At 36.7% G+C, this 144,179-nt stretch overlaps 1 protein-coding gene across 3 annotated transcripts; it reads left to right on the forward strand.

Annotated features, from left to right (window-relative positions):
- The first annotated feature begins 46,451 nt into the window (after positions 1-46,451).
- On the forward strand, positions 46,452-85,776 carry LOC149184622 (3-oxoacyl-[acyl-carrier-protein] synthase I, chloroplastic-like). Of its 3 annotated transcripts, none has more exons than XM_089418954.1 (7): positions 46,452-46,886; positions 55,763-56,194; positions 57,074-57,247; positions 84,404-84,517; positions 84,812-84,913; positions 85,081-85,147; positions 85,547-85,776. In XM_089418954.1, the coding sequence occupies exons 1-7, from the start codon at positions 46,566-46,568 to the stop codon at positions 85,624-85,626; spliced, it is 1,290 nt and encodes a 429-aa protein (XP_089275080.1). In that variant the 5' UTR covers positions 46,452-46,565; the 3' UTR covers positions 85,627-85,776. The 3 variants fall into 3 exon arrangements, with proteins under 3 accessions (XP_089275080.1, XP_089275081.1, XP_089275082.1); XM_089418955.1 differs by having other exon boundaries at positions 85,559-85,776; XM_089418956.1 differs by lacking the exon at positions 85,081-85,147 and having other exon boundaries at positions 46,454-46,886; positions 85,559-85,767.
- The last annotated feature ends 58,403 nt before the right edge of the window (positions 85,777-144,179 follow it).

A 144,179-nucleotide genomic window follows, 5' to 3' on the forward strand; every position in this document is an offset into this window, starting at 1 on the left:
GCCCCAACTGAACTTGTTGCATGTCCTCATGCAACCATGCATGGGTCTCTTTAAGAACATTTGGCATCTTGAACTTTGGCTTTACATGATGATGTCTTTTAATAATGAATGTTTCCAGGATATGTGAAAGACATGAGTAACAACTTACATTTTCTTATGGTTGGTTCTTGTGTGGCAACCATGAATACAAAGAATGTTGGTTCTTGTGTTAACAACATTAATTTCGTTTTCTGTTCTCTTTTCTTCAATAATAATGTAAACACTCATTGGAAATCATAATGTGCATAAGAAAGAACTTTTGTAATATTAATGAAGCATGCCAATATTGCGTATGAAGCAAAGTGCAATAAAGTATCGTTGGAAAATAAATGTTGGTGAATGGTAAATGAGAAAAAAAAAATGGAGTGATAGTGGTGAAGAAATGGAATCATGGTAGTGAATATGTAGTGAATATAGTTCTCCCCCCCCCCCCCCCCCCCCCCCCCAAACTGAATTGGTTGCATGTCCTCATGCAACTTGACATGGCTCATGAAAGGAAATGTAGCATGGTGAGGGAATTTTCCAAAATATTCAAGTTAGCATATAAGGAATTGCATGATTAAAGATTAGAAAACAACATACCTCTACTTACCCAAGAATGATGAACTATGCAATAGGAATGTAGCTGTTGCTGCTGCTGGATCAGGAAAATGTGACTGATGTTGTTGTAACTGGATCCTGGGAAATGAAGGAATCTAAACTGCTGATGCTGAATCATGGAAAAGATAAACGCTGAAAGTGGAACTGTGGTACTCTCATAGATCAGAATTCATGCTACTGTAACTGCTGAGGGAGTCGTGAAAAAGTGTATAGTCTTCATCTGCTACAAAACTGATGGTACAAGTCTAATCATGCGAAAGAATGTGTTGATGTCGAGCATGAAAAGAGATCATTGGATTACCGGTCATTGATGCATTCCGTTAACCAATGCGAGGCAAACTCACCATTGATGTCAATGAGTGCCAAGGTACCCGGGTACATCTTGCGAATGTGAATAGAGGTGTTGACGTCGAGCCATTTGCAAGATCTGACGATCAAGGGACATTGATGTATTCCCATGATTGTCAGCGAGAAAACTTGCCATTGAGGCATGCAAGTCTCAAGGTACCCAAAAGAACTCTAGTCTATTTCCCAGATAAGGTGCTGATGTCGATGGGGCAAGAATTGTTGAAAGGTGAGCCTTAAGGAATCCCACATCAGTGAACGCGAGTTTGTACAAAAAGATTTGGTAGGACTATAAATGGAAAGAACTCACGGACAAGCAGTGTGGATCAGCATGGAAAAAAAAGCAAGGCAATGTAATCATGGAAAGGGAATGAGTTTTATTCAGAAGGCAAACTAGAAGGCAATAAACTGAAAAGGATAAAGGAATGTATGTGATTCAGAAAAATAGGCGTGCATGAAGTCATGAAAGATAAGGTAATGGAAAATGGGCTTCTACACAAGGATGGTCTAGGAGTTTGGAAGGAAAAAGGTGAGTAATCACGACGCAAAAGGATTTTTGTGTAGTGGAAAATGTCATGATATGTGTTGTGAAGAATTAATTCCTTCAAGCGTCCAATGACGCATGTTTCATTGTGATTTCGAAAAATCACTTTTGCATTAGATTGTCTTCAACTCTGAAAAACTTAGCACCATTCCTGCATAAAAATTGTCACCTTTGTGTGCCATCTCCATCAATCATTCCTGTATGAAGTGACTCAAAAACAAATTAGCTCATTTTCAAGAATTTATGAAATGTCCATTTTTTAATTATTTTTCGAAGTTACTCTAATTGTGGATGAAAAGGGTGTCGCATCGTAATGTTGAGCTTTCTGCATAAGCTTCTCGTTGACCTACACATAACACCAATCTCATTTCACTTGTTAGTATATGCATCCTAACTCTTGCCCACAAAAATAAATGATAAATTCCAACATACTTTTATTTCCCCCCAACTAGAAATATTGCATGTCCCCATGCAATGTACTCATTGATTGTGCAATACTTTTTCAAAATGTTTTTATTGGTTTGCAGGAATGGTGATTTACAACATTTGAAAAGGTTTTGTATTTGTTAGGGAACAAGTACTTAGTTTATAAATGAATGAGGGCAATTTTATTTTGTTATTATTATTATTATTATTTTTTAATCATTTGTTTTAATAAATAAAAAATTAAAAAAAACAAAAGTTTTTAATTTATTATTTATGTCGATTTGTTTATTTATTTATTAAAAACAAAACTAATAATGAAAATAATAAAAAAAACTAACCCTAATTAAAAAAAAACGACCAAGGGCTGTGAGACGAAAACGACCAGTTGTGGAACTATCCTGCGCAGATTGTCTGGGTGGCTTGGCAAAGAGTAGGCAGAATGAAAGGAGAGTAAGAAGAAACACTGAAAATATTGAAATCCACAACGCAAGCATATGCCCTCAGCCAGTTGTCGTGGGTTTTCACAGATCAAGTATTGTTTGCACACTGCAGCCCGTTGCAGTCGTTATTGCCACCAGAAGGCATACGCTCACCAGTACAACCTCGGCCATAGTCATTGCCATTTTCAATCACTTGGTTCTATCCACTCTTCCATAGTGGCAACACAGATGTGTCCCAACCTTGACAGAATTGTAGGAATTGGGCTTCAATTTGTCCCCTTTGCCACTTAACATCATGCGAATGATCTTCTGTTCGAGCTTTGCCGTCTCCTTATCTATCTTCGACTTTCACTCATCTTCGATGACTTTATCGCAAGCATTGGATATCAGAGTATCAGTGTCGGTATATGGAGGGCGGATCCCCAATCTCTCCATAATGCTGCTCAGCTTGGTTGCATCGAGAGGAGATTTGGGCTTCGACATACTTACTGCAGAAAATGCAAAACCCACCGTAAACCTTTACCAAACATCGACATCCAATATAAAAATTTATTTCAACGCTTGGAGGCCAGATGAATGTTTCTACACAAAATCTGAGCATTGACCTCGTCGGCCTTCTCCAGCACCATATAATGATGTGAAAGCCTTTCTACGTCGAAAGCATAGTGTTTCATTATTCAAATGCATCGCCTGAAGTTTGGGAAAGGGTGTACCAAACCTTTGAGGGAAAATAGGTTCATCATCAAGCTGAAGATCGACGCAACCTCAGTCTCAATATTGAATGCAAAAACATTGAATCCCTCCATACAGCACGTGACTAATTCCTTGCAATCTGCGTTAACAATAAAGCCTCTTCTCGATTTAGTGATAGAAAAATCCGATTTGACTTATCATGTAGTGATTTGTTCCTGCAAAATTGGAATTTGTATTATCGTTCCCTGATTTTCTGGACAAAGAGCCGGATTTTTAATTTATGTTTTGGAGGATTTTGTGGGCGTTGTTGAGGGAGTTGCGATGGCGAAGGGCATTTTTTAATGATACGCTGGCTAGGGAGAGAGGATGCTGCCAAAATCTTGAAAAATATTGCAAAATTGGATCCTTTTCTTAATAGGAAGAGGGGCGTAGGGTAACCACCAAGTTGTGCCAAAGTTGTATTAAGAGCAATCGGATTATGCTCACAAAAAAAAACCAATGCATCAAAGGTAACACCATTTTATTCAGAGCTTCATCGTTCCCATTGAACATAAGATTGTGCATCAAACCTGGAACCAAGTTACTTGTTACAGAGATGACCCCTCTAGCTTCATAGTTCCACCTTGTCAATTATATGCAGTTTGCCGAATAGTTGCTGAAATCTGACTAAACTGCCGCCTCCATTTTTCGATTAATAACGGCGTGCGAAGGTCGTTGTGGGAATGGCGTTGCTGAATCTGCAGTTTCGGGCCTGCAATGCAGTGCATTTTTTCTCATCTCGACCCTGCAGTGCGTTTTTCCTCTCAGCCCTTTATATGCTAAAACTAAAATTTAGAAAGAAACTAAACTTTCTCTAGACTTAATTTTTTTAACAAATGGACACAATGATTTGCATATTGAAAGATGTTTTTGATCAAGCATATTGAAAAACATTTATTTATTCTTGAAATTAGTCTAAATCATCCCTATTTTCTGATCCTCGTGATTGCACTAAGCGCGGAGGAGAGCATACTTATTCTAAGCAAAACTGAAAATGAAAGCAAAAACTAAAAATTAAAGCCTACCTACTCTATACTAATTAAAAAAAATTAGTTACGTGTAATTAAACTTCCAATGAAGCCATTCACGTAGCAGTAACAACAATATATTCAGTAGAAATTTTTAAATGATGGATGAAAATATTTGAGAGTGAATGAGTCTAGTTGTTGTGACTGCAAATCAACTAAAAAATAAAAAGATGAATCTAATCTAGTACTTACCTAGAACCATTGTTCGATAAAGCTTTGATAGGCATAGTTTCTCTCACTTAGATCATGTTGTAACTCCTCTTCTTCTTCTTCGATCTGTTGTTCTTCTTCCTCGAATTCCTGCTCGAATGATTGTTCACCATTAGATACGCAGGATTCTTCAGATGTTGAATCTTCGTTTATTTCTTGGGGAGTAGTTGAACTTTCAATTCTTGTCAAGATCTCCTTTTCCAGGGAAGAGGAGATTCCGACTTCTGCAAGGATCTAAGTGAGTAGTTCCAAGCTGACACTCATTATAAAACCATGTTGAAAGAGATTCTAAAAACAAAGTGCTAATAATTGTCTGAGTTTTTAATCCTTTTACAAGGTTTTAGTTCACAAAAACTCTTCCAAATCAACACACTAAAAATTGAATTAAAAACAAAAGGACCACAGAAATAATCTTGAATTCAATACTCAATTAAACCCTCTTACAAGGACTGCTCATTAATTGAGTAATCGAATTCTTCAACTACAACCATGAACCATGAATTCATCAAACACTCTTCACAGTTGCGAAAATCAAACACACTTGCAGAAATTGAAATTCACACTTGCATGAATGTAAACACACCCTACACACCCTGATCCATAAGAGGTCGAGCCCGTTACGGTATCTCGAATGCGATGCGTAGGCTGTTCCCCACGTCTTACCGCCTTAACACCTCGGAGTTAGGAACATGTCTAAACACACTTGCATGAAAAATCAAACTAAACTTCAATCCATCGTGCCTCCCCGGCAACGGTGCCAAAATGTTGGGTGAAAATATTGTCGTTTAATTTTGTTGTAGTATTTGCCCAACTATTTAATTTGTCAAACCGAGGTTCATAGGCTTACGAGGCACATGCACTATATATGCAGGACCGAAGTGGAACTAATCCAATCTAATCTAATCTAAATTACTGAAATCAAATTAATCTAGGAAGGCATTGAAACATTAACTATAAAAGCAAGAAATTGCATAAGGGAAAAGCAATACAACATGTGAAGAATTTGAATGACAAACAACATATGTGAGCTCACAACAATAAATATATCTTAAATTATATTACAAGAACCAAATAACAAATCATGAGAGTGTAACAATAAAAGAATATGAGTCAAAGCTAAAAATCCCCTTCTCCTAATTACAAAACTATCTCTTAAAGCTAATCTCTATTCTTCAAAATGAGGAGAGAGCACTCTCTTATATACATGAAGAAGATAACCATTTCATAATTACATATCCAATATTCTCTCAAGCACTCTCAACTACTTTCCCATTATTACAAAATATGATCCCTTTGAATCCTCCACACATCTCTCACATATCTTGGATAAGATATGCCAACCAAATCTTCCATGATCTTCTCCTTAGGAATAGACTTGAATAATTATCTCCTTAATATGGTGGAGGAGATATTTGAGAAGTCTCTTGGAATTAATTCTTCACATATTTCCTACACATCACAAAACTCACATATTCTTGAGATATATATAAAAATATGTATATTCTCTAATATTTAATCATAAATTCACTTGTAATACAAAAATGAATAAAATGGAAAATAAGAAGGTGAAACCCAAATGTATTTATGAAAATGATATGATAAAAGGTTAATGGGATGATGAAATGTAAGGAATAGTGAAGGAAAAGGTGGATGAAAATATGACATTTCTGAGTCCCAACAAGGTTCATGCCTACGCACGGGGGGCTGCGCTGCTACGTAGGTCAACTGGGAAGTAACCATTGATGTCGTTGCTCATGACGAGATGTCCTATTTAAGGCAAAAGGGAGTGGGTGGCGGGCAACTAAGACACGAATTAAGAGCTAGATTTGGGACAATCTGCCACCAAGAATGCATTAATGACTCAGAAATGGGGGGAACGATTAATTTCAAATTCAAAAGACGCTATAAAACTCTCAAGGCTACCCACAAGACAACACTTGTTTGTTTGAGATTTGAGCTATTGCGAAGAGCATAGAGTGTTGAGCGCCAAGCGGTATTTGAGCCCCCAAGTTCACCAACAACCATAGACAGTTGGAACAAGATGATAACTACCAGGAGAGGTGTGGGTTTTATAGAGAGTATCGTCGAGGAAGCCACACAGAGCCCTACAGTGCAGGTGGGGGATGCGCAGGAAATTCTAAAATCACCTCGGACATTGAGGCCCAAGAAGGATACACAGGCAGTGGGACCAGTCCGCATGTCCCCATGAAATCTGCTTTTTGGTAAACTTTCCATGGAAGAAAAGGGCAAGGCTGTCAACCTTGAGACAGATGATGAGGAGGAGGACCTCCAGGCACTTGTAGAGGAGATAGATGCAGATGAAGAAATGGAAGAATACATCCAGTCGATGACACTACAACAAAACTTCCCGAGTACGTCCCTCAGCGGAAAGGGAAAGCTAAGGTACCCAAGGATTTGGATGCCACTAAGAGCACACTCCAAACCCTGCTCCTCCCAGATGGAATTCTGTTTGAAGGTTTGGCTCTAGGCCGCGTGCCCACCATGAAATTTGAAGACTGGGACCTCATGGATAGCGAAACGTTCCCACATTTACAGATGAAGAACCTCATGAAACAGAGCAGGGAGGGGTCAGTTACAGCGTTAGAGCTGTAGAAATGGCTGCGCAGTGTGGAGAAGGTCAGGCTACTCCACCTACTATGGATTCCGCATTTTCACCACGCACCAATCACGATCTTTGTCATCAGGCAGTTGCTTTGCCTAGTGCACGATGGGTACTTATGGCTGGAGAAGCCTATTCCCATCATGATGGAGCTTATTCACAGGATTTCTCGGCTTCCATGTAAGGGAAAGGACCCCGTGGAGATTTGGCGCTCGTAGAGGCCATGAAGAAAAAGTACAAATTGGAAAAGAAGAAGAGAGGCTACGTAATCAGTAGCATTAAAGAAAAAGGGGTGTGTGTAGCCACCCAACTTCTGGCCAAGAAGGTGATGAGAAAATGTCACAGAGACGAGGTACCAGCAACGGTCATTGTGCTTGTAGAACAATGCGCGGAGGGGGTCCAATTCAACTGGGTCGAATTCCTCTATGAAGAATTCCTAACCAATTGCAAGGAAACTCAAGAGCAGGGCAAGACCTTCCACTACGCGTGGCTACTTTTGTCTATCTTACTGGTGACAAGGGAACTGCCTAAGGATAGTCAGTTCCCTCATATTGAACGGGACTTGCCAAAGGCTACAAAATATGCGTCACTCTGAGCTACGAAGGACACCACGCAGATCCGCAAGACTAAGATCTTCTAGGTGCTCATGGAGGCGAGCATCCAGATGTGGATTAACAGAAGGCCGCGCCTATCCCCCACAATGTACAATAGTCTGCGGAGCTTTGTAGACTTCAAGGCGGATATGCACAATGTGTATATCAAGGTGCGCAAGGATCTGGCGCAAAACTAGACCAAGCTTCCTTTCATTGCAATTGATGATGCCATCTTCTCCGTGCTCGACTCATGGCCTCCCGAGTGGCGCGCCTTGGATCTGGCAGAAAAGGATAGAACAGTAGCACAGAAGCAGAAGGATGTAACCAAGTTGTGTGTCACGAAGTTGGCCCAGCAAAGGCACAATGAACAAGCGACCGTGGAGGTAAGGGCCGCCCGCGAAGCAGCAAAGGCAGCCACAGAACAGGCAAAGGCCGCCAAAAGAGTAGCAGCAGCACAAGCAACAGGGGCCACAGCGACACAGGAGGAAGGAGGCCAGGACATGTCTACAAGATAGGGACCAGATACAGCAGAAGGCACGAACCCGAGCACAACGTCCACTCAACTGAAACCGTCGCACGTCACAAAGCGGTCAGGTCCACAAAAGAAGGCCAAAGCTTCCAAATTAGACATCGGGCCCATTACATTGACAGAGGGTGACTTCTATGACATCAGCGAAATTGTTCGCGAGGTCACCCGGGAAGTGCTCCAGGAAGCTATGACGGAGCAACAAAATGTGTTTGGGGCCCTAAGGGCGCAGTTGCAGGAACTTTAGGTGTGGGCCCCCCAAGAAGGAACAGTCATCGCCTACAGTGCCGCAGGTACATCAGCAGCAGAGCAGCTGTTGTGCGCAAGAATGGACAACACTATAGTGCTGCCAAAAGGAGCACTAACAGCGGAAAGTGAGGAGGATAGAGCCGTGGTGGGCAAGATCAAGGGACTTGGCCTAAACTTGGCTGCCCTTCCGTGGGATACATTATATCAGCTGCAGGACGGAGCAACAACATAACTCCGCACTAGGGAAGGATGCGCAGTGCAGATGCTCAGCGAACACAGAATCAACATTGAGCAGCTTAGTCTCTAGCGCGATGAAGTGCTTGTGCAGAAGCAGTAGCTGGAGAAAATGGTAGAGGAAGCATGTCAATGCATTCCAGAGCTAGAAATCACGACAAACCTACTAGTTGGAGTGCGAATCCACAAATTAGCCAGTGGATTCTGCGAGGCAAAGGAGGAAGAAACGAGGGTACAACTGGACATCAACCTTTAGATTGCCGAGTTGTGGTTAAAGGCATAGTCCTCTATGCCCCCAAAAGTTAGGGAACAGGGTGCTGGCGCCATTCAAAAAGGGCTGAAGGAAATAGGACAGGCAGTACAGAACTGCACCGCTATGTTGGAAGAATCCTTCGCAGTCCTCACTTCATTACAAGAGGACCCCAACATACAGTGCCTGGAAATAAAGGCGTGGGAGCTTTAAGTGCAGTATGACAGTGTGCGTGGAACAGCGCAGACAGTTGTCCTGACCCAACGTCTTTCAAAGCTACAACAGGCAAAGGCGTTGAAGGAATAGGTGGATGTCGCGCGGCAAAAATAGGTAGTCCCTAAAAAGCACGTCCAGCCTTGGATTGATGAGGTCTTCCTCATCACTACAGACATCGAAGGAAAACTCGCACAAATGAAGGCAATGCATACCTTAAGGCAGGGAGTTTCCCTTGACAGCGAGACTTCAACCGAGAGAGTGGAGAAAATCCAGCAAACTGCAGAACAGTGCGTCGCGGACCTCCGAGCAGCACAGGATCGCTTGGAGGGCCTTCGTGCCAAGATCGTTCCACCAGTAGAGTGACTCAGGACGAGTCACGATGATTGTGTTAGGGGCCTGTTGGGCGTGGAATCCCCCCACAACAGGTTTTGGGGCTCAAAGCCCAAGTTTTGGTCAAAGATGTTGTAAAATTCCACGAATTGCGGGCACGGAGCGCGAAGTGTACAATTGAGTCATAGGGTTGTGCGCCCTAAACATTGTATTGTAAACTAGTGTAAAGCCGGCCTACCCATGGTCTGCAGACCATGTGATTGTTTAATAGAGAGAGGCTCTAAGTTGTAAAGGGAGTGATAAATAGAGAGAGTAGCGAAGGAATGGTTCGAGCTTAGCGTAGAATTCTAAGTGTCTTGGGTTGTAGTAGTAGGAAGAGGCTCTGCAGCTGAGTGTGCAGAGGCCTAGTAGAGTCCATAGCTGAGTGCACGAACCCCTACAGCTAAGTGCGCAGGGCGGAGTCGAGTCTGTAATCGGGACAAAAAGCTAATAAAGAGAAGTTGATTCCTAATTCTGTGTAATTGTTGTGCATTATCTTCTTTATGTTTATTTTTGTTTATGTATCGCGCGCACTGATATGAATGTTGAATATGCTATAATAACCATAAATATTACACACACAAGTTAAGTAATCAGTTAATTAGCGAGGAACTTGGGTATTATACGGGTCATGCCCCGAGTAGGGCTGCGCGGAAGCCGCACCATAGGTCACGAAGGGATCGCAAGTGCGCACAACGACAGGTCAGACCGCAAACCTCCAGAAGCCCATCAGACATCCCAAGGGTGTGGAAAACTAGTTCTAGCACCCTCCCATACTACATCGGGTGAGACCTCATTCCCCACTCCGCGGACTGTTTCGGAAAGGGCCGGTAGTACTAGGATTTGCTTGGCTAAATCACCTTTGAATCGGGTCAGGCCCCACTAAGACAACATGGAGTAACTTGATGGTGTATGGTTGTGGGTTTGGTTTTGTTGGTAGGCTCGGCCACTTAATTAACTCTGCTGAGATGAAGTTATTTTGACTTCCACTATCGACAATGAACTACAATGAGGAACCCTTCACCCACATATGTGAGTGGAAGAGACGCTCCCCCTCCTCTAGATCTTTGGGCTCAATATTTTGTATTGGTGGTGGAAATAGTGGCACTGGGTTATGCATCAATAATATGTTTCTCCTTGTCAGGTTCTGGCTCAGATTCGGAACATGCATCTGACTTTGAAGCTTTTAGCTCAACCACCAGTGATTGCTTGGCGTGAAACTCATTTGTGTTGTGAGTGGGACTCTTGTGGAACTCCCACCACTTTCTTATGTCCTGATTCCTCTTTGTCATGTTATTCTTTTCTTGTGGCTTTAATGGGTTTTCCTGTATTCCTCCATCTTGGCTTTTACCCTTGGTCTAGGGTTTGGGGGTGCATTTTCCCTGCTTTGGATTCGCAGATCCAAAGTCTCGCTTCTTCTATTTAAATTTTTTGCTTGATCTTGTGTTGGGTCCCTATAATACTAGTGATTACCCCATTACTATTGTAGTTATACCCCTTATTTATATTGTTGTGCCCCTATTACCCCCATATTGTTATTTCTGTGCCCCATAGAATCCCTCTATTGTTATTTTTGTGGCTTTATATTATTATTGTTAGGTCGGCTGGATTATATTGTGACTCCTTAGACTCCTATATATAGAAAAGAGGTTTTGTCATTTGTATCATCCAAGAATTGTTCATTTATGTAATGTAAAGGAGGTTGCCCCCTCGAAGAGGCTGAATTCTAAGGCGTTGATCTATCTTTTCTATCTTTTCTTGAGCTGGTTTCATAACATTTGGTATCAGAGCTTTGGATTCTAGGGTTTCGCTGCTCCAAACAGGTCATCGTGGAATTTTCGCTATAACTTTTTTTCTGTGACGTTTCAGAAGTCGCAAAAAAAACCCATTTGAGAAGAAATCGTGCTGAACCTTGGGTCCGAATTTCAGAGCTTTTCGCGTGATATTTGCGGAGATATGATCTGAGGAAGTTGGTCTTTTTGCAGACTCCTGAATTACATTCAAAACAGGTGACCTGGGAAAAATCGTCATAACTTTCTCTCTGGGGATCGGATTGAAATTTCGTAAGAAGGTACAGAAAGAGGATAGACTGTAGTTTCTTGTATGCGTGTTTTAGATCCAAAGGTTGAAACAGTGACTCGTGGCACATCGTACAAGTTCGCTCTACTGAACTAGTCTAAAAGAAAGTCACTGTGGGAGATTTCACATAACTCTTCCTTGGAGAATCCAATTTGGGTCAGACTTGTGGCATTGGAAAGAGGACGTAGAAGGCTACTACAAGTCGCAATTTCAGAACTGGATGATCCAAAATTACAGAGATACATCAGATTCAATATCAGGCTTCTACAAAGTGAAAAAAGGTGTGTAGTTTTTTTTAAATTTTTGTGTAAGCTTGGTTTAACGGAATTCAAAGGGCATAGTAAAGCATTATTATCGGTAACTGATGCCCCGAGGAAAGAAAATGCAAACACCTAGTAAGGAACCTGAAAGCTCTAGCATGACTCATGAAGAAGAGGAAGAAATGCTACATGATATATCAAAATTACAAGAACAAGTGCAACAAATGTCACGCTCACAAAAGCTAACAGAAGCTAAGATAAATGGCGTGGAATCTAAGATAAAGGGCATGGAAGCTAAGATGGATGATTCGAAGACAGATTTGAAGAGAGACATGGCAGATTTGAAGACAGACATGGCAGATTTGAAGACAGATTTGACAAATTTTCTACAAGAAATACTTACTAATGGTGAAAAGGTTGTAAAGGAAACTCATGATGTGAACAAAAGAAATGTTAATCATGATTCCATAGACTCTAATGTTGGATCGAAGACCCACCATATTCCAAAAATCGATATGAGGAAGTTTGATGGCAAGGATCCCGCCACATGGATATTACAGATGGAGCAATTCTTCGATCTCAATAATGTGCAAAACACACAAAAGGTACGTATGGCAACTGTATATTTGGAACCAAATCAGTTTGTATGGTATCAATGGCTTTGCTCTCGTAAACAATTTATCACTTGGGCAATTTTTACGGAAGAATTGATAGCACATTATGAAGATACAAAAAGCAACACTTTTTTTAGCCAATTGATAAGTCTCAAACAAAAGGGTTCAATAATGGAGCACATTGAGGAGTTCCAAAAATTGAACATAAGGGTAAAAGATATTCCAGAGGAGCATAGGATTGATGTGTTCATAGGGTCTTTAAAGGATAATATCCAACATGATGTTCGCCTTTGGGAACCTGATTCATTAGAGAAGGCATTCAGGTTAGCAAGAAAAATGGAAAGCAAAATTATGGCAACCAGGAAGCATACCACTCACAACTATAAAGACGGAAGTGTTGTTGCCCCTAGTCTTCCACAACCTATAAGGTTGACACCACAACAATTGGAAGAAAAAAGAGCAAAAGGGCTTTGTTACAGTTGTGATAGCAAATACACTAAAGGTCATAAGTGTGCTGAGAAGAAATTATTCTACATAGATTGTGAAGAGGAAGAAGAAAAGGAGCAAGAAAGGTCAAAAGAAGAGATATACTCCAGGAACAAAGCCTAGATGAAGAACAAATAAATCCGACCATATCTTGTAATGCATTGGCGGGAATTACCACTCCTCAAACCATCAAGATAGAAGGACAAATCAAGAAGAAAAAGGTAATAGTGTTGATTGATTCAGGAAGCACCCACAATTTTATTCATTGTAGGGTAGCAAAAGAATTGAATTGCTTCCTATATCCAGCACCAGAGTGTCAAGTGATGATTGCAAATGGAGGAACAATAAATTGCTCTGGAAAGTGCCATAATATCAAGCTATCCATGGGAGAATATGTATTGACTAGCCCAATGCTTTCCATTCCAATGGGAGGTGTTGATGTTGTACTAGGAGTCCAATGGCTACAATCCTTGGGTACAATAGCTTTTAATTTTCAAGAACTTTTCATCAAATTTTCTACGGAAGGAAAGGAAGTTGAATTAAGGGGTATTGCAGGGAAACCAGGAAAGATAATCAGCTCTAATGGTATGACAAAGCTTCTAAAAAAGGAGCAAAGAGGTGTAATTGCACAATTATGTTCGCTAGATGTTTCCACATTGGAATCATCTATTTCTCCAGATCTCCAAAAAGTCCTGGACAATCATTCCAAGGTATTTGAGACTCCCAAAGGTCTCCCACCTATGCGTGATCATGATCATGCTATTCATCTGATTCCAGGAAGTGTTCCTCCAAACATCAGGCCGTACAGATATCCCTATGTCCAAAAAAGTGAAATTGAACGTATGGTTGCAGAAATGCTAGAGGCTGGTATAATTCAACCAAGTCAAAGTTCTTTCTCTGCTCCAGTAGTATTGGTGCACAAGAAGGATGGATCATGGCGCATGTGTCCGGATTATAGGGAGCTCAACAAGCTCACTATTAAAGATAAGTTCCCCATTCCTGTCATTGATGAATTACTGGATGAATTGCATGGATCAATTTACTTCACCAAGTTGGATCTTCGTTCGGGATATCATCAAATCAGAATGAAGATTGAAGACATTCCGAAAACGGCATTTAGAACTCATGAGGGTCATTATGAATTTTTGGTCATGCCTTTTGGCCTTACCAATGCACCTTCAACATTTCAAGGTTTGATGAATTCAATTTTCAAACCATTCCTTAGAAAATTTGTGTTAGTATTTTTTGATGATATACTAATCTACAACAAGTCTTGGAAGGATCATGTTGAACATGTTGACAGGGTGCTACAACTATTGGAGGAGAAACAATTATATGCAAAAAGATCCAAATGTTTCTTTGGAGTCCAGGAGGTGGAATATTTGGGTCATATTGTATCTCATGAAGGAGTTAAGGTAGACCCTAGCAAAATTAAAGCCATTAAGGAATGGAAAATCCCCACATCCATAAAGCATCTGCGAGGATTTCTGGGTTGACAGGGTATTATCGCAAGTTTGTTAAGAATTATGGGAGAATAGCAGCACCTCTAACAACATTATTGAAGAAAGATGCATTTTCATGGACTCCGGAAGCAACAAAGGCCTTTGAACATCTTAAAGAGGCAATGTGCCAAGCACCGGTCTTAGCTACACCGGACTTCACAAAAACCTTTATTGTGGAATGTGATGCTTCAGGAAATGGAATTGGTGCTGTTCTAATGCAAGATGAAAGACCCATTGCTTTTGAAAGTCGTCCAATCAAGGGAAAGTTTTTAAGCAAAGCTATTTATGAGAAGGAAATGTTGGCAATACTCCATGCACTTAAGAAATGGCGACCCTACCTAATGGGAAGACACTTCAAGGTAAAAACGGATCATGATAGCCTTAAATACTTTTTAGAACAAAGATTATCCTCTGAAGAGCAACAAAAGTGGGTCACAAAGATGTTGGGTTATGACTTTGAAATCATCTACAAAAAAGGGAAGCAAAATGTGGTGGCAGATGCACTCTCAAGAAAGGATGAGGATGTGGAAGCATTGTTGTGCGCCATTTCTATTATCCAACCAGATTGGATAAACGAAGCAAGGGAGGAATGGAAGAATGATGAAGAAGTGTGGGCACTTATTCGAAAGCTACAACAAGATTCCAGTATGTCTGATACATTTAGCTGGCAAAATGATTCATTATGGTACAAAGATCGCTTATACCTCTGTAAGAATTCCCAGCTAAAACAAAAGATTCTTATGGAATTGCACACTTCTCCCTTAGGAGGGCACTCAGGATTTTTAAAAACTTACCACAGGGTTAAGAAGGAATTTTTTTGGGATGGCCTTAAATCAGATATTCAAAAGTTTGTGGCAGAATGTTTGGTTTGCCAACAAAATAAAGTTGAAACAATTAAGACATAGGGTCTATTACAACCTTTATCCATTCCAAGCCAACGTTGGGAGGAGGTTTCAATGGATTTTATCACAGGTTTACCCAAGTCTGAGGGAAAGAGTGTCATCATGGTGGTAGTTGACAGACTTACCAAGTATGCACACTTTTGTGCATTATCACATCCATTTAAAGCCAGTACAGTTTCTACTGCATTTATGGAAACAATTCAAAAGCTACATGGAAACCCAAAGATTATTGTAAGTGACAGAGATCCCATTTTCACTGGAAATTTTTGGACAGAATTATTTTCTTGTCTTGGTACTCAGTTAGCTCATAGCTCATCTTATCATCCTCAATCTGATGGGCAAACTGAGATAGTAAACAAATGTTTGGAAGGATATCTTCGTTGCTTTGTATCTGATAAACAGACACAATGGGTCAAATGGTTGCCTCTGGCTGAATGGTGGTATAAAACTTCCTTCCATACAGCAACAAAAATGACCCCATTTATGGCACTTTATGGGTATCAACCACCATCCATCACATCATATTTAAGAGAAAAATCTAAGGTTCAAGCAGTGGAACATCACATCGAACATCAACAACAAGTCCTCCAACTCTTAAAGGATAACCTTGTGTTGGCACAAAATAGAATGAAACAACAGGCAGATCAACATCGCAGTGAAAGAAGTTTTGATGTAGGTGATTGGGTATTCCTACGGCTACAACCATATAAGCAAATGTCCCTAAAGCAAGCTAAGAAGGATAATAAATTATCACCAAAGTATTATGGTCCACACAAGGTGTTGCAAAAGATTGGTACTATGGCATACAAATTGGAGCTTCCTGCAGCTTCTCGATTGCACCCAGTTTTCCATGTTTCATGTTTAAAGAAGGTTATAGGTGACAAGCTCCCAGTTCAAACAATATTGCCAGAACTTGACGAGGAAGGAAAAATTATATTGGAACCGGAAGCAGTCACAGAAACAGGAACTCAACAGCTACGAAATCGATCAATTTCAGAGTATCTTATCAAGTGGAAGAACTTATCCACTGAAGATTCCACATGGGAGGATGAGAATTTTATGCAAAAGTATCCAGAACTACTCAAGCGTTGAGGACAACACTTTTTTGAAGGAGAGGGGCATGTTGGGTCCCTATAATACTAGTGATTACCCCATTACTATTGTAGTTATACCCCTTATTTATATTGTTGTGCCCCTATTACCCCCATGTTGTTATTTCTGTGCCCCATAGAATCCCTCTATTGTTATTTTTGTGGCTTTATATTATTATTGTTAGGTCGTCTAGATTATATTGTGACTCCTTAGACTCCTATATATAGAAAGGAGGTTTTGTCATTTGTATCATCCAAGAATTGTTCATTTATGTAATGTAAAGGAGGTTGCCCCCTCGAAGAGGCTGAATTCTAAGGCGTTGATCTATCTTTTCTATCTTTTCTTGAGCTGGTTTCATAACATCTTGACAGCATATCGGTACACGGTGCCGAGTGAGAAGATGTCTAGGAACTTAATTTCTGCCTGGATGTATTTGTGAAAACAACCATGGTATTAGAGCACTAGACACCACTCAGAGTCCTTGATACCCAACTTCATGCAGAGGGTATGAAAATTATTCATGAACTCCAGCACATCTTGGTCACTTTATTGTCATAGTGTGGTACATTTTATGTACTTGTATTCATATCTTCTGAGAGGGTAATATTGTTCCTTGATGAGAACCTACCCGCTTCTCAATCGCTGCTTTCCCGTTTAGATATTACTTACGCTAACAAGAAAGAAGCTCTTGGAAATAATTCCAAGAGGGTACGACTGAAACTAGTAAGGGTCCCTCCTCATCCCTCTGCTCAGAGTAAGTTTCCCACCATTCCTTGACATGGGGGGTGGCCTTGAGGAATGCAAAAATAATATTTTCCCTATTGGAAAAATTATGAATCGAAATTTATCCTTCCAACAGATTTAGCCATCTATCTAGCGTTTTTACATCTATTCAACCTTCAAATATAGGAATGTCAAAGTTAACTTGTTTCTTAAAGGGGGTGATGCCTTTGAAGTGACTATTGGATGAAGATGCTTCACCCACTTGCGTCCGTCGAAGGATCTGGGAAAAAATATCCATCATCTTGTTCCTTTGTTACACAAGCAACTCTTCAAGGAACAATTTTAAAGGATCTCTTTCTCCCTCGTCTTTCTTTTCTTCCACCATGGGAGGTTGTCAAGGTCAGCAAGGCCGGTCTTGCAATGGTTCAACCAATTCAAGTCCCAACTCCTTATACCCTAATCTTGTTGGGGACATGCACATAAAAATAGAGAAAGAGAAGATCATTATTATACCACTGATCCCAACTTATTCAAGAACGAAATGTAATACATATTTAAACAAAAACACATAGATACAATGAAACAAAACTTTGATTAATAAATAGAAAGTAATGAAATTGTTTATATGTAGAAAGGAAACAAACTAGTTTGGGTAATGGTAGTTTATCTCTGAGAAGAGATGTGGTGGCTACATGCCTTCTAAATTGTGTTACAATGAAGCTCAAAGGCCTTTCTATCATGAAGAAACATTGAGAAACCCTAAACATCCAAAAACCTAAGCCTAGGAGATGAAGTGTCAAAAGGTTGGGGTCCTGATGGGGTTAGTTGGAAAGTCAACTTCTCGAGGTCATAACTTTGGCATACGATCCTCTTTTGGCACAAACGATAGCCTGTTAGAAAGGTATATTGAAGGACAAAAAAATTCGATTGAAAAATTCATCCAAAGACACATACTTGCCCATTTCCCTAGAAAATGCCATTTGGAGCCTCAAAATGGCTCCAAAACTTCAAAACACGAAAACTGTCAAAAACAGAAAACTATTGAAATAGGTAGTTGTGTTGAAAAATAGGAAACTGATAGAAAATAATGTTGGGAGTCAAATGGAATAGGCAGATGGCCACCAATATCCACCAGGGTCAGTCCTCCCCCCTTAGAAAATAATGGTCCCCATTGCGTTGAGTGCCTCCATGAGGTGAGGAAACTTCTACTGAACTTGGTCCCTAGTGAGCCTCTTTCCTTAGTACAAGAGCTGGTCGGATTTGACAAGTTGATACAGTTGAATCCTCTATTGGTGAGTGTTTATAGTTTGTCTTTCCATGATCTAATAAGTTTTGGTTTGTTCAATGCAATCTGGGTTGAGCTCTATTGGTGTCAACTGCTCAAAAATGTCTAAGGTGTTGAACAATGGTGGAAATTATGGCCGAAGGAAGTCCACATTGAATATTGGGTGAAGGATAAAGAATGGAGGGATATTTAGCTCGAAAGCATTGTCACCCACAGCCTTGGTGATGGTTTAAGGTCCGTATCGAAGTGGTTGAAGTTTCCAATGGGCTCCGGCAATGAGTTATTTCTGCAAATGCAACCAAACCTTGTCACCCACTTGAAACTTATGTGGTACCCGATGATGATCATGACGTTGTTTTTACTTGGCATTGGCTTTATCTAGGATTCACGAACATGTTGGTGGATGTGGTAAATGCATTCAATAAACTTTGCGGTTTTATCGACTTTGAATTTTACATGTGCAGATTATGCATGTGTAGTTGCAAGAGCCATTACAAGATCAATGGGACACAATGGTTGAAATCACATGCCCACTTAAAACAATGTTACCAATCTAACAAGAACTGTAGTCTCAAAATGAGAACTCTGGCCAAAATACTTCAAAAAAAAACCCAAAAATGAATAGTTATATGCTAGAACGATATTTTTTTTTTTTTTGGGGGGGGGGGGGGGGTGGGGGGTGTGGGGGGGCTAAATTTTCAACATTTTTTATGACAGTAAAAACCAACCTTTTTTTGCGCAAAAAACATGAACAAACACCCTGAAAATGGAAAGTGTTGATTCTGAAACAACACTTTTTTTCAGGGTAAAATTTCAACATTTTTTTGGCAATAACGTTAAAGATAAAATATCATGATTATTAAAAACCTTAAAATTCCAACAATTTTCAGGCATGATGTTAAAGATCAAACATCATGTCTCTGAAAAGCCTTAAAATCCCAACAATTTTCAACCATGATGTTGAAGATAAATATCATGACTCCGAAAAACCTTAAAATTACGACATTTTTTTACCATGGTGTTAAAGGTAAAATATCACAATTCCAAAAACCCTTAAAATTTCGAAATTTTTTAGTCATTGAATTAAAACTAAATATCGTAACTAAAAAAATCCTGAAAAATGAATACATAAATCAAAGAGTCATTATACCAAGAGTATTTTTTTTAAATGCTAAATGTATAGCTCTTTCAAAATCATTACCTAAGATTACATGACACATTGCAAATAAAATTTAAAAATCAACTATCAAGTTGACAAACAGTTGGGGTGGACTTGACCCATTGCGATCAAAATTTTGAAATCAACAATGAATTGACACACATTGGGGACAAACTTGATCCTTTGTAACCATAAACTTAAAAATAAATGAACAAATTAGCACATAGTGGGGATGGTTTGTTAGTGTAAAAAAAGGTGTAAAAAAATAAAATTATATAAATAACGAAAAATGAAAAAACAAAGTGTAACAATTTTTTAGATTAATAACGAAAAATGAAAAAACAAAATGTAACAATTTTTTAGATTAATAATGAAAAATGAAAAAACAAAATGAAACAAAATAATAATAATAATAACAAAAAAAACCCAAAAAAAAATATCAAACAAAATATATTCAAAAAAATAACTTATATGGGAAAAAAAATTAGACACTAAAAAATTAAGAAAGAACAAATTCTAAAAAAAAAGAGATTAGAAAACAAAAAAAAAAACAAAAAACAAAAAAAATATCCCACTTAAAATACATAATTTAAAATAATAATAATAAATTAACAAATAAAAAAAGCATACAATATATTAAAATAATTAAAAAATAAAGACAAATATAATACATAAAAATAATTTATTTTTTTTTGGCTTGGAATGCCTCATCGGCCCTCGCCCGGGTAGTAAGAGTTGCGGGGAGGGATGGGGGAGGCAACGAGCCAGTTGGCCTTGAGCAACCACTACACAACTCACAACCGATTTCGGGAATTGGCCTTGAGCCCATACCCTTGCGACAAGGGCGGTGAGGACGTTTGGGGGAGCGGCATGCACACTCCCCCAGCCATTACTGCCCAAGTGGGGGCTTATGATTGATTCCCAAAATCCAGTGTGAGTTGTGCAGTGGATGCTCATGACTAATTCTGGGAATCGACCATGAGCTAGCCCGCACAAGTCACAGTCAATTCTGGGAATTGATCGTGAGCCCCAACATGGGCAGTAAGGGCCACACGGAGGGATGGGGGAGTGGGCACATCACCTACCCTAGCCCCCCTTGCATTCCTTATCGCCCGGGCAAGGTCTCATGAGGCATTCCAAGCTAAAAAGAATAAAAATAAATAAAATAAATAAAAATAAAAAAATAAAATAAAAATAAAATAAAACAAAATAATATTTTTTCTAAATTTTTTAATTTTTAATTTTTATTTAATTTTTCAATATTTTATTACTTGTTGTTTTTATTTTTATTATATATATATATATATATATATATAGAGAGAGAGAGAGAGAGAGAGAGAGAGAGAGAGAGAGAGACACACACACACACACACACACACACACACACCTAATAAGCCCCAAGGGTTAGCTCAACTGGTCAAATAAGTGCCTCGTCGTTCAGGAGGTCACAGGGTCAATTCTCCCTGAATCCCTTGGGGTTAGGCCTAGCTATTGGCTGTGGGGCTTGATACCCTTGATCAAGCTCAGATATTTTTGGTGGACGTAGCGGTCGCCCAATGACCACGGGTGTCCATGAACCAACCCGAAAAAAATAAAAATAAATAAATAAATAAATAAAAATGTTGACACCTAATCTTTGGGATTAGGTAAATCCATATAAATATTGTAAATAGCAAAATAAAGAGAATTGGAAGACGAAGATATATTGAGAGATGAAACTCGATAGTCTCCCCCTCCATCTATATATCCATGTTCCCTCTTAATGCAAAGCACAATTCAATTTGTGGAGTTACCTCTTAGCCTAACATGGTATTAGAGCTAGCTCCCAATTTTAAATTTATACTTCTTGTAACTCCTAAAATCCCTGCCATATTCTTTGTCTATTGAATGCTTTGTCGTCTTAATATTGAACGCTCTCCTTGTCAGTTTTTTGTGTACGATGGATGCTGCTCTGTGCATTGAATGTCATGCATTGAAATGTGTTAAACTCCATGTCCATTCTGCTATATTGTTCATGGCATCATTTTCTTCAAGTTCTACTTACCGAATCTTGAGAATAGAGGTCGTATTTTGGGAAAAGAGACAAGGTCGAGTTCTGGTTTCTAATGGCACCAGTTCTCCCTTAAAGGAAATCTAATCTCCCTCTTTTATTAGTGCATCTATTTGCTACAGTCTGGACGTCATTCTATGGGAACAAAGGACAAATACCCTTATCGTCAGAAGAATCAACTTACTTCTGAGAAGAGTTTCTGGCTGAAGGGACGAAATTTTATCACTGTTGAGAGCCATATAAAATTTTGAGGGTGAAGCTAAATCTACCTCACTAAGGGACTAATTTTATGAAGTGACTATTGGCTATAAAGAGCATACAACTGGCTAGAAATTATCTTCACTTTGGTTGTGTTGTGACTGTCATCCTGGTAACCGGGTTGTGGACTGATTCCTCATCTACGTTTGACTGATATGCTCTGTGTTGAATTTTTTAATACTTTTTCATGTGTCCATGTGATAAGTGTAAGAAGACTAACTTAAGAAGATTGATTTTATATATGAGTTGAGTTTTTTTAGAGGACTTATAGTCATATTAAAAATGGTGGATTCATATATGCGTTAGAATTGTATTATATTACCATAGGAGTATATATATGTATGTGTGTGTGTGGTATGAAGGAAAGAGAGTACGTTGATATTTTTGAAGACCATATGTTATATGGGATATTGCTTATATGAATATGGCATGTGGTATTTTTTTGATAGCCATGAAATTGTATGGTGTATGGAGGAATATTGAGAGCCTACACTCTTAGCTGAAGATTTTTTTTGAAGATAGCCAATTATTTTTATTACAAAGACTTGCAATTACTATAATTATTTTTGGCACAAATCAGTTTTTTTATGATGCATTCACTAATTTCCATTGTGGGAGTGGTTCTCTCTAGAAAAGAGAACTATCCTGAGTAGTCCTAGAAGATAAAACACACCCTCATTTTTGTTGGGTGTGTGTTATATTTTTTCCATGAATATCCCCATGCGCGGGGGGGGATAGCCCCCCCTGTTCGTTGTGTCGGGTGCAGCAGGGGAGGGCGGTAGCCCACCTCTACAGGGTCTGGGGCAACGCCCTGGGGAAGTTTCTTTTTGGACCCTATATTAGGTGGCCAAACCTACCTATGATTTTGTGTGTGGTTTTCACACATGATTTTGGGCATGATGGTATTTTGTAGATCCGGTCAAGGGAACTACGATTATGTTCTAATCTAGGATTAATGGATTTGGGTTTATGGATGCTTTGACATGTATATATATGTGTTGTAACATTGAAAGGAATATAATGAAAAATCAATCTGGTAGTCTCGGTTTTGGTATCCAGGGGAAAATCTTTGTGTATATCTGTTTTATGTTTTATGCTCTCGCCATTGTTTATTTTCTGTTTTGAGAATTTGTATGCAGGCAATTTCTGTACGGGGTTAAAACCTACATTTGGTACCAGAGTTGATTTGGCTTCAAGGGGATGCCTTTGCTGCTCAGGGGTTTTGCTCGGGCTTGTGGTAGACTCTATTCAATGGGAGATCTGCAGGATCGATTCTTGTGGTGAAAGAAGATGGCGAGCAGTGGAAAGATAGAGATCGCGAAATTTAATGGTCAAAGTTTTGAGTTGTGGAAACTCAAGATGGAGGATCTGTTGGTGGATAAAGATCAGTGGATCACGGTAGATTTGGGTACTAAACCAACGACAATGTCAAATGAATACTGGGCAAAGTTGGATTGAAAGGCAAAGAGCACAATACGGTTTTGTATCTCATATTCAGTATTGTTGAATGTATGATGGGAAGCTTAAGTGAAGGCTTTGTGGGACAAATTACGGTCTTTGTACCAATCTAAGTCTCTGGTGAATAAATTGTTCCTATGGAAAAATATCTATAACCTGAGGATGAAGGATGGAGACTCGGACAGAGCATATGAACACCTTTAATACTGTGGTAAGCTAGTTGTTATCTGTTGATATAAGAATTTCAGATGAAGATAAGTGCATCAGTTTGTTGTGTTCTCTACCAAATTTGTGGGATAGTCTGGTTGTTGCAATAGATAGCAATGTGATTGCCTTGTAGTATAGTCACATCCTTGCTCTCAAAGGAGATGAGACAGAAAAAGATGGAGGGCCAAAATGGTGATGCCTTGTCTGTACGAGGACAGTCCCATAACGAAAACAAAAATAAATCCCCGAGTGGGATATCTAAATCTCCAGGAAAACCTATAAAGGTGTGCTGGAAATGCGGAAAGGAAGGGCACTTCAAAAAGGACTGTAGATCTAAAGCTCCTGAGAAAGGAAAGGGATCTGATGATGCTCCTTCTGCAAAGGCGAAAACCACCTCAGATGAAGGTGGAGATGTGTACTTGTCTTCTTCTTTAAGTACACATGTAGATCATGATGCATGGTTGATTGACTAAAGTGCATCATTTTACTTCACTCCCCATAGGGAGTGGGTCTGAGAATATGATAAATATGATGGTGGTGATGTCTTCTTAGGGGATGACAGGAAGGCTAGAATCATCAGTCGCGGAAAAGTCAAGTTGAAGTTAGAAGGTGGAAGGATTAGAACACTTCCAGGTGTTTTTAATATTCTTGCATTGACCAGAAATTTGATTTCTATAAGCAAGATGGATGATGCAGGTGTAAAAACAATGCTCGAGAAATATACCTGCAATATGGTTCGAGGAGCACTGGTATTGATGTGGGGATTTTGGATTGGAACTTTGTACAAGCTTCAGGGTAACATTGTTATTGATGGGTGCAACAGTTCCGTGGTTCCTAAAAGTGGAGCAGAAAATCTAATGGTCTCTGGAGAAAATACCATGCTATGGCATCAAATGCTTGAACATATTGGAGAGAAGGGCCTTTAAATACTTCATGGTAATGGTATGGTAGAAGGTATGTCTAATTTCTCTCTGGATTTTGATTTCTATGAAAATTGTGTATATGAGAAGCAGAATCAGGTGAGTTTCCCCTTTGATGCTAAGAGGGAAAAACAGATATTAGAGCTTGTGCACAGTGATGTATTTGGACCTGTGTTGATTCCATCACTTGGTAAGTCTGTGTACTATGTATCATTTATAGATGACTTCTCAAGGAATAAATGGATATATTTCCTCAAGAAGAAATATGAAGTCTTTGACAGGTTTAAAGAATTTAAGGCTCTGGTGGAAAACCAGACAAAGAAGAAGATAAAGGCGTTGAGGACAGATAACGGTGGAGAGTTTTGCAAGAAGGAATTTGAAGAGTTTTGTAATAAGTGTGGTATAGCATGATTGAAGACTACTCCATACACACCTAAGCAAAATGGAGTTGCAGAAAGAATAAACATGACGTTGATGGAAAATGCAAGAAGCATACTCAGTGGTGTCGGGTAAGGACATGAATTCTGGGTAGAGGCGGTGGAGACTGCATATTACCTAGTTAATATATCACCTTCATCAACGTTAGAGGATAAGACTCCATAAGAGGTATGGACTGGTAAGAAACCCTCTCTTTCACATCTGAGAGTATTTGGATGTGATGCATATGTACATGTTCCAAAGGAGAAAAGAACCAAGTTGGATAGTAAATCTGAAAGGTGCATCTTTATTGGGTAAAAGGATGGTTTAAAAGGTTATAAGCTTTGGAACCCAAAAACAAGGAAGGTTTTGTACAGTCGCGATGTGGTGTTTAGAGAGGTGAAAGATGTTATTAAACATGAAGTCCTACAAAAGGAACCTGATAAGATAGAGTTTGAGCTAAAGGAGGAGGAATCAGACTCTACAACAGAAGAGGAATCATAAGATGAATAGCCACAAAATCCAATTCTAAGAAGATCAGTTTGAGAAAGAAGGCAACCCAAAAGGTATAGTCCAATTGCTTTCTATTCAAATTTTTCTTTATCTATCACTGATGATGATCCCATAACTGTCAGGGAAGCAGTAGATTTAGAGGATGACAAACTATGGAAAGAGGCCATGGTTGATGAAATGGCATCTTTGCACAAAAATGAGGCTTGGGATCTGGTGGAGTTTCCAGCTGGAAGGAAATCCATTGGAAGAAAATGGGTGTTTAAGAAGAAGATGAATGCAGAAGGCAAGGTGGAGAAATACAAAGCTCGGTTGGTAGCAAAAGGTTATTCCCAGGTGCCGGGAATTGATTTTGGTGATATTTTTTCTCTTGTTGCCAAGGTAGCTTCTATTAGATTACTTTTATCTGTTGCTGCTGCTTTTGATTTTGAGGTAGAACAGATGGATGTGAAGACATAATTTCTTCATGGGGATCTGGAAGAAGAGATCTACATGAAGCAACCTGAAGGCTTTGCGGTGAAGGGTAAGAAAGAACTAGTATGCAGGTTAAAAAGTCTATGTATGGGTTAAAACAGTCACCAAGGATGTGGTATTAGAAATTTGATACATATATACAGAGACTTGGCTTCACCAGAAGAACAGAAAATCATTGTGTGTATTTTAAATTAATTGGTGACCATGTTATTTATTTGGTCTTGTATGTGGACGATATGTTTCTAATTGGAAATAACAAAGAAATTATCCAGGAATTGAAGACCCAATTGTCTTCCAAATTCGACATGAAAGATCTTGTTGCTGCAAACTATATTTTGGGCATGGAAATTCAACAAGATCGAACAAAAAGGAAGCTCTAGTTAAACCAGAGGAAGTATGTCGAGACAATATTGCAGAGGTTTAATATGCAGGATAGTAAACCGATGAAGGTTCCTATTCCTAAAGTTGTAAAGTTATCTGCTAAACAGTGTCCCAAGACACAAGAAGAGGAAGAGGACATTTCCCGTGTTCCATATCCAAGTGCATTCGGTAGCCTAATGTATGGAATGGTCTGTACTAGACCATACATTGCACATGCAGTGGGAGTATTGAGCAATTTTATGTCAAAACTAGGGAAGGAGCATTAGATAATAGTGAAGCGGGTTTTCAGGTATTTGCATGGCACTACTGATTATGGTCTGTGCTACCAAGGAAGACCAGGATTGGATAGAGCTTTGGACATCCATGGTTTTTTTGATGCAGACTAGGCTAGAGATATGGATCAAATAAGATATACAAGTGGGTATGTGTTTAACTTATTTGGAGGTGCAGTCAGTTGGATGAGTAAGAGACAGTCTATAGTAGCACTTTCAACTACAGAGGCAAAATACATGGTATCCACTCATGCAAGCAAGGAAGAAGTTTGGTTGCAGATATTGTGTCAAGTATGGGGTTAGTACAACGAGCTATAAGGATATACTGTGAAAACCAAAGTGCAATTTTCTTGGCAAAGAGCCTTGCTTATCATTCAAAGACAAAGCACATTGATGTTCAATATCAATTTGTAAGGGATATGATTGAGGACAAAAAGGTGTTGCTGGTAAAGGTGGACACTTTGAAGAATACTATAGATGCATTGACAAAGTCTGTGAGCACTGAGAATTTCTCTAGGTGTAGAGAAATAATGGGCTTGCATGGCTAGACCAATGACTAATCTCTCCTATGGTCCCCCATGGAAAGAAAACAACAAGTAGGAGAATGTTAGGTGTGTGTTATATTATTTCCACAACTATCTCCACGTGTGGGGGGGGGGGGGGTCACAAGGGGGGCAATAGTCCCCTCCATTCATTGCAGCAAGCACATTACCCTAGGGAAATTTTTTTTGGACCTTATACTAGGTGGGCTGACCTACCTATGGTTTTGTGCATGGTTTTCGCACATGGTTTTGGGCATGATGGTTTTCTACCCATGGTATTTTGTAGATCTGGTTAAGGGAACTACGGTTATGTTCTAATCCAAGGTTAATGGATTGGGGTTTATGGATGCTTTGACATGTATGTCCACGTGTGGGGGGGGGGGGTCACAAGGGGGGCGATAGTCCCCTCCATTCATTGCAGCAGGCACATTACCCTAGGGAAATTTTTTTTGGACCTTATACTAGGTGGGCTGACCTACCTATGGTTTTGTGCATGGTTTTCGCACATGGTTTTGGGCATGATGGTTTTCTACCCATGGTGTTTTGTAGATCTGGTTAAGGGAACTACGGTTATGTTCTAATCCAAGGTTAATGGATTGGGGTTTATGGATGCTTTGACATGTATGTATATGTATTGTAACATTGAAAGGAATATAATGAAAAGCCAATCTAGTAGTCTCGGTTTTGGGATCCAGTGGAAATCTTTGTGTATATATGTTTTATGTTTTATGCTCTCGCCATTATTTATTTTCTGTTTTTAGAATTCATATGCAGAAAATTTTTGTACAGGATTAAAACCTACAATTTTCAATGAGTTGTGGAAAGGGATTTGTGAAGAAGGAGACAATGAATCTGAAAATCCCACTTTAGATAAGGAGATTTTCAGTTGGGAAAACAAGAACAACAAGGCCTATGCCTTGATTGCAACATCAGCGCATGAAGAGGTGAGTCGACATATTTCTCCATTTTCAAATTCCTTTGAAGCCCTAAAGAAGCTAAAGGAATTGTATGAATCACACTCTGAACTTGAAGTTGTTCAACTGATGATTAAGTTGTTCAATTTTGAGTTGAAAAATGATGACTCTCTTGCCTTAGCATCAGAAGTAAGATCCATTATGCATGACATAAAATCCATTGATGTTGAAAGAGATATTCCTCTCATAGCATATGTCAAGGCACTATATCCCACCTATTCACATTATCTTGAGTCATTGCAAGCAAGCGACAACCTTAAGGAGATTATCTTTGAATCCCTTGAGAAGAAGTTTGTTGAGAGAGAGAAGGATTTTGGGAATAATACAACTCCTCAGTTTACTGAAGAAGTTGTATGCCTTACACAAAATGAGAATAATCATGCACAAGATTCTTCTAGAGGAGGAGGTGGTCGAAGATGAAGAGGAAAGAGGAATTTTAGAGGGAAGGGGGGCGAACAGTTCCAAGGAGAAAAGTTTGATATTCATTGCATAAAATGCAATACATATGGACATGATGCATCCACATGTAAGTTGCCTTTGGACAGAATTGGGCAGGAAATAAATGAAGGAAAGTGTAAAACACCTGACAAAGGGAAAGGTAAAGCACCTGAATCTGCTCATTATGTTATGCCACATTGCAACATTGGTGTAACTAAAGACTTATTCGAGGCTTCACTTGGTTCATGGAAAGATGATTGGTTTCTTGATTTAGGAGAAACTTTCCACATGAATTTCAAAAGATTTTTCTTTAAAGAATTCACTGAAAATGTTGATGGAGCAACATACTTTGTAGACAATTCAAAACTTAAGCCATTAGGGCTTGGCACTATCAGGCTCAAACTTCCTGGTCTTTCAAACTTTCTTCTACATGATGTTCTATACCTCCCAGAGTTGAGGAGAAACTTGTTGTATTTGGTCCACATCCGCCAGAAGAGACGCTCCATTCATATATTTGATGGCAAGGTTGAGGTTAGAAAAGCATCAGATCACTCACTTGTCATGATGGGGATAGAAGAATAAATACTTCTGAAGTTGCAAGGAACCTCTGCTCGTGCATAGAAATTTTCATATAGTTCTCATTATGATGAAGGTACATTTCCATCAAGTCTTTTATGGCATGCTAGATTGGACACTTGAACTATGACAACCTTCATTTGTTGAAGAAAAATAGTGTTACTGGTTTCCCTATTCCTAGGAAACTTAAGTAATGTGATGATTGTATCATAGGAAAGCATAAAAAACTATATTTTCATGATTCTCATTTCGGAGCTCATAGAAAACTTGAACTCATTCATTCTGATTTATTTGGCCCAATGCTTGTTCCTTCTACAAATGGTAATAAATATATGATGACATTTATTGATGACTACACCAGAATGTGTTGGGTTTAGTTATTGAAGAATAAATATGAAGCTTTTGAAACATTCAAGAACTTTCATGCATGGATTGAAAATGATGCACATTCTCATATTGAATCTATTCACACTGATAATGGAAAAGAATACACTTCAAATGAATTTTAAAACTATCTTCGCTGACATGGAGTCAAACATCAAACAACCGTGCCTTGTAATCCCCAACAGAATGGAGTAGCTGAAAGAGTGAATAGGACAATCTTAAATATGGTATGTTCCATGATGTTCTTCAATAATGTTAAACTGATGCAGTTCTATGTGTTGTGTATATAAATAATAGGTGTCCATCTAATGTTATATAAAACAAAACTCCCTATGAAATGTGGTATGGCCACTTTCCCTTGGTGAGACATCTAAGGGTTTTTGGTTCCACCTGTTATGCCTTGATACCTAAGGAATAGAGAAACAATCTCAATGCAAGGAGTCGCAAATGTATCTTCTTGGGGTACTCAAATACCTCCAAAGCATACCATCTCTATGATGAAGTCAATAAGAAGTTTATAATATCTAGAGATGTGATTTTTATTGAATCTTCCAAGGCTGACAATGTTGTTGAACAACAACTTGATCATTTGGATAGATTTGGACATGCAAAAATATTTTCAAGAGTTTGATAATGAGATTCCACATCTTGAAGGGGGGATTCCTACACTGGATCAATCTATGGAATCTTCTTCTAAATCACTCTCTCCCCCACATGAAGCTCCAACCACTGATCTAGATGACACTTTTAGTGATGTGATTGACAAAATTGGGAGACTAAAGCTTGGTTCAACTTCAACTCAATCAACCGAGTAGCCTGGGCCATCTTAGAAAGGTCCTCCAAAATGGAAGACAAAGACACTTGAAATTATTCATCATGATGAGGTTGGAAAGATAGGAACAAGAAGCTCAACCAAATAGAATGGAGGTGATGTAGACAATCCTGATTCACCAGTTGATATGGATGTTTCTTATGATTGTGAACTGAATTTGTCGACATATTTCGAACCAACTTCCTTCAAAGAATCCGCTTCTCATGATGAATGGAAAGAAGCGACACAGAAAGAATATAATGCTTTGATAAGGAATAGCACTTGGAAGATGGTTGATCCTCCATTGGGAACCAAACCAATTGTCTCTAAGTGAGTCTTCAAAAACAAGTATAAAGCAGATGGCTCACTTGACAAGCATAAATCCAGGCTTGTGGCCAAAGGTTTTTCACAGAAGGAAGGGGTTGACTATGAGGATACATTTTCCCCCACAACAAAATGGGTTACCATCTAGACACTCTTTGCCTTGGCAACACAAAATGGTTGGAAAGTCCATCAAATGGATGTAAGAACTACTTTCTTGAATGGAGATCTAAAAGGGATTTTTTTAATGTCCCAACCAAAAGGATTTGTTGTGAAGGGTCAGGAACACAAAGTATGCAAGCTTGTAAAATCCTTATATGGCCTCAAGCAAGCACCAAGCCTGGTACGAGAAGTTAACTAAGCATCTTTTAAAACTCAGCTTCAAACACTATGATCTTGATGATGCAACTTTGTTTGTCAAGAAAGTTGGAAAAACAGTTCTATATCTTGTGGTGTATGTAGATGATCTTTTGATGACAAGGGAAAATCAGAGCTACATTGCATCCATAAAGAAGGAATTGAGGAAAGGCTTTGAAATGACAGATTTGGGCTATGTTCACTACTATCTTGGTATTGAAGTAACACAACATTCGAATTTTATATTCCTCTCTCAGAAGAAGTACATTGGAGACCTTTTGAACAAGTTTGGCATGGATGAGTGCAATCCTTTGACTACTCCAATGGAACAAAACTTAAAGCTCACATCCACTGAAGGAAAAGAATTTGAGGATGCAACGAAGTATAAACAACTCGTAGGAAGTCTCAACTACCTGACTACTACCAGACCAGACATTTCATTTGATATTGGAATCCTCTCTAGGTTTATGAAAAAGCCTTGTAAGGTTCATTGGTCTACTGCAAAAAGAGTTCTAAAGTACTTAAAGGGAACTCAAGACATTGGACTGAAGTATACACAGGTGGGTGACTTCCGCTTGATTGGATACTCTGATTCAAACTTCAATGGAGATAAAGAAACTGGGGTATCTACTTCAGGTTATGTTATGAGTCTTGGATCAGGAGTTGTCTCCTAGAGGTCATGAAAATAATTAGTTCCAACAGATTCCACAACTAAGGTAGAATATGTGGTCGTAGCTGAAGCAACAAAGGAAATTTTGTGGCTGAAAATTTTTTGGAAGATTTTCGGGACAAACAAGTGCATTCAACTCCTCTTTTGATTGACAACACTTTTGCAATAAAGTTGGCCAAGAACCCAAAGTTCCATGATCGAACGAAGAACATCAATAAAAGATACCATTTGATTCGACATCATGTTGAGGCCAAGACAATCCACCTATGCCATTGTTCCACAAATGAGTAGATTGCAGACATCTTCACCAAAGCACTTGGAAGAGAAAAGTTTGAAAGATTTAGAATGATGCTTGGGCTCACCAACATCCTTTCATATTAAGGGGGGGAATGTTGACACCTGATCTTTGGAATTAGGTAAATCCATGTAAATTTTGTAAATAGAAAAATAAAGAGAATTGGAAAATGAAGAGACATTGGAAGATGAAACCCAATAGTCCCTCTCTCCATGTATATATCCATGTTCCATCTTAACGCAAAGCACAATTCAATTCATGGAGTTACCTCCTGGCTTGACTATATATATATATATATTGTTTATTTCGAATGTTTTTTATTTATTTGTTTTTAAATTTTTACCAATGTTTTAAGTTTTGAGAAGTTTGTTATATATATATATATATATATATATATATATATAGATATATATATATATATATATATATATCATTCAATTTTGTTTTTTAAATATTTTTAAATAAATTTTATTTCAACATGCTTATAATGTTTTTATTTATTTACTTTTGTCTTTTTTGCTAAATATTTTTTTTTTCCAATTTTTGTTTTAAATTGTTTTATTTTTTATTTTTATTTATAATTATTTTTTTTGTTTTCCAATAAATTCCTTTTGCGAACAATTTTATGTGAATCACTATTTTCTAATAAAAAATAAAAAATAAAAACTTCGAATGTCATCACCTTTGGATATAAATTTCATAAAATTTGCTATTTTTTCAACATTTTTTATTCAATTTTTCTCATAAAAATCCTCTATTTAAGATGTTATTTTTAGTTAAAAGGTCCCAAAATATGTATTATTTTTTACTTATGTCTATATGCAAAATGTGTATTTTTTGTCAAATGTTATTTTTTTTTAATGACAATTTTTTTATGTGTATTGAAGTATTAATTAACGATATATAAATAAATAAAAATTATAACTTCAAAATATTATTTTTATTTAACTTTGAAAAAAAATCAAAATTTCATTATAAAAAAACATTGCCAAGAAAACTAAAAACTAAATCCTCAAAAACCTTTAAAAAAACAAACGTTTCTCGATGAACGACAAGAAGAGGAATATGAGAACTTGAAAAATGGTTAAATAACCATCATTTAAAAAAAATTGTGCATTTCCCAATGGGTGTGGCATTAACGTTCTTAGGCACGACAGTTAGCATCATTCACATGTGTGAAACAACAATGGTGAATGGGTAGGCAGGCATGGGGATGGGAGCCAAGCTCTCCACCTGGATTGATCACATCCCAGTGTGGTGTTCACACTACCCTCAGTCACAAACACACCTACCCTCGTCAAATCAATTTAAATTTGGGCATTTGGTGGGAGAGGGGCCTGAGTTTAGCATTCCCCTTATTTGGTTTTTTTGGCCATCACAATTTGTTATGACTTCATCCCAAGGAAGCTTGCTTATAGAGTGAAAAGATTCTGACATAAGCAAGGCATACCGCGCTTAGGAGCACATGATTTGGGTTTTTAATGTTGTTGTTAACATGTGTGCCATGACACACACTTTTTCTTCTCTGGTTTCCCCTCGCTCAGGTCTTCTCTCCTGCCTGTTCGATCCTCTCATGTTGTTTCCCCTTTATAACCATATGGCTCTTGTCTCAGGGTGGTGGTTTTTTAGAATTGTTCAAAGGAAAGTGGAATATTTCCAATTTTCGTTCAACTCATGTTTTCCATGGTGGGAGCTCAATGCTTTCAACGAAGGTATGTCTATGTATTGCCCACCTTCATGATTCCTTTCTTTTCGTCAATTTACTAGTTATTGTGTGTCATTTCTCTTTGGAAGTCTATTTGGTTCTTGCAAGTGCCCATGTTCTTTGTTTTGTTTCTTCACAACACAACGACAAGTCCCTCACTTGATATGGTCGTTGTGTTACACACTACATCCCCTCAAATTACTAACTCTGTAGGTATTTCATATAGTTGTACAATATTGGTATGTGGTGTCTAGTATCCTAGTACATTTTCAATCTGGTTTTGTCAGTATCACGGGTCAAGTCTTGGATAATCTGAGTTTCCTAGTTCCAATCAGTGATTTTCCTCTAGAAATTCAACTCCTCTAAGATGCTGAATATGTAAGTCATTTTGGGTCACTCTTCCTTTCTATTATCGATGACGCACTCATTTGTCTCAATATCCACACTTCCATAATACTACTTGTCGACCATTATAGTCTCTTGTCCATCCCTCCTTCACCTGTCTATACAAATATTCCCTACCATTACATAGTATTGAGACAATATCTACCCAGTCGTTGGGGTGGTGCCTAAGGCGCCTCTCCCTCTCATCATCAGTGTCTCTTTAGTTGGAACTTCGTGGCTTATCACTTCAACTTTATTCCCCTAAAGTGAGGAATGAGTTTCTTCACTTGGAAGCAAGGGAGTTTGGGGACTGGTTATACTTTTGTGACTCTGAAATCAGCATCAATACCTTCAGGTGGACTCTTGACCCAAGAAAATTTCAAAAAAGGAGGCTTCATTTCCTTCACTTAGTAGATGTGCAACATTAGCTAGAACTGTTTCTTCACATGGTCACTCGCGATAAGAAAGTCGACAATTATCAGTTTGCAAGACAAGAGGATATTAAGTGAATTCTACGAGATATTAGATATAATCTGGATGACATCATGGACAAATTAACATGGGTAGAGCATTTTTTGGTGTCTCACTCAAACTCTGGATCAGATACACAGCCTGAAGCACCAGAAGTCATCAATGCTCCAATAGAGATTTCGCCCCAAGGCAATTCCAACTCCCTCTCTCCAGTTGTCATATCAGATTAATAGTTTCTCATGGTTCTTTGCATCTCATTTTTCAAACAGGCTACACCTAGATTTTCTATGCTTCTATCATTTTCATGGTGCTTTAGTATGCCATATGTAAACATTGGTTTTTTTTTGGTTTGCTATGAATACACTTATGCATGTAACTATTTGTGGGCAATGCTTTGTCTACCTTTCTTGATATTTTGTAACTTTTGGCAATTTTTTGGAATAATGTGGGAAGTTAATCCTAGGATCTAAGGTTGTTACTGATATGATCTAAGGTTGTTACTCACAGAAATGGTGAACTTTGTTATCACTACTAGAACATGGGATACTAGAGAGTTTTTGGGAGATAAAAGTTATCAATGTAATATCAATTTTCAGTGATATAAATATATCTACAAAGCTTACAAAAAAAATTGTGTATACTTAGGACATAAAAAAATTTAAAGTGTAAAAAATATGTCCCCAAAGAAAAATAAAAAATAAAAAATAAAAATAAAAATAAAATTGATGATGCATCAACGCTTTTCAAAATCTGTATGAAAATCACCAACATTTTAAAAACAATATCCATACTTACTACATAACAAAATTTAAAGTGTAAAAAATAAGCCCAAAAAAAAGTGGTTAATGTTGTATCAACACTTTTCAAAATTGGCATGAAAATCACTACCATTTTAAAAATGCACATACTTAATACATAAGAAGATTTAAAGTGTCAAAAATATGCTAAAAAAGGCATATTTTGAATCAACACTTTTCAAATCGGATGATATTTGCAACCTCTAAAAGAGTGAGAACTTAGTACAGTTCTCATTTGTTTAGTAATTGTGTTTTGAGAGGGGTTGTGGTGAGTCAAGTTGTATTGGACATAGGGATGACTCTCATCCCATGTTCGTGGATGCTTGGAGTTGTACATGCATAGTATGTGCACTATCATCCTGTTGGTGACTTCTGTCTGGCCATCAGTATAGGGATGGAATGTAGTCGGCTTAGTGAACTTGGTGTCCAACAACGACCAGAAGCTCGACCATAATGCACTTAAGAACTTGCTATCTTGATCTGATATAATGGTTTGTGGGATACCAAAATGAACCCACACTCGTTCAAAGAAAAGTGTAGAAGGGTCTTCTATTGTGATATTCTTCTTGCGAGCAACTAATATGTACATCTTAGAAAATCTATCAATGACCACAAATACACAGCGATTACCATGCTTGGTAGAAGGAAGGCTAGACATATAGTCCATTGAGATGTATTCCCATGGTCGTCTAGGAGAAGGAAGAGGAGTGTATAGGCCTTTCTTCTTAATGGTTGGCTTGGCAATGACGCGGGTAGTGCAAGATCTGATATGTTTCCCAGCATCCTATCGGAGTTTTGGAAAAAAAAAAAAAATACTTTTGTAATACTTCCATCATTTTATCCAAACCAAAGTGTTTTCTGACCCGATTGTAATGTGCCTCCCAAATTGGTTTGGTGCGCTCACTTGAAAGAACAAAAAGGTCTCCCTGGTAGCATAATAGTGCGTCCTGGAGGGTAGTTTGGAAATTTCTTGCCATCCATCAACATCTGGTATGTGGTGGCAAACTCTAGATCATTTTTTCATAGTTGTGGCCATCCAGAAGTCTCTTGCCCACAAGAGTTGGGAATAGTGGCCAGTGCCACAATTAGGGGCCGAATGAGGAAATATGCAATGTTATTAGTGTTGTCCTTCTTGTATTTAATGTTCAAATGGAATTGTTGCAGATACATGGAACATTTGTTATGGAAATCGTTCTACAACTTTCCTCATGTCTGCATAAACTGAATAGGTTGGTGATCTATGTGGATGATCGTCTCCTTCTTGAGAATGTAATGTTTCCACCGACGACAAGCCTACACGATGGAATACATCTCTTTATTATAGGTGGGGTATTTCTGAATAGTATCAGAGAGTGTCTCATTGTGATAGGCTACCAAATTCCCCTGTTGGGTGAGAACTACACCAATAGCATATTTGGAGGCATCTGTCTCAATTTCAAATGGTTGTTGCAGGTCTAGAAATGTGAGGACTGGTGCAAAGAAAAGGTGGTGTTTTACTGCACGAAATTCCTTCCACTGTGGCTCGAAGAAAAAAAACTTTGCTTTCTCTCCACCTTTGGTAATTTGACTCAAAGACAAAGTGATATGAGAGAACCCCAACATAAAACTTAGATAGAAATTTGCAGGGCCCAAAAAACTACGAATCTTTGTTAGAGTTGTCGGTGCTAGCCAATCCCAAATGGCTTAGATGTTTGTTGGATCCATGTGCATGCCTTTCTTATCAATTATATAACCCAACTATTGGACTTGGTTCATTTCAAATGAGCATTTATCCATGTTGGCACATAGTCTGTGTTGCCATGATGTTCTTAGGACATGATGAATATGTTGTAAGTTCTCTTCCCAACTCCTACTGAAGATGAGGATGTCGTCCAGATATACAACTACGAACGAGTTGGTGAAATGTTGCAAGATGTCATCCATCAACCTCATAAAAATTGCAAGGAAAATTTTCAACCTGAAGGGCATGACCAACCACTCAAAGAGGCCCTCCTTGGATTTGAAGGCAATCTTCCATACATTTGTGGGTTATATTGGAACCTGATGATAACCAAACTTTAAATAAATCTCACTGAAGTACTTAGCCCCCTTGATCTGGTTAAGAAGGTAATCAATCTATGGGATCGAGTATCTGCCCTTGACAGTGATTTTATTTAATGCCCAATAATCAATGCAGAGTCTCTAGGTCCCATATTTCTTCTGTACAAGTATAATTGGTCTCCCACAAGGTGAGGAACCTAGTCGTATGTGCCCTTTTTGTAGAAACTCTTGGATCTGTCACTTGATTTCCTTATTTTCCATAATAAAGTGATAATATATTGGCCCATTAGGTAGAGGTGCTTTGGGAGTCAAATCGATGGAATGCTTGATTTGACAGTGCAAGGGTACCCCTGTGGGTAAGGAGAAATTTCCATGTACTCTTCCATGACCTTATCAACTTCCTTTTGTTGCGTCAAGGAACCCTTTCTGGGGGCCATGGATGTGGCCACGATCTTTCCCTAACCTTGAAAGCGAATAAGGAAGAAAACAAATTTCCCAATATGGGATACGATCTTACCAGAGATCAAAGAAATGGCAGTAGGTGGGGCTACCTCTAGTATCCTATATAGTTTTTTTCCCAAAGTAATAATAAAAGTACGAGGTCTGGACTCATACATAGCATATCACTTCCACAAGTATCGTTGGCTTAATAAAACATCACAAAGTTCAAGGGGAGAAACATCACACAATACCTCGTCTGTGAAGGGATTGATGTTGTATGGAAAGCAACAATGTTGGTTGACACAAAGATCTCGCCCTTGGTGGAGCCACTAGATGGTGTATGGCTGCAGGTGTAGTTGTTTTGGTAGGCCCAACCACTTAATGAACTCTGCTAAGAAATTAGACAAATTTTGAGGTCTAAAAGGGGACTCCTAAGGAATATTATAAAATAATTGTGGAAATAATAAAATAAGATTAGATTACATCATCAAATTTTAGAGGGAAAAAATTAAAAACTACTTTTTCAACTCATATTTTCAACTTATCTCGTTACAATTTTACTCAAATTTCAAGGAGTACTCCTTGGATGCATGATTTAATTCCTCATCCAAGGAGTATCCATGTTACATACTTTCGATGGACCCTGCTACATTAAAAATGAGAAATACATGAAAAAACTTGATTGCAATCATGTTTTTCATGTATTTCTCATTTTTTGTGTAGTAGGATCCATCGAAAGTGCTCAATATAGGTACTCCTTGGATGAGGGATTAAATTTTTCATCCAACAAGTGCTCCTACTAAAAATCTAAGTAAAATAATAGAAAGATAAGTTGAAGATACGAGTTGAAAAAAGTAGTTTTTTTATTTTTTTCATTTTTTAATATTTTTACTTTCTTACTTCAAAACTGGTGAATCATCCCCCATGGTTGACATCATCATCTTGAAACCTATTAGTTCTTATAAAGTTGATTTTGGTTGTAGATTTTTTATTTGAGGCCCATTTTATTTGAGGTTCTTTTGCCTTCCACTATTAACAATGAACTGTAGTGGGGAACCCTTGACCCACATCTGTGAGTGGAAGAGATTACCCCCCTACTTTGGATCTTTGGACTCAATATTTTGCACCTTGGTTTTGACAATGCTGGCACTACATACTGCATCAATGATCTGTTTCTCCTTGCCAACATTTGGCTCAGATCCAAAACATGCATATGATTTTGAATCTTTTAGCTCGACCACCAATGACTGCTTGGTGCAACACGCATCTGTGTTGTGAGTGGGATCTTGTGGAACTCACACCACTTTCCTGTGTCCTTCTTTGTCTTCACCTTGTTATTCTTTACTTGCGGCTTTGATGGGTTGTCTTAACTTCCTCCACATTGGCTTTGTCCTTTCTTCTATGGTTTGGAGGTGCCTTTTCCCCGCTTTGGATTCGTAGATCCAAAGTCTCACTTCTTTTGTTTAAATTTATGCTAGATCTTGATATCATATCGATACGTTGTGCCAAGCGAGGATATGTCCAAGAACTCCATTTTCGCTTGGATGTATTTGTGCATATAGCCACGGTATTTGAGCACCATATGCCACTTATATTCCTTAATACCCAACTTTTTGCAGAGGGTATGAAAAATATTCGTGAACTTTGGCATGTCTTCATGGTCCCTTTCCTGTCGTAATGTGGTCCATTTTATGTACTTGTCTTTATAGCTCTCAATATTGTAATATTGTTCCTTGACAGTGTCTCCAAAAGAACTCCAAGAGGGTGCAACCGAAAGTAGTGAGGGTTCCTCCTTTTCCTTCTTCTCATAGTAAGTTTCCCAGCAATCCTTGACATGGGGGGCAGCCTTGAGGAGTGTAAAAGTAACATTTTCCCTACCAGAAAAATTATGTACTGAAATATATCATTCTAGCAAATTTAGCCATTTATGTAGTGTTTCATCGTCTATCTCACCTTCAAATATAGGAATATCAAATTTAACTTGTACCTTAAAGGGGGAGGGGCTTCCAAGGTGACAACTAGATGAAGATTATTTTCCCACTTGCATCTGCCAAAGGATCTAGGAAAAATTATCCATGTCATCTCGTTCCTTTGTCACTCGAGAACCTCTCTGAGCAACAATTTGAAAGGATACATTGCTCCCTCATCTTTCTTTTCCTGCACCATGAGAGGTCATCGAGGTCAGTGAAGCCAGTCTTGCAAGGGTTCAACCAGTTCATGTCCCAACTCCTTGTATCTCGACCTTGTTTGGGACATGCACAGAAAAACAGATAAATAATAGATCACTCATACACCACTGATCCAGAATTTTGTAGGAATAAAATGAAATACAGATTTAATAAAAAACACAGAGATATATTGAAACAAAACTTCAATTAATAAATAGAAAATATTGGAAACTATTTACATGTAGAAAGGAAACAAGCTAGATCAAGTGATGGTAGCTTATCTATGAGAAGAGATATGGTGGTACATTCCATCAGAACTGTGTTACAGCAAGGTTATGAAGCATTTTTATCTTGAATAAACATTGAAAACATCCAAAAACCTGATCCTAAAAGATAAAGTGCCAAAAAGTATGGGCCCGACGGGGTTAGTTGGAAATTCTACTTCTGGAAGTCGTAACTTTGGCATATGATCTCTGTTTTGCGTGCATGATAGCGTTAGAAAGGTCTATCCGAGGAAAAAAAAATTGACTGTCATTTAAAGATTCATGTTTTCCTATTTCCCCAAAAAACATCATTTAGGGCCTTAAAATGGATTCAAAAGTTCGGGACCTAAAAACTCCCAAAAATAGAAAATTGTTGAAATAGAAAATTGTGCTAAAAAATAGGAAACTGATAGAAAACAATACTAGGAGTCCAAGTGGAATAGGAAGGTAGCCACCAATATACACCTGGATCAAGAACAAACATGACAAGGACTTGGTAGAAAAGGCTATAAGTTATCTTTTTCAACATTTGTATTGATGCATTGATATCAATTTATAGTGCAAGGATGTAACACCCTCCTCCCACATCTACCCCAGCAATTGGGCAGTCGGGGTCAACATGCGACGAGAGGCCACTATGAGATTCGACCTCGTAATTCACCTTAAGGAAGTGGAAGTGATGGAAACACACCATACAGATATCCAACATCATCAACAAAAACCTCAGAGGACAAGTCAGCCACTCAGACAACCTGTCCCTAGGTCCCACTGATGTTTTAGGTCTCTTGGACCATAGTCACTCCAATGCCATGGAAAAGCGAGTGACCAACAACCTAAAGTCGCTTTCACAAGGCTATCTGCCAATGACTATGGACGAAAATTGTCAGTGTTATGCCACCGACTCCAGGATTTGAGCCACCTTTTTATGCCCAAAGCCTAGGTCACTGCCCAGAACTGAACCATCTCTTCAAATCAATGAATTAACATGGAAATTAAAACATTAAATCAAATACTTGTTCAATACCTTGACTGGATCCCTACTAGCCATCACCGACATTTTGTTAGACATATCGTCAACATGTAATCTATAGGTGTAAATAACAAAGTTAAGTGTCAAGATCTCATACTTATCTATGAATCGCTATGAACCATTGTTTCCTCCTGCCACTTGCTGCATTATCATCTATTAGGTCATAGACACATTATCCATTCACATACAAGTAAAAACATGTTGAGATCCATACATAATTGTTGTCATAAAATGTGCATATAACCAATATAATAGGAACAAAAAAAAATAAACATGATAGCCATAAAATCCATAAATACATCAGTACCTTTACACATGGAAATCAAGGAAATTATTTCTCATTAATGAATGCAATGAACCAACCGGAAACGGGACTACCACATTCGACCCGACTGTAGAATGGTTGAGCCAAATATCTCTTTAACCATTCACCCTCATGCCATATTACAAACATGAATGTGGGATCTCATAGAACACATCAATCCAAACTCATCCAGGGCTTCTAGAGGCCATCCACCTCAACCTATCAAATAATGATTCCACCTCAAGGTCGGGTATCACAAAACCATCGTAAGATTGGTCTCCATCCAAGCCTTCCAGGGATTCCAGATCATTTGTTCCAACCAAGTCTTCCAGGACTATTAACTCAACCCACAGTTGTCGATGGGCTTCCAGAATGTTTGTCCAACCAAGGCTTCCAGGACTAGTAACTCAACCAACCAAGGTCTTCCAGAGCGTTTTTCCAACCAAGGCTTCCAAGTCTAATAACTCAACCTGAGCTGTTATAGGGCTTCTAAAGTGTTTGTCCAACTAGGGCCTCCAAGAACTAATAAATGAACCCCAAGCTAAGGAATCATGAGAACCAACCAAAAAAAAATCATGAAATTAAACCCACAATCACCTTGGCTATCCTGGAAATGGTAAGGTTAGGCAATCCATTTTCAATCACGGCCATCCTCCATGCCTAATGACAGATCACAACCAACAAACCACATACAATGTGATGCATGCCAAAACTAGTGGAGAAACCATACATGCAACTTGTTACCTACAAGAAAATCTGATGTAGGTGCCTATGCCAATGTCTTCTTGCGCTTTCCTACTCTTCATTTGCCTTCTTTCTCCAAAAATCCAATTATGCCACACCCTCCAAGAGTGCTCCAAGAAAACTCTAAGTATCCAAGAGTATGAGAGAGAGAAAAATGAGAGAGATATCCAACAATGAATTGACAAAAGGTTACCAACTGATCCTCAAAATCCTTTTTATTAATGAGGCCTTTATTTTCTTCATTTTCCATTACTTTACTTTATTTTCCTCCTCACATGCAACCTGTGACTTTTCACTTCCTCTTTCTCCTAATTTCCATTAGTTTCATAAATAAATGTGTCAAAATGCCATTTAATGCCTTATCCATTGCCTTTGCCAATTTCCTTAGCCATAAACAACCAAATGAACACCCCTTAGGATGTCTTGCCCAACATTCAGCTTGGAATAAATGTCTAAGTCATCCATGATTATTGTTTTTAACATTTATTACATGGAATTTTCACCAGGGCTGTTACAGAACCCTCCCCCTTGGGGAACACCATCCTCGGTGTTCAATGACACCTATAACCAACACGGCTACTGAAAACAAAACATACTACCCATGGAGCTCTATAACATAGCTTGTGGCAGTATTTACAATGACCATCTGCTAAAGCAAAACATCATGACAACATGCCGCATAGTGGAGATTTATAACACAACTCATTACGGTATTTACAGTAATCACATATACACATAAGAGGAAATGTTGATGGAGCTCGGGGAGAGTTATGTGATACCCAACAGGTAATGTAAAACACATGTGAAGCTCGGTGTATGAGTAAGCATAGTGGAAGGTAATACTATGACAACCTGATGGACTAGTTGGGTCCATTGGTGTAAATGGACGATGACAGGGTAATCATGAGAAATGTAACTAGAAAAGGTAAAGTAAATGGACCTGAGATGTCGGATGGCTTGACTAAGTTGGGAATGGTGGTTCTCAATGTTGTTCATGAATAAAGGAGGTTCTCTTAACCTTGACCTTAATATCTAGTATTTATGTTGTGATCATGATTGCTTTATGCTAATGATTATATGCATATATGTATGTATGTGCGTTGTTATCTGACAGGGTCATTAAGGATGATGATTGTTTTATGCTAATGATTATATATGTGTCTATGTATCTATGTCACTATCTGACTGGTTCATCAAGAATCGTTCTTGTGGAGGAATGATTTCTTACACAGAAAAATGACATGAAGAGGTTCCTGGTCATATGAGGAATCAATTGGGAAGAGTAGTCATGACAAATATATGAGGTCAGAATCACATGAATATGAATTTATGTTGTATGCTTGTATTATGCCTATGTTTATGTTATGATAGGTAATGTGGAAGAATACATCAGCGAAATGATAGTAGTGTGGTCTACGACATGTTGGGAGAAGCATGGATAAGACACTGGTAGCAAGGCTGCTTGGTAAAGAGTCGGTGTGGTTTTGGATGTGTGGTACGATTGTTGTGCATATGTCGTATATGTTGTACATGTTGCATATATGATGATGTGTACATGCGGTGTGGTGTATATTTAGTGTGTGCAAGTGTTGATTATGTAATGTTATTTACGTGGTATAATACATATAGTGTTATATGAATGTTGCATATTCAGTGCTGGGTATAGATGGTGCTATGTACATGTTGGATATGCAGTATTGTGTGCATGATGGATATGTAGTGTTGTGTGCATGTGGTGTTGTGTACATGTTGTACAAGTGGTGTTGTGTGTGGGTGGGTTGTATACATGTCTTGCATGTGGCTTTGTGTACATGTGGTGTCACGTACATGTCATGCGCGTGATACTGTGTACATGTGGTATTGTGTACATGTTGTACAGTGGTGCAATGTACATATGGCGTTGTGTACATGTTGTGTAGGTGGTGTTGTGTACATGTGATGTTGTGCACATGGTGTGTAGGTGGTGCGGTGTACAGGCGGTACTGTGTACATGCTGTACATATGATACTGGTGCACGTGTGATATACATAGCATAAGATCTTTGTTTGACATTTAAACTTCATTTATTGAAAAAAAAAAACATTTAACCTCTTTTCCTTATAGTGCATAATTTTTTTTATTTTTTATACTTGAACAAGAATCTATATTAAGTAAAAATTTGTGTTTGCAGTACATTTATTGATTCTTGCTCACTGGTCTAAACTAAAAGATTCTTATTGCGAAACCTTAACCTCAAAATGTGAGCTTGAGACTATTAATGAACTACACAATTGGAAAGTGTAGACTTTCCATAAAGACTCAAAAAAGGTACAAACTTTTACTTCCATACTATTTAAGTGACTAAGGGAAGGAAGAAGCACCATGGGCAAGACCCAATCATATATCTAGAACATATTCATTTAAATTTGGACATCAAGTCAAGGGGAATTGATTGAATAGCTTATAAAGTAAGGCTTGAAGTGAAGCTATCCGATAGAGAGTTGTAAATTTTTCAATTTTTGATGCAGTGCAAAGATCTCATCTCTAGACTTCTGAAACATCCTGCGATGTTCTATAGGGATTTCCATAGAAGAAATGATACTAGAAACCAATTAATTGTGATTCAACTGGAGAGTATAGTATTCTTACTGTATTTTGGGCAATTGGCCATCTAGGACCATGTTGACTCTTGAACTACCTTCCATCTTTGTGATTAAGGAACCAAAGGATTCCTACACAACTTCCTTACACATCTAATATACATGAGTGTCTTTACCTCTTTAACTTTAGAAACCTCGATTTTGAGATACAAAGAGACCTATGTGGAATAGTAAAATAGATCACTCTACATAGACCTGACCAAACAAGCGATATTACAATTGCCGCAAAAGGTAAAATTTAGGGCTTCATCTTATGGGCTAACTGAATCCCAAACCAAAGATACTAGAACTTGACTAAGCTCATAACAAACAAGATGAGTGCACACTGGAGAAAAAAGCAAACAAGGTGACAAACAATGCAAAAGATACTAGAACTTGACTAAGCTCATAACAAACAAGATGAGTGCATCCTGGAGAATCAAGCAAACAAGGTGAATAAACAATGCAAAGAGAAATAGGTTGAAGGGTTATCGCCAAATATTATAGTAGCTTGATCCTGCCACTTGGAGACTTATTGTTTAATGTAATTCAAAGCTCTCAAACACTTGAATCACCACAAATCCAAAATTGGAATGAATTCTTCATTCAATTTTGCAACAAGTTCCATAGTATTTTTTGCCATTGACTTTTTTCCTAGTTTATTAGTAAAAATATATGTTAATATAATAAAATTATATATTAGTTATTAGAGGTTCAATTTTCCAATGATTTCTTATTGTAAATGAATTTATAAATTTCATATTTTAATAAAAATTATATAAAAAAAATTATTTGTTTAATTTGTTTTTTTGTGGGTGTTTTGATTTAGTCAAAATGTGTTTTAAAATACACAAATAAATTCAGCAACTTGGAACTTTTATGATGTTAACAGAGATCTACCAACGAAAACCTTAAATTTTAAATTTTGTCAAGAGCATTAAATGAATAGCAGTGAAAAAAACACTCCACACCTTCACCGAGTAAAGATCTACTTGGAAGATGCCAACGCCGGGATCCATCAAACTTGAATGGAGTTGTTGAGATGGTTGGCTGATGATAAAGGAAATGATTAATGGAAAACGAAATCCCACCACAATGATTTCAGAAGAAAGAAAGTGGTCTCTTTTCTTCAAAGTGGTCTCTTTTCTTCGGACCCGATGAAAAGAGACCACTTTGAAGAAAAGAGACCCGAAGAAAAGAGACCACTTTGAAGAAAAGAGACCACTTTCTTTCTTCTGAAATCATTGTGGTGGGATTTCGTTTTCCATTAATCATTTCCTTTATCATCAGCCAACCATCTCAACAACTCCATTCAAGTTTGATGGATCCCGGCGTTGGCCACTGAAAGAAAGTGGTCTCTTTTCTATATAAACATCTATGCACTTCGTTCCCATTAGCTGCTCCCAACTTGGTCAATTCAAGCTATTCGCTCGAATTCCTCACATGGCATCCCTGGATTCTAACTCGTCCATCCCAAGGAGCTCTTTTGCGCAATACGAAGGCCTACGACGAATCGAACCCGCGACGAATGGCCCACGATTTCCTTATAAGCTGAGACCTGGAACGTTTGTTGTTTTGTTGTTTTTTTTTTTTCTCTTAGCGAAATAGGTTGAGCTTAGTTCGGGACCAGTTCCCATATTGGATGGAATCACTAAAACTGGAACTTTGCTTTTAAGCAATTTGATTTGAGAGTTATTGTGTATTAGAATTAAATTTTTGAGTTTTGTGCGCAGGTGGTAGAAATAGCAAAACCAGAGCTATAATGGCGTCGGCTCCCAAACGAGAAAAGGATCCGAAGAAGCGGATCGTTATAACGGGAATGGGGCTCGTCTCTGCTTTTGGAAGCGACGCCGATAAGTTTTATGACAAACTTCTGGAGGGAGAGAACGGTATTAGGTTCATCGATCGATTCGATGCCTCGAGTTACAGTGTTAGATTTGCAGGCCAAATACGTGAGTTTTCTACGAAGGGGTACATTGATGGGAAGATTGACCGCCGGCTTGACGACTGTTGGAAATACAGTTTGGTCAGTGGGAAGATGGCTCTTGAAAATGCCCATCTATGCAAGAAAGAACTCGAGAAAGTACTTGCTATTTTTCTTTGGAGCCCATGATTTTTTTCCGTTTCCATTTTTCATTGATTTCTGAACTTGTTTATATTTTCAAATTAATGGTTGTAGAGTTAGATTATAAGGAAAAAAGGGGCCGTAAAGAAGAAATCCATCAGACCTGTATGTAATTCCACACACTCCGCCAAATTCATCTCAACTAGGTTGATCCCAAGGTCAAGTAAGTAAATATGTGATTTGTGAGTTTTTATGTATTTTATATATATATATTTATTTTTATTTTTATAGGGTGGAAAATCTATTATGATTTAATTGTTAAATTAGCAGTGGGATAGTTATTACACGCTGCCATTAGTTAATGTAAGTTGACTCATCACTGTTATTTGTCACTGTTATGCAATGGGACAGTCATTACTTGCTGTGATTTGCTAATACAAGTTGACTCATCTGTTGTGTGTGGAGCATGATTGTTCAAAGGTCTCTGTTTTAGCTGGATGTATACCCCAGGAAGTTTGTACACCCCTCCACGCGAGGGGTGCGGGGGGACAAGTTCCCCCCGCGGGGGTCTGGGGGGTCAATCCCCTCTGGTTGGGGGGTCCGAGGGCTAGCAGGCCGTTCATTAGGCGGATGATCTGATGGTAGAACTTATGTTTAGTTTAGGGTTTTTGGCCCTAGAAGGCAACCCCTGTCTTTGTATGAGGGCGTTGTATTTGAGGCTGTGTAATAGCTGTGTATTCTGTGAGCGAGAAACAAAGAGGTGAGACTGTGAGAGAAAACAGAAGATATTACAACGGATCTGCTGTAGGTTGTGTCTCTTCATTTTGCTGGATAATAAAAAGGAAGGACTGGTTGTTTGGGGTGGATGTAGCCCAAACTAGGTGAACCACATATATCTGTGTCTCTCTTGTTTTATGCGTTTTCTGTGTTTATATTTCTGCAATATTTTATGTGTTCCATTGCTCTGTAATATATAATTTTCTAACAACTGATATTAGAGCCGAAGGTCTATTTGACTGACAAATTCGCAGGAAAGAAAGGTTCGTCGTTCGAGTGGGAGCAATGGCGGAAGATGGTAAGTTTAGGGTCGAGAAATTTAACGGCCAAAACTTCTCACTATGGAAGATGCAGATGGAAGATTATTTGTATCAAAAAGATCTATACCTACCATTGCGCAGAAAAGCAAAGATGCCAACGGGTATGAAAGATGAAGAATGGAACCTTCTCGATAGAAAGGCACTCGGAACAATACGGTTGTGCCTTGCAGCGTCGATCGCTTTCAACATTTCGAAGGAAACAACGATAGAGGGTTTGATTAAGGCGTTGGAGAAACTATATGAAAAACCCTCGGCCTTAAACAAGGTATTTCTTATGAAACGGTTATTTAATATGAAGATGCCGGAAGGTGGATCTGTTGCAAATCATTTAAATGATTTTAATACTGTTACAAGTCAGTTATGTTCTGTAGGGATAAACTTTGATGATGAAGTTAGAGCTATGTTATTTTTGTGCTCATTGCCAGAAAGTTGGAATGGTTTAGTAATGGCCATTAGTAACTCTGTGTCTGGGTCTAGTATTTTAAAGTTTGATAATGTTGTCGGTGCTATCCTTAGTGAGGAAATGCGACGGAAAAGCTCCGGTGAGACATCGGGAAATGCTTTGAGTGCAGAGTCTAGGGAAAGAAAAATGGAAAGAGGAAAGAGCTCAGGATATCGCAGTAAATCAAGGAAAGACAGATCCAAGTCCAGATTGGGGATAGTGTGCTAGAAATGCGGAAAGAAAGGACACCTAAAGAAACACTGTAGATCTCGGAAGGGAAAAGAAGGTGATTCACAACAAGAAAACAATCATGAAGCAAATGTGATAGGTGAGGTGTTACAAGATTCTTTGATTCTTTCTTTTAAAAATATTACTAATTCATGGGTGGTAGATTCAGGGGCCTCATTCCATGCCAAATCTGATAAGAAATACTTTCATGACTATGTTCAAGGAGATTTTGGACAAGTTCGTTTGGGTGATGATAAACCCTGTAAAATTGTTGGAATGGGTAAGGTTCTTGTAAAACAATGGAATGGAAACCAATGGCTACTAAAGGAGGTAAGGCATGTTCCAGATCTAAGGAAAAATCTGATTTCAATAGGGCAGTTAGGCGGTGAAGGTTGTGTGACAACCTTCACAGATAAAACTTGGAATGTCACCAAAGGAGCCCTGCTAATAGCAATGGTATTTTTAACTCTGTTAATGCTTTAACTTCCAAAGGAGCAGATGCAGCATTATGGCATCATAGGCTTGGACACATGAGTGAAAAGGGGATGAAGATTCTTCACTCAAAGAATTTGTTGCCGGGTTTGAAGAATGTTGATTTGGACTTCTGTGAGAATTGCATTCATGGAAAACAGAAGAGAATCATATTTCTTAGAGTTGGGAAAGAAAAGAAGAATGAAAAACTAGAGCTTGTGCATACAGATGTATGAGGACCTGCTCAGGTATCATCTCTCGGTGGCTCTCGTTATTATGCTACTTTTATTGATGATGCAACTAGAAAAACTTGGATTTATTGTATTAAGAATAAATCTGATGTATTTGATACTTTCAAGAAATGGAAAGCTTTGGTTGAGATTGAGACATGAAAGAAATTGAAGTGTCTTAGATCAGACAATGGTGGTGAATATTGCAGCAAAGAGTTTGATAGGTACTGTTCAGAGCATGGAATTCGAAGGGAGAAGACAATTCCAAGAACACCACAAGAAAATGGTGTGTCCGAAAGGATGAACAAAACAATCATGGAGCGTGCAAGGTGCAGAGATTGCATGCAGGATTGCCTTTACAGTTTTGGGCAGATGCTGTAGATACTGCTATTTATCTAATAAACAGAGGGCCTTCAAGTTCCTTGGATGGTGGTGTTCTGGAGGAAGCATGGACAGGTAGAAAGGTAAACTACTCTTTTTTAAAGCCTTTTGGTTGTGAGGCCTTTGTCCATATTGATAAAGAAAATAGAACAAAGCTTAAGGCAAAGTCAAAGAAATGTACCTTTATTGGATATGGTGTTAATGATTTTGGTTATCGCTTATATGATTATGAAAATCACAAAATCATTAGGAGCAGAGATGTAATATTCAATGAAAGGGTCTTGTATAAGAATCAGTTGCAAGAAAAGAAACAGGAAAAAGAAAACAAGGAATATGCAGTTTTTGATGAAATCACTGAAAAAATAAAGGTGCCTGAAAATAATAATAATCAACAACCACAACAGCAACAACCACCACAACAACAACAAGCACCCCAAACAGCTAAAAGTGGTGTTAGAATATCTACTAGGATAAGTAGACCCCCTGAACGATACTCTCCTTCATTATATTATTTATTGTTGACTAATGTCGGTGAACCGGAATGTTATGAAGAAGCAATGCAGGTTGAAAGCGGGAAGAAGTGGGAGGTATCCATGGAATAAGAGATGGATTCCTTAATGCATAACCAGACTTGGGACTTAGTCAGGTTGCCTGCAGGTAAAACTACATTGCAGAATAAATGGGTTTACAAGCTGAAGGAAGAAGATGGAGGAAAACAGAGATACAAAGCTAGACTTGTGGTGAAGGGGTTTGCACAGAAAAAGGTATTGATTTTGATGAAATATTTTCTCCTGTTGTTAAAATGACTTCAATCAGAACTATTTTAAGTCTAGTGGCAGTTGAAGATTTGCATCTTGAGCAGTTAGATGTAAAAACAGCCTTCTCCATGGGGATTTGGAGGAAGAGATATATATGCAGGAGCCACAAGATTATGAAGTAAAAGGGAAGGAGAAACTAATGTGTAGGTTGAAGAAGAACTTGTATGGCTTAAAACGGGCTCCAAGGCAGTGGTATCTAAAATTTGACAAGTTTATGTCTGAACAAGGTTATACTAGATGTCACTTTGATCATTATGTTTATCTAAAAAAGCAAAATGATGGAAGCTATATTATATTGTTATTGTATGTAGATGACATGCTTGTTGCAGGATCTAACATGCAGGAAATAAATGTGCTCAAAATAAAATTGGCAAATTCATTTGCAATGAAGGATTTGGGAGCTGCAAAACAAATCCTTGGTATGAGAATAACTAGAGACAGAAAAAATCGTAAATTAACATTGTCTCAGAATGAGTACATACAAAAGGTGTTGAAAAGATTTAACATGCACAATGCAAAACTAGTTAGTACACCTTTTGCTAGCCATTACAAACTTAGTAAGGAAATGTGCCTAAAGACCCAAGAAGACATGGATTATATGTCTAAAGTTCCATATGCATCAGCAGTTGGAAGTTTAATGTATGCAATGGTCTGCACAAGGCCTGATATTGCACATGCAGTGGGAGTTGTAAGTAGGTACATGAACAATCCAGGAAATGAACATTAGATGGTGGTGAAATGGATTCTCAAATATTTGAAAGGTACCACAAATCAAGCATTATGCTTTGGTGGTTCAAACATTTCCCTACAGGGATATGTTGATGCAGATATGGCAGGTGACAGAGATAATAGGGGGAGCACTACAGGATATGTATTTACTGTTGCTGGAACAACTGTCAGTTGGGTTTCAAAAATCCAAAGTGTTGTTGCACTTTCAACAACAGAAGCAGAGTATGTTGCTGCTACAGAGGTTAGTAAAGAAATGATTTGGTTACAAAGGTTTATGGGTGAATTCAGTAAGGAGCATGATATGAGCACGTTATACAGTGATAGCCAAAGTGCCATTCATCTTGCAAAGAACTCAGCATTTCATTCTAGGACTAAACACATACAGCTCAAGTACCATTTCATACGATCAGTATTGGAAGATGGAGAGTTGAAGCTTGGAAAAGATACACACTAGCCAGAATCCTGCAGATATGCTAACAAAAGTTGTAACTAGGGAGAAACTAAGAACATGCTCAGTTTCAATTGGTCTTCAAGGATGACGATGAAGATGAGAAACAGCCAGGTCCAAAGAGGAGTCATTGTCCAGCAAATGAAGCAGCGGTGGAGTTGCTACAATCATTCTCCAAGTGGGAGATTGTTGTGTGTGGAGCATGATTGTTCATAGGTCTTTGTTTCAGCTGGATGTATACCCCAGGAAGTTTGTACACCCCTCCACGCGGGGGGGTGCGGGGGGGACTTGTCCCCCCCGCGAGGGACCGGGGGGGGCGATCCCCCCCAGCTGGGGGGTCCGGGGGCCAGCGGTCCCCCGACAGGGGCTCGGGGGCAGTGCCCCTGAAGCTAAAAACAGATGTAAAATTGCCTTATAAAAGTATAGTAATTTCTAGTCAATCTGGGCCATTCATTAGGCGAATGATCCGATGGTAGAACTTATGTTTAGTTTAGGTTTTTTTCCCTAGAAGGCAACCCCTCTCTTTGTATGAGGGCATTGTATTTGAGGCTGTGTAATCGCTATGTATTCTATGAGCGAGAAACAGAGAGGTGAGACTGTGAGAGAAAACAAAGGATATTACAGCGGATCTGCTGTAGGTTATGTCTCTTCATTTTTGTTGGATAATAGAAAGGAAGGACTAGCTGTTCGGGGTGGACGTAGCCCAAACTGGGTGGACTACGTATATCTGTGTCTCTCTTGTTTTATGCGTTTTCTGTGTTTATATTTCTGCAATATTTTATGTGTTCCATTGCTCCGTAATATATAATTTTCTAACATCATCATTGTTATGTAGTGGGACAGTCATTACTAACTACCATCTCCTAATGCAAGTTGACTCATCAATTTTATTTATCATTATTATTTTGGAAAAACCACACCCCCTAGTATTACTTATTGGTAGTCAATAAAAAGAAATAGATTCTCACATGTTAAATCTTAAGCAACCCTTAAATAAACAAAAGCAATTTAAGAACATACTAAAAACTCATAAATTCAATATGCTTTATATTCATATATACATACATATGTTTATTTTTATAAATATAATATATATTAAAAATTTATATAAATAATAAACAATTTATAATAAAGTCTTAAACATTTTATTATATCTTTAATTATATTAAAATAAATAAATTTTAATTCCAAAATTTTAAAGTATAAGAAGGGATCAAATTTTGTAAAACCATATTAAAATTTTACACTTGAAAAAATTTAACTTTTTAAATAATTGATACATACCCAACTAAAATAAATATATACTAGTTTTATATCAAACTAAAATAAATATATAGTAGTTTATATAATATTATTAATATTATATATAAATTTAACATTTCTATATAAATTTTATTTTTTTTATTAAAATTTTATAATATATAAAAAAACCTTATAATATATATACATTTGTGGTATTTTTTATTTTCATATTTTATAATTTATTTTTTAATATGATATATGTATATTGAGTTTATTTATCTATATAAATATTATTTCAAGTATTAAGTTTTTATATGTTTATTAATTAAATTTAAATATAAATATATGAAATATCAAGACTATAAATATGAATCATCATTATTTTAATTTAGATGGTAAAATAAGTCTACCAGAGACAACTCAATTGACCATCATGGTGTTATGGTGTATTATGTATATTGTGAGATTTAAGGTTTAAATCTCAATTGGGAGTTTAGCCCCCCACAAAAAAAAATAGATGATAAGATGATTCTATTTCAACTTAAGGTGGATGAGGATTTGTTGACAATTTTTTTTAATTGAGGGTCTAGATTGATTTTCAAGGGAATATGCTCAGGATATGTTTAGTCTTAATGCTTATCAATTTACAGAGCAAATTGGCCTATTACTTTTAATAAATTAAAAAAAATAGATTCATGCCAAGTAGCTGCCCACCCACCAATTTCCTCCCCGATAAGTTCCTCATTATTATTTATAACATTCATTTATAATTCCTTTTTTCTTAAGTTAAAGTTACACATAACCTTTTTATACATGATTAATCAGATAAATGTGTGCATTAGTAAAGAATTCTTCATATTGCAATAGTTTTTTGGTTATATTTATGAAGTCTTAGACTATATCAACTACACGAATATTTTTAATGTAGTTATACTAATTCATATATATTTCAAAAAATATTCTTATTTCTAATTCTATTAAAACTTTGGTAATGTATATTCTTATTTTTAATATATATTCTTATTTTTAAATCTATTAAAACTTTCCTAATATATAATATTCATATTTCTAATTCTATTAAAACTTTTATAATATATAAATATTCTTATTTCTAATTCTATTATAACTCTCATACATATAAATTTTCATTAAAATTAAATTTTAATATAATAAATTTTAATTTAGCAAAGTTTATTATTTTTATTAGTTTTTACTTCTTATTTTCAATATTGCATTTTTATTTTTATTATTATTCTATTTATTATTTTAGTACAACATTTTCCCATGTAAAGTATTTTCAACCTAATATACATTATTTAAATTAAAATATACATATTTATAATTATATAAATACAAACAATATTTATTTTATAATAAAATAATAAATATTATATATTATTGAATTTAATTTTCAATAAATGCAACTTAAAGAAAATATATTTTACTCTATTATACTTTATCCTGAAGTATTTATCTTTGATAAAATTTAGAAACTATTGAAAATCTAAATAGAGGTTTAATATGCATATTTCCATACTTCACATTTGAGTGAAAGTGTACATATCAATATTTAATAGTAAGTGTGAGAGTATATAGAAAAGAGTACGTTGGTATTAAGGTCCATTGTGAGTTGAAAGTGCACATTTGAATGCTCAATAGGTGAGACATGAAGTATATGGGGTGAGGAGTTAAAGTGTGCATTTCAATATTTGAGAGTCAATCGATGAGAGATGAAGTATATGGGTGAGGAGTTAAAGTGTACATTTCAATATTTAATAGTGAAGGTGAGAGGAGTAGGTTTGGATTAAGGTTCATTGTCAGTTGAACGTGTACATTTCAACTACAGAAATACACTGGAACTCCATGTCCAGTTTGAGTTGAACACTGAATTTATTTTAAAATACACAAATAAATTCAGCAACCTGGAATTTTTATGATGTTAACAGAGATCTATCAACGAAAACATACTAGACTTAGATAAAAAGAAAAAATTGACATTTTAAATTTTGTCTAGAGCTTTAAATGAATAGCAGTGAAAAACACACTCCACACCTTGACCCACTGAAGTTATACATGGAATATGCCAACACCGTGATCCATCAAACTTGAATGAATTTGTTGAGATTGTTGGTAGTTGAGATGGACAACTAATATTTACAAGTTTATTGAAAGTTAGAAAAAAGGAAAAAATTGATAAAACACTCCATACCTTGATTGAGTGAAGTTATACTTGGAATATGCCAAAGCCGGGATCCATCAAACTTAAATGACTTTGTTGAGATTGTTGGTGGTTGAGATAGGCAACCATGGAATATGCCAAAGCCGGGATCCATCAAACTTGAATGAATTTGTTGAGATTGTTGGTCGTTGAGATAGGTAACCAATATTATTGAGTTATAAATATTTTGGATAATATAGGTTTATAATTAGATTTAAATAAATATATTATTTAGTAATGAACCTAATGAACATATATTACCTCACGTAGACTTGTAAATATTTTATCATTGAGACAATTGGCTGTTGAGAATACAGTTACATTTAAACAAATACATTATTTAGTGATGAGCATATTCTACTCTACTTATTAATGATCCAATAGACTTGTAAATATTCTCTGCGGTTGAGATGGTTGGCTGTTGAGAAAAGAGATGGCTAATGGAAAACAAGATTCCACCAGAAGGATACTGATAGGAGTTGTTTTTAGTGCGACATTTTGGAAGTTTTTATGGGCGAGGAGTTAAAGTGTAAATTTCAACATTTAACATAGACTGTATTGCATTAACATGACTCTTCTTTTCCTCACAGGTAGACAAGGAGCGTATAGGGGTGCTGGTGGGAACGGCCATGGGTGGCCTTACAACTCACGCTACTGGAATAGAGGCTCTTGTACAGTTGGGCATCAGGAAGGTTTCACCATTTCTTATTCCTTATTCCATCACGAACATGGGATCTGCATTGTTGGCAATTGATACGGGATTTTCGGGTCCGACGTACTCAATTTCAACAGCATGTGCAACAGCAAATTACTGTCTACATGCAGCTGCAAATCATATTCGCAGAGGTGAAGCAGATATCATGCTTGCAGGTGGCACAGAAGCTTCGATTTTGCCGTGTGTTGTGGGTGGATTTATTGCTTGTAAGGCCCTTTCACAGAGGAATGACGACCCACAGACAGCTTCCAGACCGTGGGACAAGGATCGTGATGGCTTTGTCATGGGTGAAGGTGCTGGCGTGCTGGTAAGCTTAGGCTGAACTCACTGTGCATATTTTTCTATGTTACTGGTTTATGCAAAATGTAGAAGATAAGACAGTAATCATAGTTTAGAGTTACATTTTGATCTTATTCTTTTTAGTCAGATTTCAGAATTATTTTCAAATTAGAAATTAAATTAAGTTCAATTATACTGTTATTTTAATTGTTTGAATTCAATTTGACTTGTTAATTCTAGAAATATTTTGGATTTAATCTGATATAATTCACTTCAAAAAAAAATTGGAGTTGTTACTGGTGCGATTTTTTGGAGTTTTTATGGTGGTTTTTTAGATGAATTTCTCTAAAATTTAGCAGGAATTTATTGAAATCACAAGTTTGATGGGTAATCTTGTGCAATCTAAGTGCCCTAGGTATTTTCGAGGGTGCTGAATCCATATATATAGTCAAAAAAACTAGTTTAAATAACATAAATCCAGATTTCACCTCAAATTTTTCTACAGGATTCTTTCACAAAAAAGTCCAAAATGTCACACTAAAAACAACTCTTTTTTTCAATATTCCTAAATCTACAATTGGAATATATACATACAGAATGTTATACTGTTACCCTTATCATTGATGTCCATGGACTGATCTGAATTTTTAGCCATTCGGTATAGAATTGGAATGTTTTAATTTTCAATGGCCATGAGCGTAGATGCATCACTTAGCCCTCTTTGTGAACAACAGTCAAGTTACTCAAATATACTGCCTTGTGATAAATTTGGCTTTGGCTTAGAGTTAACTAGACAAAAATAATATTTCGAAATTTTCAAAGACCATTTCAGACTATGAGCAATTCAGAGTATAAGAACGAACATGGGGATTTTGGTAAAGCATAGTTTGTGTTTTTCCCAAACCAGGTTATGGAAAGTCTTGAGCATGCAAGGAAGCGAGGAGCCCCCATAATAGCCGAGTACCTCGGTGGAGCTGTCAGTTGTGATGCTTATCACATGACGAATCCACGTGCTGATGGGCTTGGAGTTTCAATCTGCATTCGGAAATGCCTGGAAGATGCAGGAGTTTCACCAGAGGAGGTAAGTTTCTCCAATGTTTTACCAGTGATGTGGAATTACTTAAAATAGTTTTCTATAATTTTCAGTTGTGTAGAATTACTTTATATTTTAATGGAACTTTGGCAAAAAGCGTTCTAACGAATCTTACCCAAAGGTTGACGGATGAATAATCATATTGCCCGGCATTAGAATAGCGAAGTCATATTTATATTTATCACCTATACTAATATTTATTTATATAAACTTGTATATTAATATTTAGTTATATAAACTTGTTGGTTATTGTTAAACAGTTTTTTAATGATTTTAGAAGGTTGTTAGATAATAGTTATATTAAGTAATTTTTTAATTTTTTTTTTATTTTAATAATAAAAAAATTACACTAGTTGGGTTAATGTGGAACTATATTAGAGGTAGTAAAGTAGAGATTCAAGAATTTGTATAATTGGAGGAGAGTCCACGAAAAATAAAGAAAAAAATCATTTGTTTCTTGATACCAGCAAAAAGAGGTAATATTTGATTATTGAGTTGTTCAAAACTCTTTTCATCTTTTTCTTGCGAACATCAATCTATCCCAATAAATCGCTGGGAGTAGATAACATGGAGACAATGGTTGCATTTCCATCTCCAAAGAATTTGCAATAGTGGTTGCTTCTTTATCACTCTCCAATTGATTTGATTTGTGAAGACATGTATGTCCACTCATGGATGAAGCTAGGATCATGGTTATATCTCTCTTCTCCATTCGAGGGATTCAAATGAAAGTGGGGAGATGGTGAAGGAGGACAAGGGATCACAAACTCTATGGGATGAGTTGGTGATGTGCATGGGTGAGTTGAGGATGAAGGGCTAGATTTTGTTGTTGCATGTTAGCTTGCTTGTGAAATCAGAAATTCTTATATAATTTTGGATCTTGCCATCATCAATTATTTTTCTTGGCATCAAGGGGATGACAATGCCCTTAAGAAAAAGAGAAAGCATTTTGGGGATGACTTGGTTGTTGATAGGACCTACAATAGAAGGTTGTGTTTTCATAATCCAGTCGATGCAAATATGTTATGTTATTCTAATTAAGAAGCATCCTATCAGGGAGCCCTTTGTTAAGATCTATTTCGACCAAATGTTACAATACTCCTCTCAATCCAATTTGTATCTATCTTAATAAAACAACCTAAAGAGTTTCCTACATAAGCTAAGATATTCGGAGTGAACAAATGAATGCGCATATTAGGAATCCTTACCCAAAATAGATTGCCTAGAGCCGCTATCGATAAAGGGTTGAATTTAGGAAACCATTACTTAAAGGAGAGCTTAGAGAAACCCCAAAACTAAGGGCCTTTATAAAAAACTCTTTGATGGCCCTCTCAATTTTTGAAAAAAAATTATACAATGAAGGTTAACCTTGAGATATCTTTGGAAGTCGGTTGCAAGAGGCTTGGCTTTAGAGCATCCTTAAGGATCGTGGTTGAGAGAAAGAGGGAATACCCCGGCCTTTGGCTCGTCCATTTAGTACTGAGACTTAGAGGATTAAGGCATGCTTAGATATACCACAATATTAGAGAAAAAAACCCTTGTTGAAGGTTCCTAGCCCCATGTAGGAGTTGCATTTAGATGGAATAGATTCCTAATTGATCCTAGAATCGGGTTGCAAGTGTAGAGACAAAGTTAGCAGCTCCCACCTATAGGTAGTGGGTACCCCTTGAGAGCAGCCTCACAAAGATCGAATAGCTCGAGCGATTTGAAGTGATGGCATCATCTTGAAGGAAGGAAGAACCTTGCTGCAAAAAAAACCCTCATGGTTTAATGAATCTATAGCGATGGCGAGACAATGAGGGAGCTCCAAACAAAGAGAAGAATCCTGAAGCTAAAAATCCCCAAGCGACAGGGCAACATTTGAAGGATTTAGGGTTTCCATCATGATCCTTGAAAATCCTTTCATTATTTCAAATTTAGAGCTAACATTCTCGATCTCATGCACGACCTCCCTACCCTCTACAACTTGCCCAAATACAATGTGCTTTCCATCTAGCCATGAGGTCTGTGCAATACAGATAAAAAACTAAGATTCATTAGTGTTAGGGCTGGTGTTGGCCATGCTGAGCATGTCCGACACAGTATGCTTCTTTACAAAGTTCTTATTGTCAAACTTCTCGTCATAGATTGACTTGCCACCAATGCCATTTTCCTGGCACATGAACCTTCAGAACACGCAGTGGAATATTGAACCCTTGAAGTGTATGGAATCACTAGAGAGGCATTGACACATAGAAGCTCACGGTTATCTTAGGCACCAAAACGATGTAGAGCTCCATAATTGTCTGGGTGATTGGGGCACCACTGACCTACATATCAAAGAAAACCTTTGGGTTTGGAATCCTTAGTTCGAATCCACTGGGTTGTTTATAGAAGCACAAGTGAATTTCAACAATGATAAAATAGTATATTTATTTTCCCTGACAAACCTTTCATACATATATATATATATATATATAGATATATGATTTTTAAATCCACCAATATAATTGTACATATAAATATATGAACGTTTTGTGAAAAATAAATAAATAAATAAATATATATATATATATATATATATATATATATATATATATATATATATATATATATAACTCTCTAGATGAGAAGCTTGTGTAACTCTTTAAGTGATAAGCTTGTGTGATGAGTTCATTAAGAAGTGACGAGTTCTTCTTCTTCTTGAAGAATTGCTCTATAGCTAAAGAATGGGAAGGCAATTAATTATTGTTGTAATTTTAGGATATTAATGTAAAGGAGAGTAGATTGTTTCTACAAATCATTGCTATTTTATTTTGAGTTATTGTTTGTAGATGATGTTGCATGTGAACATTGTTTTTAAATAAATATTGGATATTTTTATAGATTTCATGTATTTATGAATATGAATTTAAATTAATTTTAATTGAACTCTATACCCATTGGATACATGGGGTTTTCAATCTATAACGAAAACAACATGAAACACCATCATGACACCATACAGATTAATGCTTACGTGAATTAGCAAGGCAAGACTAGTAGTTGCTCAATGGACTTAATAATATTGTCCATGACACATGTGTGGATGGTTTTAATGGTATTTATTTTGTTGGACTATGGACTTGGCTACTATGGATTGTGTTTGAACATTGTAAATCATAGTGCCAATTTATATCTAAGCTCTTTCCTTAATGGAATCCCACATATACTTGATTTTGTTTTGATGACAGTCATGTTAGAGAGAACCAAAAAGCAGGTGATGCTCATCTCCACAATTTTAATGACTCCAAGGGCTTCACATGGTTATAAGGCACTTACAACGCACCATGCCCCCCATAATGTGTGGCACCAATGTGTTTTGAGCTACCTAGTGTAGAACAACATTTGTCCACTTAAAATACACCTCTACTTCTCCAAGTTAAGTGTTAAAAAATATTAATTTAACCAGTTTTCTTCTATAACATTTCTCAATAAGAGTATAAACAGGCAATATCATCAACACATATACAACAATTATAGGAAGGCAACACTCAACCTAACACTCACAAAAAATCATCATATAGGAATAATACAATTTATAATGTACAAGTCCTGGCCCAAATACAATAATTTGGCTTATAGCCATGCACAAGATATCTTACAACATCAATCAGTGTAATGCCTTGATCCGGATTTAAACAGAAATGCAACAAATTACAGAGATAACCATAAACACAGAGATGCAGCGGAAATAATACTTCATTTCATTAATGTAAAACACTGAAATATGCTTACAAATAGAATTGGAAATAAACCAACTAGGGCGATTGTAGCTTATCTCTGAGAAGAGATGTGGTGGCTACATGCCTCTGAAATGTGTTACAATGAGGCTCGAAGGCCTATTTATTGTTGCGATACAATGGAAAACCCTTAACATCCCAAAACCTAACCCTAGAAGATGAAATGCCAAATTGTGGGCCCCGTTCGGGTAAATTGGTACATCAATTTCCCGGGGTCGTAACTTTGGCATACGATCTTCGTTTGACGCGTACACTAGAAAGATCTATCTGAGCACTAACACTTCGAGAAGGGAAAAATCAGTCCATGGACCCTTTTTGCCCCCAGATTTCCCAAAAAAACGTCATTTATGGCCTCAAAACGGCTCCGGAAGTTCAGGATCTGAAAAACTGCTAAAAATAGTAAACTGTGCTACAATTTAGGAAACTAAAAAAACTGAAAGAGATAGTTGTGGGGGTCCAAATGGGATAGGTGGGTTGCCACCAACATCCACCTGGATCATTCCTCCCCCCTTAGGAAGCAATGGTCACCATTGCATTGAGTTCCTCCCTGAGATGAGGAAGCTTCTACTGAGCTGGGTCTTTGGCGAGCTGTTCTGCAATCTATAATGTGTCCAAAAATGGTGGGAAGCATGGTCGATGACGGTCCACATTGAACACTCGGTGCAAGTGAAGGAATGGAGGAATGTTGTGCTTCAAATCATTGTTGGCCGTAGCCTTGGTACTAGTGTAAGGACCATGTCAGAGTGATCTGAGTTTCTAATGGGTTCTGATAAGGCATTCTCTCTGTAGATGTAACCAAACTTTGTCACCCACCTAAAACTTGTGTGGTACCCCTATAGGTGAGGAGAAGTTTTTCCTGTGTTATGTCATGACCGTATCCCTTTGTTGCTGTTGCTGCATGGAGGAACCCTTCACGAGGGTCATGGATGTGGTGACGATCTTCCCCTTACTTTGGGAGCGAACCAGATAGATGAATTTCCTAGTCTGGGAGATGAGTCTGTTGCCCTTCTTAGTAGAGATCAAAGAGGTGGCGGTAGGTGGAGCTACCTCCGATATCCTGTATAATGAATTATCCAAAGAAATAATGACAGCGCGAGGCACAGCATGTCGCCTCCACAAGTAGGGCTGGCCTAATAATACATCATAGACATCCAGAGGTGTAACATCACACAATACCTCATCTATGAAGGGCTTGATGTTGTAGGGAAGGTGGCGTTGTTGGCGAACTTTGAGATCTCGTCCTTCATGAAGCCACCTGATACTGTATGGTTGCAAGTGTGGTGTATTCGGTAGGCCCAACTGCTTCATGACCTTTGCTGAAATTAGCTTCTTTTGGCTGCCACTGTCGACAATGAATTACAGTGGCAAACCCTTCACCCACATCTGAGAGTGGAAAATACATTCCCCCTCCTCTGGATCTTCGAGTTCATTCTTCTGGATCTTGGCAGTGGCAATAGTAGCACTGGGTTTCGCATCAATGATCTGCTTCCCTTTGCCATTCCCCTTGTCAGGTTATGGCTCAGGGTCGGAACATGCATCTAATTCAGAAGCCTTCAACTCATACACTAGCGATTGCTTGGTCCAACGCTCACTTGTGTTATGAGTGGGACTCTTGTGGAACTCACACCACTTTCCTCTGTCCTTCCTCAGCTTCGTGGTGTTGTTCTTTTCTTGCAGCTTTGGATGGTTGTCTTGGGTCACCCCGCCTTGGCTTTTTCCTTTGGGCTTCGGATTTGCAGATCCAAAGTCTTGCTTCTTCTGTTTGAACTTTTGCTCGATTTTGACAGCATATCGGTACACCATTCCGAGTGGGAGATGTTCAGGAACTCCATCTCTTCCTGGATGTATCTATGTAGGCAGTCATGGTATTTGAGTACCAAATGCAGCTCAGAGTCCTTGATACCCAATTGTGTGCGAAGGGTATGAAAAATGCTTGTAAACTTTGACACATCTTGGTCCCGCCCCTGCCACAGTGTGGTCCATTTGATGTATTTGTCCTCATAGCTTTTGACAGGGTAGTACTACTCCTTGACGGCATCCCAGAATGAATCCCAAGTGGGTGCTAATGAAAATAGTGAGCCCGTATTTTCATCCTTCTACTCGCAGTAGGTTTCCCACCAGTCCTTGACGTAGGGGGCTACTTTAAAAAGAGCGAAAACAATCTTTTCCCGACTCGAAAATTCATGAACAGAAAAATACCCATCTAGCATATTTAACCATTTATCTACAGCATATGCGTCTATTTGACCCTCGAAGATGGGGATTTCAAAATTAACTTGTACCTTAAATGGTGTGGCATTTCTAGAGTAGCTGTTGGAAGCCGATGCGTCACCTCTGGGTAGCCGTTGAAGGATCTGCACAAAGTTGTCCATCATCGCGTTCCTTTGTCGCTTGAGGGCTTCTTCGAGCAAGATTTTGATAGGATCTCCTAACCCCTCGTCTTTCTTTTCATCCGCCATGGAAGGCCGTCGATATTTGCGAGGCTGGTCTTGCAAAGGTTTGACCAATTCAATCCCTAACTCCCTATATCCTGACCTTGTTGGGGACATGCAAAGATAAGTAGAGAAAAAAGCAGACCGCTCTGATACCACTGATCCGGATTTAAACAGGAACGCAACAAATTACAGAGATAAACATAAACACAGAGATGCAGTGGAAATAATACTTCATTTCATTAATGTAAAACACTTAAATATGCTTACAAACAGAATTGGAAATAAACCAGCTAGGGCGATGGTAGCTTATCTCTGAGAAGAGATGTGGCGGCTACATGCCTCTGAACTATGTTACAATGAGGCTCGAAGGCCTATTTATTGTTGAGAAACAATGGAAAACCCTTAACATCCCAAAACCTAACCCTAGAAGATGAAACGCCAAATTGTGGGCCCCGTTTGGGTAAATTGGTACATCAATTTCCTCGGGTCGTAACTTTGGCATTCGATCTCCATTTGACGCGTACAATATCTCGTTAGAAAGATCTATCCGAGCACTACCACTTTGGGAAGGGCAACATCGGTCCATGGACCCATGTTGCCCCTATATTTCCCAAAAAAACATCGTTTAGGGCCTGAAAACAGCTCCGGAAGTTCAGGACCCGAAAAATTGCTAAAAATAGTAAACTATGCTACAATTTAGGAAACTGAAAAAACTGAAAGAGATAGTTGTGGGGGTCCAAATGGGATAGGTGGGTGGCCACCAACATCCACCTGGATCATGTATAATCCACATGTTGTCGCAAGACTCCTTTGAGTAAAAGTCTCAAGTCCCTCTACTACATTCCATGCCCAAATAGGCACCTCTATACAAAACCACTACTCTCCGCCAAACTCCAACATTATATGCCGTGGAAACCCCAAATTTGGCCCAATCACCACATTTCTCATCCATGTGGCCAAACCCCAAAAATCTACCCAAGTCTTCCAACTTGTGATATCACATGCCCATGAGGTGCAATCTCTCTCTAGGCAATTGTGTGTTTTAACTTTGCAAAATCACATGCCTCTACCACTGCTTGTCATAAGAACTTGTCACACAACACTAGTTGTGGTTGTGATCTCTCTCTATGATGTCTCGATTAATCTCTCTCTATGATGCCACATGACTCATTGTCACAACCAACCACCCACACTTCCTATGGAACAACTAACCAACAACTTGGATCACATGCATTTCCTCCCCAAGAAATTTGTGGCCTAAATACCAACATTCGTGCCATGTCGTCTTGGCCTATTTCAAGAATCATCCAACTCTGGTTAATTACATTGAATGGATTTTCATAAAATCATTCCAACTCCTCATGCCAGCGCTTTCTATGGCCTTGCGATCGTGCAACAACCTAGCTCATATGACTCTTGAGTTACCAAACCTATTCCACCCAAACTCCGCCTATGTCGCACAAGCTTGGTTTGTTCCATTATGTGGTGCAACTCATTCCAACCCATACGAATGACCTATGTCCCATACTAATCATTGAACTATGGTATTCTCATTTTTCCCACATACCTAAATTGTTCATCAACCAAACTTTTCCTCTATATATATATTTGAGTGTTGGTGGTGGATCGACTCAGGTAGATGAATAGATGGGATTCCCAAGGGGAATCCCATCTATTCATCTACCTGAGTCGATCCACCACCAACACTCAACATAATGCAACTTTGTCAACTCATTTCGCCGGGTGCGCCAATTGCATCACATTATATATATATATATATATATATATATATATATATATATATATATATATATATATATATATATTCAAATATTGTAATGGTTTAGTAAGAATGCCCCTTGGGAATCCCATCTATTCATCTACCTGAGTTGATCCACCACCAACACTCAACATAACACAACTTTGTCGAATCATTTGGCCAGGTGCGCCAATTGCATCACATGCCCATTTGATTCAATGCCCTCATCTCCTCACCACAACCGAAGGCTCAACCATACAATATGTAACTTTTGTCGTCCAGTGCCTGAGTGTTCTAGAGCCAACATGCATCAACTAAAGGCTAACTCCCTAAGACAACCAACCATGGCACATCTTTATTTAGGCAGGCAACCCCATTTTTCATGTGGGTTACCCAACCAAATTCTCTAACATGCTCATATGCCCATCTATAAGGCCAACTCATGCGATACACCTATGTGATATGCAAAGGCAACATCACTCAATCGAAATGCAACTCAGGGGTCTGACGATCAAAATGAAACTCTAGGGTTTGACATCCTCCCCCACTCAAAGTAATTATTATCCTCAACAATCTTCCAACCAGTGACACAATACAAGAAGGCACCATCTGAAGCATCAATTTGGAAATCTATCTCCAAGTCTCCACAAGAAATCCTCAAAGGCTTCCAACCCACCTGATCAACACAATGAGCTATAGCCATCATCATTTCCCAACATTGTCATGGAATAATAATCCATCCTACTTTTCCTAAAATGTCTCAAGCCACAACTGACATCATGCTAAGAATTGAAACTATCTAACTCTGCAAGGGATGATCCATCTATGAACTCTACTACCAGACTCCAACATAAATTTGTCATGTCTCAATGCACTAGTACTCCACATGCCTTGGACTAATTAGGTGATAAATCCAACTATCACACCCTACTCATGAGAGTGAACATCCTCATGTCATCATCAGTTGTTTTTCCACCACTATTATCATATACTCATCCACAATGCATTATCGTCATTATCCAAAGTCCATCAAAAAATCTCTGCCAATGTCTATTAAGTGTTGTGCTTCTAGAACATTGATATATTGTTGCAACCATCTTTAATGAAGGCATCCCATGCCCTACTCACTCCAAAGTCCTCCAAATGAAGTCCACCTAGCAACTCCATTGTGCTCTCCACATCCAAGTCCATGAAGAGATTCTAAAACTCATAACTTTCCAAGTCAATCATGCAATCCTCTCATAACAAAATAATGTATGCAAACGAACTACAAGGTGCCCCATCAAGTCATCCATAACCATTTCTCCTATAATCAACTGAGTCTCTCCACTCCTCATCTCTCCTCGAATATGAAATCATACTGCTCACATCTTTTCAATGGAGGTCATAATAGTGTTGGAAATCTATTAACCAAGGGGGTCTCCTTGATATGAAGTCTCAATTATACCTCATACCATTTGGAGTAGGAGCCCCAACTAGAAATAAATACAACTTCCATCATCCTTGGGGATTTTCCTTGGTTTTAATTATCAGCATAAGAGATTATACAACAATATTTGAAACAAGCAAGTAAGTTGACATTGTGAGGCATACAATTGCAATTTATATAAGGTGCTTTTACAGAAGGAAAAGAGAGAGTGTGCCTCTAGAAGAAAAGTAATAGTATTGTCCTAAAAGAAGCACACAAGAGCATGAAAGAATCGTTGATTAACCTGTAAATTAGTTCACAAAATAACAACGATGATTAAATCAATAACAATGGATCCCCTTTGGGGTTCGAAACCTCAACATGATGAAAAAGATACTGTGGATAATCAGAGTCATATTTTTCCAAAAAATGACCACAAAAGTTTAAAATTTAACAATGCACATTCGGTTAGATGCATACCAAAGCCAACAAAATAGTCCATTTTCATTAGTATGTGTTAACATAAACATACACCACAAAGAATGAAAGAATAGTCTTACAATCATTCACGACATATGCATGAAAGTGTGTCAGATCAAAGAGCTTCATACATTAAGTCAAATTCCCAAGATATACATGTACAATGTTGCCACACTAGTCCCAATAGTGGAACATTAAGCCACCACTTGCTCCAAAAAAATATCTTCTCTCCAATGCCCAAACTAGAGAAGCCAAGGTGAAAAAATCAAGTCCAAAAATTCCTTTTGCTTGAGTTATGAGGGTGTATTTATAACAAATTAGGTGACTCTCCACCTCCCATGTGACTCTTGACCTCCCTCATAACTCTTGAACTTCTACTATGACTTTTCAAATTCTTACATGACCTTTGAGCTTCTAAATGACTATAAAATTATCTCGCAACTCTTCATTTTCCATGTGGGACCCTTGGTTTTCCACACACTTTACATTTTCTCATTTTTAAAATACAATAATTACATCCACAAATGATGTGGCAATACATATTGATGCATATGACATTATGATGACTCTTACCAATGATGACATGGAACTTCATGATGATGTGGCAATGCCAAGTTGCTCCCTTTTTTACTTTGAATTTGACTTATTCATTGATATATATTTGCTTCTTGTTCTTCTTCACCCTTCAAAGGGTCTAGGTGAATGTTGTAACCTTCCAAGTCAGTTTCTTTGTCTTGTTCCAAGGTTCCTTTTTGTTCTTCATGATGGTTCTTCCTCTAATCCTTCTTCACAAGTGCTCTCTTGTAGCCTCTCCTTGATGTCCTTTCTTCTTCACTACCCTATCATGTTGTAATGATGATACTTGTATATGGAGACTACTCGTGTCAAGCCAACATCATTCCAGATACCATCTATTCTACCTCTTATTACTCATGGAATATATTGATTGAAATGAGGAAACATGCAAGGAATTCGAGGGAAAGAGGTTGGGATATCATAGTTGAGGGATGTAGGACCTCAAGGAAGCCACACTATTGATGAGAAATGTGAAATGCACAGTACAAGAGGCCTTGACAGGGAATATTGCATAGTGAGGGAGTCCAGGAGGCAAGTTATTAAGCTTGATGATTGAGGAAGGAGTCTAGGCATCATGGGAATTGAAGAAGGCCTCGTTGTCTGCTAGAACTACAGAATGTATAGTAGGGAGTAAGCTAGGGAAAATGTGTAACACCCTCCTCCCACATCTACCCAAGCAATCGTCCAACCATGGTAAACATGCAACGAGAGGCCACTATGATATGATTCGACCTCCTAAGTCACCTTAAGGAAGTGGAACCGATGGAAAGACACCATACAGACATCCAACATCATTAAAAGAACCCTCAGAAGATAAGTCAGCCACTCAGATAGTCTGTCCCTGGTCCCACAGTTCTTTTAGGTCTCTTCGGCCATAGTTGCTATCATGCTATGGGCAAGGAAGCAACCAAAAACCTAAAGTCACTCTCATGGTCCTACCTGCTAGTGACTATGGACCAAAATTGTCAGTGTTGTGCCAGCGACCCCGGGATTTAAGCCACTTTTTCAGGTTCAGATCCCAGGACACTACCTAGAACTGATCCATCTCTTCAAATCAGTAAAGTGACATGGAAATTAAAGAACTAAACCAAATACTTGTTTAAGACCTTGACTAGATCCCTACTAGCCATGATAAGAATTTCGTCAAACATATCGTCGACATGTAACCTACAGGGGTAAATAACAGAGTTAAGCGTAGGGATCTCATACTTATCTAAGAATCGTTCTGAACCATTGTTTCCCCATTCCATTTGATGCATTATCATCTATTAGGTCATAGACACATTATCCATTCACATACAAGTAAAAACATGCTAAAAGGCATACATAACTGTTGTCATAAAATGCGCATATAACTAGCATAATAGGAACAAAAATACAATAAACATATTAACCATCAAATCCATAAATACTTCAGTACCTTTACACATGAAAATCAAGGGAATGGATTTCTCATTTATGAATGCAATGAACTAACCGAAGATGGGACTACCACATTCCACCTGACCATAGAATGGCTGAGCCAAATCTCTCTTCAACCACTTACTCCCAATGCCATATTCCAAGCATGAATGTGGGATCTCATAGAACACATCAATCAAAACTCATCCAAAGCTTCTACAGGCCATCCACCTCAACCCATCAAATAGTGATTCCACCTCATGGTCAAACATCACCAAAACCATCATCATATCGGTCTCTATCCAAGCCTTCCAGGGCTCCACCCGACTACGGAACTAGTAACTCAACCCACAACTTTTACCGGGTTCTAGAGCATTCGTCCAACCAAGGATACGGGACTAGTAGCTCAACCTACCAAGGGCTCCAGAGCATTTGTCCAACCCAGACTATGATAATAGTAAATCAACCCTAGTTTTTTTAGGTCTCCAAAGCGTTTGTCCAACCAAGGCTATAGGACTAGTAACTCAACCCAAGCTAAGGAAACATGGGAACTAATAAAAAATACAAGGAAATAAACTCACAATCACCATGGTTATCTAGCAAATGGCAAGGCTAGGCAATCCACTATCAATCCCGACCATCCTCCATTCCTAATGACAGATCACAACCAACAAACCACATGCATATTCCATGCATGCCAAAACTAGTGAAGAAACCATACATGCAACTCGGTACCTGCAAGAAAATATGATGTAGTTGTTGATGTCGATGCCTTCTTGCGCTTTCCTGCTCTTTCCTTTGCCTTCTTGCTCCAAGAATCCAAGTATGCCACACCCTCCAAGAGTGCTCCAAGAAAACTCTAAGTGTCCAAGAGTATGAGAGAGAGAATAATGAGAGAGAGCTCCAACACTGAACTAACAAAAGGTTACCAACTGATCCTTAGAAGCCTTTTTATGAATGAGGCCTCTATTTTCTTCATTTTCCATTATTTTCCTTCATTTTCCTCCTCACATGCAACCTGTGACCTTTCACTTCCTTTTTCTCCTAATTTCCATTATTTTCATAAATAATTGTGCCAAAATGCCTTTTAATGCCTTAGCCATTGCCTTTGTGAATTTCCTTAGCCATAAACAACCAAATGAACACCCCCTAGGGTGCCTTTCCCAACATTCAACTTGGAATAAGTGTACCAGTCATCTATGGTATTGTTTTTAACTTCATTACATGGAAATTTCACCAGGGCTGTTACAGAACGCTCCCCCTTGGGGGACAATGTCCTCGGTGTTCAATCACACATATACCTCAACGGCCTGCTGAAAGAAGACATACTGCTCATGGAGCTTTATAACACAACTCTATGCAATTTTTACAATCAAAGATCTACTCAAGAGAAAAACATCATGACAACATACCGCATAGTGGAGCTTTATAACACAACTCATTACGATATTTACAATGATCATCCTGTTGAGTGCCAACTCATATAACATCTAAACATCATGATAACATAACCACATGATAGCATAATAGCATGACACCCATACTGCATAGTGGAGCTTTATAACATAGTTCGTTACAATATTTACATCCATAAATGAGTGTACATATAGCAACACCGTAAAAAATATAGTTACCAAAACATATGCCAAATAATATACCAAAACATATATCAAACATATACTAACATCATATCTAAGCATCTATTAAAACATCATATAGGATATATCAACCATCATAAAGCATATATCGATCACCATAAAGCATATACTAAACCAACATAAAACAAATACTAAACCACCATGAAGCATATACCAAGCCATCATAAGAAAATATTAGACCACCATAAAGTAACTACCAAACCACCATAATCAATCACCAAACCACCATAAGAAATCACCAAACCACCATTTCAAGGTTACTTTTCCTCAACCGACAAACAAGGAAGGATACATGGCCCGCATCTGATCCGTCATCTCCCATGTAGCTTCATCGAGCCCAAAGTGCTTCCATTTCACTTTAACTTTCTCTATTGCTTGGTTCTGGAGCATAAGAACCTTTTTCTACAATATATAATGAGGATTTGGCTGGAATTATCCATCTAGTTCCACTTGCAATACTGACCAGTCAATCACATGATCAACATCTTTAACATACTTCTTAAGTAATGAGACATGGAAAACATCATGGAATTTTACTATTAGAGGCAATGCAATTCGATAGGCTACTGGCCCAATCCGCTCAAAAATATTGAAGGGTCAACAAAACCGTGGTGCCAGTTTCTCACATGAGCCAATCCGCAAGGAGTTATTCTTCAGTTTGATGCACGAGTACACTTGTTCCCTAACCTGGAACTCCTTGAACAACCTGTTCCTATCTGCATAACTTTTCTACCTATCCAATTTTACCTTGAGATTCTTCTTGATCACCTGCATCTCCTGTTCCATGTCTACCAACATATATGGTCCAATCAATAATCTGCTAACCAGATCACTCCAACTAATGGGAGTGTTACAACTCCGCCCATACAATGCCTTAAAAGGACTCATCCTCAATGGTTCCTAATAACTGTTGTTGTATGCAAACTCTACCAAAGGGATATACTCTTCCCACTTCCTCTATTGATGTATTACATACATCCTTAACATGTCCTCTAATATCTTGTTGACCCTCTCTGTCTTTCCATCTATCTGCGGATGGTAAGATGTGTTGAAGGCAAACTCTGTGCCCAAACCTGCAAATAACTCCTTCCAAAACTTGGAAGTGAACTTCGCATCTCTGTCTGACACAATATTCTTTGGAACACCATGTAGTCTAACCACGTCTCAGATGAATACCTGTGTCATGCCACTAGCTGAGAACGTAGACTTTACCGGAACAAAGTGTGCAACTTTTGTTAACCTGCCCACAATGACCATGATGGAGTCATGTTGCTTCGCTATCTTTGGCAACCCTGTTATGAAATCCATGGAAGTGACCTCCCATTTCCATTCTGGAATCGCAATCGTTTGTAGTAGTCCACCTGGATGTTTACACTCTTTTTTCACTCACTAACAATCAAAACATCTCGCCACAAACTCTGCTACATCCCTTTTCAGATTCGACTAATAGTAATATCTTTTCACCGCTGTGAGTGTCTTCTGATAACCTGGGTGACCTGAATACGGTTTCACATGAAACTCCCTCAAGATCACCTTATTGAGCTTAATGTTATCCGGTACATATATCCTATCTCGGAACCTGACTAATCCATCTATTGTAAGACAATATTCCAAGTCCCGTGCACCTGCACCTATACCTATACCTGTACCTGTACCTGTACCATCACTTGTAACTATACTCTGCTGCAACTTGTGCACAATCTCCATATATCTGACATCCTGATTTCCTACACGCAAGATCTTGTCCTGTAAATTTGTCCATAATAACTCATAGCTACTAAGTGATTCACTTGTATCCATCTACTGAGAGAATCTGCCACCCCGTTCTCCTTACCTTTGATGTACATGATCTCGAAATCAAACTCATTGATCCTTGCCAACCATCTAGCCTGCCTGGCATTCAGATTCGGTTGGTCAAACAAATACCTCAACCCAATGTGATCACTCATAATCACAAACCGCCTGCCAAGAAGATAGCACCTCCACATCTTCAGTGCATGTATAATCACTGCTAACTTAAGACCATGCGTGGGATAGTTCTGCTCGTGCTTGTTTAGTTTCTAGGACTCACAACATACCACCTGTCCATCATGGATAAGGAATCCACCAAGCATTTGTACATACTACAAACTCTTTGTCCGGATCTGCAATCTGTAGTATTGGTGCATGTGTCAACAACTGCTTAAGTCTCTTACAAGCATTTGTACATACTACAAACTCTTTGTCTGGATCTGCAATCTGTAGTATTGGTGCATATGTCAACAACTGCTTAAGCTGCTCAAAGTTAGTCTCACACTCTTTAGTCCATTCGAACTTCTTACCTTTTCTTTGCAACGATGTCATGGGATAAGAAATATGTGATAAGTTCTTGATGAACCTCCTATAATAATATGCTAGACCCATGAAAGATCTCACCTCATCCACACTCTTAGGAGCTACCCACTCCATGATGTCCCTTATCTTCTCTAGATCTACTGCAATTCCTTCCTTGGAGACAACATGTCCCAAGTGATGCACCTCAGTCTGAAAGAAACTACACTTGGTGAGCTTAGCATACAACTGATGCTTCCTCAACAACCTCAATATTGCTGCTAAGTTTTCAGCATGCTCTTCCTCATTTTTAGAATATACCAGTATATCATCAATGAACACAATAACAAACTTATCCAAATATGGACGCAACACACTATTCATCAAACACATGAATGTAGTTGGAGCATTACTTAAGCCAAATGGAACTACAACAAACTCATAATTCCCATACCTGGTCCTGAACGCAGTCTTCTATATGTCATCCTATTTGATGCGTATGTGATGGTATCCAGATCTCAAGTCAATCTTTGAGAACACTATTTCTCCCTTCAATTGATCGAACAAGTCATCAATCCTAGCAAAGGGTATATGTTCTCGATAGCCAATTTGTTCAACTGCCTATAATCAATGCATAATTTGAGGGTACCATCCTTCTTCCTCACAAACAAGACTGATGCGTGCCAAGGTGATACACTTGGCCTAATGTACCCCTTGTCCAACATTTCCTTTGGGTGCAACTTTAAATCAACCAACTCAGGTATGCTCATCATGTAAGGTGCTTTCGATGTTGTGGCTACCCCTGGCACTGACTCAATAGAAAAATATACCTCCCTATGTTGTGGCAACTCTGTGATGTCCTTAGGAAATACATCCCTGAACTACTGTAAAACCAGGTATTTTTTCAACACATCTGCATCCTCAACCTCCTTACCCTTATCACTAGAAATATGTATTGAAAATAACCTGCACCCTTTCCTATGGCTATGATTTGCTTGCAGTAGTTGCCACCATCCTAACTAATGTGGCTTTCTCCTTACCCTGCAAGAATCTTGGTTCTCCATTGTCATCAACACATTCAATGGCCTTATCATAGTAGTCAACCTTGGTTCTATGTAGATACAACCAATCCATACCCAATAACATATTGTATGAACACAATGGTAAAACATTATAATGTGTTGCGGTAGGCATACCATTTAAGTCAAATGCGCAAGCTCTTACCCAATGATGAACTCACTTCTTCGTACTTGTAGCCAACTGAACTAACCAAGACTCTACATGAAACTCCTTATTCAACCCACACTTATCCACCAAGTCAGGACTAACATAGTTATAATTAGATCCAGGGTCAATCAAAATATAAATAATTTGATCACAAAGCTTATTGTCCATCTCGATGATAGATTCATGATGCTTTGCTTGTTTGTTATCCAAGACTGCGTATATATGTTGAATACTCTGACCAATGTCTCCAATTGTTTGTGCCTCCTGTGCACTGTATATATTAGGGCTACCACTCTTGTACTGTGGACAATCCCACCTGTAATGATCTCCTCCACAATCCAACAGTGCACGGGCTCCTTATTCTTCTCCTCAGATCTATGTCCTATCCTCTATCTAATGCATTGAACCTCTTAAGTGTTGCAACATTCTCCTTGTTACCCAATCCTATGGTCTTAATAGCTTACTGTCCCATTTTCCTTTGTTCTTTGTTTTACCTCTCCAATCTGGCTTCGTCTCATTTCGATGCTTCGATTGATCATAGCAATGCTTCAGTTTTCGGATAGACTCCTCCAATGATCTAGGCTTGTCGAATTCAATCCTACATTTGAATGCAACTGGTAACCCACTAACAAAACTATGAATCTTAGCCTTCTCCTCCTTGAGGTAAGGCACATACCTCAACAGTTCCAAGATCTTACTGGTGTACCTCATCATCTATCATGGATCTTATCTTTAGTTCATAGAATTATTTTTCCCTGTCATCGAAGTATCTCTCCGAAAAATTCACTCCAAGTTAGATCTTCCTCATTTATGTCCCAGACATTCTTCACGTCTTCCCACCAGATGTCTGCTTTACCTTTAAGATTGAAAGCAGCCACTCTAGCTTTCATGTTTTTCGAGTAGTCATGCAACCTGAAAAACTTCTTCATACCGAGTAACCAAGCCTCTGCATCATGTGATCTATTTATCTCTCCATCAAAAGTATGTGGCTTTGCCTTCTTAAACTCATCCGGCAAGTACCCGCTATCATTCCTCCTATAAGGATGATACTAATGACGATCATAGTGCTTATCAAAAATAGAACTAGAATCATACCTATGTCTATCCCTTCTCCTCTTCGAAGTGTCCAACAATATTCCATCTCTAATTGTATCATCTATATCTGATCGATGACCACCATGTGATCTACTAGCGTATGCCCCATTAGTTTTATCTTCCTGCTCATGACTGTTCCGTAGTGGCCCTTGTCGTTGCAAATCCGATAAGCTCTGAAGTAATATTGCATTCACCTCTACTAACTTTTCATGTGACTATATGATTCTGTCATTATCTTCCTTACAACTCCTTATCTCATCCTTTACGCCATACACATAGCAGCCATACATAGCCAGACACATACCTGCCATACCTATAATACCTGCCTGTTGGATCCGCAACACTTTCATTTTTAGCATTGAACGCACTGTCTGAAGAAGTACTTGAATATCCCTCCTTGAATCGAACACTTCTAAACTTCTCAATGTAACTGCCAAGTCAAAGGTGTTCCAAATACCATACTACTCTTCGGATTCGTAGGGTGAGTCTCTATAGTCAACCATCTTGCTAGCCATTTTATATTTCTTCCTGTAAGGCATAGTATGTCAGATAAACCAAATCACAATAAACCAGCGTACCTTAGTATAGCTCGGGGAGGATACTTGTCTGCAATATCACCAAATTAGTGTGATACGTGTATAACATAATCATAACAGCATATAGACCTACGCGAGTAAATGTGTCAACTCATAAACATCACTCTAACTAGGATCCAATCATCAATGCAAGGCCATATCAACAATGCATGCTATGACCTTATGCATGACAACAACCATTACTCCATTGTACACATTGCCACGTGAAACTAGTAGTATGCATAAGCAATGTCAAACAACTACAAATATGCATAACTGCATGTAGTAGAACATAATTGATTAGTTCTTGTAATCAACCTACAAGACTGATGCATGTAATCAAAATATTCAAAAATTTAACCTAACATACAAGGATGTAAGTAGGTACCATGAAATCAACATGTAAGAGTCATATAATCCATACACAATCAGTCACATACTCATTTCAAATACATTTCATGAAATCAATAACAAATTATCCATGATAACCATACTACAACCCTAATCCAACATCAAGCAATTGCAATAAGTATAGAAGTGTAAGAGACACAAACGAAATTGACATGTATGCATGACCAACACATAACCCATCCAGTCTAAGGGGTGAACCATGCTCTAATACCACTCTATAACACCCTCCTCCCACATCTACCCAAGAAACTATCCAACTAGGGTAAAAATGTGACGAGAGGCCATTATGATATGATTCGACTTCCTAAGTCACCTTAAGGAAGTGGAACTGATGGAAACACACCATAAAAACATCCAACGTCATCAAAAAAACCCTCAGAAGACAAGTCAACCACTCAGATAGCATGTCTCTAGGTCCCACTTTTGTTTTAGGTCTCTTGGGCCATAGTCGCTCTCATGCTATGGGCAAGGGACCAACCAACAACCTAAAGTCACTCTCACATGCCTGCCTGCCAGTGACTGTGGACCAAAATTATCAGTGTTGTGCCAACAACCCCAGGAGTTAAGCCAATTTTTAAGGCTCAAAGCCCAAGACACTACCCAGAACTAATCCATCTCTTCAAATCAATAAAGTAACATGGAAATGAAATTACTAAAGAAAAATATTTTTCAAGACCTTGACTCGATCCCTACTAGCCATGATTGGAATTTCGTCAAACATATCGTTGACATGTAATCTACAGGTGTAAATAACAGAGTTAAGCATAGGGATCTCATACTTATCTGAGAACTGCTATGAACCATTGTTTCCTCATGCAATTTACCGCATTATCATCTATTAGGTCATAAACACATTATCCATTCACATACAAGTAAATCATGTTGAAAGCCATAAATAATTGTTGTCATAAAATCTACATGTAAATAGCATAATAGGAACAAAAATACAATAAACATATCAGCCATCAAATCCATAAATACATCAATACCTTTACATATGAAAATCAAGGGAATGGATTTATCATTAATGAATGCAATGAACCAACTGGAGATGGGACTACCACATTCCACCCGACCGTAGAATGGCTGAGCTAAATCTCTCTTCAGCCATTCACCCTCATGCCATATTCCAACCGTGAATGTGGGATCTCATAGAACACATCAATAAAAACTCATCCAGGATTTCCATAGGCCATCCACCTCAACCCATCAAACAATGATTCCACCTCACGGTCGTACATCACCAAAACCATCATCAAATTGGTCTCTATCCAAACCTTTCAGGGCTCTAAATCATTTTTCCAACCCAACTACGAGACTAGTAACTCAACCCACAATTTTTACCAAGATCCAGATCGTTTGTCCAACCAAGGCTATGGGACTAGTAACTCAACCCACCAAGGGCTCCAGAGTGTTTAACCAACCCAAGGTAAAAGACTAGTAACTCAACCCAAGTTGTTCCAAGGCTTCAGAGTGTTTGTCCAACCAAGGCTATAAGACTAGTAATTCAATCCAAGCTAAGGAAACATGAGAACCAATAAAAAACACAAGAAGGAAATAAACCCACAATCACCATGTCTATCTAGGAAATGGCAAGGCTAGGCAGTCCACTGTCAATCTTGGCCATCCTCCATGCCTAATGACAGATCACAACCAACAAACCACATGCATATGCCATGCATGCCAAAACTAGTGAAGAAATCATACATGCAACTCGGTACCTGTAAGAAAATTTGATGTAGTTGTTGATGCTGACACCTTCTTGTGCTTTCCTACTCTTTCATTTGCCTTCTTGCTTCAAGAATCCAAGTATGCCACACCCTCCAAGAGTGCTCCAAGAAAACTCTAAGTGTCTAAGAGTATGAGAGAGAGAATAATGAGAGATAGCTCCAACACTAAACTGACAAAAGGTTACCAACTGATCCTCATAAGCCTTTTTATGAATGAGGCCTTTATTTTCTTCATTTTCCATTATTTCCTTCATTTTCCTCGTCACATGCAACCTGTGATGTTTCACCTCCTTTTCCTAGTAATTTCTATTATTTTCATAAATAATGGTGCCAAAATGCCTTTTAATGCCTTAGCCATTGCCTTTGCCAATTTCCTTAGCCATAAACAACCAAATGAACACCCCCTAGGATGTCTTGCCCAACATTCATCTTGGAATAAGTGTCCCAATCATCCGTGGTTATTTTTTTTAACTTTATTACATGGAATTTTCCCCAGGGTTGTTACAAAAGGATTACGTAATGAGGGATCTCAGTCAACAAGACTAGTCACTGTAACTGTGAAATGCGCAATGATTGGGAACAAGCTTAGTGAATTGCGTAGTTGAGGAGCTCAATGACTTAGTAGGGACCCCTTGCTCACTGGAACTGTGCAATGCACAGTTGGATGCTCTCCTGATGAAGGGAATTGTGCAATTGGGCAAGTTAGAGAGACAAGGAGGTAGGGTTTCTCACCGGAACTATGCAATGCACAATTACTTGGGGGAAGGTTTAGGAAACTATGTAGTTGGGAAAGTTAGTGCACAGGGAGGCCTAACTTCCCACTACAACTACGAAATGTGAAATTATGGGCAAGAGAGGAAAAAAATTGTGTAGTTGATAGATTCAGGCAGTTGAATTGATGGCTTAAGTTCTAAGGTTGCTCAATGTGTTGATGGAGGGTGATTGTCTTCTAGGACTATGCAGTGTGCAGTTTTAAGAGAAAAAAGGACTTCACGGCCTGGGAATGCACAATGTGCAGTTCCAAGAGAAAGAAAGGTTTTCTAAAGATTGAGCAATTTGCAAAGATAATGAAGGCTTTGAAATGGCTAAGTGTGGTATAATTGAGGCAAGAGAGAACAAGACATGCAATCAAGTCATGAAATGGCAATCTCATAGTCAGATAACATCAACACATGCCATAGAACTCAAAATTCACATGCATACTCTAAAAGGAAAGTAAACAAACACTTATTCCTAAGTGCAACAGTTGAAATGCCATTTTGCGACACATAATACAAATAACGACAGGAATGTTGACTGCAACCAAACAATGTGTTAAGGCGTGGGGAAGTGTCTAGGACATATTCTTATGATATATGGGATCAACTAATGTAGAAGAGTGCATTAGGCAAGCCTCTATTGGTGCATTAAGATGCAACACATGCAGGAGTGAAAATCATCAAAAGTGACAGTTGTGACAATAATAAAACGTGAAAATGACACTTGCAAAAGCTAAAGAAAGTGAAGGCAACAAATGTTATAGCAAAGAGAACACAAAACACCACTTTTGAAAGTGAAAGAAAGAAAAAACAATCGTCACAAAAGTGAAAGCGACACTAATGAAAACCAAAGTGTACAAAAGCGACAATTACAAAAACTCACTTGAGTGATGATACAATTTCAACCAATAGTGAGGGAACCATCAATCTCGGGATTGTGCAATGAATTTCAACAAGGACTGCATAGTCTCTGTCTCCAGGAACTGCAGAATCACTATCTCTTAGGATTGTATAGTCATCATCCACAGAGAGTTGCGCAGTCATTGTCATCTGCCTCTGCGCAGTCATTGTCATCAAGGATTGCTCAATGCTTGACTTGCTAGGGTGCACATTGACTATTGGGTTTGCTTGAAAGAAGAATGCTTGTAAATTCATTGAAAGCTAAGAATGTGTAAGCAAGTGACTTCGACAGTTAGACACATCAACTGACCATGAAGTGACTGTGAGAAATTAAGGAACGATGAATCATAGGATCACAAGTAGGCTCCAAAACTCAAGTGTAGGCAAAATTTTGGAGGGTTTTTGTCGCAGCGACAATAAGAGGCAAGTTCCACTTGATTCCCAAAGCAATCGAAGCACTACCCAAGTCCTTTAAGCCAAGATGACTCCAAATATGTCCATGTCTTCCTCCTGAAAAGGATCTTTGTTTCGAAATTACCATTCTCATCAACCATCCTATTGTGGAACTCATGTTGCTAAGCCTCCATGATGCAACTTAAATTTTGCCCAAGTGTTCTACATCGGGGCCTCATCATAGCTGCAATAAAAACTACCCAACTCCACCTGCTAGATCATGTGAATGATGTATATTGGACCTAATTTCTAACTACCAAGTCTTCTTTGAGATCACACATACATCCACATGAAGGATTCTTGTTTCACAACCTTGAAACAATGTGTCATCTTGGGATCCTATTACCCAAGAAAACATCACCACATTATCATGCTCCCTCTCTGGCTAGGTCATGTCTCCATCACTATGCCCCCACTCCCATGGGTCATCTACCCCATCGGGTCACCAAGACCTCATCTTGGATCATAGTGAATTCTAGATGAAGAAAATACAACCAATCCTTATGATGATCTACAATATCAAGTGTCACGCCCTTCTATCTTAAGTGATCTAACCCAAATGACATCAATCTCAAGTTTCAAGAAACATTTGGCCAATCTCTCTTCATGGCCAAATGTGACTCATCCTTTAAAAATTTGTCTCATCCATCACCTTGTCCAAGGCATTGGCCCCATCCAACCTCGAGTTGACTACCTCCTTGAGAATATCTTCATCTCTCCCTACTATATTTCTCATACATGATTGAAAACTCATCATAATCAACAATGTGGACCAGCCCTTACAACCAACATGCTAGATGTCATCTCCTCCAAGATCTAAGAAATCATCATGCCTTGGTCTATCAAACAATATCCATGGTACCCTCATCTTGATGTTAGAAAGCCTCCTCACTACAAATTGTTATATCATGTTAATCTCTATTTTAAGGCACCAAGACACCCATCCTATCTCGTCAGCAAACCATTTGAGTCCACATCTAGCTATGCTTTGCCTTAGTTGCATGCATCCTACTCAGATATCTACTCTGATACCCACTTCAAGTTGGTGAAGAGCACACCATTATTTCTGCTTTAGTTCGATAACAACTTCAAGTTGGTGAAAAGAACACCATTGCTTTTGTTTTAGCTCTGATACTAAATATCATGATCCTAGGGGCTTTTCATGGTTACAAGGTGCTTACGGTGCATCGTGACCCCTAGAGTGTGTGACATCGATGTGTTTACAAGTCTTGGCACTTGTCCAAATACAACAATTTTGATTGTAGTTATACAGAAGATATCTTACAACCTCAATCACTGTGATGTCTCATCTGCATGTCATCACAAGACTTGTTTTAGTACAAGTCTCAAGTTCCTTTGTTCTAGGACCAAACGATCACCTTTGCACAAAACCATTTTTCTTTATCAAACTTTGAGTTACTATGTCTAGAAGCCTAAAATTTCACCCAATCACCAAATTTCTCATCCACCTAACCAAAGCCCAAAATTCTACCCAAGGTCTACCAACTTGTGATATCACATGCTCATAGTGTGATCTCTCTCTAGGTGATTGTGCATTCTCTCACTGCAATATGTCACACCTTTGTCGTTGCTCATCACACAAAATTATCGCACAACACTAACTATTGTTGTGATCTCTCTTTATGATGTCTCATGAAACATCTATCTATGACATCACATGACCCCTCATTGCAACCAACCACCCAAACTACCTATGGAATGACTAACCAACAACCCCACCCACATGACTTGCCTCCCTGGGCAAGTTGTAGTCTAAACACCAAGATTCGTGTTGTGTTGTATTGGCCTATTCCAAGGATTGTCCAACTCTTGTTTGTTCCACTAAATGGCCCGTCACAACCTCAAGCCAACTCCTTGTGCCAACGCTTAATGTGATCTTCTCTATCGAGAAGCCTGGCATGCACATTTTTCCAAGTTAACGATTTGAATCCCAACTCAACACTCATTTTTCCAAGCTCAGTTGTTGGGTGTATGTTAGGATTTGTGGCAACATGCAGAGAAACAATCATTCTTATTTGGACTATATATTTCAAAAATATTTTAGAATCTAACACAGAAGAGCTAGGTAAAATAATTGATTTCTCTTATATACTTGGAAATATTCCCAAAATCTATAATCAAGTTAAGTTCAACTCAAGAGCAACTAAAAACTATGATAAAGGATCTTAACCAATTTCTCCTCTTCAATTAGCCACAATCCAATTTCTTTCTCTATGCTTGAAGGATCATCCTAAAATTCCTCCTGTGGAAATAAATAAACAACTAGAGAGACGTGTTTCCAATTACGATGAAGCTTCCCAATAGGAATCACCTTCATTTTTTGACACAAATCTTGTACTATACAGAAGGATTCCAAGCATGAAGGTTGCAAAGAGATGTAAGGCCTTGGAAGAACTTATATATGCCCTTATATGTCAAAAATTCATGGATGCCAATATTTCCTAGATACCAATCATCTAGCCCTTATTCTTGGCAATTGCTTGTTACGCTCCAAATCGTATTACCTAGATTAGTAAATTATGAGGTTGAAGCAACTTCATAGGATTCTTTGTGGTAACACTTTCTTATGTAAGGGTTACATGCACAAGCAATGGCCAATTTATGGCTAGTCTAATCTGATACTGAGTTGGAGTCTCCTCCTATCTCGAGTTATTGGTGGCATTTGCACCTTGCTAAGTGAAATATTAAGATCAATATTATGTAGCTTTGAAATAAAACAAAAATAGTGAGAAAAAGGAAGGTTTAGGTATATTATGGATGAGTAGAATATTCCAGGTTGCTAACTTTATGATAAGAGGTTACTGAAAAAATGGTCATGGTGCAAAAAATAATATTTTATGGTGTGGTTGGTTACATGGTAAATAATTGATTACTATGATTTTCTAGTAGTGTTTCTTTGAGAAAAGAGTAAATGTTGTATGGAATAAAATAGGTTTAAGGAAGGTACATTGCAGAATGTATTTTTATGTGCTTTGACCAAAGTGTAAATGGGAGAAGTGTAAGAGGGAGTACCTCAAACAAGGAATATCTCTTGGTTTCAAAGAAATGGTCAAATATTGGGTAACTCTATGATTGGAAGTAGCACTGAGTCAACTAACTTAATGTTTCAAGGATTCTTTCAAAAAAAGTTCAAAAGAACACAAGGAAAAATAAATCAATAATGGAATATTATGGTCCCATAGTATTTGGGAAAAGATTTAAATTTGCATAATGTAACTAGGCATATGGTTGTAAATGTTGTGTATGCTAGCATACCCTTGGTTTTGTTATGGTCTTCTATTCAACAATGGTTGTGGCATTAGACTCATAGTTGTAGGTTTGATATTCATTATTGAAGGGGAGGATGTCACATATACGAGGAGACATTAACACTTGTATGATGGGTAGGTGTTAAAACTTATACAATGGATAAGTCATTTGTTCACAAAATTTAGGCGATTCTTGACTAAGTTTTTTGTAATAGAATTAGGTAAGATTCAAGGAACAAATGTCGGTAGAGAGCAAGATGTATCAATTGCACTAGCTAGATCTTATAAATTTCTAGTGGAGTTGTTTTCTTATTCAAGGAGAGTTCATCAAGGAGTTGAATTCATCTTGTAGGTGAAGGAATTCCTACTATATCAATGGTTATAGAGGTTAAGTACTCGTGTATTCCATTCAATGGTTGTTCCTTGATATGGACTTTGATAGTTTCATAGTGACTCTATGCTCAGGTTACATGATACAAGTACCAGATAAAACCAAATGTAGACCTTGCAATGTCGGATCATATTTAGAATATGAAGAAGAATTTCTTACAATAGATTAGAGAATAATGAAGATCTCATTGGAAAAGAAAAGTACACATTAAAGGGGAATGTTAGAATAGTTAGCTCGTATTTTTCTTGTGTACTAATATTTAGTCACATAACTTTGTTATCGTAGAAATTATTGTAGGTAGAGAATGAATCTAAGTGAATAACCTTCTTGAGTGATTTTAGGAGGTTGTTAGATGAGAGATAAATTACTTCCTATCTTAATGTGTGGTTGAGATATTCTTTCAATTAGTTATGATTGTGATAATGTAATGTGTCTATCTTTAGGCAAAGCCTTCATGTATTTATATGTACAATTACACTGGTGTATAGAAGAATAATGAACATAAATTTTGTTATGTCATCTCTCTTATATTATTTTTAATATGCAGGTCAATTATATCAATGCTCATGCAACATCGACCCAGCTAGGAGACCTCACAGAGGTTACAGCTATCAAGAACACTTTCAAGGATACTTCTAGCATCAAAATGAATGGAACAAAGGTGAGGAATTCATTATAGATCAAAACCTTAGGTTGTTTGTAACATCTTTTTGTAATTAAAAGATATGAAAGTTTTGAATTGTTTTTCATTTGTATTTAAAATGAAGACATGTACCCTACATCTAACATCTTACAACAATACGACTTGCAAGTATTTTAAAATTCATCAAAATGAATTTCAACATGTGCATGCATCCTTTAGTAACTGATTTCTCTTGTCTCCAAACGTTGTGTCATTCTTTCCATTGCAAACATAATATATGTTTCTCATGTTAAATATGGATTACTCTTTCAGTCTATGATTGGGCATTGTCTTGGAGCTGCTAGTGCATTGGAAGCAATTGCAACTATAAAGGCTATCACTACTGGGTGGCTTCACCCTACCATTAATCAATTTGTAAGTTGCTTAGTTGTATGTAATTTTTTTTTCTAATAACTACATGAAGAAAACCCCTATTGTTTTGATGTGCAAATATCATTTTCATGAATGTGGTTGTTGTTTTCATTTTTCTTTTTAAGAGTATAAAAAAATTAATTCAATTTGCATGTTGATACTCTTTGCAGAATATCGAGCCTGATGTTACAATTGATACAGTGCCAAATATAAAGAAGCAACATGAAGTGCATGTTGGTAAGATAACTTGATTAGAGTTATGCTTATCATATGAACATGTCTTGAAAACTTTTAAGTGCACATGCTTTTATGCACATTATGAAACTATAATACAATAAACTAGTTTGCAATTTTCTATATTCATCTTTAGGTTGAATGAAAGATCCCATCTTATTATTTGTAATTAGGAGGATAAGAAAATGAGAGATACTAACCATTGTTTTGGTTTTTTTTTTTAATTTATCATAGATGAGATTTTATCTTAGAGCTTAATATGTTGTGCACTGCCTTTTGGTTATTTGGTATCCCATTTAAGCATATTCTAGGAGTTATAATATAAATCAATCATGAGGGTGTAATTTGTTTCTAAAAGATGAATGTGAAAAATAATTTCGAGATTGTGACTGATTTTTACAGCGTCAATGACAGGTATCTCAAACTCGTTTGGATTTGGTGGGCACAACTCAGTGATAGCTTTTGCTCCATTTAATCCTTAACAAGTTATCTACATTATTTTTTCAAAATATTTGTTTTTCAATTAAATTTCCATAAATTGATGCAATGTAGTAATCTTTGAACATGTTTTTTATTCAAAGTGATAAAATTACTTTCAATATTGTCCCATCATCTCAAATGAATCAATTGCAGTGGAAATAATTTGAATTTTTATGATTTCTTTAAATAACATTTTGCAGATAATTAGTAACATTGGGGAAAGATTCTAGATTCAACATGTGAAGAAATGTATATTTAAACATTTTGCAGATAATTAGTAACATTGGGGAAAGATTCTAGATTCAACATGTGAAGAAATGTATATTTAAAATTTTAATTTGATTCTCAATTAGATATAGTCACAAATACTGCAAATTATCCCGAGCATATTGTCTTTTCTTTTTAAACCGCATTACTCGAAATCAAAATATTGAGACACTAAAATTGGGAGACACCTATTACTCTTAAGAAACCCCAGTTTCAGTACCATTCGTTTCCTGATGAGTTGGTTGTGTTAGTGAAAAGACATTTATGAAAAACTGTAAAAAATCACTTTAAGTCTATAATAATAAATACATATTTAAATGGTACAACAGTTTTATAAAGCTATGAAAATATTATTGTTATCAAATATTTTGGGAAATAATATGGACCCAAGTTAATGGTAACTACATTATTATTGTTATTGAATATTTTGGAAAATAATATGTGCCAAAGTTGATGGTAACTACATTGTATTATGCGAGAGAAGAGTTCAGGACTTGAGAGGTTGAGAGTCAACATTAGACTTATTTATCCAATCTAAATTTGCACAATTTAATACAATTATGTAGGATTGAGATCCATTTGTGTTTTATTCTATTTTCTCCCATGTTGTGATTGTTCTTTATCCATATTTTTAACTTTTCATGCTTGGGTATTCTTATTTAAGACTATAGCTGCATATATGGATACTTTTATTTCCATGTTAAAGGGAATGATAGTTCTTGAGTTCCAAAACTCATCACCTTTAGTACAATAGTTACTAAAATTTGTCTTTTTATATTATATTTTTGCCATCATTTTACCACTAAATATCCTTTACTTTGTCTAATAAATAAGATTTTACCACTAAATCATCCTTTACTGTGTCTTATAAACCAGTAAATCGAGATCATATAACAAAGAGAATTGCAGGGTAAAATGCTAGTTTTTATACATATTTTATTTTTAAAAATTAATGATTTATGGTAAAAATTGTTTCTAATAAGTCATTATAGAAAATTATATATGTATTTATGTTTGGATAATATTTTATGAATATATAAATGATGGAAAAAATAAGAAAATGACATAATGATAACATTTCACTTGAAAATTTATTTGTTGAGAACCATTATAGTAGAAAGATAAGTGATTTAATTTTTAAAATATTACGACTAAATAAATATTTGTACTTGTTATGTTTTAAGTAACACAATGAAGTTAATTAATGAATGCCATATCATGTGGGATATTCATTGGACAAGTGTACACAAATGATTTTTTGTTGTTAACTACCATTGGTAGTATGCATATGATATGCTTGGGCTTATGAGTCTAGTCATGTGAATGAATATCTAAAAATAATAGAGGCTGAAAGTTTACCCTAAAAATAATGCCATATGAATAGCATTAAATGTGTGCATGTATGACACATGCTCGTCAAAATTAATATGCACAAGTTTTGGAGCTTGGATGAAGACATACTTGAACTCTATACATAATGAAAATGCATTTATAAAATATCTAAATTGATAAAGTTCTAGATAATATGTGAGGTTGAGATAATTTCACGAATTGGTGAATATTGCAACAACATATATGCTACAAGCTAGCTGGAACCCTTCAAAAAGGCTTTAGCTGAACGTGTTTGGTAAATTAATTATCTTTAATTTACTTCATTAAATGTCAACCAGGATTCATGTTCTTGTGAAATGTATGTGCACTATATATACCAGGATTTATTTTTGCAAATTAAGTGATCTAAAAATGAAACTAATTTTAAAGATGAATGAAACGTTTTTTATACAAATTGGAGAGAGTCGACACACATGTTATTTCAATCTAGAATCCTATCTAAGTTGAGATTTTTGAAAATAAAGAATATTATCTATATTGCTAAAATCCACACTTAATTCTATTTTATCAAAAAGGAAATGATTGAAGATTAAACATGAAAGAAAATGATCTAACTTACTCTTGCGGAATTGAACTCATTATGCACTAATTGCTAAAAATATATCTTTATACTAATTGAAAATATAAAAGATCTAATAACAAAATGTAAATTGCGAAAAGATAAAGTCGCTTTAAGAAGGGAATGATAATGAAATGAAAAAATGTGAAACATTAAACCCAAGACTGATTACTAATGTGCACGTTCATTTCTAAAATGTACTATGTTCAGCATCACAGAAGTTAGGTGTGAATGAAGAAATAACTCAGAGAAACTAAAATTGAATGTTGAAACAACTAAGTAACGATATCGAAAATGCATAGCATAAATAAACTCTTTTTGGTACTTTTGGTTTATGATTACTCTATAAAAATGATTGAAACAAAATAATTGTAATGAAAAGTGTTAATGCAAAACTAAAACAAAACCTCACAGCTGGCAGCGAGTCCTCCTAGAGTGCAGGCCTAATTTAATACTCAATGATTCTTCACACATGTATTTGGAGAATAACAGGAACTTGTATCAAGAAAACATAGTATCAATTTGTCCACAAAAGGATTATGAACTTAATAACAATAAGCGCCACTTCTAATGTGTTCTTAGTCTCACTTACTTCTGTTTATACAAACAATAAAAACAACTCGGAAGATTTTTAAGACAAGAATCTGTAAGTAAATATGACAGCTATGAGATCGATATCTAAGAGTCCAATCTCTATATGACTTGCTATTGGAAAAGAAATTCATAGGAGATTTCATGTTTTAACAGCTAAGTGCCTTGCTCACTTGATTATCTACTTAAATGCCTCGCTTGCTTGATTATATGCTTCCTATGTTTATCTACAATACGCAACTTCCAAATTTGACTCAACCTTTGACTTCAAGATCTTTGATTTCACTTAGCTTACCAAACAATGTCAGTAGGTGGTTATCCATCTGGGAGCCAAATGTCATCTTTTGACAGTCTTGTTTCTTCTTCTAGAATGTTGCAACTTATCTAATAATGGATTCTACTGTGGAAACGGATATTAGTTGCAGAATATACAAAATTTGGTAATTAAAAGATACTTTTGTCATAATTTCACTAAAAACATAGAATTTAAATATGGATGATTATTACCTTGTAGGTATTGATCTTGACCTTAATATGTTGAGGCTTTTGTAGAAAAATAACAGAAAGGTGAAATGTGATGGCAAAAAGGGTGGTCAAAAAGAGACATTTCTAGACTTCAACATTCCCCCACACCAAAGGTTTTGCATGTCCTCATGCACCAAAATTTCAAAAATTGGTTCTTCTTTCCTCTGTTTAGTGAATAATATCTGAGGCTTGTGCAAGTAAATCCAAGCTAGTATTATATTTCTTCCTTTTAATTCAAAAATGGTCCTTGGTTTCTTCATTAAAATTTTGTTTTGCAACCCTTTGACCATGTTTTGAAGAAAAATATTTTTAACTTTAAGTTTCCTATTCTTTTTGTACCAATGACAAAGGTGTAGAAGTATGTTGTCATTCTGAGTTCTGAGTATGTAATTTTGAACCTTAGCTGCTTCCCTTTCCTGAATTAGATGTTTATTAAGAACCTCCAATTCATAAATATCTTGCTTTAAATTCTCTTCAATGTTGTATCCCTGTTTTGTTCTTGGTTGTGTTGTTGTGGTATCACCTATTTCAAATTGAGATAACTTTTCTTTTTTCTGTGCCTTTTCTCCAGATATTCTACATAATCGTAGATCTCTTGTTGAATTGGATCAGCTAGTGGGGTTCGCCTTATTGGACTGCCTATTGGACTAACTATTGGACTGATTGTATGAGGAGGTATGTGAAATTATTCATCTTCAAGATTTATCGTTTCCAGTGATTGAGTGTTTGACAATTTTGAAATTATTTTACTCCTTATCAAACTTATTCCTGAGCTTCCAATGTTCTGCTTTTCTACTCTATTGTCCTTTGTTTTCTTCTTTTGTTAAGGTATTGTCTTGTTGAAGAAAATGTAACTAGGTTCAGTCTTCATAAATGTAATTTTGATCTTTTTACTTATAAAAGAAAAGAAATATTATTTTTGTAAATTATAAAATAAGTTTATAGTTCATTACATAGGTCCAGCACATGTTGAAGTGCTATCGGAAGTCAAAGAGCCAAAGAAAATATTAAAGAGTTCTTCTTGATCAAATATGTAATTTATATGAGTCAACCTAGTATCTAGATCAGCCCTCCAAGACAAGCACAATCCTCTTGAAGAAGGTAGTAAGCAAAATGACGAAGTAGACAATCATGTCGGCCTCAAAGCTTATATATATGTCAAGTCAGCTCAAAAGTAGAGACACATTGGTTCACGCTAACATGTCGACTTATTATGGAGACATGAAAACTATATATACCCAGCTAGGGTCACCGTAGAAGTTAAGAATATCGGACAAGTCAGCAATCTCGAATGGGTACTGGAAGGTACAAAATCTCGGTGATAAGTCCAGTGATCTCCTTGCATAATTCCCTACAGCCTTTGCCTAGTTAAAGGGTCATTGTAATACAGTCTCGGCATAGTTGCAGTAGACCTCGGTGTAAGAAGAACATTTTCTAAAATCTCGGTGTATATCACAGAGCAGAAGAAGATGCAATTATGACCTCGGCATTCATGATGGAGGAAAGTTCTTGGTGTATTATATATCCTAGACACAGTCATGTCCTCAACATCACTATGATTATGATGGCATTCATGATACCAACGAAGATGAAGATTTCGCTACAGTTGTATATATATATCTCTCTAAATGGATATCTCATTAATGAGATAAGATTCTGAATGAAGAGTAAGCATTGGTGCATCAAGTTCTCAATGAAGGTGTAACGTTGATACAACAGTAATGAAGATATCAATGAAGGAGCAGTCATAGTGCAACAATGATCTAGCTGAAGGAGCAACCATGGTACAACAATGATGATGATGATCTTAGCAGTGACAAAGAAGAGGTTGTTGTCTTGGTCTTGGAGTAGCATGATGAGTCAAGGGTCATGGTCTTGGTATTCATCAATTGGAATATCTATAAGAATAATTTTGTGTGGGTTTTCATCTCCAATAGGGAGAGGTTTTGGCCCTGGCAGAATGCCAACATCTTTTGTTCTTGTCTCTTTGTTTTGGTAGCTATTTGATGAACTAAAGAAGACACACTCTAATAATAATAAGTGAATATTGTTATAAGAAGAAAAAATTGAAAACACTTCACAAATAGTTATCATGCTAAGAATAATCTCATTAACTACATTAGCCCTAGATTCTTCAACATGGCTACTCGGGCCAGAGGGGCTTCACAAGGGGAGAAATATCATACTGCGTGGGTTCATATTGGGGGATATATATTGAGGAAAAAATGACATAATATATTGGGGGATCTATAGGGGGTAAAGGGTTTTTATATTGGGAAATATAAAAAATGGAGCTTAAAGTTAATTAAAAAATATAAAGGGATATAAAAAATGTTAATGAAAAAATGGATACCTACAATATCTAGTGAAAGTAGGGGTTTTCTAAATTGGGAAGCTGCATTTGGTTCATATTGGTAGGGGGTTAAATAATGTGATTTTTAGAGGGATTTTCCAATATGTAGTCAAATTAAGGGTATTGTTTAATATGCCATGAACACACGTGATATGTCATAGGTTCAATGAGTGAATCCCCCATGAATCGGGCCATATTTCTTCCTTTTAAGGTCTTGCTTTCTACTTTTTTGTTTATACTTCTCAAGGTACTGACACAATGGAGTATTGTCTTCAATTGGGTCCTCTAGAATTTTATTCATATTTGACTCCTGGATTTCTTGTTAAATTCTTTTCTTTTCAGGGTTAGGGTTTCTTCTATTTTGTTTGACCCTATTGTTTGGTTCTTTTCTGGAGCTTCTATGAAATGATTTCTTACTAAGAAATCCTGCCAATTATCCCCTTTTTCTTGTAAATGTGCTTCAATCAGAGATTTAACAAGTCCATGATGATATAGAAAGTTATCTATGGATCTAGATTCTCTTTGGCTACTAAGGGTCATTTTCTTTAAACTCCGAAGAAGAAAGTAAGGAAGATTGATTTCAAACCCATCAACAAAGTGCATCATAAGCCTAACATGATAGAAAAACATCATTCCGAATCTTTCTTCACATGTTATAAATTTTTGAATGACAAGCAAAAGATTTCGCCATTTTCCTTTTAATGTTGTCACTGGGATACCTTTCTTGAAAATAGACAAGTCCATACATGGTTCTCTTAAGAAGTGAACCCACTCATTTTCTTTAATTCTTCTGTTTTTGAACCAACTCTCTCCATTCCTCGGTAAACCTGTTGCTTCAGCTACAATTGACTTTGTAAGGATGAGTTTAACATCTCCTATTTCAACTTCCACTCCATCAAATGCTCGGGCGAAGGCTTTAGTAATCTTTGTTTCATGCCCATCAATTTTTTCGAAGAACTGAAGCCAACCCACCTATTGTAGTTGCTCCTTAACCCTTGGATAAGCTTGGAGGAATTTCACACCATTCGGTTCATAATGCACAAGCATACCCATAATGCGTGGAGAAGTCTGCGGCCTAGAATTCTCTTTGCGACTAGGAACTAGAAGAAAAAATTGATTGAGAAATGGAAGGGAATGAGGAGAATGAAAGGCTTTGGAATGAGTACAATGAATATGGAGCAATTTGAAATGACGTCAGGGGTAAAATAATTATGGAGGAATTCGTGTTATGTCCGGTTTGGACCTGCACAACTTCCTATATCTAATTTTAAAGGACTGGTGTTATATGCTTAATCCTATTAATCAGACCTTGATGTGAAAAGTGGTGCAATGATGAGGGGTTAAGGTCATAATGGTTAACACATTTTATAAGATTTTCAATATTTTATTATTTCATCCATAATTAAAATCTACGTTCTTAAATGTATATACAGCTCAAATATTCTTGCATACCTTAATGTTTTCTTTTGATATTCTTCTTGATTTTGAATTTGATATCCTTCTTGTTGCTGAATTTAATTTTGATTGCAGAATTGTGAATTGGTTGCAGAATGATAACAATTTAGTCTTTGCTCTTTATCCTCGAACTTCCTTTATTGATTAGAAGAAAAATTCCCTATTGTTGTTGTTGTTGTTGATGATGATGATCATCAATAAAAATACTTGATCACAAATGTAGCTTTGTCACTTGAAAAGAAAGAGAAGGACAAAAGAAATAAGGACAAGAAAAAGGGTTTTTGAAAATCTAAACTTCCAAAAAATATTGGTTTTCAGTTAAGATATTCTGCATAAATATGCCAACATAGTTGGTTTTCATATTAATACTTTATTTTTTATTATTTTATTATTTAATTCTTTTATATTCTTTTATATATTTTTTTTTTTCAAAAATTACAATGAAGTTGGAAGGGTAGGAAAACAATCCTCTTCCTTAACCAACTTAAATTCAAAATTGTTTTACAAAAATATGACAAATTCTTCCCTTGTTAGTGGTTTATGATATAATCTTAATCTATGACCATTAACAAGGAAAGTAATTTTTTCATCATCAATAGTTTTGATCTTGACTGCTCCATTATAAAAAATAGTGTCAATCTCATAAGGACCAAGCCAATGAGTTTGAAATTTTCCTTGAAAATATTTAAACTTGGAATCAAAGAGAAGAGCCCAATCACCTTGCTTGAAATTTTTAGCTTTGATAAACTTGTCATGCCACTTAGATCTTTGTTGTTGAACTATGCTAGTTCTTTGAATAACATCTTGTCGGATTTCATCCAGCTCATTTAATTGAGCCAACCTTTGTTTTAAGCTTCTGAGAGATCAAGGCCCAATTTGACTGTTGTTCTCAATGTCTCCACTTGGAATTCAATTGGAAGCAAGACTTTCTTCCCATAGACAATCTCATAAGGAGTATGCCCAGTTGTGTTTCTCCATGTGGTTTGATATGCCATAATGTTTCAGGATGATTTTCTGCCCAATTCTTTCTATGCAAATGCACAATTTTGGTAAGAATTGCTTCAAGAACTTTGTTGGTAGATTCCACTTGCCCATTGGCTTGTGGATGATATGGAGTAGATTTCTGATGCTTGATTTTGTATTGCTCCATGATCTTTTGCACCAACTTTGATGTGAATTGAGTACCTTGATCTGTTACAATTTCTCTTGGAACACCAAAACGAGTGAAGATATCCTCAAAAAGAAATGTAACTACAACATTTTCAGTTGCAAATAAAAGAGGTTTAGCTTCTACCCATTTTGTAACATAATCCGTGCAAACAAGTATATACATTTTCTGTTTAGATGGAGGATTTATTGGTCCAACAAAATCTAGAGCCCATTTTTCAAAGGGTTCTATAAGTACCTGAGGTTGTAGACACATCTCATCCGATGGAATGGGTTTCCCCATTCTTTGACAACTATCAAATCTTTTAACATATTCTTTGGCATCCTTAAAAATAGATGGCCATTAATATCCCAAAAGAAGGATTTTGTAAGAAGTTTTTTTACCAGCAAAATGTCCTTCACATAGTTCATCATGACAATATTTCAGGATTTCAGGTACTTCATCTTCTCAAATGCATCTTCGAATAGTCAAATCAGGTCCAATTTTGTACAATTCCCCATCTATCCAGGAATAATGTGCACTAGTTTTGATCACTTTTTGCTTTTCTCTAGGCGATAGTTTTGGAGGTAACTTTCTTGTAGCCAAATAATTAGCAATATTTGAAAACCAAGGTGTTTTAGTAGACACTGCGAAAATATATTCATCAGGAAAGTTATATTTTACAGGAACATCCTCATTATTGTTTTGCAATCTAGAAACAAAATCCACAATTGTATTTTCTTTTCCTAGTCTATCAAGAATAGTAATTTTGAATTCTTGTAGTAATAACAAGCATCTTATAACTCTACCATTAGTAATTGGTTTTTTCATTAGATATCTAATGGAAGAATGATCTATATGAATAAAATTTGCATATCCAGTAATGTAATGACGAAATTTATTAATGGCATGAACAACACCTAAAAATTATACTTTTTTGTTACAATGTAATTTAACTCTGTAGGAGTTAAATTTTTACTTGTATAGTAAATGGCATAAGGATTTAAACCTTTTTGTCCCAAGACATCTCCTAGAGTTGTATCTAAAGCATTAGTAGAAATATGAAAAGGAAGAGCCCAATTAGATCCTCTTAAAATTGGTTCTCCAGTAATCTTTTGTTTCAATGTATCAAATGCTTTCTGACAGTCAGGATTCCAATCAAATTCACAATATTTTGCAAGAAGTTTGAAAAGTGGAGAGGTTATTTTTGTGAAATTTTCTATGAATCTCCTATAATATCGAGTAAATTCTAGAAAACTTTTTTTATCCCTTTGGAAAATAGGAATTGAAATTTTAGAAATTACTTCTACTTTAGATGTGTCCACTTTAATTCCATCACTTGAAATATGGTAGCCTAAAACAATCCCTTCATTGAACATCATAAAACATTTTTCATGGCTTAATGAAAAGTTTGCCTCCTTACATCTAACAAGAAAATTTTCCAAATTTTCCATTGCTTATTCAAAAGTATCACCATATACAGTAAAATCATCCATGTACACTTCTACACAATCATGAATTTGATCAGAAAAAATACCTAAAATTGCTCTTTGAAATGTGGCGGGCACATTACATAATCGGAAGGGAAGGACCCTATATGCATATGTTCCCTATGGACATGTAAAAGTAGTTTTATCTTGATCTGTTGGTGCTAGTTGGATTTGATTATATCCACTAAAACCATCTAAGAATAAAAAATAAATTTTCCCTACCAACGTATCTAATACTTGATCTATAAAGGTAGTGGAAAATGATATGTTAAAGTATCTTTGTTTAATTCTTTGTAATCAATGCACGCTCTCCATTTTCCAATTTTCTTAGGAACAATCACTAAAGGTGACACCCATTGACTATCTAATATTGGATAAATGAAATTCACATTAATTATTTTTTGTAATTAACCCTTAACAATTTCTCTCAGATTATGATTCATCCTTCTCTGAGGTTGTCTAACTAGTTTGGCATTTTTTTCAATATAAATATGATGCATACAAGTTTTAGGATCAATCCCTTTCATGTCAGTGTATTCCCATGCATAAGCAAAGGAGTGTCTTTGTATCATTTGAATCAATTTTCTCTTTTGAAATTCTTCCAAATTATTGTTAATATTCAATGTTTTATCTGGAAAAAATTCTACTTGAGAATTGCCAAATTTATCCATAGAATGTAAAGCCATTTGGTGAGATGATAAATATTCAATATTACATTGTTCCTGAAAACTTTGATCTTGCTCATAGTATGAATAAGAATCATTATTATTCATTAAATTTATCAATTGATCGTCTTCATCTAATTGTGAAAAAGTATAAATTGGTTACAAATCATCAAAGTCTTCATTATCTTCTAACCAAATTTCACTTTTTATTTCAGTTATTGTTTTTGTAGTAGGATACAAGGTAAACTTCTTAGTGGAATTTCCATCAGAGATATACATATCACTAGATCTAAAACTTATGAATGCATCAGTTTTAGCTAGCCAAGGTCTACCAAGGATCAATGGATGGCCTCCCAAATTATTCTTGGTAGTAAAAATCATGAAATCTACAGGATATTCCCAATAATATAGAGAAACAGACACATCTTCTAATACTCCATTCGGTTTGGTAACAGCTCGATCTACGAATTGTAATAATGTAGGAGTATATTGAAGATTAGGAAGCTTCCGTTGTTCCATTGTTTGTTTAATAATGGTATTAATGGTTGCTCCTAGATCAATTAAAGTATTTGGAATCTCAACACCATTGATATGAATTTTCACAATAGGACTACCTAGATCTAGATATTTTTGAACAATAGGTTTTCCAATCATAATATCAGCAATTTTTCCTACCAATTGGATCTTTTTTATATATTTTCTTTTTCTTCCCGTTTTCTAATGCAAAACTACTTGATAGTTTTTGCGAATATTGGTATTTCCTTTAAAGCCTGAAATAAAGGAATTATAATGCAAATGTTCTAAGTTATTCTAGCATATCATAATCTGGTAAAACAATTTTCCTCTCTAATCCTTTATCAATTTCAACCCTTTCAGGAAAAGGTGGATCTTGCAAAGAAGAAAAAGTTTGTTCTACTAAAGGAACTGTAGGATCTTGCTTTATTTTTTCACCCTTTGATAATATAGGAACTTATTCCTTTAGAGGAATGTTTTCTTGATCAATATTTGCATGTTCCTCAAGAACTTCATTACTTTTAGATTTTTGGATGATAGATGTTGGTGACTTCTTTGGTAAAACCCTACTAGATCTAAATTTAACATCATTTATACCTAATTAGGTAATCATACAAGCTTGAAAATTTTGTCCTTCGACATTATATAGATAGCTTGTTGATTTTTATTGTTTGGATTCAAAAGTGGTTGGGCAAGTAGTTGATTAGGAAATGGTAATGAAAGTTGTTGATTTGAATTCTAAAATTGAGGAAGTTGAGTTGGTTGAGGAGGATAAAATTGTGGTGAAAAAGAAGGATATGGTTGCTGGAACTAAGGAAATTGAGGATATTTGAAATAATGATTTTTCCAACCTTAAGCCCAAGATGGATTTTGATATTATGGGGGCTAAGGTTGCCATGGCATGGATGCAGTCCAATTGTTTTGTGGTTGTGCATATGATTTAGTATTGAAACCTTGAGTCATATTCAATTGTTGATTTTTCCATGGTCTTTTAGCAATAAAACAAAGAGATTCAGCTTGACTTGTCTCAGCTTCTCCTTGGAAAACATCTTTAGGACTAGGTATTGACGGACATTCCTTTGTATTATGATTTTCAACACATATGACACAAATTTCTATACTATCAAGGGGACATTCTTTAAGGGCGTGTTTCTTTACACTTAGGACAGAAAATAGATAATGCAACATTTTCATCTTTCTTCTTGTTTTGTATCTTAAGGGTATCTAGATGTTCACTAAGACTCCCTAAGATATTTGTTTTAAAATTATCAAGAAGGTTGTCTATTTCAACTCTACTCACTTTTCCAGTTGTAGATTTATTAATTCTAGACATCATAGGATCTCTTGGATTTTTTCTTGACCTAACTTTACCCCTAGAGATATGTTTACATAAATCAAAGATTTCGGAAAATGAAAGTTGTGACACATCTCCCTTACCCATTAAACTTAGAAGATCAATAAATTCACCTTTAATGGATTTTAACAAAAGAGCTTTTAATGTTTCATCATCCAAATTATACAGTTTATCTCTTTTGATGTTGTAAGCAAATATTTCAACTAGATCTTCAAGGCTCTCATCCTCTTTTTGCATCATCTTAAAGACTTCATCTTTAAGGTTATGGGGCATGCAATAATCCTTATATTTTTCTAAGAACACATTTTTCATTTCATCGCATGTTCTAATTGTACATGTTCCTAATCCCATAAACCATTTAAGTGCTCCATCTTTAAGAGTTGTTGGAAACAATTTCAACTTTTTAGGATCAAGTAAATAATCATAATTTCTACATAGAACTTAAAACTCAAAAAGAAATATTTTGGGATCCTCATGTCTCAAACCATGGAAATTAAGGAGAATGGTGGGTGAGATGTTCTTCATTGTAGCGGTGGTATCTTCATCAAAGATGGGAAATCCATAAGGATCTGGTTTCCCCTACCACCTTGACCTCCACCCCCTCCTCTATTTCCTCCTTTGCCTCTTCCATCTCCAATCCTAAATTCACCACCATTTACATTATGCACTTGCTCTTGTCCTTCCCCTGCCATTGTAGATTCTTCAGAGCTAATATAAGGTTCTATAAAAGGATTATATAGCTATTCTTCTGGTTCCTCTACTAATGGTATGTTAAAATAAGTTTATTCGTCTTCTTCTTCTTCACCAGACATTTCTAGTTCTTGTCCTAGAAGTTGTTCTCCTGTTGAAGAGAGGAAGATTACTCCTTCTGTTGGGGATCTAGGTTCGTCAATTACAACTTTTGTAGAAGAAGTTGGTGAATCTCTAGATTGGATTTCTGATCTATGCACCTCAGGAAGTCTATGTCTACCTGCCAATGATGGGATGTGAGTATGGTTGGATAGTATGGAACTATGAGGTCTAGGTGGAGTGAGTGGTGATGTTGGAATTGAACTTTTATCTCTACTTACAAATTAGCCGTGGAATCTCTTTCTCTATGCATAAATGTTTTTTTTAATCATTTTTCAATTTTATCAAATTAAAAACTCCTAGAATGAAATACAAGAATGGATTCCCTAGCAACGATGCCAAAATGTTTGGTAAATTAATTATCTTTAATTTACTTCATTAAATGTCAACCAAGATTCGTGTTCTTGTGAAGTGTATGTACACTATATATGTCAGGATTTATTTTTGCAAATTAAGTGATCTAAAAATGAAACTAATTTTAAAGATGAATGAAATGTTTTTTATACAAATTGGAGAGAGTCAACGCACAAGTTCTTTGAATCTAGAATCCTATCTAAGCTGAGATTTTTGAAAATAAGGAGTCTTATCTATGTTGCAGAAATCCACACTTAATTCTATTCTATAAAAAAGGAAATGCTTGAAGATTAAACATGAAATAAAATTATATAACTTATTGTTATGGAATTGAACTCATTTTGCACTAATTTCTAAAAATAAATCTTTATACTAATTGAAAAATATGAAATATCTGATAACAAAATGTAAATTGCAAAAAAATAAAGTTACTTCAAAAGGGGAATGATAATGAAATACAAAAATGCAAAACTTTAAACCCAATACTGATTACTAATGTGTGCGCCCATCTCTAAAATGTACCATGTTCAGCATATCAGAAGTTAGGTGTGAATAAATAAATAACTTAGAGAAACTGAAATTGAATGTTGAAACAACTAAGTAACGATGTCGAAAATGGACAGCATAAATAAACTTTTTTTGGTATTTTTGGTTTATGAGTACTCTATAAAAATGATTGAAACGAAATGAATGTAATGAAAAGCGTTATTTCAAAACTAAAATGAAACCTCACAGCTCGAAGGGGGCCCTCCCAGAGTGCATGGTTAATTTAATACTCAATGATTCTTCACGCACATATTTCGAGATTAACATGAACTTGTATTAAGAAAACATAGTATCAATTTGTCCACAAAAGGATTATGAACTTAATAATAATAAGCACCACTTATATTGTGTTCTTAGTCTCGCTTAATTCTATTTATACAAACAATAAAAAAAAACTCAGAAGAGTTTTAAGCCGAGAATCTATAAGTAAATCTAACACCTATGAAATTGATATCTAAGAGTCCAATCTCTTTATGACTTGCTATTGAAAAAGCATGTCATAGGATATTTCGTGTTTTAATAGCTAAGTGCCTCGCTTGAATTATTATCTACTTAAATGTCTCACTCACTTGATTATCTGCTTCATGTGTATATATGCAATACGCAACTTTCAAGTTTCACTCAGCGTTTGACTTTAAGATCTCTGATTTCACTTAGCTTGCCAAACAGTATTAGTAGGTGGTTATGCATCTAGGAGACAAATGTCATCTTTTGACAATCTTCTTTCTCCTTATAGAATGTTGCAACCTATCTAACAATGGATTCTGCTGTGGAAACGGATGTGAGTTGCAGAATATACAAAATTCGGTAATTGCAAGATACTTTTGTCATAACTTCAATAAAAACATATAATTTAAATTTGGATGATTATTACCTTGTAGATATTGACCTTGACCTTAATATGTTGAGGATTTTGTAGAAAAATAACAAAAAGGTGAAATGTGATGGTAAAAAGGGTGGTCAAAAAGAGACATTTCTAGACTTCAACACCAAGTAAGTGAGGCAAGAAGTAAGCCAAGGTAAAAAGGTGAACAAAAGGAACTGGCTAAGAGTCCTTTCAACTGAAATTGATATCTTTTGTTCCAAATTTAATGCATATTGCATGTATGCCCACGAAGGGGTAGGGTTAAGGAAAAAAATCCTTCAATGCTAAACATTGCAATAAATGTGAGATGTATGCTAAAAGAAATAGAGAACTAATTACTCACAAATTTAAAGATATGCAGCTCTTAGTTTTGACTCTTTGGGAGGTTGGAATAAATGTTTGATTGCATTATAGAATGTTTCGAATAAATGTGATGCACACATGATGCTATGATGGTTTGATTTCAATCTAATTGAAATCAGATGGACTGACATAATTGTTATATGTGTAATAATTCTGAGATCACTTTAGGATGTTGTGAATCTTTGAAATGAAATTAATGTATGTATGAATATTGAAAATTGTTTGTTTTATTGGAAAAAATCAGATTGCAGGTAGAGTGATGGAATGGGGTGTGATGTAGAAGTCACCATTACAAAATAACACCACCTGCAAGGGAGCCCAACAACATGACCAAAAGTATCATGCCTATGCAATCAAGCTTCTAAATTAAGGAAAGTTGGGCTGTTAAATTTTTTATTTGAATTTTTTTAGTATATCTCATGGAAATTAAATGTTGTGACACTGGTGAAATGATGGAGCATGGAGCTCAAAAAGAAGACTATTATGGGGACATGGAAGACCTATGATGCTTTTTTTACCTCATGGGAGAAATTCATAACCTATAACTTGACTATAAGACTCCATGAGCAGTGTAGCAGAGCATGCTAGAACATCACTTTGTCATAATACTCCTTGCACATTACATTAGAGCATGCCAAACTAGTATTTGACTATAAGACTAATGATTATTGATTACCCCATGGAGGAAAACCATTGAATAGTTAGATTGCCCGAAATGGGGGTTTCCTGGGCTTGGAAGGGTGAGTAGTAGATGGGGGGCCATGTAGGAAAACCTTTATACATGTAGACTGCTCAAAATTGGGGTTTCTTGATCTTGGAAGGGTGAGTAGTAGATGGGAGAAGAAATAAACCCCACACTCATTGGGATGTGAGAACGAGGAAGCTCGTTCGGTAAAGAATGTGAGATAGAATTATTACATATGGAGCCAAAGGAAGAAAAGAATAACCATAAAGATAAGTATCAGTTTAGAGAATTATCTAGTGAAATTGTGGTTTAATTTATTCAAACGTTTTATGATTAATCTTATAAGAATTGTATGCTTATGATATAGGTGAGTTGTTGAACTATCCATCATAGATATATGATGTTGTCACAAGCAATATCATTTCGGTATCATCATGGTAATATCATGGTGGTGCAGTGGAAGGATAATGAAGCTAAAGACCTTAGGGACTAGGCCATTCTAGTGACACTAGAATTGATCACCATGCGATATGTTGTGAAAAATGTGTTGTGTTATTAGAGAAAGCTAGAGGGATTCCTTGGATGTGAGACTCTATCAAGACTCTTCCTATCTGAGGAAGCCTTGTTAAAGAATGGATTTCTTGAGGGACTAGGGAGGTAAAGAAGGAGACACCTGAACGTAGAAGGTGTGCGACTACAAAGAAGAGGAAACCAGAGTAAATTGGTTTTCAAAGGGTCATGTGCATACTCATTGGGATAAAATATGCATTGGGTGTGTCTTGGTAAACAATGAGATGAATTTTTCCCTTATGTAAGCTTTGAGGATAATGAATGGAATGGTTGGACATGACAATTTAGAACATGGAAAATGTCATTGATGTAAGAAATTTAATTATAAATCTCATGTGTTGTTTCTCTTCTATGTTTATAGAACACTAGGTACGATGTTTCTTTAATGGGATGGGGTTTGTAACATCCCTTACGTTATCCATTTTTTTGTAATGCTAAAATTATGAATTTGTAACGCTTGCATGGAGGCCATGGTTGGCTGAAACATTATGTGTAAAAATAAAATAAATTAAATGTGAATTTTAATTGGCTAGCCTAAAGAGAGGGACACATGGATCTAAGAATCTGAGGAGTTCCTTATTGTGTGTTTGTTGGTTGCTTTTGGCATGCCTGTTGGTTTCCTATGACATGCCTATTGGATAGACCCATACTGGTAGCATTTAACCTATTTAACATTTCCCTAACCAACCACCAACCTGCACTAACATGCATTAAAGGTTTCATAGTGGGACTCATAGGTGGAGGATGACACCATCCCTATTCCTCCTCATGTATCGAAACAAGGGGAAAAAAAGCTCATGAAGGTAGAGTGGAGAAGTGGAGAGGACACCCTCATCCAAAGAGGGAGGAGGTGGCTTAATGGACAGAACCACCACCTGAAATATGAATCGATGTAATTGGACGAAAGGGAAGAGACAACACACAAAAAAAGATAATGTGGAATAGAGGAAAATGGAGGAAATAGGGCGACGAGCCGCTATTGAAAATGGGAAAATGAAATACGTGTCAAATTATTTATGGAGATCCTCTCTTAGGTAGCCTATAGAGAAGAAGTGTGGTCACTAAATAGTAGCATAGTGAGCTGGTAAACAAAATTTAGGTAGAGAAAGAGAAAGGATTTTCTGGAGATAAACCAAAATATTGAACTAGACTAGACCTTGGGTTCAAGCCTTGCGAATGAGCTCAGAGAAGTGAGGGAGTCATTGTGGTGCTTACTTCTAGAGGCATTATATATGTGACCTAGACATCAAACTCCACCTCTTGAGTGTGTGACCCTGCCCTTGGTGTGATTCCCTTAAATAAGCGTCTCCTCGGACTTTGGATCTAGCATGGGGGTGGTCAGTGGTAAGAAATATTGTCATGTAGGTGGCCTATGATTGGGTGAAGAGTAAGAATACCTCTTTCAGTTTCCAACCATTTTCAACACACAACTAAATGTAAATTGTGTGTGCATATTATCTTATTGATGGTGATGATTTTGTTATGTTGTGAATGGTGTAAGAATTTGTGTATTAATAAATGTGAATGAATGCTTGAGCTATGAAGCTCACTATTACACTCATGACTAGAATGTCAACCTGTGTAATCGTGATTTCAATTTCTAATTGGATTGTTGTAACACCCTCCTCCGACATCTACCCAATTAACCAGCCAACCAGGGTAAGCATGTGACGAGAAGTTACTATGATATGATTTGACCTCCTAATTCACCTTAAGGAAGTGGAACTGATGGAAACACACCATACAAACCTTCCACATCAGCAACAAGATTCCCAGGAACCATCCCAACCTCTCAAGTAACTAGCCCCTAGGTCCCATTGAGTTTTTTTACCATTAAGCTCTCGAACACTCCCTTGATATGGGAATTCATGTGTCAAGGAGGCTCTCGACACTCCCACAGCATGGGTATGCATGCGTCCAGAGACTTTTCTACCCAGTGTTGTGCCTGCGTCTCCAGGATTTGAGCCATTTTTTAGGCCCAGATCCCACGTCACTGCCCAGAACTCAATGAAAACCTCCAGAGATGAATTTACACAGTAGAAAAATAATACATTTGCAAAAACATTGACAAAGAATATACTGGACCCCTACTAGCCATGACAGGCATTTCGTTAACACATGTCACAATTATGTAATCTATAGGTTTAAAACACATATCCGAGCATAGGGGTCTCATATTTATCTAAGATTCACTATGAGGCATTGTTTCCTTATCACCTTAGCTACATTATCATCTATTATGCCATAGATACATTGTTCATTTACAAGTAAAAACATGATGAGATCCATACATAGCCACTATCATAATACATTTTCATAACTAGCATAATAACAATAGAAATGCTAAGGAAACAACAACCATATAATCCACATATAAACCAGTACAATACTCATGAAATATTAAAGATGCAAAGGCCAACCAAGTTCGAGACTTCCATGAACCACCCAACTATAGAAATGGTTGAGCCAAATCTCTCTTCAATCAGTCACCCACATTCCATGCATGAATGTGGGATCTCATAAAACACTTCGATCAAAACCATTCAAGGCTTCCAGAGGCCAAACCACCTCAACCCATCAAACAGTGATTCCACCTCACCGTCGAACATTACAAAACCATCACCAGATTGGTCTCTACCCAAGCCTTCCAAGGCTCCAGAGCACTTGTTCCAACCAAGGCTCTCAGACTAGTAACTCAAATCACAATTGTTGTCGAACTCCAAAGTGTTTGTCCAACCAAAGCTCTAGGGCTATAACTCAACCCACCAAGGGCTCTAGAGAATTTGTCCAACCAAGGCTCCAAGGCTAGTAACTTTAACCAAGTTGTTACAAAGCTCCAAAGTGTTTATCCAACCAAGTCTCCAGGAACTAGTAACTCAACCCAAGCTAAAGGAAACATGAGAACCAACCAGAAAACAAAGAAATAAACCCACAACACCATGCTTATCCAAGAAATGGAAAGGCTAAGAAAATCCACTATCAATCCAGGAAATCCTCCATGCTAGTGACAGATCATGACCAATAAACCACATGCATATGCCATGCATGTCCAAAATAGTGAGGAAAACATACATGCAACTTGGTACCTACGAAAAAAACCCGTTGTAGTTGTTGATCCCGATTTCCTCTTATGCTTTCCTACTTTTCCTTTTCCTTCTTGCTCCAAAATTCCAAGTATGCCACGTCACTCTCCAAGAGTGCTCCAATAAACTCTAAGTGTCCAAGAGTATGAGAGGGAGAATAGAAGAGAGCTCCACCAAAACTGTAACAGCCCTAGTGAAAATTCCATGTAATAAAAGTTAATAAAGGAAAAATAATAACCATGGTTTATGGGACACTTATTCCAAGTTGAATGTTGGGTAAGACATCCTATTGTGGGTGTTCATTTGGTTACTAATGGCTAAGAAATTGGCAAAGGAAATGACTAAGGCTTTGGAAAGGAAAAATGGCATTTTTGGCATATTTATTTATGAAAATAATGGAAATTAGGAGAAAACGGAGGTGAAAGGTCACAGGTTGCATGCGAGGATGAAAATGAAGGAAAATAATGGAAAATGGAGAAAATAGAGGCCTCATTCATAAACAGGCTTCTAAGGATCATTTGGTAACCTTTTGTCAATTCAATTTTGGATCTCTCTCATTATTCTCTCTCTCTCTCTCATACTCTTGGATACTTAGCGTTTTCTTGGAGCACTCTTGGAGGGTGTGGCATACTTGGATTTTTGGAGCAAGAAGGCAACGGAAGAGTAGGAAAGCGCAAGAGGACATCGGGATTAGCATCTACAACAGATTTTTCTTGTAGGTTCTGAATTGCATGTATGTTTTCCTCATTAGTTTTGGCATGCATGGCATATGCATGTCTTTTGTTGGTTTTGATCTATCATTGGCATGGAGGATGGTTGGGATTGACAGTGGATTGCCTAGCCTTGCCATTTCCTTGATACCAATGGAGATTGTGGATTTGTTTCCTTGTTTTTTTTTGTTGGTTCTCATGTTTCCTTAGCTTGGGTTGAGTTATTAGTCCTGGAAGCTCTGGTTGGACAAACACTCTGGAAGCCATGTAACAACTTGGGTTGAGTTACTAGTCTTGCAAGCCTTGGTTGGAAAAACAGTCTAGAAGCCCTTGGTGGGTTGAGTTAATAGTCGTGGAAGCCCTAGTTGGACAAATGCTCTGGAAACCCGGTAAAATCTGTGGGTTGAGTTACTAGTCTTGGAAGCCTTGGTTGGACAAATGCTCTAGAAACCCTGGAAGGCTTGGATAGAGACCAATCTGATGATGGTTTTGTGACGTTCGACCGTGAGGTGGAATCATTGTTTGATGGGTTGAGGTGGATGGCCTCTGGAATCCCTGGATGGTTTTGGATTGATGTGTTCTAGGAGATCCCAATTCATTCTTGGAATATGGCACGGGAGTGAATGGCTGAAGAGAGATTTTCCTTAGCCATTCTACGGTCGGGTGGAATGTGGAAGTCCCATCCCAGGTTTGGATTTTGCATCATCAATATGAGGTTATTTCTCCTTGTATTTCTATGAGTATGAAAATGGTTTATATGTGGATCATCTGGTTGTGATTTCATTGGTATTTATGTTGCTATTATGATAGTTATATATGTGTTTTATGACAGTAGTTATGTATGCCTCTCATCTTGTTTTTACTTGTAAATGAATGATCAATGTATCTATGACCTATTGGATGAAATGGCAGCTAATATGTTGAGGCATCAATGTCTCTTAGTGATTCTCAGCGAAGTATGAGACCCTTATGCTCAAATCTATTAATTACACCTGTAGACTACATATTCATGACATGTTTGATGAAATGCATGTCATGGCTAGTAGGGGTCCAATCAAGGTCTCATTATAGTGATTTCATTTATACTGCCATTTCCTTGTTATTTTGCTGCTCTAAAGGTGTGATTCAATTTTGGGCAGTGACCTAAGCCCTAGGCCTGAAAAAGTGGCTCAAATCTCAGGGATACTGACACAACAGTAACAAAAGTAGTCCTTGGATGTTGGCTTGTAGGGCTATGAGAGAGTCCAGAGGTCCCTGAACGCTAGCATGCCCATAGCATTAGAGCGTCCAAAGGTCAAGTAATCCAAAATTTCAGTGGGATCCAGGGGTTGGTTAGCAGAAAGGTTGGGTTGGTTTTGGAGGGTTCTAACGCTGATGTTGGATGTCTGTATGGTGTGTTTCTGCTAGTTCCACTCCCTTAATTTGACTTAGGAGATTGAAGCATATCATAGTGGCCTCTCGTCACATGTTTACCCCAGCTAGCTAATTGCTTGGGTAGATGTGGGAGGAGGGTATTACAGAGTGGTATCAGAACATGGTTCACCCCTCAGACTGGATGGGTTATGTGTTGGTCATGCATGGATTTTATTTTCATGTACGTCTCTTACACTTGAATTCCATGTGATTGTTGCATTTGCATAATGTTGACCATGGTTGTAGTGATGTCTTCATGTGGAAATTTATGTTGTCATTGTGGAGTGCATCGTCATGAGTGTATGCCTGGTTACATGTTGTTATATGTCGCTTGGTTACATTCTTGTACATTTGGTTTCATTCTTTTATGTTTGGTTACATGTATCATTCTTGTAGGTTTGGTTACAAGTATTGTTCGTTTATGCATGATTACATGTGTTTATGCATGTGTATTGTTGGTTACGCATTACTTATGCATGTTAATGTTGGCATGTGGTTAAATGTACAATGATGTAGTGGTTTTTGTCATGCATGAGGTCGTGGTAGGTATTGTTGATAAGGTCATGCATTGATGACTGGACCCTAGCTATAATGATGGTTGCATGGTTATATGCTGTCATGATTATGTTATTCATATATCACACTAATTTTTTGATCTTGCTGACAAGGTATCCTCCTCGAGAGATACTAAGGTACATTGGTTTATTGTGATTTGGTTTAGCTCACATGATATACCTTGCAGGAAGAAATATCAAATAGCTAACAATACAGTAGACTACAAAGACTCCCTATGAATCAGAAGAGAAGTATGGTGTTGGGAACTCTTCCGATTTGGAATATACACTGAGAAGCTTAAAGGAAGAAATAAGGAGTTGTAAGGTAGATAATGACATAATCATACAGGCACAGGAGAAGCTAGCAGAGCTAAATGTAGTGATACTTCAAAGCTTGTCAAATTTGCAGCGACAAGGACCACTTCGGATCAACCATGAGGAGGAAAAAACTAATGGGGCATATGGCAGTAGGTCGCATGGTGGTCACTTGTCAGATAGATATGACACTGTTAGAGATGGCAGATTGTTGGACACTCTGGATATGAGGGATAAACAGATGTATTATTCTAGTTCTAATTCAAATAGGCACTATGATCGTCATTGTTATCATCCTTACAGGAGGAGTGATAGGGGATACTTTCCAGATGAGTTTAAGAAATCAAAGCCACCTACTTTTTATGGAGAGATGAAGAAACCACTGGTTGTAGAGGTATGGTTGCTTGGTATGAAGAAGTTCTTCAGGTTGCATGACTATTCAGAGAACATGAAAGCCAAAGTAGCTACATTCAGTCTCAAAGGTAAAGCAAACATTTGGTGGGAAGATGTGAAGAATTTCAGAGGTATACATGAGGAAGATTTGACTTGGAGTGAGTTTGAGTGACTATTCAAGAAGAAGTATTTTTCAGAGAGATACTTTGATGACAGGGAAAAAGAATTCTATGAGCTAAAGATGGGGTCTATGATAGATGATGAGTACACTAGAAAGTTCTTGGAGCTATTAAGGTATGTGCCTTACCTTAAGGAGGAGAAGGCCAAGATTCAGAGATTCACTATTGGGTTACCAATGGCATTTAAAGAAAGGATTGAGTTCGATGAGCCTAACTCATTGGAGGAGGCCATCTAGAAGCTAAAGCATTGCTACGAACGATTGAAGCACAGATCTGAGACTAAGACAGATTGGAAAGGTAATGAAAAGAACAAAGGAAAATGGGACAAGGATTGAGTAAGACCACATGTTCAAGGTAATAAGGAGAATGTTGCACCACCTAAGAGTTTTAATGCATTAGATTGAGGAAAAGGACATCGATCTGAGGAGTAGAATAAGGGTGCAGGCTAGACGCCTATAGAGGGTTGGACTTGTGGCAAAGATCATCGCAAGAGAGATTGTCTACAAAATTGGGGTGGTATGCCTCAGATATATATTGCACGGGATTCAAAAACTATTGGGGATGTTGGTCAGAGCATTCCTCATATTTATGTAGCATTGGATAACAAATAGGAAGACCATCAGACATCTATGATTGAGATGGACAATAATATTTTTGATCAAGTTATTTCTATTTTGATTGACCCTGGATCTAATTATAGCTATATTAGTCCTTACTTGCTGGATAAGTGTTTTTTTAGTAAGAAATTGCATGCAGAATCTTGGTTAGTGCAGCTAGCTACAGGTACAAAGAAGAGAGTTTATCATTGGGTAATAGCTTGTGCATTTGATTTGAATGGTATGCCTACCACATCACATTTCAATCTATTATCGTTGGGAGCATACAATATGTTGTTGGGCATGGATTGGTTGTATCTTCATAGAACCAAGGTGGATTGTTATGACAAAGCTATTGAGTGCTTGGATGACAATGGGGAACCAAGAGTCTTGAAAGGAAAGAAGAAATCCACATCAATTAGGATGATGACAATTATGCAAGTAGAGTGCAACCGCAGAAAAGGGTGTGTGTTATTTGCAGTACACATTTCTAGTGATAAAGGTAAGGAAGTTGAGGATGTAGATATGTTAAGCAAGTTCCCAGTTTTACAGCAGTTCAAGGATGTATTTCCTGAGGATATTCTAGAGTTTCCACCTCATAGGGAGGTAGACATTTCTATTGAGTTGGTGCGAGGGGTAGCTCCAATATCAAAATCACCTTACAGGATGAGCACACCTGAGTTGGTGGAGTTGAATCTACAAGGAAATTTTGGACAATGGGTACATTAGGTCAAGTGTATCACCTTTGGGCGCATCGGTATTGTTTGTGAAGAAAAAAGATGGTACTATCAGATTCTGCATTAACTATAGGCAGTTGAACAAAGTGACCATCAAGAATGGGTATTTGTTGCCAAGGATTGATGCCTTGTTCAATCAGCTGAAGGGAGTAGCAGCGTTCTCTAAGATTGACTTGATATTGGGATACCACAAGGTATGCATCAAAGAGGAGGACGTTTACAAGAAAACTTTCCGAACCATGTATGGGCATTATGAGTTTGTTGTAGTTCCATTCAACTTAACTAATGCTCCAACTACATTTATGTGCTTGATGAATAGTGTGTTGCATATGTATTTGGATAAGTTTGTTATTGTGTTCATTGATGACATATTGGTATATTCTAAAAATGAGGAAGATCATGCTGAGCATTTAGCAGCAGTGTTGAGGTTGTTGAGAGAGAATCAGTTGTATGCTAAGCTCAACAAGTGTAGTTTCTTTCAGACTGAGGTACATTACTTGGGGCATGTGGTCTCCAAGGAGGGCATTGCAACAGATCCAAAAAAGATAAGGCCATCATGGAGTGGGTGGCTCCTAGGAATGTAGATGAGGTGAGATCTTTCATGGGGTTGGCAAGCTATTATAGGAGGTTCATCAGGAAATTATCACAGATTGATTATCCTATCACATCATTGCAGAGGAAAGGTAAGAAGTTTGAATGGACAGAGGAGTGTGAGGCTAGTTTTGAGTAGCTCAAACAGTGGTTGACACATGCACCAATGTTAAATATTGCAGATTCGGACAAAGAGTTTGTAGTATGCACATATGCTTACAAGAAAGGACTTGATGGAGTCCTTATGCAGGATGGACAAGTGGTATGCTATGAATCGTGGAAACTGAATGAGCATGAGTAGAACTATCCCACGCATGATCTTGAATTGGAAGTGATTATACATGCATTGAAGATGTGGAGACACTATCTTCTGGTCATGAGGTTTACATTGATGAGTGATCACAGTGGTTTGCGGTACCTATTTTACCAATCGAATCTGAATGGTAAGCAGGCTCAGTGATTGGCTACGATCATTGAGTTTGATTTTGAGATCAGGTACATCAAAGACAAAGAGAACATAGTGGCAGATGCTCTTAGCAGGTGGATACAGGTAAATCACTTAGTAGCTATGAGCTCCTATGGGACAAACTTACAGGATAGGATCTTGCAGGTAGGTCAGCAGATGTCAAATATATGGATATTATGCATAGGTTGCAACAAAGTATAGATATAGGTACAAGTGGTAGTACAAGTATAGGTATAGGTACAGGTACAGGTACAGGTGACAGTACAAGTACAGGTAGTGGTACAAGTACAAGTACAAGTGAAAGTGCACAAGACATGGATTGTTGCCTTACAATAGACGAATTGGCAAGATTCAGAGATAGGATATATGTGTCAGACAGTAGTGAGTTTAAGAAGGCGATCTTGAGGGAGATTCATGTGACACCATATTTGGGTCACCCAGGTTATCAGAAGACATTGACTACAGTAAGGAAGTTTTACTATTGGCCGAACCTGAAGAGGGATGTAGCAGAGTTTGTGGCTAGGTGTTTAGATTCTCAGCATGTGAAGACAAAGTGTAAGCATCCAGGTCATGGTTAGTAGGGGTCCAATCAAGGTCTCATTATAGTGATTGCATTTATACTGCCATTTCCTTGTTATTTTGCTGCTCTAAAGGTGTGATTCAATTCTGGGCAGTGACCTAAGCCCTAGGCCTGAAAAAGTGGCTCAAATCTCAGGGATGCTGACACAACACTAACAAAAGTAGTCCTTGGACGCTAGCTTGTAGGCCTGTGAGAGAGTCTAGAGGTCCCTGGACGCTAGCATGCTAATATAATTAGAGCGTCCAAAGGTCAAGTAATCCAAAATTTCAGTGGGATCCAGGGGTTGGTTAGCAGAAAGGTTGGGTTGGTTCCTGAGGGTCCTAATGCTGATGTTGGATGTCTGTATGGTGTGTTTCTGCTAGTTCCACTTCCTTAACGTGACTTAGGAGATCGAAGCATATCATAGTGGCCTCTCGTCACATGTTTACCCCAGCTAGATGATTTCTTGGGTAGATGTGGGAGGAGGGTATTACAGAGTGGTATCAGAACATGGTTCACCCCTCAGACTGGATGGGTTATGTGTTGGTCATGCATGGATGTTATTTGCATCTACGTCTCTTACACTTGAATTCCATGTGATTGTTGCATTTGCATAATGTTGACCATGGTTGTAGTGATGTCTTCATGTGGAACTTTATGTTGTCATTGTGGAGTGCATCGTCATGAGTGTATGCTTGGTTACATGTTGTTATATGTTGCTTGGTTACATTCTTGTACGTTTGGTTTCATTCTTTTATGTTTGGTTACATGTATCATTCGTGTAGGTTTGGTTACAAGTATTATTTTTTTATGCATGATTACATGTGTTTATGCATGTGTATTGTTGGTTACGCATTACTTATGCATGTTAATGTTTGCATGTGGTTAAATGTACAATGATGTAGTGGTTTTTGTCATGCATGAGCTCGTGGTAGGCATTGTTGATAAGGTCATGCATTGATGACTGGACCCTAGCTATAATGATGGTTGCATGGTTATATGCTGTCATGATTATGTTATACATATATCACACTAATTTTTTGATCTTGCTGACAAGGTATCCTCCTCGAGATATACTAAGGTACATTGGTTTATTGTGATTTGGTTTAGCTCACATGATATACCTTGCAGGAAGAAATATCAAATAGCTAACAATACAGTAGACTACAAAGACTCTCCCTATGAATCAGAAGAGAAGTATGGTGTTGGGAACTCTTCCGATTTGGAATATACACTGAGAAGCTTAAAGGAAGAAATAAGGAGTTGTAAGGTAGATAATGACAGAATCATACAGGATGTAGATATGTTAAGCAAGTTCCCAGTTTTACAGCAGTTCAAGGATGTATTTCCTGAGGATATTCTAGAGTTTCCACCTCATAGGGAGGTAGACATTTCTATTGAGTTGGTGCGAGGGGCAGCTCCAATATCAAAATCACCTTACAGGATGAGCACATCTAAGTTGGTGGAGTTGAATCTACAAGGAAATTTTGGACAAGGGGTACATTAGGTCAAGTGTATCACCTTGGGGCGCATCAGTATTGTTTGTGAAGAAAAAAGATGGTACTATCAGATTCTGCATTGACTATAGGTAGTTGAACAAAGTGACCATCAAGAATGGGTATTTGTTGCCAAGGATTGATGCCTTGTTCAATCAACTGAAGGGAGTAGCAGTGTTCTCTAAGATTGACTTGATATTGGGATACCACAAGGTACGCATCAAAGAGGAGGACGTTTACAAGAAAACTTTTGGAACCAGGTATGGGCATTATGAGTTTGTTGTAGTTCCATTCGGTTTAACTAACGCTCCAACTACATTTATGTGCTTGATGAATAGTGTGTTGCGTCTGTATTTGGATAAGTTTGTTATTGTGTTCATTGATGACATATTGGTATATTCTAAAAATGAGGAAGATCATGCTGAGCATTTAGCAGCAGTGTTGAGGTTGTTGAGAGAGAATCAGTTGTATGCTAAGCTCAGCAAGTGTAGTTTCTTTCAGACCGAGGTACACTAGTTGGGGCATGTGGTCTCCAAGGAGGGCATTGCAGCAGATCCAAAAAAGATAAGGCCATCATGGAGTGGGTGGCTCCTAGGAATGTAGATGAGGTGAGATCTTTCATGGGGTTGGCAAGCTATTATAGGAGGTTCATCAGGAAATTATCACAGATTGATTATCCTATCACATCATTGCAGAGGAAAGGTAAGAAGTTTGAATGGACAGAGGAGTGTGAGGCTAGTTTTGAGCAGCTCAAACAGTGGTTGACACATGCACCAATGTTAAATATTGCAGATTCCAACAAAGAGTTTGTAGTATGCACATATGCTTACAAGAAAGGACTTGATGGAGTCCTTATGCAGGATGGACAAGTGGTATGCTATGAATCGTGGAAACTGAATGAGCACGAGTAGAACTATCCCATGCATGATCTTGAATTGGAAGTGATTATACATGCATTGAAGATGTGGAGACACTATCTTCTAGGCATGAGGTTTACATTGATGAGTGATCACAGTGGTTTGCGGTACCTATTTGACCAATCGAATCTGAATGGTAAGTAGGCTCAGTGATTGGCTACGATCATTGAGTTTGATTTTGAGATCAGGTACATCAAAGACAAAGACAACATAGTGGCAGATGCTCTTAGCAGGCGGATACAGGTAAATCACTTAGTAGCTATGAGCTCCTATGGGACAAACTTGCAGGATAGGATCTTGCAGGCAGGTCAACAGATGTCAAATATATGGATATTATGCATAGGTTGCAACAAAGTACAGGTATAGGTACAGGTGGTAGTACAAGTACAGGTACAGGTACAGGTACAGGTGACAGTACAAGTATAGGTAGTGGTACAAGTACAAGTACAAGTGGAAGTGCACAAGACATGGATTGTTTCCTTACAATAGACGAATTGGCAAGATTCAGAGATAGGATATATGTGTCAGACAGTAGTGAGTTCAAGAAGGTGATCTTGAGGGAGATTCATGTGACACCATATTTGGGTCACCCAAGTTATCAGAAGACATTGACTACAGTAAGGAAGTTTTACTATTGGCCGAACCTGAAGAGGGATGTAGCAGAGTTTGTGGCTACGTGTTTAGATTCTCAGTGTGTGAAGAGAAAGTGTAAGAATCCAGGTGGACTGCTACAGTTGATTGCAATTACAAAGTGGAAATGGGAGGTCATTTCCATTCATCACAGGTTTTTCGAGGACAATGAGACAACATGATTCCATCATGGTTATTGTGGACAGGTTGACAAAGGTTGTGCACTTCAGTCCAGTGAAGTCTACTTTCTTAGCCAGCAATGTAGCACAGGTATTCATCAGAGATGTGGTCAGATTGCATGGTGTTCCGAAGAAGATTATGTCAGATATGGATGCAAATGTCACTTCCAAGTTTTGGAAGAAGTTGTTTGCAGGTTTGGGCATAGAGTTGGCCTTCAGTACAACGTATCATCTACAGACAGATGGACAGACAGAGATGGTCAATAGCATATTGGAGGACATGTTGAGGATGTATGTGATGCATCAAAAACAAAAGTGGGAAGAATATCTTCCACTGGTAGAGTTCTCTTATAACAATGGGTATCATGAATCTTTGAAGATGAGTCTATTTGAGGCATTGTATGGGAAAATTTGCAATACTCCCATTAGTTGGAGTGATCTAGTTAACAGGGTACTGATTGGACCGAACATGCTGGCCGACATGGAACAAGAGATGTAGGTTATAAAGAATAATTTAAAGGCAGTGCAAGATAGGCAGAAGAGTTATGCAGATCAGAATAGGTTGTTCAAGGAGTTCCAGGTTGGGGAAAAGGTGTACTTGCACATCAAACTGAAGAAGAGCTCCTTACGAATTGGATCATGTGCCAAGTTGGCACCACAGTTTTGTGGACCCTTCAGTATCATTGAGAGGATTGGGCCAGTAGCATATCGGCTTGCACTACCTCTGACAATGAAATTCCATGATGTTTTCCATGTGTCATTGCTTAATAAGTATGTTAGAGATGTTGATCATGTAATTTACTGGATTGTATTGTAGGTGGAACCAGATGGAGAATTCTAGTCAGAGCCTCAGTGTATATTGCAGAAAAAGGTTCTCATGTTCCAGAACCAAGCAATCGAGTGAGTTAAGGTGCAATGGAAGCACTTTGGGCCCAATGAAGCTACATGGGAGATGGCAGATCATATGCGGGCTATGTGTCCTTCCTTGTTTTCCAATTGAGGCAAAGCAGTTTTGGTATGGTGTTTTGGTATATGTTTTGGTACATGTTTCATGATGCTTTGGTATATGTACATATGTATATGGATGTAAATACTTCTATGAGCTATGTTATAAAGCTTCAATAAGCGATATAGTTGTCATGTAATTATGATGTTATGTTGTTATGTTTTCATGTTGGTTTTCTTCTCAGTAGGTTGATCATTGTAAATACTACATCGAGCTAAATTATAAAGCTCCATTGGCAGTATCTTTTGCTTACATCAATTTTGTGGTTATAGGTGTTGTTGAACACCGAGGACGGTGTTCCCCCAAGGGGGTGGGTTCTGTAACAGCCTTGGTGAAACATTAGGGGAATTTTGAGGCCTAAAATGGGCCTCCTAAGGAATTTATAAAATAATAGTGGAAATAATAAAATAAGATTAGATTACATCATCAAATTTTAGAGGCAAAAAAAGGAAAAACTATTTTTTCAACTCATATTTTCAACTTATCTTCCTATGAGTTTACTCAAATTTCGAGTGGGAACACTCGTTGGATGCATAATTCACTACAACAAAACCAGCGATTAGCGTCCCTTTTTAATTCTTTTTTTGCATCTAGAGCCCATTTTTGGTGCTATTTGCATCCATTTATCAAATATGGTGCAAAACTTGACACAAAATTTGCATCAAGTTTTGCACCAAATATTACACCAAGTTTAGCACCAGGTATTGCAATAGGTTTTGGACCACGTTTTGCACCAAATTTTATGCCAAGTTTTGTGTCATCCTTTGCACCAGGTTTTGTTCCAGGTTTTGCATCAATTTTGGCATCTATTTTTGTTTGACATACTTTTGCATCCTCATTTGCATCCACTTTTTGCACCTACACTTGCATCAACTTTTGCATCCTTTTTTGCATCCTTTTTTGCATCCTTTTTTAAATCATTTTTTGCATCCATTTTTTCATCCATTTGTGCATCACTTTTGCGCCACGTTTTACATCGAGTTTTGTGTCTAGTTTTGCATATAATTTTGCATCTACTTTTGTTGCATCCACTTTTCCATCTTGTTTGGCATCCATATTTATATCCTCTTTTGCATCTATTATTGTACCCACTATTGCATCTAATATTTTTGTGCCACAATTGGCGCCTAGTTTGGCACCTCCTTTTGCACCCACTTTTGATTATAATTTTGCATTCACGTTTGCATCCTCATTTGCATCTAGGTTTTCATCAACTACTACATCTATTTTTGCATCCCTTTTTGTATCCAATTTTGGACCAGGATTTGCATCGGGTTTTGCGTCTCGTTTTGCATCTACTTTTGCATCGACTTCTATTGCATCCACTTTTGCATACAATTTTGCATCCACTGTTACACCCATTTTAAATTTCACTTTTTGCATCCCTTTTTACATCTTCATTTGCATCATACTTTGATTCTTTTTTTTCATCTATCATTACATCCACTTTTGTTATGCCATAATTTGCACCATGTTTTGCACTCACTATTGTATCCACGTTTGCTTCCAATTTTGCATCCATGTTCACATCCTCTTTTGCATCAAATATTGCATCTATTTTTGCATCTACTTTTGTGTCAGGTTTATGCATTGGGTTTTGCATCTCGTTTTGTATCTACTTCTGCATCTACTTCCATTGTATCCATTTTTTTCATCCAATTTTGTTTTGCCTGTTGCATCAATGTTTGCTTCCACTTTTACATCCATTTTTGCATCTTATTTTGCATATTTTTTGTCTATTGTTACATCCACTTTTGTTGCACCATATCTTGCGCCTACCATTGCAACCACATTTTCTTCCACGTTTGCATCCACATTTGCATCCTCTTTTGTGTTCAAGTTTGCAGCAGATATTGTGTATGTTTTTGCATCCCCTATTGTATCCACTTTTGTTTCATCCATTTTTGCATCTACTTTTGTGTCCGTTGTTGCATCCACATTTGTTTCACCACAGTTTGTGCCAAGTTTTACACCTACCATTGGACCCATGTTTGCTTCCACTTTTGCCTTCATGTTTGCATCCAAGTTTGCATTGACAACTGCATCTACTTTTGCATCCACTTTTGTGTTAGGTTTTTCATGTTGTTGTGCATCTACTTATGTTGTATCCACTTTTCATCCAATTTTACTTCTATTGTTGGCCCCATTTCTATGTTCACTTTTGCATCCCTTTTCCAACACTCATCATATTTTCTGCATTGATGATATTCCTTATGGCACTGACAATTATGAACAATTGATGACAATGTCAATACTATTGACAATGATGAAAATGAAGATGATGGCGATGACATGAATTGTGATTATGATGATAAAGACGATAGTGGTTACAATGACATTAATGATGATGATGGCAATGATTATGATGATGACGACACTAATGACCTTGGCGAATCTTCCCAATTTTAGATGTTGTCATTGTCATAATCATAAGCATTATCTTTGGTGTCATCATCATCATTTCATCTAGGTCATCATCAAAAACAATAATGGCATGAATGATGATGATGATTACAACAATGTTGATAGAAATTACATTAATGATGATGATGGGGATGATAAAAATGACAATGACGATGATAATGGTGGTGATGATGATGATCATCGATCATCTCTCAAAAATAGAGTTTTTATTTCTCTTACATATATCAATGTGTCCTAAACAACCCTTTTCTAGCACTGATCACATTTTTTGGGTTGATGATATTTCTTACAACGTCTATAATTATAAACAATTGCAAACAATGTCCATAATGATGATGATGATGGAGCTGATGATGATGGCATGAATGGTGATTATGATGATAATGTAATGATGGCAATAACGATGACAAGGATGATGGTGATGATGATGACAATGATTATGAGAATGAGAATGAACAATTACTAGTTTCACTACCATCTTCTGGATACATATTACTATCATACTTTTTAAATTTTATGTCTCTCTTGAGGTATCTTACTATAATGGTGTTGTCAACACTAGAAAGATATCTTGTTGTAATGGTGGTTCTAATGTTAGCACTAGCAAAGTTTTTGTTAAATTTTGGTTAAAAAAAATCGATTTATGCAATTATTTTGACAATCTATGTAAAAAAGTAAATAACATCCAGTTATTTTGACTGTAGTCCCATTGATTATCATGAATTCACCAGTCTGAAGACCATCTTCTACATACATATTATTATTAAACTTTTTGCATTATATCCCTCTTATATCTTGTTGTAATGGCAGTATTAGCACTAAAAAAATATCTTGTTGTAATGGTGATGTTAGTATTAGCACTAAAAAAATCACTAAATTTTGGTAAAAAAAAGTTTATCATTTATTTATTTTTAATTTGGGAAATTTTTGTTTTTATTTTTTTTGTTTTCAATTCTATTTTTATGCAACAATATTTTTTTTGGTTGAATTTTGGTAGTAACTAGTTTTTGGTCGAATCATATGTATTAACCATGTTATTTATGCTACAAGTCTAATTGTTGGGACAAAATTGCTCTTTCAAATAAGTTGCAAAAGCTATTTTACATCCATTGTTGCACCCATGTTTACACCCACTTTTACATCCCTTTTTGCATCCTATTTTTCATCTTCATTTGCTTCTTTTTTTGCATCTATCATTACATCTACTTTTGTTGTGACAAAATTTGTTCCATGTTTTGCACATACTGTTGTACCCACGTTTGCTTCCAATTTTGCATCCATCTTCACATCCTCTTTTGCATAAAATATTTCATCTATTTTTGCATCCACTTTTGTGTTGGGTTTTGCATCTCATTTTATATCTTCTTTTGCATGTACTTCCATTTCATCCATATTTTGCATCCAATTTTGTTTCTCATGTTGCACCCGTGTTTGCATCCACTTTTACATCCCTTATAGCATCTTGCCTTGCATCTAAGTTTGCATATTTTTTTGTGTCTATTATTACATCCACCTTTTTTGTGCTATTATTTGTGCCATATCTTATGCCTATCATTGCAACCCACATTTTCTTCCACTATTGCATCCATATTTGCATCCTCTTTTGTGTCCAAGTTTGCATCAAATATTGTTTATGTTTTTTGCATCCCATTTCGAATTTACTTTTACATCCACTTTTGATTTGTCTAGTTTTGCAACTAATTTTGTGTTCACTATTGCACCCATGTTTGGCCCATGTTTACATCCCTTTTTTCATCCAAGTTTTCCTCCTTTTTGCATTCAAGTTTGTGTCCCTTTTTTTTTACATTCATTGGAGTATCCACATTTGTTTCACCACAATTCATGCTAAGTTTTATGCCTACTATTGTGCCCATGTTTTCTTCCACTTTTTCATCCATGTTTGAGTCCTATTTTGTGTTCAAGTTTGTATGAACTATTGCATCTACTTTTTCATCCACTTTTGTTCAATTTTTCTGTCTTTTTCTACATCTACTTATGTTGTGTCCACTCTTCATCCAAATTTACGTCTATTTTTACCCCCATTTTTTTGTTTACTTTTGCATCCATTTTCCAACACACATCATATCTTTTGCATTGATTATATTTCTTATGACATTGAAAATTATGAACAACTGATGACAATGTCAATAATTATAACGATGATGATAATGAAGATGATGACGATGACATGAATTGCGATTTTTATGATAATGACAATGATGATAAAGACGATGGGAGTTACAATGACAATGATGATGATGCTAATGACCTTGGCCATTCCTCCCAATTTTTAAATGTTATCATGGTAAAAATCATAATAATTATCTTTGGCGTCATCTTCCAAGTCATCATCATCTGATCATCATTATCATTATTTTCATCTTGGTCATAATCAAGAACAATAATGGCATGAATGATGATTATGATTTTCATGATGAAGATGACAAAAATTATGATAAAACTTATATTAGTTATGTGTTGGAAATAATACTGAGGGGGGGGGGGGGAGGGTGAATCAGTATTATCAGATCAGTAAAACCTTTCCAATTTCATACTCAGAAACATATACGCTACTTCAATTAAGTGAACCCGCGTGTACACGCTACTGTGTCTAATGCAACTAGCGTATATCTAGAGATCTTATAATTCAGTTAGCTTAATATTCAGTAAATGCATCAGAACATTATTAAGCATATTAACAGTAAACAGGTGCAGTATAACAGAACAGAACATCACAAAAGAGCCACACACATGAACACCATGATATAAGGTGGAAACCCAATGTGGGTGAAAACCACCTACTGCAATTCGTCTCTTTCTTCTTTAATAAGAAACTTCTTTTACAATGTACTGGTGCAGTCCTTTACCAGTACGCAGGCTACAACCTATAGAGGGCTACAACCCTCTCTCGTTTTCCAACTACTTCTGGAAGGGAGCTACAACCCCCTCAGCTCTTGTACTAGCCGATCCATTTACTAGTACGTAGGTGCTGACCCTACAACCTTCTTTCCTTTAGGGACCACGTTTCATCAATTTTCAGACTGGATCCAAGAGTACAAAACAAACATTACTGCAATACAATCATCAACTTATACTTGCATCATAATTCATTACACAACCCAATACTGAATCACTGAAACCCTGTCATCAAGAACACAGAACCCAAACCAGAGCCTAGAACTCTGCAACAACCACCAGAATCAACAGCAACCTGAAATATCAAATCTTATTATTCATATGCTACTTCACTGTACCAAAACCGCGTGTATACGCGCTTTCTCCAAAGGCAACCCGCGTGTAGATCTAGAAATAATTACTTATGCCTTCGCTGTCAGATCCGACCCTTGCCAAGCGTCCCGAACAGATAAACAGTGATACCAGATCTTCTCACTTCGTCAGACACACAATGCTTGCTTTCACTTGCCTAATGATCTTCTCCTTATATAGCCTTAGGCCCTTTACAATACCATGGTCCAAAACCATAGTAACACAATACCATCAGCTTCAAAACTAGGGATCAACACGTCCGTCGAGACACCATGGTCCAAAACTATAGGCACAACTTCCAAGGAATAACCGCCACGGACCAAGGATAAGTTTTCCACATACACGCTCTTTTACTGAAGCCAACCTGCGTGTACACGCGACTTGGTATATAGCGAACCTGCGTATACGCGACTTGGTATATAGTGAACCTGCTTGTATACACAACTTGGGCTTAATGAACCTGAGTGTATGAACTTTCTTGGCCTGCTGTACTAACATCTGTCCTCTGATTAAGTTGCCATCACCTGTACCAATCTCTGAGTGAGTTGCCATCAACGACAACACTTGTATCATAATGCCAACAATCTCCCCCTTTGGACTTGATGGCAACCACCACACCAAGTCACTCTCCCCCTTTGACATCAAGGGCAAAGGGTGGACCAAGATATTCTCTTCTTTGGTATACCTTCTGCTATCCATACTGTTGTCCATACTTCCCTTGAGTATATGCTGAAGTTTCTGATTTGGATCCCCCATCGTTTATGCCAAAGTGTACCAATCTATCCATGCTCCCCCTGAGCAGATGCAGGTTCTAAGACCAACCATTCAGATCTGTACCATAAGCATCAGTCTGCAATACTATTCCTTTGATCAAACAACAAGATGTATCATTTAGTTTCATCAACAACTTCTAACCATAATGCCAACAATGAATTATTTGAAGTATATGCTCCCCTGAGTGTGAGCCAACCATTTCCTGAGTCTGTTCTGCTCCCCCTGAGCCTGAGCCAACCATGACTGAACCTGGGTCTGTTCTGCTGCCCTTTATGCATATACGCGACTTTGCAGCCTGTAACTCGCGTATATACGCGACTTGTCTTCGTTATATCAGTGTATGCAAGATGGAATACTGAAATTCATCACTTTCAGATTCCCCTGTGTCTGTTGTGTCAGCTGTCTGAATTATGCCACACCTTTCTGTCTCTGTCTTCTTTAATTCCTAGAACTGTGATGATGTATGGTCCTCTTGTTTTGAATTTTGAAATCTGCTCCTGCATTCCCTTGCTTTATGTCCATATTTTTTGCATGTATAACATCTTACATATTTCATGTTCCTTCTATCACAATCAATTGCTTTGTGTCCATATGCATTGCAGGCAAAGCAATATCCTCTGAAATACCTGGGATGCAATGATCTTTTGTAATGGTCTTGAACCATTCTATTTCTACATCTGGCTGGAATATGTCCAAGATTATGACATACATGACATTCAACATTATTCAGTGGAGGAGATAATCGTCTATCACGTCCATAGTTAGGATTAAAGGATCTTCCTTGAGGAATTTCTTTCCTTGGTTGTTCCTTGTTGAGCATTTCAGATTTCTCCTTAGAATTTCTTGCCTCACCTTGTGAACTAGATTCACCTTCAACATATTCATGAAAACCAAGACCAGTTTTGATAGCAGGAGACCTTTGGCTATTAAGAATATCATCCAAGACTTTAGTACTATCTTGAAATCGTAAAAGCTTATCCTTTTCTTCTAGTTTACCTTTCAAGATATTTACCTCAACTTGATGTTGTTCTTCCTTTTCCAGATACTGATTCCTTAGATCTTCTTCAGCTTTTCTTCCTTCTTCCACTTGTCACTTTAGTTTGATCACTTCATGTTCTTGATCTTCAAGAGCTTCTTTGTTCTGTTCTCTTGATTTTTTAAGATCTTCTTTTAGAGAGAGGATCTTTGATTCAAGCCTTTGAATAGTTATGCTCTGATCCTTTACTACATCCTGCAATTACTCCCTTACCCTGGTTACTGTCTCCAATTGTTCATTTAATTTGATAACTTCTTCAGTTTCTGCATTCTTCTTTTCATGTGCCATGAGACTTTTAATATCTTTGTTATTATTGGATGAAGCATTCTTCTTTTCATGTGCCATGAGACTTCTAATATCTTCACTATCATTGAATGAACTTGTAATATGGGTATAATAGCTTCTACCATCTTCTTCAGATATCTTTCCTTTGTTATGAGGGCATCTAGCAGCATAGTGACCAACTCTACCACATAGAAAACATTTGAAAGGTAGCTTACCTTTGAACCGTCCAGTTCCCCGTTCAAGATTCTTGACAAAATTCACCTCATCTTCTTCCTCTGACACTTCGAATGCGGCTTCTGGTGGTACCTCTTGTTGCATTTCGAAAGCAGTTAAGATCCCGTGAAGCTGTGACATGGTGATTTTCTGCACATTCTCCTTTTCTTCTATGGCAGATACTTTAGAATCAAATTTAGCAGACAGAGATCTCAAAACCTTTTCAACTAAGACAACTTCCTCAAATTCTTCACCCAGATCCCTCATACAGTTCACAATCTCATCCATACGCAGGAAATAATTAGCTATGCTTTCATTACTATGCATCTTAAGAGTTTCATACCGGATTCTGAGAGTTTGAAGCTTTGCTCTTTTTACCTGATCATCTCCTTCGTAGCTTGTGACGATTTTGTCCCATATTTCCTTAACTGATTTGAAATGCATGATCTTCATAAATTCTTATTGTGTCAAACTACTCAATAGGACAGTAACAGCTTTGGCATTGAGCTCATATTGCTTTTTCTCTGCTGGATCTGTAGGAGTTGCTGATGGGAATTTGTATCCTCCTTCTACGATTCCCCAAATTTCTGCTCCAAGTGATTGTAGATATGCAGTGGTTCTTATCTTCCAGTGAGTAAAATTGTTCCCGTCAAAGACTGGTGGCCTGATGTGTGCCTCTCTTTCTGGATTAGCCATTCTGATGGATCTTTTCCTTCAAGCGATCAAGCTTCCTCTGAAGGACCTGCTCTGATACCAATTGTTGGAAATAATACTGAGAGGGGGGGGGGGGGGTGAATCAGTATTATCAGATCAGTAAAACCTTTCCAATTTCATACTCAGAAACATATACGCTACTTCAATTAAGTGAACCCGCGTGTACACGCTACTGTGTCTAATGCAACTAGCGTATATCTAGAGATTTTATAATTCAGTTAGCTTAATCTTCAGTAAATGCATCAGAACATTATTAAGCATATTAACAGTAAACAGGTGCAGTATAACAGAACAGAACATCACACAAGAGCCACACACATGAACACCATGATATAAGGTGGAAACCCAATGTGGGTGAAAACCACCTGCTGCAATTCGTCTCTTTCTTCTTTAATAAGAAACTTCTTTTACAATGTACTGGTGCAGTCCTTTACCAGTACGCAGGCTACAACCTGCAGAGGGCTACAACCCTCTCTCGTTTTCCAACTACTTCTGGAAGGGAGCTACAACCCCCTCAGCTCTTGTACTAGCCGATCCATTTACTAGTACGTAGGTGCTGACCCTACAACCTTCTTTCCTTCAGGGACCACGTTTCATCAACTTTCAGACTGGATCCAAGAGTACAAAACAAACATTACTGCAATACAATCATCAACTTATACTTGCATCATAATTCATTAAACAACCCAATACTGAATCACTGAAACCCTGTCATCAAGAACACAGAACCCAAACCAGAGCCCAGAACTCTGCAACAACCACCAGAATCAACAGCAACCTGAAATATCAAATCTTATTATGCATACGCTACTTCACTGTACCAAAACCGCGTGTATACGCGCTTTCTCCAAAGGCAACCCGCGTGCAGATCTAGAAATAATTACTTATGCCTTCGCTGTCAGATCCGACCCTTGCCAAGCGTCCCGAACAGATAAACAGTGATACCAGATCTTCTCACTTCGTCAGACACACAATGCTTGCTTTCACTTGCCTAATGATCTTCTCCTTATATAGCCTTAGGCCCTTTACAATACCACGGTCCAAAACCATAGTAACACAATACCATCAGCTTCAAAACTAGGGATCAACACGTCCGTCGAGACACCGTGGTCCAAAACTATAGGCACAACTTCCAAGGAATAACCACCACGGACCAAGGATAAGTTTTCCACATACACGCTCTTTTACTGAAGCCAACCTGCGTGTACACGCGACTTGGTATATAGCGAACCTGCGTATACGCGACTTGGTATATAGTGAACTTGCTTATATACGCGACTTGGGCTTAATGAACCTGTGTGTATGAACTTTCTTGGCCTGCTGTACTAAGATCTGTCCTCTGATTAAGTTGCCATCACCTGTACCAACCTCTGAGTGAGTTGCCATCAAGGACAACACTTGTATCATAATGCCAACATTATGATGATGGGGATGATGACAATTATAATGACGATGATAATGGTAGTGATGTTGATGATCATCAATCATTTCTAAAAAATAAAGTGGTTATTTTTCTTTCATATATCATGTGTCCTAAGGTTGGTGATATTTCTTATGATACCCATAATTATGAACAATTGACGACAATATACAAAATCATGATGATGATGATGATCATGAAGAAGACATGAATGGTGATTATGATGATAATGAAATGATGACAATAATGATCACATTGATGGTGGTGATGATGGCAATAATGAAGATGATGACCCTCCCTCTAAACTAGCGAGGTACTCATAATGAGACAAAAAAGTACTCTCAAGTTGAAATATTCATATAAGAAGGGATCTAGATTGATAAGCATCAATGATGATTTACATCATCATAGCCAAAGTTTTCAAAATAGTAAGGCCTTGACTAACAAGTTTATCTCTCCATTAGATCAGAGCACAATGTTGGGAGGCATAAATTTGGACACCACTGCCTTTCAAGGCACTTACCCCACCAAGATGTTTACCAGGTATGTCCTCACATGATCATTTCCTAATCCACTATCATAATATTTGACACCAGAAAATGTCAATCCTCATGACTATTCTTATCTTGGACTAATGTACTTGACTTATGGCGATTAGTCCTAGTCAATGTCCAAATTCTCAAAGAATATTGGTCCCAGATGTTTATCCAATCCACCATTATCCCTACTAGTGCCTTTACTAGGCTTACGATTGTTAATCCTAGCCATAGTACATGACACATGGATAACATGGTGTCTACCCTCACTCCCTCTCAACCAGGGAGGAAACATCCACAAGCATAAGATTTTCTCAAGAATACCCATCATTTTCGTAGAGAATAACATCATTACTTTGTTTTCATCACATGACGACTTTATGATTAAGCATTCATAGATTTGTGGCAAAATATTTCCCCTTTTGTATTTGTGATGAAATACAATAAAAAAGTGAAAGCCAAAATCATTAAACATACACTATATTGATTTATCTAAGTCTAAACTCTAAGGTTGAAGTGAAAATTCATGTAAATCTTATATCTATGAGTTGTGCCAAACTTATGAAAACCTTATTCCCTAAGTCCTATATATAAGAAAATGAAAAAGAAAGAAAAATAAGGGCCAATAAATGGTAACTCATGTATTCACTCCCTCTTTGGAAAATATATGAATATATACACTCCTAGTCACACTTGATCACATGTATGTGATGGTTAAATCATGAATTCTTCTTTTCTCCTTGCATTTTCACTTCATCATTTAAGCACCTGATTGAGGATCTAAGGAATGTTTGTTTCCTAAGGCTTTCATGTCTACTCTTGGTTTACTTATGTCACACTACTGTCAATTTATGTGACATAGTGAAATACATAAGTTTGTGGAGTTATTATAGAGGTGTATTGAGTTCGTAACCACACACACAAGTATTACATCTCATTGATCCACATGTGTGGGTTGGAGACTCATTTCTTGACAACTTTAATGGAGACTACTTTGTGGCTTTAATGGTATAGCTTACAAAATATCTTGTTAAACATTTCGATTCATTCTTTCTTTTCCTCGAGACACTTATAATATTGAAGTCACTCCCAACAATCCATGGAGATGGGGAGTATAAATTACTTGTGCTAGAAATAGAATTGAGAAATAGAGGTTTTCCATTTGCGATATTGGAGTCATAGACATTGGATACATGGTAGTAGTCCTCAATGTCAATTAACTAAAATTGTATTGTCATAATGCGAAAAGAGGTAAACATATTGGTAACCTTGATGTCTTAATCATTTCAAATAATAACCATTCCACCCAAGTATCTCTAAGCATCAATCACTACTACTTGGAAATTCCTCCCCCATTTTCTAATTATATGAGGTTGAACCTCACTTAATATTTTTGCTTCTTATATCAACATTATTTATGGGTGCTTTGCATACCATTTTTCTTTTAGGAGTTTGTTTTCGCTCACTATTGACGCCCCTCATGTTCCAAGACTATTTTCATCAAAAAATTACATAGAAAGAAAGTATAAAGTGACTAAAAAGAAACATGTCTCAAGATTTAAGTGCTTGGACAATTCCACTTCATGAATCCTATATTTCCTTAACCTGGGACCAAATGGTGAACTTGATGGCCTTAAGGGAAATTGATCAATGAAAATCTAAAAAAGAGGTGATTTTTGACTTTATCACATACAATTTAATATACTAAAAAAAATATCCATAACAATTTCATCAATCAATGAATCATTAAAAAACATATCCAAAACAATTTCATCAAGCAAAGAATCATTGCATTTTAAAATACAATCTATAAACATTTTGGGAAAGTTTTGCTAAAACATGCTTAAAAATCAGCATATTTAATATTAATATTTAACAATAATATGGACAATAACACATTTTGATAAATTAAATAACATATTATCAAGCCTAAAAAATGTCACTAACTAAAAACTACAAAGCATGCAACTAATGGAAGTGACCACTCAAGGCCACCATAAGACAATTAATCTATTAAGACCAAGATTAATGGGGACAAAGATCTATAAAGGACAAAGGAAAACCTATTTTAACTTTATTGTTTTATTAGCCTGGTTCAAGATGAACATTTCAAGATATCATGAAGAACATAATTAGTTTTATTGCATTAAGAAAACCCAAGCACATTCTATAACTTAGCAAGAAAGAGATGTATAACACCCATCTCAGCAACACGACACATGACATTAAGTTACTTTACTATATATAATTTAAACTCCTATCATAAAATCACAAATTTAGCATGACTGGAATGTTTAAAATCCATTTTTATAAAAACAAAATATAATTTTTCTTATAGAAAAATATACCAAAAACTAAATATATTTTTCTAGAAAAAAAAATACTAAAACTAAATATATATTTAAAAAAAAACTAAAACATAAGCAAACTAGAATTTGAATTTGACATTCTTGGTCACTTTCGGAAACATATGGTGGAATGTAATCTCTTTATCCTCATCTTTAGCTTTTTCCTAAAAAATAAAAGCATACAAAAGTTGGAAAGAGCCATAAAGCATGGGGAAGCTTTTTCCTAAGCACAAAAGCATCTAAAAAGTGGAAGATTCCTTTTTTATATGAGGAAACATTATTCACCCAAAAGATTTTTCCCAAATTGAACTAATGAGGAATTTTGGAAATCTTCATAGCCTCCACTTTCCTATATATTAGAGGCTTGGCCATTGAAAAAATGATGGGAATTTTGTATTGTCACGCTCTTGAGATCTGTCTTGAGAGGGAGAGTTTTGGAGCTATGAGTTGGGGAAGGTGATGTTGCAACTATATCTGATTGTTGTAACTTTCCTCCAACTCCTTTATTCATATAGATCAGTTGTTCTTCCTTCCATATGTTTCTATTCATTCTTTACTTCTTCTATTTAACTAATGTATGCATGGGTTTTTGGTTTATATTTATTTATTCAATAATATTTATATGTTTTTTATAGTTTTGATTATTAAGATATTATGTTGTGAAGGTTGCTTTATTCTCTCTCTTATGTGTAGGACCAAGCTTTGGAGCTAGCTAGGAGCGCTTCTTGGCTATACGAAAAATTCCAAGAAGACCTGCATGCGAGGACTCACAAGAATTCATTCTCTTTTTCTTAATCTATACTCTACATCTTGATCTACTAAGAATCCTAAGCCTTAGAACAACCTTTCTCTTAATTAGTTTGTCCTAGGTTTCAGAGATAAACTGAGAGGTTTTTGTTTTCATCTAACCATGCATTAAATCCTACAGCAAAATGATATTTAGAAAATTTAATATATTTCACTATGTAAATGAACTTAGTAAAATGAACCCATAGAGGTGGTCATAAATGGAAATAAAAGTAAAACTCTAAACAAGAAGCCAAAAGTGGATTTAACTATGGATGAAAAATTGGGAGTAGAATTGGATGTTAAACTAGCCATCAAAACAATATGCAAACAATGACACAAAAAGGTTTTTAAAGTAAAATTAAAAAAGGGTGCAACACTAGACACAAAGAAGGGAACAAAATAGGGCATATGAAAGGATACCAAATTGGGTGCAAACAAGGATGCAAAAATGGACACCAAAATGAGGATGCAAAGAATGGTGTAAAATTAGGATGAAAAAAGGATGTAAGAAAAGACACAAAACAAGATGCAAAATGGGACTAAAAAATGGTGAAACCAAGGATGTCAAAGATGATGCATAACTAGATGAAAATTCCAACTAAAATCTAGGTGCAAAATGAGATGCAAATGTGGTCACAAAATGTGGCAGAAAAAAGAATGCAAATTTGGAAGCCAAAAAGGATGAAAAACTAGATACCAAAAAGGATGCAAATTTAGACATAAAAAATGGTGCAAAATTGGACACAAAAGAAGAAAAAATGGTGCAAAAATGGGCATAACAATGGCTCAATTTTGGATGCAAATTGAGATGCAACATTGGATGTAAAATGATGCAACAAATCATTCAAAACTTGGTGCAAAAACAAATGCAAAAGTAGACGAAAAAATGGCTCAAAAGTGAACGTAACAATAGACACAAAATGGGATGCAAAGGTGGATGCAATATATGGTTCAACATAGGATGCAAATTTAGATGCTCAAAAAGATGAAAAATTGGATGCAAAAAATGGTATTAAAAATGATGCTAAATTGGATGCAACAAATGATGCAAAATTAAATGCAAAATATGGTGCAAAATAGGATGCAAAAAAGGGAGATAAATAAAATGCAAAAGTGGATGCAAAAAATGGTGCAAAAATGCATGCGAAATTTGGCACTAAATCAGATTCAACATATGGTGCAAAATTGGATGGAAAAGATGGTGTAAAAAAAGGCACAAAAATTGACACAAAAATAGATGTAAAAATAAGTACAAAATTAGAAGCAAAAGATGGCATAAGACCAGATGCAAAAATTGGCACAAATTGGATGTAAAAAAAGGCGCTAAATAAGATGTCAAAGATGGTGTAAAAATTGATACAAATTATGACACAAAAATAGAAGCAAAGAATTCCACAAAAGAGGAAGCAAAAAATGATGCAAAAATAGATGCAAAAAAAGGCACAAAACTAGAAGCAAAACCTGTTGTAAAACCAAATGAAAATCTTGGTGCAAAATATGATGCAGAAAATGATGGAAAATTTGGCGTAAAAAAGATGCAAAATTTGGTGCAAAAAAGGACGCTTTAAAAATTGTACAATAGAGCCAGATTTAGCGCCAGGTTGCTCATCCCAATTGAGAAAAAAATGCACTAGAATCTGGTGCTAAATCTGGCGCAAATTGCATGTTTTGTTGTAGTGATTTGATTCCTCATTCAAGGGGTACCCATGTTGCATACTTTTGATGGACCCTGCTACACGAAAAATGAGAAATACATGAAAAACATGATTGTAATCACATGTTTTCATGTATTTCTCATTTTTCATGTAGTAGGGTCCATCGAAAGTATGCATATTGGGAACTCTTTAGATGAGGAATTAATTTTTGCATCCAACAAGTACTGCCGCTCAAAATTTGAGTAAAACCTTAGGGAGATAAGTTGAAAAAGTAGTTTTATTATTTTATTATTTTTTAATCTTTTTACTTTTTAACCCCAAAAATGGTGAATCATCTACCATGGTTGACATCATCTTCTTGAATCCTATTGGTTCTTATAAAGTTTATTTTGGCTGTACATTTTTATTAGGAGGCCCATTTTAGACCTCAAAAGTTCTCTAATGATTCCATGTAATAAAAGCTAATAAAGGCAAAATAATAACCATGTTGATGGGACACTTATTCCAAGCTTAATGTTGGGCAAGACATCCTAGTGTGGGTGTTCATTTAGTTATTAATGGCTAAGGAAATTGGCAAAGGCAATGGTTAATGCTTTGGAAAGGCAAAATGTCATTTTTTACACATTTCTTTATGAAAATAATGGAAATTAGGAGAAAAGGGAGGTGAAAGGTCACAGGTTGCATGTGAGGAGGAAAATGAAGGAAAATAGTGGAAAATAGAGAAAATAGAGGCCTCATTCATAAAAAAATCTTATGAGGATCAACTGGTAACCTTTTTTCAGTTTAGTTTTAGAGCTCTCTCGTTATTCTCTCTCCCTCTCATATTCTTGGATACTTAGAGTTTTATTGGAGCACTCTTGGAGGGTGTGGCATACTTGGAGTTTTGGAGAAAGTGGGCAAAGGAAGAGTAGGAAAGCGCAAGAGGACATCGGGATTAGCAGATACACTGGATTTTTCTTGCAGGTACTAAGTTGCATGTATGTTTTCCTCACTAGTTTTGGCATGCATGGCATATGCATGTGGTTTGTTGGTTGTGATATGTCATTGACATGGAGGATGGTCAAGATTGACAGTGGATTGCCTAGCCTTGCCATTTCCTAGATAGCCATGGTGATTGTGGATTTGTTTCCTTGTTTTGTTTTGGTTGGTTCTCATGTTTCCTTAGCTTGGGTTGAGTTATTAGTCCCGGAAGCCTTAGTTGGACAAACACCCTGGAATCCTTGTAATAGCTTGGGTTGAGTTACTATTCCTCGAAGCCTTGGTTGGAAAAACGCTTTGGAAGCGCATAGTGGGTTGAGTTACTAGTCTTGGAAGCCCTAATTGGACAAATAATCTAGAATCCCGGTAAAAGCTATGGGTTGAGTTACTAAACCTAGAAGCGTTGGTTGGAAAAACACTCTGGAAGCCCTGGAAGGATTGGATAGAGACCAATCTGATGATGGTTTTGTGATGTCCGACTGTGAGGTGGAATCATTTTTTGATGGGTTGAGGTGGATGGCCTATGGAAGCCCTAGATGGTTTTGTATTGATGTGTTCTATGAGATCCCACATTCATTCTTAGAATATGGCATGGGAGTGAGTGACTGAATAGATATTTGGCTCAACCATTCTACGGTCCGGTGGAACATGGAAGTGTCATCCTAGGTTTGGATTTTACATCATCAATATGAGGTTATTTCTCCTTGTATTTCTATGAGTATGAAAATGGTTTATATGTGGATCATATGGTTATGATTTCATTGGTATTTTTGTTGCTATTATGCTAGTCATATATGTGTTTTGTGACAGTAGATATGTATGGATCTCATCATGTTTTTACTTGTAAATGAATGATCAATTTATCAATGACCTAATGGATGAAATGGAAGTTAATATGTTGAGGCATCAATGTCTGTTGGTGATTCTCAGCTAAGTATGAGACCCATATGCTTAGATATTTTAATTACACATGTAGATTACATATTCGTGATATGTTTGACGAAATGTGTGCCATGGCTAGTAGGGGTCTAGTTAAGGTCTCATTCAAGTGATTTCATTTATACTATCATTTTCTTGTTATTTTACTATTTTGAAGATGTGATTCAATTCTGGGCAGTGACTCGGGCTCTAGGCCTGAAAAAGTGGCTCAAATATCGGGGACATGTTGATGCCTCGAAAATCGCTGCAACAACATTGGGGGATAACCACCCGGTCCGGACCTTAAAAGCAGCTCCTTTTCCGTTTGGTGTGGTGGCTCCGACTGTTCATCTAGGTCCAGTTACCTTCTCCCTATTGCTATTGGTTTATAATGTATCTTTAACTACCAATAGACAGGGACATCAGATCACTTCTCCTTGCTGATCAGGCAAGAGAATGACCCTTAAGCTGATTTGGGTTCAGCCAAGCCACAACTAAAGTTTTGCCTCTTCGAGGAGAGGACTTAAAAGAATGTAGAATTTATTCTAAATGCAAGTTTATTCTATGATGCAAGCAAAAGAAACTAATCTAAATCCTATCTTAATTAGGCAGATATAGATCTAACCCAACTAAGAGCAAGATAATTAAAATATTGGGATTTAAACATGTCTTGTTTATAATGAATATCAAGTTAATGAAGTAGTTCAATTAACTGATATTATGGTTACCAAAACACATTCTATTGAGACCTTAAAACTGAAATAATAAATCAACAACATTCAGGAAGTAGTTCTCAAAATCATATTGATCATCAAATCAATAAATCCAATAATTGAATAATGATATGTGGAAATAGTTCACAACACATTATCATTCAATAAATCAGTTTCATAAGACAGATTTCAGAGTAAGTAGTTACTCCAAAATGAGAAATTAATCCATAAAAAACAGAGATACATAATAACAAAATTGAGACAAATTACCCATATTGACAATAGTGCACAAACATGAATAAAACGACACATTCATATCACCATAAAATTAAAACTGATATTTGAAACAGTAGTATTAGAAATACCAATTTATTGCATCCATTTCTCTGTTCTTGGTCTCCAACAGCCCTTTACATTGCTTGAACTTCTGCCTTCAAAACTAGAGCCACAATAGTGCAAGCTTTGTTCCTCATGCATAATTCAATATACAAAGGGAAAATCCTCAATAATCCCCAGATCTGAGATTTTTCACTCCTCCCTCCTACAACTCTAAATTCCAATTACAATAGTGCTTTCAGCAGTCTAAAATTGCAGAGGAGAGCAGCCCCTTTTACATTCTCTAATCTGTTATTTATAATCTTTGTAAAAGAATGTTTAGAGAGGAGAGTTTGTTCAAGAGAATTCTGCTAAATCCAATTTTACTTGCTCCTAATTCTGATCTTCAATTGCTGGAGCCTTCTCATTGATTGAGATTCTTTTTCCATATTTCTTCCACTGTTTTCCTGCAAAAGAAATCAAAATAAATTAAAATGCAATCAAAATATCATTTCTGGCAATTAAATCAAACCCAATCAAATTCTGTTTAAATAAATAATTAAAAACAAAATATAAGCTACGTATTGATGCTTGGAATGATTTGATTGGCAAAGGATATCATTGGCCAATGGATCTGCAATTAGAAGAGGCTTTGGATAAATGAAATTGAAAACAATAACTCAGAAAATTGATTTTGTTTCCAAAATTCGGAGCCTGATCTTCTACCTGATTTGTTGCCTAATAACTGATCAAATCTGTTGGTGAAACCTCCTTCAAAATGTTCTGCTTGATTTTCTCTTTCCAATGAGCCGTCCTGGGCCTCATTTGGCCAAGTAGAACTCAATTTATGAGCTTCCAAAGTTGATGGGTCAAATCTGATATAAATCTGGAAATTCTGTTGCTGGGCTAAAAATCAGAGTTTGAATTAAAAATCTAATCCTAAATTAGTTTCTAATTTAATTGTTAATCATTAATCTAACTAACTAATATCTAATTAACTATTTATGAGCAAATTAAATCTAATTAAAAACTAATTAATATTAATCTAAATGATATTTAAATTTAAATTAATCAAATTAATTAACTGTTATAAATTAATTAATATGATTAATTTAAAATTTATTAATTAAATAATACATATTAATTTAAATAATCTAATATATATTGCATATTATTAATTAATATAATATATTATATATACATATTAGTATATAAACTAACTTTTAATATATATTACCCTACCCTACTCATATATAAACTAATATATAAACTACACTAACCTACAGCATACGTTATTCCTTTATTAACTCCACTCATTTGAATATTTACTTTTTAAACTAAGGTTATAGTCCCCCTACGTTATTGCATAAGCCTTTTTCAAAACGAGGAATGGAGTTAAGGTAAGTATGGTATGCCTTTCGCGTCGGCAAATCGGGAGGAAGGGGATATCGGGGGTACACAAAAAATAATGCGAAATGCCGATATGTAAATGCTGCGAAATGCCGATGCGATATATCGCATCGGGGGGACTAATATGTTTTGTCAGGGTTCCTTAAAAATGGTTGCGAATGGAACTCCCGATGCGATCTTTATTTTTTATTTTTTTTTATTTGTTTTAAATTTTAATTTAATTAAATTAATTATATAATATATTAATTAATTTAATTAATTTAAAATTTAATTTTAAACTTAAATTTTTATTTTTTGTTTGTTTTGTTTTTATGAACATAAGTTTTTTAACTATGGCTAAAAATAAAACTACAGCCACTTGAATGTTTGGCTTTTCGAGATTAAGATTTGATTAGAAAATTGGAGTGAATTTCTTAAGTCCCGATGCTTTAATTATTTGGCTGCATGACTAAAAATAAAAATGTTAGTAAAAGCTTGCTACGGGTTAATATTTAAAATGAATGCCTTATTAAACTAATTTATTTACAAAATGCGATATTGTACATTTATGCATTTTTAACCCAGGCTAGATAAATGATGAGACTTCAAAGGAGTGCCATTTTCAAACCAGTTGACCAAATGAGGTGAAACAAGCGTCAATGTGAAGCTTATAAAAAATCGATTCTAACAAAGCAATCAAAACAAGAATCCAAAGAAAACTAAAAATTAACGAAAGCGTAGGGCAATCAATTAAAATAAAAATCAAAAAGGTGCTTAGCCAAAATTTTTATAGAAAGGGTCCCCATTATTCGAAGCGGACGCATCAATAATGGGGGGTGTTGTATTTTTACCACAACAATTGGCGACACACGGGAGAAGAACCAGTTATCTCTGTTATGAATGAGATTTTCCTAAAATTAAAGCAAAAATAATTAAAGAAGAGAAGATTATGCTTGAAATGCTTGACTTAGTTCATTAGTCTGAATAAAAACCAGAATCATCTAACTGTAATTTTTCTTAAAATTCCTCATAAATTAAAATATTTCGAAACTCTATATCAGTCATTAATTAGCTGAAGGGATAAAGCAGGGGTCACTTTACAGCTTAGCTTTCAAAATATACTCGTTTGTCACAGGTAGAGCCACTGTTGCCAGCAAACGTCTATAGTTTCGACAGGGTTACCTTTTAATCATAAATTATTCAGAATCCCATATGTTTAAGAATTATTGATCTAGAGATAAATCCATTTATATATGTATTACTTTTTATTTTACTTTTTATTTTTTATTATTATTTTTTTTTTTATTAAATCTTAAAAGCCATTGTCCTAGTATGGTAGCCAGATAGTTGACAATGCCATTCACTGGTTAAAATTGGACTGAACAAGCTGGCTCGTGATGAGACCCCTTGTCTTATAATTGTTTGCAATCATAAGCCATTACCCTGGTTTGTTTAGCAGTATTGGTAATGTCAGCCTATTTTTCCCCTATGATCATGGTAAGCAGGCTCATGATGAGACCTCTTATCTTTTAAGTTTAAATATATTTCTGGATTATTCTCTAGAAAAATAAGACTTTTTGAGACAGGGAGAATCATTGACTCCTTAAGAGTTAAGAATGACAATTTCAGAGTTAAAGGTGCTTTGCTGTAAAGTGTCTTTACTTGGTTATAAATAACTTTTCTTGACTGATAATAGAACTCTGAAAGATCTTAATAAAATTTTGAAATCTCAAAATGATTACAGTTTGATGAAAAAGAAATTTTCAGATTTTACGATACTTTGCCAACTTCTCTTGATTGGTAATCTCTTCCTTAAGTATGTCTACTTTAATAATAAGAAAATCAAACTTTACTAAGAGATTTAAGAAAAAGCTAATAGGTGACTATTAACAATTTTTCTCCATGAATGCTGACCATAGTTAGGTAACAAGAAGGCCTTTCATATAAATCACAGCAAAGTTACCAAAATCAAAACTGAAAACAAAAAGAAAAGAATTCTTATGCTAAAGTGAAAAAAGAAATCAGCAAACAAAAATAAAAATAAGAACAAAGAAATCTCTAAGAATGAAAAGGAAAATCTATGTTTCGCAAGATAAACTCAAACAAGAATGTTTGTACCAATGCCTCAACAATATGAAGAAAAAAAAAATAAGCATGTAATCATTCCTTCTTATGTTGAGAGTTAGAAAAACGTACCTTGCAGAGTTGTGAATGCTTTAGGCTTGTAGATAACAGTGATCGTAAAATTCAGCCACAATGAATAATTTCTGTTTGATATGAATCTTCTTGTTTTCCAAGCATTATCTTAATCATTTTCTAAAAAGGAATGCTTAAAGAAACAGATTAAAGGTTCAGAAACTTCCTGGTGTAGCTGATTCGATGAAGATTATCGCTGCTTATTGAAATAAAGCCAGGAGAAGAGTATGGACTTTGAAAATATGATTCGGCAGAAGATTGAAAAATTTTGTGAAGAGCTGCAAAACAGAGTTTTATATCAGCATAATTTAAAAACAAAAGTTGAAACTAGAGTGATGAAATGGGAATTAATGAAAGTGGGCACATGAATCTTACCATTGGATAATTGTTTTTGATCTTACCTGAAAGGTGTCAATTTCTCCAAACTAACTGACTTCTTATTTTAATTAACATTAAAAACATGAAGAAGTCACACTAACCAAAATCTTGTAACCCAAAATCATTTTTTATTTTATTTACACTAAAGCAAGCAGTAAAACGTAAAAATGAAATGCCTAGTGTTCAAGGGAGTTGAAATTAAAGCAAATGCATCAAAAACGAGAATGAGAATTTGCAGCAATGACTGTTTCTCAAAATATCACAAGTTTCATATAACTTCCATGATTTTATAAATAGTTCGGAATCAAGACCAAATCTACGATAATAAAATTTAAATATGAAAATAGAGAGGTCTTGAATTCCATTTTAAATTATGGAATTATATATTTAAACTAAAATGTATGAGAAATTGAAATAATTTGGATATGCTGCAAATTGGTCATTAACTGCTTTCTTACCATAGTGGTTACCCAAGCTTGCTTTTAAAATAACACATTGCCGTATCGAATGATTCACATAACATGTTTCTTCACCATGCTTCAAATTTAATCTGCAGAACTTCACCTTTATTGCTATGCCATATATCGATTAAATGTTAATGGCTCAAAGGCATGCATTGGAAGCTATTGCATCGGAGATTGCAATGGCAAATTGCCGATAAGAACATGTGCAATGAAATGAAGCGATCGCATCATTAAAGAAATATTATATCGGGGATCAGAGAATAAATTGCATCGTGCTTCCCATATTGCAAAATACACATTGTAGATTCAGAGAGGTGATGTGAGCGTAAGAATGTGATGAAATGATTGCAATATCGGCGATGCGATGGAAGTCGTAGCTAATCGGAAATCGGCAAATTTTGGGTACCCGATGTAACACAATATATTTTTTGCGATGACGATATGCAATGAAGAGCGGACCCGATTACTTTTTATGATGGGATTTTAATAACATATCGGATCCGAGACATCGGCCATAAATAAAACTGCAAGGAAGCGATTGCGATATCGGCGATGCGATGGATGACGTAAATCGGCGATCGGCAATCTTTAAGCACCCGATGTAACACAATATGATTGTCGCGATGCCGATATGCGATGAATGACGTGGCTAATCGGCGATCGCGATCGGCAATGTTATGCGCACGATATAACAATTCTCAATATGCCGATATGTGATGAAGAGTGGACCCGATAATTTTATGATGAAAATTTGATAACATATCGGATCCGAAACATCGGCCTCCTTTAAAGTTATACTCCTACCATTATTGCGATTGAACGGACGCGATATTTTATGAATTTGATTTGAGTTTCATATCGGGTCCGGAATTATGTAGTCATCGCAATATCGGTAAAGTCGATTATCGGAGATCAGCGATTCATATTCATGGAAGTATACTTCACTTGGAAAGCTCCGATATGCGAAATGCAATATGGCATATGAGTATGATAATACATCGGAGGTCTTCGATGAACAATTTATCAGAAGAAATACTAAAAACTTCTTCCGATAAAATCTTATGATGCGAATGGTCTTATGATATTTCTTGAAATTTCAATTGGGTTTTCTAATGAATGAAAGCAAAGCTACAAAAATGCTTGAATTCTAATACATCAGAATTAAATTTCCCTGAACCTGTTTGCAAATTTGAAATGAGTTCGCTGCTTACTTCAAGTTTTGAAAAGAAATAAAAACCTGCAAATAAAACAGAACACAAATCAAAAATAAACTAAGGAAAAGAGAAACTAATAAGAGATGAGAACAAAGTTGTAAATGCGTACCTGGAAGGAATTTGTTTGTAAATCTTACCTGATAATCTTCAAATTCTTCCTTTGATTAAAATCATCTCATTATTTATTCTAAATCTAAGTGTGCAATCAGCCTAAATGAAATCAATCATTCATGTTCATGGAATATAAAATTTACCAGAAATAAATATGAAACTATGCTTCCCTTTCGAAGTGAAGTAACAATTTATTACCTCTGCTCATTCCGAATTAATCTTGAGAAAAATCTGAATTGTTATAGTGACTTTTTAATAATGCCTTTAGTAAATAAACATGATGCATTTTACAACATCAGATAATAAACTAAAGATTAGAATGAGATTAAGTCACTTAATTGTAGAAAAATATCAAAACAGATTTAAATGTGTGCACTTGGCAAAATGGGCATCCTTAAGATCAGCTTTTGGCAAATTCCGAGGAATATAATATGAACTTCATATGATTGCCGTGACAGGTTAGATTGACTGATAATGATTGAATTAGAATTAGGTTTATCATAGTCAATCATACATCTCATAGGATAATGGGATCATGAAGCTTTTATATCCTCAAATCCTTACCATAGAAATTTCAAAAGAAAATCTTAGAAGGAAATCTCGAAATGAAGAAAAGTGGCTTTGAGGCCATTGATGCCAAGTGCAACCTCAATTGAATTTAATCAAGACATTATTCAAAATAAGCAGAGTTAAGGTATTGCTGCAAGAAATTTTAAAAGGCAAGCAAGAATTAAAACTTTCTGATAAGGAGAAAATGTTTCAGTGAACATACATGAGAATGGTTGATTGCTTTGTTTTATTTTTAATCTACAGAGCTGTTGAAAATAAATTAACTACATAAAACAAACTAACTAAATTAATTCTACTCCTATTCTAACCATTTACATGAAAATGACTAGGTATAGTCATATTTCCAGTGTAGCCATTCTCTCATTTTTATTCCCGCGTTTATGTCCAGTTCAAATGTTAGTAATAAAAATACAGATTTGACTAAGCTAAGGAAAATAAATATGAAATCAGAATGTACAGTTATTGTTAGGAACTTAATTAAAATCTCTCTCTCCTGAAATTTCCTTTCCAATTGACTACCAATTGGATCATAAAAATCTGGATGGATTTCTATTAAGGATTGAGAAATGTTCAAAGGAAGAGATAACAGGCCAGATTGTGAAGATGAGCTTTTAAATTCAAAGGCCTGGAAAAAATTGTTAGTGTTATGTACAAATTAAATCATTGTCAATTTTACTTGAAGGAAAAATTTCCAAACAATTTTCAAACGAGTCAATGAAAAATGGATGGAAGCCTTTCAAATAAAATGGCAATTTATTAATTGAATTGAATTGCTGGTCAGATTGCAAAAATACATTCTCTTGTTGACATTGCCTTTGAAAAAATCGAAGCTCTTGATGAAACATTAGCATTGATTGAAATTGAAATATTGATATCTTATGATGCTCATGATTATAATATGAAACTTCAATTTCCCAATCGGGCAATGCATCAATTGAGTGTTTGATAATAAGGAGTTCAATATGCCAGCGAAAAGTGTGAAAATTCTGCAAAATAAAATCAGAAAATAAATCAAAGTTTAAACAAAATAGTTGTGAAAGAAAAATTGAAATGAAGTCACTATTTGTACAACTAATGTTACAGCACATTTGGGATCGTTTTGAAATGATTTCATTTTCACAAGGAATGGCCAGAATTATGGAATTTTGGTAATTTTGAATTCCAACTTGTGAATTAGAAAACGAATTATGGTCATGAATAGGAATGGGAGTTTGATCCTCATATGAATCATAAATTGGAATGTTTTCTTGAATGGTGAAATCATGAAGATAATTTGCTGCTCTAAAATGAGGATTAGTTGAGATAATTTCTAAATTGAAGCGTTCTTCATCCTCAGATGTTATTTGAATTTTATTAAGAGGATTCTCTTGAGAAAAATTGAAATCAACATCCTCAATATCGGAGTAATCATCATAAATGACCTCACAAGATTCTCTAGAATTTCCTTCAATCTCATCCAATATATCAAAACAAGGAGGGACAAGAATTTCATGTTCATCGGTGGCAAAAGAATGATCAATTATTGTTTCTTTATCTTGATAAAAACTTAATGGTAATTCATTTAGATCAGCCTCTTTAATTTCTGAAATATCGTTGATACTAAGAGGAAAAATATTACCATTATTGAAAATATCAGGATAAAGGGAAAAATGTGAACCTGAAACTATGCATTTAAAACTGTCTCTGTTTGAGAGCTCTTGTGCATTATGCTCATTGTAAATTTCAGATTGCAGATCATTCCTTTGCGTGCATATGCTTTCTTGAAGAACGCTGCTTTGCTGCTCTGATTTCGGCATTTGTTCATCATGGAGAAATTCAGAAATTTGTACAGCAGTTTGCATTTTATTTGCTTTGATTGCTGCTTGTACTTGCTGATTTGCGATTTGATTTTCCGAATTTACTTCAAAGTAGCTTTCAGATTTCAAGGTGGCTTTTTCTCCAAAATTGCTGCTGTTGTCTTCTTGCATTTGATTAGAAATATCTTCTAAGCTTTGTGAAACCACTTCATCACAATTTATTTGCACATCCAAATTGGGATTCTCATTTGTATTGGAAGGGAATGGAACAAAGCTTGAATCAATTTCATATGGATTGGGAATGGTTGGAAGAGAACTAATATATTTAAACCAATCTAATGATTCTTCTTCCGTAGGTTTATCTTCGTTGCTAAATCTTAAACAATTCAAGTGAAATCGAATATGAAAATCATTAACAGATTCATTTTTAAACCTTCGTAGATATTCAATTTCTTGACATACCTGTTCATAATCGTAGCCGTCAAATTTACCAATGAAAATTGTAACAAATTGATCCCAGCTCTGGATTGAGGCAACTGGAAGAGTTTTGCACCAGTTTCTGGCTTTTGCCGCAAATGTGAGAGTAAAAATTCTGCATAAAATGCCTTCATCAATTCCTTGAAAATCATATTTTGAAACATTTTGAATGAATTGAAAGACATGATTAAAAGCAGAAGAATTTCTCTTACCATTAAACTTTGCCTGAGACAAGAGTCTTACCACTTCGGGTGGAGTATTGGAGGATGCACGTCCATGGATACAACTCCAAATTGGAAGTTTGAGAGGAGCCATTGTAATAAATAAAACATTAAAATTGAAAAGACTCCAATAGACAAATTTCTCAGGCCCTCCTTCTAGCGCCAAAAATGTTGATGCCTCGAAAATCGCTGCAACAACATTGGGGGATAACCACCCGGTCCGGACCTTAAAAGCAGCTCCTTTTCCGTTTGGTGTGGTGGCTCCGACTGTTCATCTAGGTCCAGTTACCTTCTCCCTATTGCTATTGGTTTATAATGTATCTTTAACTACCAATAGACAGGGACATCAGATCACTTCTCCTTGCTGATCAGGCAAGAGAATGACCCTTAAGCTGATTTGGGTTCAGCCAAGCCACAACTAAAGTTTTGCCTCTTCGAGGAGAGGACTTAAAAGAATGTAGAATTTATTCTAAATGCAAGTTTATTCTATGATGCAAGCAAAAGAAACTAATCTAAATCCTATCTTAATTAGGCAGATATAGATCTAACCCAACTAAGAGCAAGATAATTAAAATATTGGGATTTAAACATGTCTTGTTTATAATGAATATCAAGTTAATGAAGTAGTTCAATTAACTGATATTATGGTTACCAAAACACATTCTATTGAGACCTTAAAACTGAAATAATAAATCAACAACATTCAGGAAGTAGTTCTCAAAATCATATTGATCATCAAATCAATAAATCCAATAATTGAATAATGATATGTGGAAATAGTTCACAACACATTATCATTCAATAAATCAGTTTCATAAGACAGATTTCAGAGTAAGTAGTTACTCCAAAATGAGAAATTAATCCATAAAAAACAGAGATACATAATAACAAGATTGAGACAAATTACCCATATTGACAATAGTGCACAAACATGAATAAAACGACACATTCATATCACCATAAAATTAAAACTGATATTTGAAACAG

Source organism: Pinus tabuliformis, chromosome 3_2 (genome assembly GCF_031772625.1).
Source record: "Pinus tabuliformis cultivar Carrire ecotype Pingquan chromosome 3_2, CPIR1, whole genome shotgun sequence".
In the NCBI taxonomy this organism is placed as follows: domain Eukaryota; kingdom Viridiplantae; phylum Streptophyta; class Pinopsida; order Pinales; family Pinaceae; genus Pinus; species Pinus tabuliformis.

Excerpts from the sequence above, each read along its gene's own strand:
- LOC149184622 (XM_089418954.1), top strand. The coding sequence starts at position 46,566 with ATGGCGTCGGCTCCCAAACGAGAAAAGGATCCGAAGAAGCGGATCGTT. Across the intron at positions 56,195-57,073 it reads GTGAAGGTGCTGGCGTGCTG|GTTATGGAAAGTCTTGAGCA; the intron begins GTAAGCTTAGGC and ends TTCCCAAACCAG. Across the intron at positions 84,518-84,811 it reads TCAAAATGAATGGAACAAAG|TCTATGATTGGGCATTGTCT; the intron begins GTGAGGAATTCA and ends TTACTCTTTCAG.